General features: G+C 43.0%; 1 protein-coding gene across 4 annotated transcripts; it reads right to left on the bottom strand.

The window, feature by feature from the left end:
* Nucleotides 1-54,422: 54,422 nt before the first annotated feature.
* LOC147895444 (uncharacterized) lies at nt 54,423-131,172 on the bottom strand. 4 transcript variants are annotated; one of them, XM_087383891.1, is made up of 18 exons: nt 130,896-131,172; nt 130,715-130,813; nt 130,521-130,623; nt 127,222-127,276; nt 127,087-127,129; nt 126,817-126,939; nt 117,694-117,765; nt 117,027-117,082; nt 105,896-106,003; nt 105,645-105,716; nt 91,134-91,276; nt 83,608-83,701; nt 83,322-83,386; nt 83,118-83,222; nt 82,947-83,022; nt 55,025-55,154; nt 54,874-54,933; nt 54,423-54,739 (listed from the first exon to the last, which is right to left on the bottom strand). In XM_087383891.1, the coding sequence occupies exons 1-18, from the start codon at nt 130,981-130,983 to the stop codon at nt 54,729-54,731; spliced, it is 1,503 nt and encodes a 500-aa protein (XP_087240017.1). In that variant the 5' UTR covers nt 130,984-131,172; the 3' UTR covers nt 54,423-54,728. The 4 variants fall into 4 exon arrangements, with proteins under 4 accessions (XP_087240017.1, XP_087240014.1, XP_087240016.1 ...); XM_087383888.1 differs by having other exon boundaries at nt 55,042-55,154; XM_087383890.1 differs by lacking the exon at nt 117,694-117,765 and having other exon boundaries at nt 55,042-55,154.
* Nucleotides 131,173-144,179: the final 13,007 nt, after the last annotated feature.

The following is a 144,179-nucleotide window of genomic DNA, read 5'->3' as shown; positions in this document are numbered from 1 at the left end:
TGATTATCACAGTATATTGTTGTTGGCTTTGACTCATCAAAGTAATCTGTTTTTGACAATAGTCTTCTGAGCCATATAGCCTCACATGCACCTATAGTGAGTGCCCTATATTCTGCTTCAGTCAAAGACAAAGAAACACTTGGCTGTTTGTTTGACAACCATGATATAGTACCTTGACCAAGGAAAAATGCATACCCCTGTGTCGATCTCCTGGTCTCATGATCTCCGGCATAGTCACTGTCATAGTATCCATGTAACCGTGGATGACTTCCTCTGTATTCTATCCCAAACTGTCTTGTACCTCTTATGTATCTCAAGACTCTTTTGGCTGCATTCCAGTGAGATTGTTTTGGATTTGCCATAAACTGTGCTAGTGAGCTTATTGCATAACAAATATCTAGCCGTGTGATTGTCAGATATATAAGAGATCCAATGAGCTGCCTGTAGTATCTGTCATTGACTGTAGGCTTTTTTGAATCTTTAGTAAGTTTCAAACTCTGTTCCATGGGAGTGGCTGCAATCTTGCAATCTGCCATATGAAACTTCTTCAGGAGACTGTCAACATACTTGAGCTGACTCATGAATGTGCTATCTGAATCTCTCCAGAACTCAATTCCAAGACAATAGTGCATAAGTCCAAGATATTTCATGTCAAACTCTGCACATAAGTCTTGTTTCAATTTTCTAATGAAGCTATCCTTGCTTCTTGTCACAATCATATCATCTACATACAAAAGTGCAATAGTAATGTCTTCCCCTTGAACTTTGTAGTAGAGACTGTTGGATGGCAATACTCTGGACTAGATTCTTGTATCCCTCTCCTAGTCCATTCAGAATGACTTGAACCATTTCTGCGGGGTTCATAGTCTCTCCTACTGCTGCAAGTTGATTGTTGTAGTCTTTTATGCAGAGTACATAAGCATGACCAGTTTCACTGCTGTTGCGAAAACTTTGGTTGATTTGGTTTCTCAAGGTGAGAATCCTGGATGTGTTCTTGGACTCGTAGAGAGCTGTGAACATATCCCATGCTTCTTTTGATGTCTTGACTGTGTTGAGTTGTCCTAGCATGACATATTGCACATTCTGCTTGATCAGATGATAGGCATACTTGTATTTCTTATCCCATTTTGCTTGAGCTTGGGCAATGGCAGGATCTGCTACTGGTGCGAAAACTGTTTGTGTAGATGTAGATCCCGTTGCTGGTGCTGTGACAACAGATGGAGTAGAGCTACTTGTGGCTAGATCGGCCAATGGTCTAGGTGTAGTAGACTCATCGACATACTCCCATTTGTCTTGAAGCACAAGAATGGTCTCCATTTGGTATTTCCATGTACCGTAATTAGAGTTGTCTAACTTAGCAGATGCCTCCAGATTGAGGTTGCTAGTCGACATGGTGCAAGAAATGTACTCAAAAGTGTCATGAAAATCTCTGTATGAATCAACTACAAATACACTGTCTATCTATACTGCCGGTGAAGATAGAACTACAGTATATAAAATCTGATCTATATTACAAGGTTTGTGGCAATGATGCCGGGAATAGCCAAGAGGCTTTACAAGGCTGAAATGATGTGCACGATGCCGTGAGATAGCCGAATAGGCTTTATAATGGTGGCATGTGTGTGTGAAATCAAATGCTATCTGCCCACTCAAACAATCTGCAATGCCTCTGAACTCTGAAGTCTGCTCACTGAACTGATGAACGTAAGGTTTCAGGTAATGTAATGATGTGAAACCATATGTGAGCGTATGGACTGACTCCGAGTAGGTACTAGTCGAGAATTTCGGGCATGGCTTAGATTGGCAACTTGGGAAAATTCAAAGCATCAGGGAAAATGGCACTAGTGCCATTCTCCCAATGCAATGTCTTGATTCAAAATTTTGGCTTCACAAAGGGAGAGTGGCACCGGTGCCATTCTCCCATTGCAATGTCCTGATATAAAATTTTGGCTTTGCAAAGGGAGCATGGCACCCGTGGCATTCTCCCAAGGCAAAGTCCCCAGTCAAAATTTTTTCTTCACAAAGGAATAATGGCACTAGTCTGTTCTCCCCTTATGAAGCCAAATTTTTTTCTCAAGTCAATGCATGGGGAGAATGTCACTGGTTCCATTCCCCTTCGCAAAGATGTTTTTTTGAATCAGGACATTGCAATGCTAGAATGGCATTGGTGCGATTCTCCCATCTCAAAGGCAAAATTTTGAATCATGACATTGCAGTGGGAGAATGGCACTAGTGCCATTCTCTGATTGCAAAGCAAAAATTTAGGACATTGTAATGGGACAATGGCACTAGTGCCACTCTCCCTTTGCAAATTTTTGAAATTTGAGAGCTTTGCAATGGGAGAATGTCATCTACGTCCATTCTCCCATTGCATTATTGTAATTCAAAAGATTGGCTCTCTCATTTTATGAGACTAGAATTTGCACACTTGAACATCATTAGACTAGGCTCGTGAATCCCTTTGGCTGTAATCTGCTCGCTTTCTTATTTTCCATAATTGAAATGATAGGGAATGGCTACTAGAAGTGGGGATAAGGTTAAGATGTTGGTGGGAAATGAAGTGGTTGCAACAACTTTAGTTTGTGTAATCGATGCAAATGGGTGATGTGGTGATGTGAAGATTGGGGTAGGTAATGTATTAGTGATAGTGGAGATGGGATATGCCATTCTCCATAGGAAAGCTGGATTCACATGTAGAATGGCATTGGTGCCATTCTGCCCCACTACAAGGATAACTTTGTTGGTCTTATGAAATTATTTGGTTGTAGTTTGTTCATAATTAATTTCCTATAATCATAATGAGAGGGGATGGCTATCAGATGCGGGAACAAGGTCATGATGATGGTGAAAATAATTCATGCTTTAGAAAAAGTTTTATCAAATTACTAAAATTTTTAGGGAAATAATTCATGCTTTCATGAAAATTTTGTATAGACTCATTCATGGATTCTGGAGATTGGTACCAGTGCCATTCTTCCCTACTACAAGGACATCTTTGTTGGTCTTATGAAATTCTTTGGTTGTAGTTTGTTCATAATTAATTCTTTGTAATCACAATGATAGGGGATGGCTATCAGAAGCGAGGACAAGATCATGATGATGGTGGGGAATGAAGTGGTTGGAATTGGTCCAGTGTGTGCAATAGATCCAGAGGCCTACTATAGTGGTGTGAAGATTGGGGCAAAAAATGTATTGGCGATAGTGGAGAAGTCTATCAATAGTGACATGCTCTTGCCATCTCCCACTATGGATGCAATACTTATTGGGAGGCACTTTGGAGCATTGTCAAGTGGCCTAAGGGCTGTCTAAAACATGTTGGTGATTCTTTAGATGATCCGGTAACTAAGGAAGCCACACCAAATGAGCCTGAGCAACCTTATGTTGAGGCAATGCTAGTTTCTTCATTGGAAACTGACAATTTCATTCGTGAATCTTGGAAAGAGAAAAAGGTTGAAGGTGTTCCCAGGTGACTCTATAAACTTTGACCTATTGGGTAACGATTGCATTGGTGTGGGTATTGAAAATAAAGAACAAATTATAGGAAGTGACGAAGGGTCTTCTATGCAAGATGTCGGCCCTCTCAGCCTAGTTAAGTGGCCCATCAAGCAAATTACCCTACTTGAAGGAAGCCCATTGCAACAATATGTGCCCATGGACCATGTTGTCGCCATAGATTAGTTGGTTAATGATCAAATGTTAAAAAGGGATGATCCAATGTCAAAGAAAAGAAGGTACACTTTCAATAACAGGGTGCCTAAACAAAAAGAGCCTCTAACACCAATGTACAAAATGTCACTAGATTCAATGCAGCAGGTTTCTTCCATCGATGGTTGTGGGAGTAGGTGTTGCCAATGTGCTAGGCGAGATCTCTTAATGAATCTAAGGAAGAACTTTTGGGGGCAACTCCTTCGAGTCTCATACAAACTCTATATATGATGTGTTGTCACAATGGCTTGGCATCATGACTACACTAGGAGGATACACTACAACTTCAGGGTAAACAGTCGGGATGTGTGTTGCAGAGCATGGTATGAGATGCATGGAATTCCAAGGACATCATTTTATCGATACATGGAGCAATTTGAGAGTGGTATGCAATGATATGTGCATGGGAATTCAAGGATTGTGAGGAGGAGCAGGGAGCACACAGGTATGGGAAGGGCTCTGATTCTCAACCTCTTCTCAACACTTTGTTGGATAATAGCATAGAGCATATGCCTCACAAGAGTAAAACTACATGCAGGACGGTTCTAGAGAGACACAGCAAGTGATACCTGAAATGTATAAGAAGATATACGTCCTACGTAAGGTCAACACTTCACTTAATCAACATGGTTATCAGAGCCAATCCACATCCACATTTGGCAGGATTTGGAAATCAGACTTAAAAAATGTAGCCCTTGCTAAGACGAGTGAATTCTCTAAATGTAGCTTGTGCAGTCATATCAAAGCTCAATTGGCAGCCACAAAAAGTCAAGATGAGCACAATTCGCTGATGGAGGAGAGAAAGATGCATATGATACATCAATCAAGTTCTAGGAACTTATACTATGCATGGCGTAGGTTCTTCAAGATGGATCCAAAAAAGTATGTATGCATAATCCATGATAATATGGACCAAAAAAAGACGGCAATTCCAAGACTTTGAGTGATGTCCAAGGACACCAATTCTGCATGGAAATTATAGGTTTCACTCATTGGAATGATTACCCATGGGCATGGACATGATCATTATGGACACTTCACCCCCCTCGATGGTTTGTGGCCATCTTATCCCAACTTGATGATTGGTCGCTCTCAATTTGTTTGTGCAACCTCAAGAGGATGGATATGCATGACCTTCGAGACCTTGCTACCAATGGGATTCCAAGAAGCAGTGCTTGCCTTCTGAATGTTGTATGCTCAAGAAACGCTTTGGACTCCCATTACAGTTTTGAAGGTGCACATCTTTCCACAAGTGGAGCTAGCTTGTTTAAAAATGTAGATGTCATGATCACAAATGCAAATCTAGAAATTATATCGGAGAGTGACTTGAAGTCTATCATGGTTGCCTTGACAACTTCCATTGCAAGGGCTGCAGACACATGTATGAATTTGTTGCCATCAAATACAAGAGAAAACCCACTCTCTTCAGAGGGAAGTGTTGCTGTTGAGCCACCATACCAAAGTTGCCAGAGAACTTGCTACTCCAACTAGATAATTGTGGGTCTAAGAACAAAAATAGATACTTGTTTACATACCTTTCTCTTCTTGTAGCAAGGGGAATTTTCAAGACAATTCAATTGGGCTTTTTGATGGTAGGGCACACACATGAGGACATTGATGCAATGTTCGGCAAGTTCTCTGAGAGCTTGCGAGTGTGACAAACATTCACTTTCCCACATCTGATGGATAATTCAAAAATGTACATCATCTTCACCAACACCATTTCTTTTTACAAGGGTTCCTAACTTGAAGGATTATGTGGATGGCTACCTATGTGATGGGCAAGAAATTCTAGTTGGACACACAAAGCCATAACAATTTTGATTTTACATGCAAGGTGACAGACCTATGATGTAGTACAAGGTGCATTCAAAATCACTGAATTGGATGCCCATAGAAGGGGGAATTGAGCTAGGGAATAAAGATAGTGAGGGTTGACCATTATTGCCAACAGGTTGTAAGGATATACTGCCAATGGCTGCATTTGTCAGAGATCACTTGCAAGTAATATCAGGGATAAAGGATTGCATTAAGTTTTGGGAGATATGTGCAAGTGGAAAGAATGCATTGCCTGAGTCCTACATTAGGCCAGTAATAGACTATTGGAAAACCATGATCGGTGAGCTCGAATAGGAAAACATCTTAGAGATAGCAGTGTATAGAGAGTTTTGGCCAAGAACACAATCACCTGATGAGGAGCATGATATGGATGATTGCATTAATGAGTTCCAAGGCTATGAGGAATGGAATGATCACTATTGCGGGCCTCTAAAATGTAAGCCAAGAGAAGAGTTTAGACCAATGGTGGATGTTAAGCAAGGTGACTTCGTCTTGGTGAGGCCATCAGACCCTATATACCCCATATGGTTTGGGGTTGCCATATCAAGTGCCAAGATGGATGTTGCATCTCCTAACTTCAAGAAATTATTAATTTAGTATTGGGCATCATCAATTAAGAGAAAGGGGCTCAGTGATGCAGATGCCTATGTTGATTGTTGGAACAAGTATAAGGTAGAGAATAGGTTGGATCCATAGGTATGGGAGTGTATTGATAACGTTGTCTGGTCATGGATATCAAAAGCCATAAATAGACCCAAGAAGATTAAGATTTCACAGAGTGTATGTACCAAAGCACCGGAGAGCTTGCTTGGTATCGAAGCATAGAAAATGGTGTTGATTTTCTCCCTCTTAATCTCTCAAACTTCCATTGTAATGTGTGTTCTCATGTGATGATTCTCAATTGTTTTTATCTTGTTAATGGATATTTGCATATCATTAATATGACAATTTTAGAAGCTGTCCTTCACCAACAACTACTTTGTTTCTAGTGGTTCACTATGCATGGTGTTTGTTAACACCACCAACTGGTGTTTATTAACACCTCAAGTAAAATATGCATATTGTCCTCAAACGGTGTTTATTATTAACACCATATGAGGTTGGTGACATATTGTTGTGTAGATATGGGTTCCTCTAGCAATGGCTACCCTAGCAAGGGCATCCATGGTGATGGCGGCCCTAGCTATGGTGGCACAGATAAGGGTTCTCTAGTTTCTTCTCCTATAACTCTCATGTTTTGTCCCCCCAGTCCCTGTCTCATCAGTCTTGTTCCCATCAATCTGGAGTCTAATCAGATAGATATCAGTAGTTCATCGGATTTTGTCATGTAAGATCTAGACCATGATAAATGCGAGACCCCTCTCCCCCCCTTCACCCTTCACTTGGAGGAAAGCGACATTCTTCAACTCAAACAAGGTGGCAAAGAAGTGGAAACTTTTCGTAAGTTTATCTTTGAGTTCAAAACTGTTCCGTCTAGTAATCTTCCCACTAACAGCTAGAGCAACAACCCAATGGAGCCCTCAAGTCCGCAATCCACCAGGTCTCGAAGGGGAACCCTGTGCAGGAGCTACAAAAGAGCACATATGCTAGTGCTATTAGTGGAGGAGGCAGAAGCCTTTTCAAGGCTCTGTTGATGCCGAGACAGTCAGCCTAGGAGCAAGCCTAGGAGCAACTCTCACTATGAGCTAGGAGAATCTTTAGTGGCATCGCCCTCATCCTTCTCAAAACTAGCAAAGCTCCCTGCTGCTGTTGATCCAAATGCTCCAAAGGCTGCAAACCTCTCAAAGGTAAGATTCCAACAGTCAAAGTACACAACGGACTTCTTAACGAAACAGTGAAATGGCTCTATTCTTGCAGTATCGTAGGATATATTTACGGCCCAATGCCACCTGCTCTTTTCCTAGAAGGTTGGGTCCGAAACTTCTGGTCGTGTAAAGGCTTGGTCACCACAACCATTCGATTCCTTAGGAACGGGTACATCGTATTCATCTTTGAAAAATTAGAGACGGTGACAGTAGTGCAAAAGGGACATGGACTATTAGAAATCAGCCTCTGTTAGTCGAGCTCTGGGAGCCCTCCTTTAGTCTTGATTCCCTGCCTACATCTAAGGCCCCCATTTGGGTGGAATTCCTTGATTTACCACTATCTTTGTTTCCTCAAATAGAGACTCTCTATGGGCCACTTGGCCAGTTCCTCGGTGTGGGAAAAAAAAAAAAAATAAGCCCTTGAGGTAACCCTCAAGCCTGTGTCCTGATGGACCTTGCTTCTGACCCTCCTAGTGCCATCTGTATCCTTGACAGGGATAGAGCTGAGTTGATCCAAAAAGTATTCTTTAAGAACATTACTAACTCCCACTTCTTTTGTGGTATGGGGGGGCACTTTATCAAGGACTGCCCATCCAAAAACAACCAGAAAAAAGAAAAACCTGACACGGGCAAACAGGACCCTTAGGAAACCAAGGATACTCAGGATCCTACTAAGCTCCAGGTCCCTCCTCTTGCCATGGAACAAAATGAGACTCAGAGGAAGCCGATTTTTGAGAGCCCAAGGGGTGAGACAAAAGGGAAAGGCAAAGAGGTGATAGTAATGAAGAGGAAGAATAGATGGAAGATAGTTCAGGTGAGGAAGAATTTGTGGTTGCCACCCAAGACTTCGAGGCACAATTGGAGTAGACATAGCACGAGTCAGCAGACAAAGAGGGTCCTTCATTCACAATTGTCAAAGGTAGAAAAGCAACAAGGTTAGGGAAGGCTAAGGCTCAAGTGGCTGAGTTAAACGATAGGGGAAAGGAAATCAACTCAATTGAAAGGGAAAAAAGGAGAATGTTGAGAGGCTTCGCTCTTTCTTCTCAGAACAGCCCAGTAAGCTTTAAGAAGAAGAGAAACAAAAACACTCCGCAATGAAGCAAGTGACAAAATATGAAGAGGGGAGAGGAGAAGAGTGGAGATGAGGAGAGAGGGCACAGCTAGAGAGCACACCACAAATGACTAACTGTACACTAGAATTAGTTGAAAAAATAGAATATATACAAACCCTTTTAGGGTTAGGGTTAGGGGATCTAACCCTTTCCTTTATAGCACTCTATAAGGTTAGTGCTATGCACATATGATCACGTGATGGTGCTATGCACACATGATCACATGATGTTGAGCGTGAACTCTCAACACCTTCCCTCAAGATCAACATCATGAAGTAGGCCTTCCCTCAAGATGATGATTCTGGGGAATAGAAGAAGGACTGAGCATTACATTCCATCACACCCCTGTAATGGGAATGTCCTTCCTCTGCATCAAACCAAGAGCTAGTCGGTGTTTCTTGAATAGCTCTTTACCGAGTGGTTTGGTAAAGATGTCTGCAACATTTTCTTTGCTATCACAATGCTGCAGTGTGATGTCACCAAGTAACACTCTTTCTCTGATGAAGTGCTCTCTGACATCAATGTGCTTTGTCCTGGAGTGATATACTGGATTTTTGGCCAATGCTTGAGCCGATTGATTATCACAGTATATTGTTGTTGGCTTTGACTCATCAAAGTAATCTGTTTCTGACAATAGTCTTCTGAGCCATATAGCCTCACATGCACCTGTAGTGAGTGCTCTATATTCTGCTTCAGTCGAAGACAAAGAAACAGTTGGCTGTTTGTTTGACAACCATGATATAGCACCTTGACCAAGGAAAAATGCATATCCCTGTGTCGATCTCCTGGTCTCATGATCTCCAGCATAGTCACTATCACAGTATCCATGCAACCGTGGATGACTTCCTCTGTATTCTATCCCAAATTGTCTTGTACCTCTGATGTATCTCAAGACTCTTTTGGCTGCATTCCAGTGAGACTGTTTTGGATTTGCCATAAACTGTGCGAGTGAGCTTACTGCATAACAAATATCTGGCCGTGTGATTGTCAGATATATAAGAGATCCAATGAGTTGCCTGTAGTATCTGTCATTGACTGTAGGCTTTTCTGAATCTTTAGTAAGTTTCAAACTCTATTCCATGGGAGTGGCTGCAATCTTGCAATCTGCCATATGAAACTTCTTCAGGAGACTGTCAACATACTTGAGCTGACTCATGAATGTGCTATCTGAATCTCTCCAGAACTCAATTCCAAGACAATAGTGCATAAGTCCAAGATCTTTCATGTCGAACTCTGCAGATAAGTCTTGTTTTAGCTTTCTGATGAAGCTATCCTTGCTTCCTGTCACAATCAGATCATCTACGTACAAAAGTGCAATAGTAATATCATCCCCTTGAACTTTGTAGTAGAGAGTATGATCTGCATTGGACTTCATGTATCCCAGATCAGCAAAATACTTGTCAATTCTGCTGTACCAACTTCTGGGTGCTTGCTTTAAGCCATAGAGACTTTTCTTGAGATGGCAAACCTTGTTCTCTTTGCCTGGTTCAACATAACCGGCTGGTTGTTGCATGTAGACTTCCTCGTCTAGATAACCATTGAGAAATGCATTCTTGACATCGAGCTGATACACATTCCATTTGCTGAGTGTCGCTAGTGATATCAAGAACCGTATAGAATCCATCTTTGCTACTGGAGCATAAGTCTCATCATAATCTTGGCCATATTGTTGTGCAAATCCTTTTGCAACTAATCTGGCTTTGTATCTCTGAATACTGCCATCTGGATTGTACTTCACTTTGTATACCCATTTGTTGGCTATGGCCTTCTTTCCTGGTGGAAGGTCGCATAATTCCCAAGTGTTATTTTTATACAAAGCATCCATTTCTTCATTCATTGCAGTTCGCCATTCTGGCTTGTCTACTGCGTCTTCGAAGTGCGTCTTCGAAGTACACTGGCTCTTCTGTAGCCATGATGGTAGTCATAAGAGCATAGTTGGTGGTTTCCACCTGAATTGCTTTGCCTTTCTGAGCATATGTCAATCTGGCTAGTGGTCTGCTTTCCCTAGTAGACCGTCTGAGCTGCTGTGGCACTGCTTGGGGTGTTGCTGGCAATTCTTGCTCTTCTTCATCAACCTGTTCTGTAGATGACTGTGAAGTCGATGCTTCTATCTCCTGTGTAGGTGAGGTTTTCCATTCTGATTCCTCATCAAAGATTACATCTCTGGAGATAATGACTTTGCGGTTGATGGGATCATACAATTTGTATGCTTTGCTTTCTTCACTGTAGCCAACCATGATGCATTTGCGTGACTTCGCATCCAATTTCCTGCGATGATCATCATGTATGTGGGCATATGCTATGCAACCAAATATGCGGAGATGCCCAATGCGTGGCTTGTGTCCAGTGAATGCTTCATAAGGAGTCATACCTTGTATCGGTTCGGTAGGAAGTCGATTAAGCAAGTAGTTAGCTGTAGCTATTGCTTCTGCCCAATACTGATTCGGAAGATGCTTTTCACTAAGCATTGCTCTAGCACTGTCTGCTAAAGTCCCATTCTTCCTTTCAGCTATTGCATTTTGTTGAGGAGTATCTGCACATGTGAATTGTCTTCGAATACCGTGAGTTTTGCAAAAGTTAATGAATGCTGAAGACATGTATTCACCTCCTTTGTCTGATCTCATGACTTTGATCTTTCTGCCTGTCTGGTTTTCTACCATGGCTTTGAATTCTTGAAATCTGGTAAACACTTCAGATTTCTCTTTCAGAAAGTAGACCCAACAATATCTACTGTAGTCGTCGATGAAGGTCAAGTAATAAAGTGAACCATTGATGCTGCGGGTCTGGGCATAACCCCATACATCTGTATGAATCAAATCAAGAATACCTCGTGCATGAGAGGTACTTCTAACAAAGTTGGTTCGCTTTTGTTTGCCGAAGCAGCATGCTTCACAAACCTTTCCAAGAAACTGTAGCTTCGGAATCCCAATTGCCATATTTTGATTCCGGAGATCTAACAAGTACTTGAAGTTGACATGACCATATCTCTTGTGCCATTTTGCGGATAGTGGCATCTGTTGCATTTGAGCTGACATGGCATGCTTATCTGGTACTGTAGCTAGCATCCTGTATAAGCGTCCTTCCTTGACACCTTTTGCTACTAGCTGACCTCTTTTGGATTTGTCTCTGATAGTGCATTCATCACCGTGTCGAAGATGACTTTGTAGTTGTGTTCCGTCATTTGACCTACTGACAAAAGGTTCTTGCTGAGCTTCGGAACATAGAGCACATCTTTGACTAATCCTTTTGTACCAGTGAAATTGTTCATAGGGATAACCCCTGTCCCTTGAACTGGATTCGGTGTATTGTCTGCTGTGTAGATGACATTCTTTTGACCTTCTAATGGCTTCATTTCTGTGAACCATTCCTGATGATTTGTCATATGAGATGATGCACCGCTGTCGATGTACCAAGGATCCTGTTCCACTTGGTCGACTTGATAACTGAAATCCTCTTTGGGATTGAAATCAGTGTCTAGGTGCATTATTGTATCAGTCTGATGCAATTCCTCACTTGCAAGAAACATATTGCCATGTTCATTTGCAAAATGACTATGACTAGAATGTCCACCACGATGATTTCCTCTTCCTCGGGAATTCCCTCGATTACTGCTGGATTGACCACCTTGGTCATACTGCTTCTTGCGGCAATCTCTTTCATAGTGTCCAAACTTGCGACAATAGTTGCATTGAATGTTTGACACATTGGTGGATGCATTCCCTCGTCCTTGGAATCTTCCTCGGTTGGAATGATTTCCTCTTTGCTGATTTTGATGTTGCTGAGGATGCTGCTGATGCTGATGATGATTCTGACTTTGATTTTGTTGATGATGACCACTTTTCTGATATGATCTACCTCTGTTTCTACCTTTGCCTCTGCTTCTGTCTGAAGCTGTGAATGCCTGATCATTAGAATGACCTTTACGTGCTTGAATGGCCTGAGTCCTGAGTTCTTCACCAAGTAGAACTGACTGAAGTTCTTCCAGTGTTGGAATTTACCGTTGGATGGCAATACTCTGGACTAGATTCTCATATCCTTCTCCTAGTCCATTCAGGATTACTTGAACCATTTCTGCAGGATTCATAGTCTCTCCTGTTGCTGCAAGTTGATTGTTGTAGTCTTTGATGCGGAGTACATAAGCATGACCGGTTTCACTGCTGTTGCGGAAACTCTGGTTGATCTGGTTTCTCAGGGTGAGAATCCTGGATGTATTCTTGGACTCGTAGAGAGCTGCGAACATATCCCATGCTTCTTTTGATGTCTTGACTGTGTTGAGCTGTCCTAGCATGACATCTTGCACATTCTGCTTGATCAGGTGATAGGCATACTTGTCTTTCTTATCCCATTCTGCTTGAGCTCGGGCAATGGCAGGATCTGCTACTGGTGCGGAAACTGTTTGTGTAGATGTAGATCCCGTTGCTGGTGCTGTGACAACAGATGGAGTAGAGCTACTGGTGGCTGGATCGGCCAATGGTCTAGGTATAGATCCATCGACATACTCCCATTTGTCCTGAAGCACAAGAATGGTCTCCATTCGGTATTTCCATGTACCATAATTGGAGTTGTCTAACTTAGCAGATGCCTCCAGATTGAGGTTGCTAGTCGACATGGTGCAAACAATGTACTCAAAAGTGTCCTGAAAAACTCTGTATGAATCAACTGCAAATACACTGAAGATGCCAAGTGAAATCTCTGTACCGTCGTCGGTGAAGATAGAACTGCAGTAAATAAGATCTGACCTGTGTTACAAGGCTTGTGGCAATGATGCCGAGAATAGCCAAGAGGCTTTACAAGGCTGAAAAATGATGTGCACGATGCCGTGAGATAGCCAAATAGGCTTTACAATGGTGGCATGTGTGTGTGAAATCAAGTGCTATCTACCCACTGAACCAAGCTGCAATGCCTCTGAACTCTGAAGTCTGCTCACTGAACTGATGAACGTAAGGTTTCAGGTAATGTAATGATGTGAAATCGGATGTGAGCGTATGGACTGACTCCGAGTAGGTACTAGTCGGGAATTTCGGGCATGGCTTAGATTGGCAACTTGGGGAATTCAAAGCGTCCCCTCTATGGTGATCTAGTCTACTCTGATCTAGATCTAAACCAACCGTCGATCGATGAAAGAGCAGCAAATAATTCCTTTTCCTTTGTTCTTTTTAAGTGCTGGGTCAGATGCGTCGATGTAGAGGCAAATGTGCGTGAAGGAAGTGGTTTTGTCGGCGAAGCTCAAATGTGAGTGTAACTTGCGCCAAAATGTGCGTGTGATGTAACGAGCGCGTAGAGCACGAAAAATCGAGCGACTTTCCTTTTTGGAGCACCCTCAAATTCTTCCTGGATCAAGAGATATGACTTGATCTAGGTGGAGGGGCAAAAGGAGTGCAAATGGTGCTCAATGATGATGTGTCACTGTGAGTCACATGCAGTGATGATGTGGCACTGTGCTTAGCAAGAGGTGTGCCAGTGAAGCTCTGTGCTGAGGTGGCAGGAGTGTGCACATGCAGTGTGTGCACAGTGTGCCTGGCAAGGGACTGTGCCAGTGCTGACTGGACTGCTGAAGTGGCAGTGCTGAGGTGGCACAGATGATGTCAGCAGGGTGATGTGGCACTGATGACATGGCCTGATGACGTGGTAGTGCTGACGTGGCAAAGCTGACGTGGCAGTGATGACATGGCAGTTGACGTGGCAGTGCTGATGTGGCAGTGATGATGTGGCAGTTGACGTGGCAATGCTGACATGGCAGTGATGATGTGGCAGCTGACGTGGCAGATAAGATGATGTTGCCACGTGGCACAAGGATAAGGTGATGATGTGGCAGATTGGATGCCACGTGGAGGATAGAGTTCCACGTGTCAACCTGCAGACCACTTCTGGGGTGAGTGATGACCCTGAGGATAAGGTTGGGTTGAGTGTGGGCTGCCATGTGTCGCAAGGAGAGAGACCGAAATCTTTGAAAGATTCTGACGGAATCTTGGAGATTCTGTCTCCCTACGGATTTTCGTCGATGGGCTGGAGGCGTTGAAGCAGTCGGTTGGCTTGTTGGAGGCGCGCTTGGATCGCAACAAGACTTTGCAGAAGAGAGCTGCTGGAGGCGGGGACGTTGCTTGGGGGCTGGCTTGTCCGTGGAGCAGTTGTCGATAGGAAGCTTGCTTGTCGCTTTGTCGAGATAGTCGGCAATGGAGATGGCCACTGTGAGCTTTGGAACTATTGTCTACAAAGGTTGTGTCGCAGGAGGCCGCCGCTGCTACTGAGTCGTTGGAGAAGCTGTAGTGAAGGAGCTGCTGCTAGCGACTGAAATGCAAAGTCAAGTGCGCTTGGAGATTTGGGAGGCCCGTAGATGAACCATGGTCGTTGCTTGCAGGCAGAGGTGCGTATGCGCTTACTGTTTGCTTTAAATGGTCGGCTGGTTGCCCGTGTGCTCTTGCAAAGAGCTTGAAGGAGGCAGAGCCAAGGAGCCAGTCGTTGAAGGAGCTGGCTATACACCGAAAACTAAGAGCTGCTGTAGGTCGCGAAGGCTTTGAGGCCTTAGTGAGAGTTGCAATGAAGGCGGCATGCGACCGTTGAAGGAGCCTTGCAAGACGTTACTGTTGCGCCATTGTCGAGTGTTGGAAGCCGTAGGCTTAGAGCCTTAGAAGTACTAGTTGGAGTAGTCGATCGAAAGCAAGAGCTAGGCTGTTGATGGCGAGCAAGGCTTCGAAAGCTTGTATGCGTTGGAGAGGAAGTTGCAGTCGTTTGCTGCTGTCTCTCCTAGAAGCCGCTCTCTTAGTTGATGCTTGTAGGAACTTGCAGTCTTTCTTAGTCGTCGTTGAAGTAGAAAAGGCTTTCTTTGTCTAGAGTAGCCCGTATTGTAGGGAAGCAAAGCTCTCGTTCACAAAGTGAAGAACAATGAAACCTTTGGAATGCTTCAAAAAACTCAGTGTTCACTAAGCTCTCACTTTCATTCTCAACGGAAATCTCTCAAGGAATTCAAGAATCTCTCTCTCCATAGACGGAAATTCTTCTCAATGAGAAGGAAATTTCTCTCTTTCAATGAACGGAAATCCTTCACTCAACGGAAGTGAACGGAATGAAAGACTACCTCTCAATCTCTCAATCTCTCTCAACTCTCAAGAATCACAATGTCTCAATGGAAGACAAGGGAGCTCTGATACCATGACAAAATATGAAGAGGGGAGAGGAGAAGAGTGGAGATGAGGAGAGAGGGCACAGCTAGAGAGCACACCACAAATGACTAACTGTACACTAGAATTAGTTGAAAAGATAGAATATATACAAACCCTTTTAGGATTCGGGTTAGGGGATCTAACCCTTTCCTTTATAGCACTCTATAAGGTTAGTGCTATGCACATATGATCACGTGATGGTGCTATGCACGCATGATCACATGATGTTGAGCGTGAACTCTCAACAGCAAGAAAGTTTTTCCTTTCTTAGCATCAATGTGCAGGGCTTAACAAACGACCTCAAGCCCGCCATACTTAAAAGATGGTTAAAAACAACTTGCCTAAAACTAGGCTTTATAGCACTTCAAGAGGTCAAAGTTTCTGGGGATAAGCTACAGTGGCAGCTTAGCCAAATTGATAACAAGAGGCAGTGGTTCTGCACCACCCCCACAAAGAAGGAAGAGGTGGAGTTGTCTTAGGTGTAGCTGGCCACCTTGTCGAGTTAGTCACGTGCCCTTTAACCCTTTTTGGAGCTGTCAGGATTGGAGTTGAGTTTTCCTACCCTCAACTTCAGTGCCATATTTTCTCCATTTATGCCCCTAATGCCACGAGAGATCGAGCTCTCCTTTGGGATGGGAAGATACTACAAAACAATGCTATCCTTCTAGGGGACTTCAATATGGTAGAATCCCATAGGGATAGATGGAACGGCTTAGGTAACACTCTAAGAGGTAGGGAGTTCTCCTCCTGGACTGTACTCAAAGATTTTGCAGTGCTCATTGACATCTCTGAAGACACTTCTTTCACATGGACCAACAATCAAATAGGTTCTCTCCACAGGAAAGCAAGGATAGATAGGATGTACTACTCAAGAGACATCGCTAATGCAACCTTGTGGACCAAGAGCTTAGCTCTTGCCTCTCTCCCCTTTTTGGACCACAAGCCAATCCTAATCACTCTAGACCAAAGTCAGGGAAAGAGAAGTAAATCTTGGTTTAAAGCAAACTCCTCCTTCTTTTGTCTTCCCTACGTCCAATAGAAGGTAGTAAGAATATGGGAAAAGCCTTTCGATGGAACAGCTACTATATCTAAAAAATGGGTTAGGGCCTCAGAAAGAACAAGTACTTTCCTAAAGGCCATCAAGAAGCAAGCGAATATTTCTAGAGCCACCAGACGAGTGAAAATTGAAGACCAAATCAAGCTTCTAAAGGAGGACGCAACAACCCAGGGACATGAAAGACTTAATGCTTTCAGAGACAGAGCCAAGGTAGAAGCAAGAATTGAGGTAGTGCAATCCAAAATGTTCACAAGAGAATGGTGGGCAAGGAGAGGGGACAGACCAAATGATGACATATTAAGAAGCCTTAGGAAAAAACAAGCTCAAGAATCGATAGATACACTGGTACACGAAGGATGACTCATCGAGGATCTGAAAGAGATAGGCTAGATTGTGGTAGAGCACTTCCAGAGGATTCTTGGAAACTCGAAACCCTTTCCACGGATAAGCTTAGAGCAAGAGAAAAATGTTGACTGGTTAGAAAGAGTACTGTCCAAAGATTTGACTCCATCTTTCTAGTCAAGGAACTTTCCATAGAAGAATTAAAAGGTGCAGTTACTGCCATGGCAAGGGGAAAAACCCCAGGTGAAGATGGACTTCCAATAGAATTCTACTAAGAATTTTGGGACACAGTGGGCCCGCGCCTCCTACTCCTTTGGCAAGAATCCAAGTCAAAAGGTTTCCTTGACTCATGGATAAACATAGGGATGATTAAACTGATACCCAAAGGGGGACCCAAGGAAACACTCAAGAATTGGAGACCCCTCACCATGCTTAACACTAGCTACAAAATCTTCGCTAAAGCTTTAGCCACCATCAGACTCAAATTCAAAATGAAAGATTGGATAAGGGAAGAACAAAAAAGCTCAGGCATATCCTGGAGGCTATCTTAACTCTTTGGGAAGGGCTGGAACATGCAGAGGAGACAAACCAGGATATCTGTTTTCTTACAATAGACTTTGATAAAGCTTACGACAGAATGGAGTGGGGATCTGTTATGTCCTCCCTCCAATACATGGGGGTAGGTCCTAGGTTTAGGTCTTGGGTTTATTTCGGCTATTGACATTCTACTGAACCAAGCTAAAGGTGGAAGTTAACAGAGCCATATCCTCCTCTTTTTCTCTTAAAAGATCTATTAGAAAGGGCTGCCCCTTAGCACCTCTTTTCTTTGCCATTGCCAGCTGATGCTCTGGGCTGGCTCATCAAGGAGGAAGAAGACAATGGGAACATCAAAGGTACCTAGGTGGGAAATAGAGTACAAATAGTCTACCAGCAATTTGCAGACAACACGAGTCTCACACTGAGCAATGATGCTAAATCTATGGAGAGCGTCCTCAGATGCTTGGACACCTTCTGCATAGTGTCGGGGTCTAAGATTAATCATGAGAAAATAGGAGTCTTTGGAACTAGAGCGGCTCTGCCTCAAATTATCATAGATAAGAGATGCAAGATCCTAAAGGAGGGTGAGATCTTTCATCTCCTCGGGATCCCAATGGGCTTTAGATGTACAAACAAAGACAGATGGGATTGGGTAATCAACAAGATCAGGTGTAAAATCAGTAGGTGGCAAGGGCTACAACCTTCACTCACTAGGAGAAAATTCATGTTGAATCACTACATCTAGCCATCCATTTTGTATTTTATAGCCTATTAGTTCCCTACTACAAAAAAATAATTTGACCAACTAAATAGATTGTTTCGAACCTATTTATGGGGAGGCTCCTTAGAGCACAATAGAAGTGCCAAGGTCAAATGGAACTTCTGTACTCTATCGAAAGCGGAAGGGGGCTAGGAGTGATGGATGTCAAAAAGTCATCGGCAAGGTTCATGGCTCAGTGGATCCTAAAAGCCTACCAAAACCTGGAGTTAGTGTGGGCCTCTCTACTTTTAAAGAATGTGAGGAAAGTCAAACCTGACTGGTGCAGACCCTGAAGCGCATACTTTCCTGACCGGTGCAGACCAACTTTGGGGCACAGGAGGTTCTCCATATTATTTAGCGCCCACCTACTATGAGATGACCAACTTAAAGTAGCTCTTTGGCTAAGCAAGAAAGGGATAAATGTCTGGAGAGATCTATGGGATCGTGCTCAAGCTAAGTGGCACAACGATAACTTCCTATTGGAATCACACATATTAAACAGATTCAACCTCCTCCTAAGAAAGGAACAGCAGGCTCTGTGGTCTAGAGAAAACCTCCCCTAGACAGGTGGGCATCTACCTCTCATGATGAGAGAATTCAGATGGGCGGGCCAATAGAATCTTTCTCTAGTTTCTATCATCAATGATGGAAATGAGGAGCTGATAATCAGACTAAACAAAAAGTGTTATCGAAGAGATGACAACAACATTTGGTCTCACGGATTCTATAAAGTTTGGGATCGAGAGATCTGTGAAAAGCAATCGTGCCTTCTCTGGCTCATCCTACACTGAGGTATATGGACCGCAATTCGAGCCTGAAAGATTGGGCACGAGAATGGTTGGTGCAGAAGATGCAAGACAGTGAGAGAGGATATCCCACACTTGTTCCTCAACTATCCCTATTCCAGGGAATTTTTGGATTTGACACACCGATATACAGCCCTTCCCTTTTAGCTATCGATCATTCTACTTGGAGACTCTCTTAATAGAGCTTCGCAAAATTGGAACCTCATCAGAACCTCAGCGCTTTGGTCAATTTGGCTTCAACGATGCAATAAATTGTTTAATAATGTCTTAATGGACACTAAAATTGTATTAGCTCCGCAAAATTGGAACCTCATCAGAACCTTAGCGCTCTGGTCAATTTGGCTTTAACGATGCAATAAATTGTTTAATAATGTCTTAATGGACACTAAAATTGTATTTTAATCATTATGGGTCCTCACAGGAACGAGGAGATAATGTCAAGAAGCTTGGCCTTCTACACACTCAAGCCCAAGAATGCTTCAAGATTGAAGAAAAGCTTGCAAATGAGGAATTCACGCTGCTGGACCAAGCCAAGGCACTAGTTGAGTTGGTGGAAGATGAAAAAGAAGAGTTCCTATGAAACAGTGGCACCTTAGCCCCAGCTCTAGCCCTGCCCCCCCAGCCCTGCCCCCTACTGTGCCGACTCCTCCTCCTCCCATCTCAGCTCCCCCTGTGTCACCTCTCCTCACTGCTGTAGGAATAAACGTCGCAACTACATCAGTGGATTGAATCTTGCCTCCTCCTGTGCGTCCCTTCAAGCGACCAACCTTGCACGTAGATCCTTCGAGCGTCTCATACAAGGTTCATTGAGAAGCACTTGCTGGCTCAAGAGTTCAGGGAAAGAATGTGCAATTCTTCTCCTCCTCCACCAGCTCCCATGGCTACTAATCCCTCTCTATTAGCTCCTGCCGAAGTCAAAGAAGAATTGGAATAGATGTTTAACTTACAAGGATGCCATCTTCATGGACTGGCGGATCATGCTCTGGGGTATCTCTAAGGACTACATGCTTGAACTCACACCTCTATGTTTTGATAGTTTGCTTGTTGCCTATCACAGAATGTTTTTCTATCGATAACGCACAATTGTATATAAGCTTTTTGATAATTTAATATAACCCCCATTTTTGGGGAAAAAATTTTATTAACACCAACAAATACATGATTTTCAAACTCTGCCACAAATGCTTTGTTCCGGTTGTTATATGCAATGAAATGTTTCACAACCAATGAAGTTTTTCATAATCATTGGAATTTCCAAATATTAGCATATTCAATATTGGCAAAATTCCCACAATCAATGAAAAATTTCCCAATTTTAATGAAACCTTTCCCAATTTTAATGAAATCCACCCAATTTCAAAATTCCCAAAATGCAACTTTTGTCCCACTAACGGTGCCCCAACAAGTAGTGGTGGAATTTCTTCACAGAGTAAACCATCTCCAGGCCTTTTCGTTTTGTCACTGAGTAATTTTGCTCTGTCGGTAATAGTCTACAACTTGCATAATAGACTAGTCAAAACCAACCCGCCTCATTTTGTTGCATTAAAACACTTCTAATCATTCGATCCGAGGCATCCCTTTTTTTCGGTGGCTGACACTACAAAAGGATGCCTATCGGTTCACGCTGCGGTGTGATCTATGTCAACGGCTGGGACAATCTTTGGACTAGGACCATATGCTGATGCAACGAGTGCTTCCTTTGGGCCCTTTTTAGAAGTGGGGATTGGACTTCATGGGTCCCTTAATGCTTTTGGTGCTTGCATGAACTAGGAATTGCTATGTGCTGGTAGCCATAGATTATTGCACTAAGTGAGTGGAAGCCTGGACGTTGCGGGACAACAGCGCATGCTCCACAACCAAGTATTATATACAAGGACATGTTTTGTCGGTTTGGTTTGTCTGATTGAGCTAATGAGCGATAGAGGGAAGCATTTTATGGTGCAAGTGGTGAAGGAAATGTCGAATTTCTACATGGTCATTCACAAAAAATCATCGTCTTATTATCTGCAAGCGAACAGCTAGGCGGAGTCTTCTAATTAGCAGTTCAAGTAGTTTACCAAATTATTGGTGAATAGTCATCGCACAGCTTAAGATAAGAAGTTTATTTCCACAATCTAGGCATACTGCATATCATTCTAAGTTGCTATCGGCATGACACCATTCAAGTTGGCATTCGGGGTGGAGGCCATTACACCGATGGAACATGTTGTGCCAAGCCTCCGCATCGCAGTTGTGGATAGGTTGCTTCCGCAAGAGTCCATGGAATTCCTAGTCAATGTTCTAGAGTAGTTGGAGAGCTATTACTTGACCTAGATAGTTCAAGATCAAAGGAAGAGATGAGTAGACCTGGTGTCGAAGAAGAAATTATTTTACGAAGGGGCAACTGGTCTTGCTCTTTAATAGTCGCATGGGTCACATGTCGAGGAAGCTCAAGATGTGGTGGTCGGGTCCCTTTTGGATCTTTGAGTATTGTAGATTGACGTCTTTCTATGTGGTAGATCTGCAAGGGTGGGTGTTATTGTTGTTGGTGAATGGATTCTAGTTGCAGAGGTATCATCATGAAGGCTGTATTAAATCCCCATTCCCAATCACATGCAAAGTACTCATTCCATGGATCGGGGTAGGTGCAAAGTATCCAATGGTGAGATCGTGCACTCCTTGTGGTGATGATGAGCACGCACTTACTATTGATGGGATCTTGAGTTCAACAATAGCCGCCATGCATTGACCCACCACTACGCCCCATCATCAGCTCAATTCAACTATACTCGTTCATGACCAACTTCTCACATTTTTTCTTTCCTACTATTTTCTCCCTCACACTCTCAGTTTCTTGTTCTTACCTTTCACACCTTAACATCCCTAGCTTCTCCCTCACCTCTAACACCTCCTTCTTACCTCTCTTTCTGCTCCCAGACTTATGGGCATGGAACTGGTATAGACCAACATTGTGACACCTCTTTGAGGTCACAATGAAGAGACAATCAATCTTGTTAGCTATGCTTGTTGAGGCTGAGAGCTTTCAAGCACTGATTGGGCTTGAATTGTTGTGTGTACCTTGAGACAGTGCAACTATGCAGGTAGGTGGAGCAAGGTGATCGCATTGACATGCTAGATGGGCCACGAACTTTAACAATGGAGTTGATTTATGTGCAACTCTACTTGCCTATGGACGGAGAAACATAAGACTTCCCAATGCCTGATGCAACAACTTTGGAGGTAGAGAAAGTGCAAGCAGTGTGAGTAGAGTATCGCCTAAGCAACCATGCAAACATGCATCTCAGGGAAGGCTATCGATGGGTATTGGAGTCTATCTTCCTACAGGATAAGGCATATACTATTTTGATTTGTACTCGTGGCATATTGCTACTGCTAGCAGAGACACAGCCAGTGGCATGGGCAGTGGTGTTCAAGGAGTGGCTCTGAGCAAAGGCAGCAAGGGTGGCAAGAGCAGTAGCAACAAGGGGCAAAGCCATTATGACAAAGTTGGGCCCAAGTGCTCAATCTTCTCTTCCTGATCATCATTGGAGACACCAAATTGCCCTTGTACCTTGGCACTGTCATTAGGTCGCTAGTGCTGGATGGCCCAAGAATCTCCCGCACTATGAAACAAAGGAAGAGGAAGCACAATCACAAGGGTAGCAGTTCATTGCAAGCTCACACACAGGTTATGCCGACCTCATTAGCACCAGTGTCCCCCTTTCCCCCACTGGCCTCCTCCTAGTTGCTGTTTGAAGCAGTGTCAATGACACCTTTGCTACCACCAATCTCTTCTTAGCCAACTTCCGAAGGAGTCACTACATAGCAGCAGTGATGGCACCAAAAAAGTGATGCAGATACCCAGCCCAGTTTGGCAGTGGGGACAACTAGCATGGTAGGGAAAATAGTGTTGAATCAGGTGACCAATCCCCTTTCAGTGGACAAGCCTAGTGAGCACGCTAGCAGGGATTTCTAGCATTAGTTTAGTGATAGGTAGCACAACCAAGTTTGGCTCATCCCTCCATCACAGTGGTGAGAGTGGGGATCCTGAAAATTTCAATGCTGTAGACTAGTGTGGTCCCTATGCTAGTAGAAGGGACAACCATAGTATCGATGTAGTGGTGTGCTCTCTTCCATTACAACAGTGAGACTATTGTTTGTTAGTTTGGGTGGCTAGCCATGGATGAGCCCTACATGGACCTCACAACTAGCGTCATCGCCTGTAGAGGCATGTGCATGCTATATGGTTCAATTGTCACGGCAATGGATAGCTCAACAGGCCAAAGGAGCACAACTAGAGGAGTTGCAGAGAGAAAATGAGGACTTGCGAACATAGAACACAACCCTTTAGCAACAACTAGCCCAGGCCCAGTAGAACAAAGCCTGACTCCTTACACTTGAAGAGCAGGTTTGGACTACGGAGGAGTCTGTGGACCAGGTTTGCACGCTACATGAAGAGAGCCTCTGCAACACCTTTGCGAAGTTGCATAGCAGAAAGACGTTGGGTGCACTAGCACACTTTCTAACCATAGTTCCCAGGATAGTGTCCATCAACATGGAGCAGCTGTACGTCTTATTGGTCACACTCCAAGATGAGATCCAATGAGAGTGGGATGTCCAAATCACACGGTGGCAACGTGCGGTGGTTCCGACAAAGCATCATTTCGACACCCCCTCCTCTAGACATAGCTAGCAATGCGAGCGGGCTCTTTGGCATGGGTGCGGGTGTAGATAATTTTGTGGAGACAATCGGAATGGGTCCAACTCCTACCATCACCGGGTCATAGCAGGGCACCACCACGAGCGGCGGCCTCACTGTAGACAAATGCAAGGTAGTAGCGGATGTCTCAGCCAAGTGGCCAAAATATCTTCCCTATTGGGGTCAGTGAGACCACATATGTTCAGGGACAGGAAAGAAACGGGTTTACTTACCATGCTTTTTCTGCCCTTTTTTAGCCCTGGGGTTTGGGCTACTTGGATGAGCAAAAAGACCTTTGGTTGTCGACAGCCTCCTCTTACTGTGTGCCATGATAGTTGGTTTACCTTTGACCACTATATCTTTATCTACTCGAGGAGGAAGAGGAAGATCTTCCTCAGAGTCATCAAAATCCTTAGTCAACATATCATCACTCTTGTTGACTTCATCTTTGAAATCCTTGGCCCATTACTCTCCCAATTCATGCTTGGGAATGAGCTGGAGGTTCCTTTTTTTCATTATAACATCTTCCACTATTATGCATTGGTCATTGTTAAGATTTTAGAAAAGGTTGCGATATTCCTTGTTTTGCATTAGTGTTTTCCATTGATGACTGATTTCATTGTTTCTCTTTTTGTTGGGACATTGCATGCCAATACCAATGTCATATTGCTCTTGTTCATTGTTTTGGAAACTATTGTCACTAGAGTTTGATGTTGTGTCAGTATCAGATGGGAAGTGAATGGGTGGGAGTAATACCTCCTTGAATGTTAGTCTATTGAGTTCGATGGTTTCCTTGTTTTGATTGAACATGTCATGCCATGTCTTAGTGTCTTATGTTAATGAGTGCTCATTTTGCATGAAAGGCAACTATAGTAGACATTATTCTCTGTAGTGGTTCTCAGGGTCCTTGTTTTTGTTGTAGTTATCAAATCTTATAATCTTTGGTTTCTTTCTCCTTTTTGATGACTTGCTATTGTGTGTGTATTCAATTTGAATTGAGCGAGGCAAATGTCTTGCAATTCTAGTGCTCTCTTTTGATATTTAGTGATGATGTCATCAAAGAATATGTCAGTGCTATTTGGGTCCATCTGTTCTAGATCCCACTCTTTTTAGTAGAAGTGTTCATTCTTCTTGTGGATTGGTGTTTATGTAAGCATGTCTTCTAGTACTACTAGTCAGAGGAAGTGATAGTGAAAGGTACAGTTTGTTGAGCAATTATGTGTTGAGTTTAAGGACCGCATTGTCTATCTTACATACACTTTCATTAGCTAGGTCCTTTGAGGCTAAGCTTTCATTTAATGCATTCTTTACGACTTCTTTCATAGCGTTGTCCTCTTTTGCTATGTATGAGGTGCAATACGTGGCAGTGCCATGTAGATTGAGTATGAATTGTATGTTAGTGTTTGATCCCCAAAGTGTGGTTATAGTAGGATTGAAGTTGTTTGTATATATGCATTTTGGGATTCTTCTTAAGAGAATAGTTGGTTCATGTAATTTTTATCTTAGAGCTATAATGTATTCTTGCTCAGGAAAGTGCAAGCAATGTAGGAACATGTCAAAGTCTAGTGATAATGTCTAGATCTTGTAGTGCCAAGTCAATTTCTTTTAAGACTTTTTTGTGTTTCAAGCTACTGTGGTTTTGCTGAGGTGGTAGTAGAAGTTGTGTTATTCACATCGGTGGGCATGGAAATCAGGTCCTTCTTCTTTTCTTACATGTTTTCCTATGCCTATGTGTTTGAATGTCCTTATCCATTTGGTCTAGTAATGAAGAATCTGTTGTGATATAATGGTCTACAAAGGCCACTATTTCCTCAAGACTTGATTATATCGATGGAACATCTTGAATCCACAAAATGCCATGGTCATGTTTACTTCCTCTGTTTTGAAATTCTATCACAAAGTAGTCCAACACCTTTCCATTGTTGGTCCTTCTGCAAGAGATGCTTCATTGCATTGAATCTGTGCACATAATATTGGGTTGTAGTCACAGGGTCGGAATGTACTAGGGTCCGTATTTGGAATAGGGTTCTCATTTTTGAAGTTTGTATTTCCATTTTCCTCACTTCCTCTAAGCAACTAACCAGTGGTTCTATTAAGCATGAATCCAAGAAGCAAGCTTAGAATTTCAATATCAATATTGTCTGTAACTTTTCACTATCCAATTTCTTCCCTATGTCGGCTTTTGCTACTCTACAAGAAGGTATAGTGGGAGTTTTTCCCCCCATAAAATAGACTTCTGTTAAGAATGAAAGACCTCCTAGACCAAAGCTCAATAGAGAAATACGTCATTTAAATCATGAGAAAATCAATCCAAATACAATCAATCTGAGAAAATAACTAAGGTTGAGGTTGATAGTGTCATCTCAGGTCCATGAAGATAAGAGTGAATTTTATTTTTCTGAGGGATTTCGTCTCTTCCAAAAGGATTTCTACATGAGCATAAATTTGAACATAATTTCTATGGTGCTGTAGAGAACGTAATTGAAAAATTGGGTGCCCCTAGTTGATGCACCATTGCGACTATGTTCTTCTTTAGTTTGTGCTTGTAGTCAAGGGAAGTTCGAAGGAAGGCTAAGTCCCTATACCCGATGATTGAATTAAATAGTATCTCGATGTTTGTATTGGATGTTGCTCCTCTTGTACAAAGTTATTCATCCATTATTATTATTTTTGGGAAAAAAAAAGTAGTTTTATATTATGTCTCAAGAGATTGATAATCACATAAAGTTCCAATTACAACTAGTTCCACCAGTACATTTGAGAAACCAAAATAAAAAAGGGAGAGCAAATGAAGATCATATATCAGTTAATAGACTAAGGGTCTATTGGTTTTGCTTTGAAGTCTTTGATCAATGCCTTGCCATCTCGGTAGATAGCCCATTTGCCTTCCTTTCTAGCTACCTTCATCTTTGCAAGCTCTCAAGCTTTACTCTTTAGCTGAGTTTTTGTAAGTTCTTATGCAATCCACACTAGAAGTCCTTTCAACTTGTTAGATTGTCTAAGGATCTGTATTCTTTCCTCTCTTGTTCCAAAAGTGAGAATTGCGTGAGCTCCTTCCTATCCAATGTCAAATTCTACATCTCCCCAATCAATTCCTGGTAGAGATTTGCTGAGTTTTTTGAAGGTCTCACTCCCACTCTCTCTGCTACATTCTAGTTGTTTGGTAATCCTCCAATCCTTAGTTTCTTTGAGTTGAGTTGCCTTTCAGCTTGCTCCTTTACTTTCTTTTGGACTTGTGTACCTAAAGAGCCCTTTATCTCTCCTTTGAAATTCTCTTGAATCTCTCCCATAAGCCTTTTGTGCAACTCTTCCATCTGAGTAGAGAATAGCTACTCATCTAAAACTATAGTAGGGATAGGATTGTTGAGTTTGAGCTCAACAGTTTTCACTCTATCTTCTAGCTTCTGGAACTTCTCTTTTAACTCACTATTCTCCTTCTTGAGAAGGAGAACCTATTGTTGAAGAAGTAGGATGACTTCATTTTGCCTATATTGGGCAAAGATGGTGCTGCTATTGTAGCATAGGAAGGCTACTTTTCTGCTTTTCCGTTACTCATTGAAAAAATGATAGACTGCCAGGACCCCCTATTTGCGATGCTGATATCACACAAACGAGACAAAATTTGACTTTGATCCAGAAGAAAAAAATGTAGCTTAGTTCTAAGGAACAAAATTTCTTTTTACTTCAAAATAATCTGAGCAAACCTCAAAAAGTTATGCTTGATTCTTTGTCTGTGAAAAAACCAGTTTGGAGCAGTCGCCTGGTAGAGCTTCGCCTAAAGGTGAGAAACGGCTAGGGGGGAGCTCCTAAAGTTCCTCCTAAGTAAGATCAACTTGATGGTAACTTCAAGCTAGAATCTAACCCCCTAATCTGGGCCATGGAGTTCAGCCCAGCTAGGAGTGGGAGCACGAAGGAAGAAGAGCAGAGAGAAGAGAAGCTGAACTTCGTGAGAGAAGCTGACTGAATCCTAAACTACAACATCCATTAATTTTGCCTTTTCACATGCATACCCACGTTGAGGATATAACCTAACAAATCAATATCTTCATTGTTTTGAATAATAAGTTCTCAATGCTAAATGCAACTCTTCTATCCTTATTTCATGATTCCCATTGTGCTATGCTTTGAAAAGATGTGGAAGATGGAATTTTGTATGCCCTTGCTTGCCCATAAAAGATAGTTGGGAATGCTAGTTCCTCATAATGTGTGTCTTTGAACACATTGAGAAGACTAAAGCGTTCTAATGGTGCAACAACAATGGTCTTATCCTCAAAATCAACAACTTGATGGCTACTATAGAGTCCATGAACCAAGGTATTAGTTGCAATGTCTTTGTCTCCTCCCCTTTCTTCCATTCCTTTGAGCCCATTGTATGTATCCGATTCTATTTGCATGGTTTGTATGTGTGCATCCCAACATGGGTCAATCTTTACGTTATGCATTTGATATAGATGATACTTCATTAACTCTTGTAGGGCGCGTAATGTCAAAGTTGGTCAGACAAGACCACTCATGTAGCTCTCCGCATATTCTACTTTTCTTTTGATGGCAATTGTTATAGTTGCACTTTCACTGATGAATCATGGGAGAACACATTGTGCTCTCTCAACATCTACCAGCACATTTACCACGCTCCCGTGTATTCCATATTGTCCATCATATGTTAACTCCCTTACTTGGCAGAATGGTATCCTAATGGAAATCAATCTAGCTTCTATGTTGTTCATTGGTGCATGTCATTTCTGTTGCCATAATCATGTCTTTGGCATTGAATGTAGGCATCTTTTTCTTGTGTGCTTGTTTTGTGCAACACATGCAAAGGATTCCTTCCATTGACTTATAGAGTGTTGGCAGCAATCCATGCTCTTGTAGAAATGGCTTTGTGGTTGCGTTTAAGTTCTTTAAGCATGCATAAAAGGTTAATGTGCCACAACAGATGCATGGGAATTTTTGGGAGTCCCTTATTTTGTTATTGTAAATGCCACACTCATTGATGTCATTCCTCTTCCTTTTTGTGCAAATTGGACGCGTAGATTTGGTTGGTTGATTTATCATTTTTTCATGCAAGGGTTCTTTCAATGCTTGTTTTGTAGCCATCTTCGTTTGTACTTTGTATGTCTTATTCATGACAACTACGAGAGAGTGAGGTGTGTTGTTGATTTTTCTTTTGAAAGCGATTGCAATATCCCTAACTGCTGGATGAGGAGATGTTGTAATGAGCTTTTCCAATTCTAGCTCATGTTTTGCACTCCAAATATTGTAATGTCTTCTCTTTGCCTTGTCCAAAATTGGGGAGAGAGTGGGTGGTTGCTTTGTGTCATCTAAAAGTATAGTACATATTTTGTTTGTTACGATTGTCACAATGTGGTTCATGGTTGACAACTACATTGTGTCAAATTTAAGGATGTGGTAATTTTCTCCCAACATGGGTAAGAATCTTGTCAGGCAATCAAAAAGTATTGCTATGGATGTTGAAGCTGTAGCAACATTTGCAACATGGTCTCTTGTAATTTGTTGCACATTATGCAAGTGAAGCACTCTTAGAAACAACAACCATGGGTTGGTGGATGTACTTGTGCATGACACTATGGAGTTGTAGAGCATGTTTAACAATGATGCATACGATTTGCTTGGATTGAACTCTACTAAGCATGTAATGATACCATTGTTATGGTTATTTGTTTTGTTAAATATATTTTGTCTTTTAGTGTCGCAACACTCTAAGCTACCTATATAGATATTATCATTCAATATGCTGATGTTCATGGCCTCTTCTTCTTGCCTTTGCTTGTGTTTTGAAACAATGGAGATTATGTTGTAGGATTGGTACATTCATCTATAAGAATCATGTGCAAATGTGTTCCTATGTATCAATTGATGCTTTCCATCTTCCACAGCTTGGTTTCATCCTTTTTCAAAACTACAAAATGTAGACACAAGCCATTCAAAAACCTTGGCAAGAAGTCATAAACTATGTGCCTAATGAGGAAGCTTTACTCACATATTCTCTCACTTGGCTATACATGATCTTTTACTCTATTCTTTTATCAACAAGTACTCTTGCAATCGAGGACCAGTGTGGTGTGTACAATTAACATGTTATGTATTGAGTTGAAATGTACATCAATTGATTGCTTGTACGTTTTGGAAGGAATAAATTCTATGATGCACTTCACTATGTCTGTATTATGTCGATTCTTGTTAGTGAATTTGATTAATTTGGCCAAGACATAATTACCCCGATTCTCAATGACCTCCATTTGTGCCTTTATTCTATGGAGTAATACACACGTACAATGGAAGCCAAAATTTTTTAAATATTGGACCCACAATAACTACAACCATGAAGATAATGTTGTTGAAACTTTTATTACAATTCAAAAATAAGTTCATAAGGTGTGAAGCAATCATCACCACAAGCATGAGTAGTCTCCAAAAAATTCCAATCAAAAAACAAGTTCATGAGGCACGCAACCTTCATCACAAGAAACATCTCTACTGTCCAAAATCTACTAAGGCAGTTTATGTTGAAGGCATGAAGCCCTCATCATTCCTCATCAACACAAAAGGTAATTGTCTCAAAACCTACAAAAACAAAAGGCTTGAAGATTAGAGAGCTCTGCAACATGTAGAATGCATTGAACATTGAAAAAGATCAGATGATGGAGGAACTGAAAAGGGAGAATGCAAAAAATAGAAAGGTGATGCAGGAACTGTGAGAGAGCTTCAAGGCCAGGAAGGATGGGGCAGAGAGCAACCGGGGTGGAGAAGACAATGAGATAGCTCTCTAGGGCCAAGAAGGATGTAGAGAGTAGCCACCACGGTGGAGCAAGTTACAGCAGCCACCATGGTGAGGATTGTTTTTTTGGAACACTGTTGGAAGTTCAAAGAGTAAGCTACAAGACCCTGCAACAAAAAGATTATGATAGGGTTGTGCATGAGCTTGCCATGGCTTTTAATAATTTTGAAAAGTAGTCCGTCGTCCTGAGAGATTTCCAAACTAGAGTGAAAGTCTTGGAAATGGCCCATGTTGATGTTTTTGAGCAATTTGAAGCTATTGCATAGAGAGTGAGCAAAGGAGAACATTTGCAACCTTAGGATGAGGGAGGAGGGAATTAAGAAGCAACTTCATCATGTACAAAGAAAGACTATGGTATCAATGGCTGCAAAAGTTAAATCAGATGCCTACCTTGCTATGCAGCAGGGTCCAAAATGCATGGTCTACCATGTACCCCCATCATAGATGATTGCATGCTCTGATGGTCTGTGTGCTACCACCCTATGTACGAAAAGGCGACCTACTCAAAGCAATGTGGAACCAGCCCCTTGAAAGAAAGGATTCCTTGAGATATAATCTGAAGGAAAGGAGTATTTGAGATGTAATCTATGTAATCTGTGTGTAATCTATTGAATTGTTAATCTTCTCTAGAGTTTACTTGGGTGATGTTTTCTTAGCTATGTGACTAGATAGTGTCCTTTGACATGCCAAGGACATAATGTGAGACAAAAGATTTTGATTAGACAGCTAATGTGAGATGAAATATTTCGATTAGACAACTAATGTGAGACTAAAAGATTTTGATTAGTCAACTAATGTGAGACGAAAGATTTCGATTAGACAACTAATGTGAGATGAAAGATTTCGATTAGACAACTAATGTGAGACTAAAGAATGAGAAGGTTGGGCTCAATGAACTCTTTCCCTATTTAAGTGCAATGCACACATGAAATCTAGCCCCAAAACTCTCTACCTATTTAAGACTTTGGAATGCTTTTGCTCTATCTGAAAATGATGTTAAATGACCTCCTCATAGAAATAGACCTGGATAAGAAAAAGTAAAATAGCGACAAGGAGAACATGCTTCGGTGATGGGTGTATTACTTGGAGTCGATAAAGACGGTGAATATTAATTTTTGTTTTTCTTGCTCCTTTAAGGTACTTGTCAAGCTCATGATGTAGGTTTCTTTGGTAGGACATGATGGAGGCACAAAGTTTTACCAGGATGAAGAGGACCCCAATTGAAAGGAGGAGCTACTATGGGCATACAAGTCGACAGAGATAAGCAAGCAGTGTGTGATTTAAGTGTGTGAAGAGGTCTATGATAGTCCATTAGACTGGCCTAAAGAGCTAGGAGATGCTTGCTATAGAGAGGTTGATAAGATAGTTGGGAGTTTGGAATTTCCTTGAGCCGCAAAATGTCATCGTATTTCAAAAAAGTAAAAATCTTGCATACGTTTCTTGGACTTGTGGATTTTCTCGGCCTGCCATCATCCATGATCTATGGTGCTTGTAATACTTGATTTTGTGTCGACCTGCTTCCATGTTAGTACTTAAATGTTTTAAGTAGCCCGGTGGTTGAAATCTGATGGTTAAAGATAACTAGTCTAAAGGGGAATGTTTTAGTATAGCACTGTGCAACAAATTTTAGGATAGCACAGCTATAGTGCAGGATAGCACGGTAGTAGTGGAGGATAAGTGATCACTAGTGTCACGGTGGTTGGTTGTGCTAGGACATTAACAGCCACCAGTACGGTGGTTTGCTTCTATTATTACAAGATGAATGGTTTTGAGGATGTGTGGATTTGTTATGGGATTTGATAAAACTAGCATGGTGGTTGTCAAGATATACTAAAAACAAGCATGGGATTTACCATTGGGGATTTACAAAAATAATTTAATAAAACCAACATGGTGGTTATTTGGGATATACTAAAAAGCATGGGATTTATCGTTTGGGATTTACAAAAACAAGTGTGGTGGTTAGTTTGGGATTTACTAAAAGAAGCATAGTTTCATATACATTTTCCATTTTCTAGGATAAGTGGAATATTGTTTCCTTGCAATGAGGCTACATTTTCTTAGTACTATCTTAGTCATCCTCGTCCACCACTCCAAGACATCCCACGATGTGCTCATGCGTGTCTAAATCCAATTTGAAGACACTCTTGCCCTTATTTTGTTGTGGCACGAGTTGCATCTAGAAATTAATAGCTCTTACTAAATGAGAGTGCACAAATGTTTGTAGACTCTTATGTAGCAATTCATAAATTACAGCCTCTCTTGGATGTTTTTTTAAACCAAAGCTCTGACTACTACATCCCACTTCTCATAGATTGCTCCCTAATTATCCTTAAATGCTTCCTCAACCTTGTGCTTAGGTTTTGTGCACTCCAACAGAAAGTATGGGTCATCTTCCTCATTCTCCCCAGAGGCAGCGATGACAACTGCAAAGTTATCCCCCTCTTCCAGACAGTCAGTGAGGTCATCAAAACTCTCCCCAAACTGTGGCGATTCATTTGCCTCTCCATTGTTTATCACTCCATTTGAATGTAGAGGAAAACTTGAACTTGCTCCCATGTCTTCATAGAAAAGCAAGGTAATATGGAATGCTTTTCCCACTATATAGCATGAAAATATAGCAAAATACATAGTACTTAGATGAAGAAAAAACGAAAGTCATTGTTATATTTTTCAATAAAATATAGAGGGTTTGTTGCATAATTATGTGTACCACTACCAAGAAAATGAAAGACTGACGAGACGTTTCGGGTAGGTCTTAGATTCCAACAACAAATTTTGTTTCCTCCTAATCATGTTGTCAAGCATTCTTGCAAGTTGAAGAGCTTTATATTCACTATTTGTGCTATTGCACTATCATCCAGCTCCTGACTTCAGTTTCCCCACAGTGAGGACTCAAACACGCCTGAACTAGAGGGTAAAGTCTTGATGGAAGCAGTTTTTGCTTATCACTTTCTACTGTTTATGAAGTTTACTTGCAGATGTTGGCATAGACTAAATGAGGCCCGATTTCATTCAAGTTTAACACATTGTTTCTTGAATTGATAACATTGATATAGCAGTTCATTATGCTTGGAAGGAGGAGGAAGTATGCCATTCGAGACCTTTCAGTAGATGGAGTGCTTGTATTGAAATGGTTACTAAGATTGCTAAAGATTTTGGGAGAGAGAGAGCAGGAAGAATGAGGAGACAGGGGAAGGTGACGTTTTGCATGAGTTTGTAATTGTTGTTGACTATTGCTAAGAATCCATTGGATCCTATTTTTCCTTCGTTGCTTTCCTCGGTTGAGCTTTTCTTGAGAGCTATAGAGCATGCTAGGCTGGGTGCAGCTAAGGTTCAAAGTGGCTTCAAGTAGGTGACATGCCATTGGCATTCTTCTTTAGATAGGTTAGAGAGAAAAGTATGCTGAGGGCAATCTAGTGTATGAGGAGTCAAAAATAGCTGAGATTTTCGTGTAGCATTTATCTAGCATTGTGGTTACTAGGCCACGGTTACTAGGCCAATTGAAAGCACAAATTACAAGGTAAAGCTAGATCCATTCCCAAGCAATTTGCACAATAGGTTGGTGATGCCTTATGAGGCTCTGTTGCTATTGCAAAGGCCCTTCTTCAACATAGACCAAATATGTTCTTTGGCTGAGATCAATGGCTAAGATCAAATATGTTGTTTATCTATGGCTAGAGGTAAGTCACTTGGGCCTGGCTGTACGCCTATTTAGTTCTATCAACATCACTTGCGGAGGATATGATGGAAGTAATTAACTGGTGCTTTCAAAGAGGTGTGATGCCTTAGAGTCTTAATATGGGTATGATAAAGCTCATTCCTAAGGAGCAGAATATATGGTTACCATGTCGTTGGAGACCTTTATCAATGCACAATTATGTGTGCAAAGTTATGGTCAAGGATTTGGCCGATAGAATCAAGCATATTATGAGTCGGGTGGTCCATGCCAGACAAAATGGTTTTGTATATGGAAGGAACATAGAAGATGTCGTTCTAAATATATTGTTGGCTATTGATCATGTAGTGAATCATATTGACTTTTTCTATCTTTGCAAAGATCATGGCAGCTATTGTAGCTAGCAAGGCATCTAAGAAGATATCACAAGTGCAGGTCCCAATACAAAAGAAAATTTACCAGTACACATGGGAGTTTAATGAGGAGTATGGGCTTAGTATGGTTGGAATATATCCAAGGGAGATACAAACAGGCTCAAAAGACATCAGCGTTGCAGACTGGAAGTTTGTATTTGCATGTTCCACACTGGTTTTTGGCCAGAAGAAAATAAAGTCATATCATGTATGTGATGAGTTTGCTGAGAAGCTTGTGCGGAGTCACTATGAAGTCTATCAAAAGGCCGCCCACTTATGAAATCGTGCTATTTTTTGCAAAGTCTTTTGCCTTGGGGAACTCCAAGTCAACGCAAAGAGCTGAGGACATGTAGCCTTTCACCATTGCATGGGCTCCATTTGCGGAGAGTGCAATGGAACATGCTGGGGTTAGAGGGAATCTAGGTGCAAAGCACAAGAGGTGGGAAGAGAATATGAGATATTTACATGGTGTGTTCCCTTCACCCAATGTAAAACCTATCATTTCCACAACACTAGTGAAAAACATGTTTTATATGAGCTCATAATTCCCAAAAAAAAATGAAGATGGCATTACTGGAATGACAAGTGCAAATGAGATTAGGTTGGTACATCTGAAGTCGGCGAAGTCGGCGCTTGATGAGGAACTCCATGTTCTTGAGGTCGTGAGCTAAGACTTGTATAGAGCAGAAGGCAAGCACACAAAGATATAGTTGTGCCACACATACATTCATGCAGGACAGCCAAGGATGCATGGGATGTTTTAACAACAATATATCAACTTGTTAAAAATGTTGCCAAAGTGCTTGCTTTCAAAAATCAATTGGATAATTTGCATATGTAGAAAGATGATTCAATGACTAAGCACTTGACCAAGATCAAGTATATTTGAGATTAGTTATCAAATATAAATGAGCACTTGTTTAGTGTCATATTGAATTCATTATCTCCTTCATATTAGCTCATTGAGTATCACCCTCACGGGGGGTAATCAAATGTCTTGGCCCATTATTACACGAAGAATAGATTAGAATAAGTTTTAGAATACAATTTCTTCAAAAAATGCATTCCTTGGTAAATACAAAGGTAAAGATAAAGGCACCACTTCCATAGGTGTGTATGGTAACAAAAATGCAATGGCTATTATAATAAGAAGATTTTCTCTTCATTCTTATGAAAAGGAAGGGAAAATGTGATTATTGCCACAAACCTGGCCACTATGTTATCAAGGAAAAGCAAGGAGTTGGTAATGCCACTACAAATGTAGACACAAGTCTCGACACAAAAGATTAGCCTTAGCAAATCTTGTTTTAATGCATGAGAATCAATATTGGGCTCTGAGTGTGACATGCTCATGATGCACATGCATATGCATCCCAAAATGCTTCATCAAGTGGATCTAACATCAAATGGTTTATTGATAGTGGTGCCTCAAGGCACATGACATCAAGAAAAAATTCCTTTTAACGTTTAAAGGAATTGGACAACAAGCGTGAATGTTTCTATGCAGATAACTCTTCCTACCACATTAAAGAAGCTAGCAGTGTGGCTTAAATTTTACCCAATGATCAAGAAAGGAGTATGAAAGATATCTTGTATGTTCCAAGTTTGCAAAAAGAATTTGCTTTTGGTTCCAACTATAGCAAAACTTGGTCTTATAGTGGAGTTCCATGAACATAAATGTTTGATAAAGGACCCCACTCAAATGCATAAGATTATAGCATCAAGGACTTTACAAGCTAGACACTTATGCTAAACTATATGATCCTACATTTGTGACACAAACTTTGACACCATCCATGAAACAAAAGGAGTTATGGCATGCATGCATTGGCCACATAGATTCTGATAGCTTAATGCTCCAATAACATCAAATGGTTGAAACTTTTCCACACCTAAACAACCAATTGGGCATGTATGTGAAGGATATATACTTGGGAAACTTCACAAGAAGTCCTTCCCTAAAGATGGATTAGTTAGAGCTATTTAGAAATTGCACATGCTCAATTGGAAAGGACAAATATTTTGTGACTTTCATTGATGATTATTTTAGGTTTTTATGGTGAACCCCATGAAAGAAAAAATTGAGGCGTTTCAATATTTTTAGAATTTTATTGCATTGGTTGAGAATCAATCATTGTATAAATTCTAGATTCTCCATAGTGATAGAGGGGGAGAAAATACATCAAATACTTTTAACAATTTCTTGCAAGAAAAAGGTATAGCAGATCAATGCACTTTGCCATATACACCTCAACAAAATGGTATAGCTTAGTGCAAAATAGGAGCCTCATGGAAATGGTCAGATGTATATTGAAGATTCAAAATATGAAAAGTTTTGAACTAAAGTTATAATAGCTACAAGCATCTTGAATAGATGTTCCATTCAAGTAATGAAGTGTAAAACTCCTTTTGAAGTTTGGTCTAGCAAACCGAAGTAGATTACGTTACAGTATTTGGATGCACTACTTATGCACATATTTCTTTACAAGAAAGGACAAATCTTGGTGTGATAAAGGGACCAAACACATATTCATGGGTTACAATACTAAGAGAAAATGGTATAGATCATACAATCACTCAAAAAGTAATCACAAGTGGGGATGAGTAGTTGTTGAACATGGGACATTCATTTCCATTGAACTTGAGAACTCGGAAGATGCTTTGGATCAAGATGGGCCCTCACATGCACATACGCTGCTATCATTTCCAGATATGATGTCAATGCAGATGCTCCTTCTTCTCCTTGAGTTTTGAGTCCATTGCTTCTCTATAAGTTTTTCTCCTCCTACTTCTTGCTTCTATCTTCTCGCCTATGTACATAATTGCTCCATTACACAAGACCACTCTTTGTTAGTGCCAAAAGTTAATGCCCCTTATCAACCACACATTATCTAGCCTGCATCGAACTCTCCTATGTGTATTTGGTTAGTGGGCAACATCCTTATCAAGAACATTATGGTCCATGATTTATCCCAAGCTTTTTTGATGATATTTTTCCTCCTTCTGTAATGTGAAATTACTAGGGTAGTAAAGGGGCTAACTGCATAGGATTCCTTCTCACTAGTCTCCAAGACTTGTGTCTTCATATGTGCCATATTTCATGGGGGCTCTACCTTACCTTCCATCTAAAGAGTATCCAAGGGACCTAATGGAAAGTTTTTTTATCTATGCCACAATAGACTAAGTCCATAGTATTCATGATAGACTAAGCCCATAGCATTTGTACTGTATGTGATGCTCCTTTAAACATACATACATACCTACCTACCTACCTACCTACCTACACACACATACACACACACACACACACATGTATACTTCCCTAACTATGAATTATTCTTTTAAGTAACCCCCCATGAAATCTCTCCTTTACACTATCTTTTTAATCAACCCAGGTACCAAGCACACTAATCCTCCCATACCTTCACTAATCCCTTCTCAACCCATGAACTCATTCGATCCTTAGTCCACTTGTGCCTTAAACTTTATATATATATATATATATATATAATCTAAGAATCCATATGGTTGTCTATATTCCTAGGTAAAGCGATAACAAGTCGGGTAAAACAAGCATTACCTGTCTACCCAATCGCAACTATGACGTTCTAACATCTAGTTTGTTTGGATAGTGGCAGGTAAGTGGACCCTGACCTTGGAATATGGACTGCTTGAGGATTCGACATCTTTTTTCAATATCATGTTTGTCAAACCCAACATTATTGAAAATTCTAATTTTGGTGAATTTTTTTGCAAACTTTGGTTATTGCATTTTTCAACTTAGATGTCTTAAACATTTTTTTCTTATATGTTTTCCTTTTTAAAAAACTTTTTATCCAATTGATGGAATTAATTGTATGGCTCAATTATTGATGGGACTTTTTAATCTAAACACACACTTTGATTTTCCAGCTAGCCTTTGGTCGGGCTAGTGCCATACAATTAATTCACATCCATTGGATAATTCTTTAGCATGGAAAATCCCTCATCATTTTTTAATTTACCTTAGTTTTTACTAACCTTTATATCTATTTTGTAGAAGTGGTTTATGCAGTTACTATTGGAATCATGTTTTTATTTTGAAACTTATCATATAGATCCACTTTTACACACACACGTTTTGGCACAAAAATACGAGAGTAGAAAGGACATCTGTAAAAAGCGGATGAGATGCAAGGTGTTTGAGAAGCACACCATACAGATGCTAGATACAATGCAGGTCAATGGTGCCTAAACCAGCACGGTGGTTGTTTATGATCAATATTTGGGATACTTTACTTGTTTTATTTCTTAAACCAGGCTTGGACTCAATGTGAACCCGGTGGTTGGAACATCATGCAATCGTAGGTTGGTTCAGCTCAATCACTAGTTATGTGACTAAAACACTGTGGTTGAACAGACATTAGTTATTGTCCAGCCTGGTGGCATGGTTGAGTAGAAATTAACAACAATATATTTTGCAATAGAATAGAGATATATTTTTATTTTACTAAACTAGGCCGGTGTTTGGAACATCATGCAACCATGGCTGGTTCAACTCAATCACCAGCTATGTGATTATCCTAAACCAATGTGGTTGAACAGGGGTTGAACAGACATTAGTTATGGACAAGCTCGGTGGCTAAAATTATTGTGTTTCTTAGTACTTAAATTTGTTAAATTTAATTTCCTGTGCTATTTGGGTCATATACCACTATTTCTAGACCGGGATTGCTTGGACTTAATGTGATTGTCCTAAACCAACTCGGTGCTGGTTCAACCCAAACGGTTTAAAACAAACAGCAAGTAGTTATTACTGACATAAATTGTAATTGACATTGTGAAATTCAAAAATGAAAAGAAATATATTGTTATTTTCTAATTGTGAAACTCAGAAATGAAAAGCAATGTGCTTATTATTGTCTAATATGTGAAGTTAAGACCGTCAAGCTAAACCAAGCCGGTGGTTGAAATTGTGATAGTGTCCTAAACCATCCCGGTGTTTGAAATTATGATTTTTCTAAATGTGTCCTAAACCAACCTGGTGGTTGACTTTCGTAAACATGTCCTAAACTAGCCCAGTGATTGAAATTGTGACTATCCTAAACCAACTCGATAGTTGAAACTAGACTAGTAGTTGAAACTAGACCAGTAGTTGAAACGTGTCCTAAACCAGCCCAATAGTTGAAACCATGCCAGTAGTTAAAATTGTGACTATCCTAAACTAGCGCAGTGGTCGAAAATTATTTTGCTTCAATATATACTTTAATTAGACTGTGTTTTATCTTGTTTTAGTAGTGCAAAAAGGGGTCTCACTATTCTGTTGTTCCTACAGTTGGATCAGCACGTTGGATCAGCACAGACGGAGTTGTATCTCAAGTTTATGAATCAAAATCTGGACATTTCAATTGGACAGAGGAGCTTTGAGAATTGTAAGCCTTGGTACATCAGAAAACTCAAAGATAAGAATGTTGTTGCAAAACACACATAGACTTTGACCTGGCATGACAAGCTATGAATAACTTGAGATATGGTCATGTTAGAACATTGCTTCATGGGGATCAATGCCCATGCCTCCCCGATGAATGCATAGTCTTCTGTAGGCCACCTGGATCCTCATCATGCGTTGCAAGGGAGAGTAGGTTTTGTAGCCTAAGGTCTCTATGGGAGCCAGTGGTTTGTTCAAAGGGAGACCGTGAGTGGTACCACATTGAATTCATTCATGGCAGATGAAAGCATTATAGTTTGAAGCTGAAGAAGAAGACATTTCATGTCTGTGCAAATGAAATGAGGGAAGACAACCATGTTGCTTTAAAATGGAGGAGATTTGAAAATGTCAATGTTGAAGGATCCAATAAAAAGAGATGGCTACTGTCATATAAGAGCACTCAGCCAAGGGAGCTTATAGGTCACGTGGTTCAACCCATCCCAAAATATGTGCTTCACAATTTCACGGCCAGCTAGGGCAAGATAAGCAGATCAGGACGTGCCTTGCCAAATTTTCCCATGAGACTATTGTCTCTGTCATAGATTTTGCTGAAAATTATTCATTTCAAGAACAAGATGAGATACAAAGTGCCCACTGGTACAACAAGCAGATAACAATTCTTGTGCATATCACGTACAATCATTTGCTTGATTCTTCCATTGCCTGATGTCAATCTTCTCGTTGAGTCACAGGAGTCCAGGTCAGTGCAATGCACATACCATTTCTACATTTTAGATGATAGGGAACATGATACCGTATTTGTGTAGCATGCTTTTCTACTGCATTGGGAATGGCTGAAAAAGTAAAATCCCCATGCAAAAAATATAAAACAACATTGGGTGTGGTCAGATGGTGCTACCTCTTGATTTAAATTAGCCCATGAATTCTACTTTGTCTCAAGGTTCAAATCCCTAACCGGTCTAGACATGATGTGGAATTTCTTTGGGTCTAGCCATGGCAAGGGTGAACATGATGGATTCGGTGCTGTTATTAAGCAAGCTCTTTTTAAACACCAATTAACATGCCCTCAAGAGAAACTCAATGATGCCCATGATGCTATAACATGGCTTACAACCAACCTCTCCACAGGCACGCATTCAACATACAGTAAACAAAGACTTAAGAATAGTATAGTACATAGAGTGTTCCATGAAGTGAAAAGGAGAATTCGGCATGATTGCATGAAAATTAAAGGAGTTCATGGTCGGCACAACATATGGGGCTTTTGAAACAACCAACTGATTAAAACAAGAAAACTTTCTTTTTTTGGTAGTGTGTGCATCATAGGAGATCATGATCATTGTGAGAACATTGCAATTGGGTTGGAGCAAGGTAAGGTGTCCAAAATAGTTGTGTCCTAGGACATGAGTTCTGAAAGCACAAAAAGCACAAAAGAAAATGATATTTTTTTAAAGAATTTATGTCATGTGCAACTAGACAAAAAGAGCGTCTTGATTCGTGAGTCTGAATTCCCTTCTAATTTCGAGCATACTTTTCCATATGAAGTTACTGCTCCACAGCTGTCTCCAAGATTGTAGGCCCTTGTTAGATAGAAAGCAAGCTTTGAGGAATTCTTCATTGCTAAGTAAAGCATTTCTGTGTATTGAGGAGGTCCAGATGGAATCAAGGCGCATAAAAGAACCTTTACCAAAAAACTGGAGCTGGGCTTTGATTGACTCGAGAGTTGCCCAAAGAGATTTTCAAAAGGCACTTCCCTTTGTGGAGTAGGGTTTCAAGCAAAAAACAACAAATAGAATTAAGTATCTCTTCCACCCCTTGGCTCTGACGTGTTTGAAATTTCTTGCTAGTAGCATCACCCAGTCAAGATCAGGGTTTAGGAGTACTTTGATAATCCATGTTGCAACCAGTTTCACCGATGCCTGTTTGATGTTGCAGCTAATCACTTGTTTAATGTCCACTACTTCCAATCCTTCTTCACTCTTAGGTCTGAAAAAGAAGCTCCATCTGACTTTAACAATCATGTTTGTTCCACCCCAAAGAAATAATTTGCACTTGGAGATCAGTTTATCCAAACCTGCTTGACTTGGGTGCCAACAAGATAAGTAAAAAATAGTAAAAGGGTACAAGCAATGATTAAGAACCATTTGCCTTCTCACCAAATTGGCCTGAAATCCTCTCCACTTTTTGAGCTTGGCGCTGAATCTGTTTAACACCACCCAACCCCACCTTTCCTTCATGGATACTTCAAAACCCAGGGGTATGCCTAACAATATGAAAATTGTGCCTTTAGGGATCACCTGATAGCCCAAGCACTCTAGGTCATCTTGTGCCCTTCCACTAAGTGTGCAGTATCCCGTTTTGTTGTGGTTGATGAGAGAACCTAAAGCTATATAATAAGTTTCAAGACACTCCATTACCTCTCGCATGTCTCGAGTGGTGTTCCTAGGCATGAGGTTAGTATCATCTGTACATTGTTGCATGCCCAACTGCTTTATAGAAGGTAGTTTAATTCCCTTGACCATGCCATCTAAAGTTTTATCGATGAGCAGCCAACCCAAAGCATCAGTAGCAATGGCATAGAGGAGAGGGGCAATGGGTAGCCTTATCTAATGGATCTTTTCAACAAGAAAGGTGAAGACATCTCACCATTTATGCACACCTTGGCTGAGGCATTTGAAAGCAAAAGTTTGACCGAAGAGATGAAATTTTGACAAAGTCCCATATCTCTTATGGATTGAGTTAGGAATTCCCAATCAAGCCAGCAGTCCTAGGCTTTATCAAAATCTACTTTGATAAAGCAGATATCTTCACCCGACTCCCTAGCATGTTCACAACCCTCCTAGATGTTGATTATAGCCTCCAGGAGGTGCCTCCCTTTTATAGAACCCTTCTGTTCCTGCAAGTTCCATCTATCCATCTTGTGCTAAATCCTTAGGTCCAAAGATTTTGTAGCTGCAGTTAAGCATGGTTAGAGGTCTCCAATTTTAATCACATCCTTCCTAGCTTGTTTGGGAATCAACTTGATTATGCCACTGTTCATATGCTCAAAAAGAGACGAGGTAGAAACACTTTCTTGCCACACCTCCACGAGTCAGGGGCCTGCCTACACAATCCCAAAAACATTGTAAAACTCAATAGGAAGACTATCCTCTCCTAGGGTTTCTCTGTCCTCATAATCGGCATCGCTTCCTTGAGTTCTTTCAGAGAAAGAGTCATGGGAAGCCCGCTACAATGCCCTTGCAGAGTCAAAAGCCCATGCACTCACAACGCAAACAGTCCAAGTCTTATGCCTCAAGGAGAAAATGTGCCAACTGTGTTTCCGGCTAGAGTGCACCGCACACTCCTTCTCAACACTAACCCTTCCACCTTGACCTCCATGGTGGAAGGTTGTTGATCGTTTTCTAAACGTGCAATATGTGGAGCAACACACGCCTTTTCTCGCACTTCCAGATGCACCCTCTCTTTGGCCATAGGAGTTCGAGTGCCCAACATTGATCTAGGAAAGACATGATCTCAATCTTCCACCCAGAGGAGTGGTCATTCGAGAGCAGCTTCCACGTGAGCAATGGACAATCCCAGCGCAAGTGGACCTAATGCAGAGGAACCAGATGCAGTGGTTGGTGGACATGGAAGAGATGCGCCGCCTTAGGGAGCGATGCCAGTGACAATGCGCTCGACAAGTAGGTGTATGGGTTTCTGATGGTGCAGAACCGAGTGATACTGGTGATGTTTCTTTCAGTCAACCGACAAATGCATCACTGACAGAAGAAGAAGAAGAAGCCCGAATGTTGGACCTATAGGTCGGGACTACATGCGAAGACAATACAATCGCCGTTTTGTTGGGTGTAGTGGGGGGATCGAGACTAGATAGTGCCAAACTTGATGCAATCATCAAATAAACGTACTTTCTTATTTGTCTCTAGATAAAATGAACATACTTTTTTATTCGGGGATGGATCAAGCTGTGGTCTGTGGATTAAGTGGATGTCTACTTGCACAAGTTCTTTGCCTTGACATAGACCGAAATAATTGTTATGCACTTTGCACCATACTAATCTGACTTCTATTAGGATCAGTAGTAGCTAGAGTGGATTTGAATAGTCCACCGTGAGTGCCATGTGTTAAGCATTAACAGTACGTGGAGTCAATGCAGATCCCAAGGGGCGCAAGTGCCCACAACCTTTCAGTCTCATCAGCGGTTGCAACCGCATACATTGTATATCCATGGGACCAAGTATCTCTTGATCATTACCTGATCATTATGCATATTCACAGACTCAAACACACACTGTCTTCATTATTTTCCACATACTTTGTGTCGCATGTGTGTGAGTATGCATGTTATCTACTTTTCGTAGTGCCTTCAGCTTAGGGCATTACATATCTCTCCTTCTTTTATCATCTTACACCCCTTTTCAGCTAATGCTTGGGGAGGAAGGCTCCTAATACCATATATGCCCATCTTTTCATGTTTGATCTTGGATCCAGAGGCAAGGCAAAAGACCTCTAAACATCTCACACGTTTTCTATTGATTGGGCATCATTATATTATGTTAGTTTTGTGTCGTCTGTAAACTTTTGAGAAATGATTTGGACTTCACCATCAACTTGAATGCCATTGATGACACCTCTATTTATCCCATCCTAGATTAGACACCCTAGAGCATTAGCCACAATAGCAAATAGCAAAGGTGCAAGTAGGTAGCCCTACCTAATAGACCTCTTTAAGGCAAAAGGGGAAGACACCCTGCCATTTATCTCAACCTTGCCTCTGGCCTGCTGAAGCAAAATATCCACAAAAGATATACCACTTTTTCCTACCCCCATGTCCATAGCAAAGATGAAAGGATGAAGCCCCATTCCATCCTACCATAAGCCTTGTCAAAGTCAACTTTTAAAAAGTAGATGTCCTACTGGGTTTCCTTTGCATATTCTAGACCCTCCCATAGGGTCAAGATCGCCTTCAAGAAGTGTCTTCCACTAATCAAGCCCTTTTTTTCTTCTCGAATCCAAACTTGCATCTTATTCTTGAGTCTCATGACCAAAGCCTTAGAAAAAGATCTTATAGCCGATATTTAGTATTGTTAGGGGTCTCCAATTCTTGAGCTCATCTTTTGGCCCTCCTTTCGGGGATTAGCTTTACCATGCCAGTGTTTATCCTTGGGTCCATAAAGCCCTTTTCTTATTATTCATTCCATAGCATCAACAAGTAAGCCCCCACCATCTCTGAGAACACTTGATAGAATTCCACTGGTAAGCCATCTTCTCCTAGGATTTTGCATTTTGCCATGTGGTCTATAGCTCCCTTTAGTTCCTCTAATAATAGGTCCCTATCCGAAAATTGTCCATCAAAGTTGGCCCTAGACTTTTCTATACTAATTACTTTCACTTTTCCTAATTACTAATTACTTTCCATCCTCCTAATTACTTTTCTATACTAATTACTTTCAGTTCTCCTAATTACTAATTGCTTTTGTTTTCTGGTCTATAGCTCCCTTTAGTTCCTCTAATGATAGGTCCCTATCCAAAAACTACGCATCAAAGCTGGCCACTGCTTTCTTTCTAATCTTCGAAACTTGTCTCACGCCCTAGAAATTTTTGTAGTAATTACTTTTGGTTCTCTTAATAAAATCTAAAAGTGAGTAGTTACTTATTTTAGAATCTCCTCCGGTTCAAAAATGATTTGATTATCTTTTTTAATGCTCTCTAGAGTCTCCTGTGCATGTTTCTTTTTTAGAATTCTAAACATATCTTCATTCACATGATCTCCTTTCCCTGCCCACCATTCCCTTGTATATATCTTCACTTGAGATGTTTCTATTAGTGCTTCAACTTTGAGCGTTTCCTTGCATACCTTTAAATGTGTTTGACAATGCTCAAATAGATCTTCCTCAAGTGTTTAGATGTGATCTTCTAGGTCTTGTCTTCTCTTAAGTCTTGTTTTGTCTGCACTTTTCTTGGTAGGTCTAAGAAAAATCATGGTTCTTTCTATGGCTCTAAACCATTTGTTTGAAATGCTAGCAGTTCCTCCAAAAGACTTATTCCAATTCTAACTACTTTGCTCTATACGTAAGGAAGCTAAAAATAAAATGTGTTTGCTCTGAACCACGACCTAGCTCTTCTTCCTTACCTTTTATCCAAAATCACCAGAATAGGCTTGCGGTTTGAAAAGGGAAGAGACACTAGAGCACTGCTTTTACTACATCTTATGCTCTATCAATTCTAGAATTTATATGATTTTGATTGATCTTATTATTGGTCTAGGTGAATGAGGTATCTTTCAAAGCATCCACTAACTCTACAGACTCTTTGAGTTTGTATCTGATGATGGTGACGGTTGTGGGATCCTTCTTTGGCAACGACCGACGGGATACTTGGTAATCCTCTATAAATTGTATGGACTACCAAATGGCATTGTTAGTGACCAGGATGACAAATTCAAAAGTCATTTTTGGAGGGTTGAGTTTATGAGGTTGGAAACTTCTTTGAATATGAGCACCGCGGATCATTCACAGAGTGATGATCAAACTGAAAGGGTCAATTAGGTCATTGAGAATATACTTCGAGCATATGTAAGTAAACGACAAACTAATTGGGAACAGTATTTGCCCATATTAGAATTTGCATATAATAGTGCCAAGCATTCAGCTACAGGTTTTAGTCCATTCGTGATGATGTATGGATTTCAACCTACAGTCCCGATAGCAGTGGAACTCGAAAAAGAGAAGGCTCAGGTGAAATACTTTCTTGAGGATATGAATCAAATGCTTAAATTAGCTAAAGATAGCATCAAAAAGGCTCAAGATAGAGAGCAAGAAGTTATGCAAAACCCCACCATAGAAGGTTGGAGTCTGAAGAAAATAAGAAAGTCTATCTTAGGGTACCTGAATCTTTAAAATCCCTAAAGATAGGTAAATATCCAAAGTTATCTCTTAGGTCTTGTGGACCATTCATAATACTTAAGAGAATTGGAGAACTTGCTTAAAAATTAGCCTTACCAAAGGGATGTAGAGTACATCCTATTTTTCATGTAAGCTAGTTGCTACTTTACCACATGAACCAAAAAGAATTTTAAAAGAACAAGACATACCGTATACCAAGGATGCCTCCTAAAGAGAGTTCAACATGGGAAAGCGTAAGCAATCTCCAAAAGAGGTTTCCCAATTTTATTTTCGAGGACGTAAACCACACTTAAGGAGAAGGGAATGTTATGTCAGCCACAATCGTGGGCCTTGCGGCTTGGTTATGGCAAGGTGGGAGGCTCGATAGTGCTTGGCATATTATGGGGCCTAAAGGGCTTGGGTGTAGGGTCACCCCTAGTCCTAGGCATTTATCAAGAGTTGCATAGGGTAGCCCAAGAGAGGGCTTAATGGAAGGGGTCCCCTATGGGACACGTGGCACCAAGAGATGAGGCCACTTGTCAAGCACTAGGCTAGGGGGAGAGTTCTAGGGAGAACTCCAAGGTGAAGAGAGAAGAGAAGTGAAAATGATGACTCTCTCTCAGGCAAGCAATTGGACTCTCTCAAGAGCTCGAGGCTAGGGGGTAGAAAACTTGAGAGCCCTCTTGCACTTGTCTTGAATGGTACTTGGAATCTAGTGACATTGCCAAAGGAAGAAACCCATTGGCTGTAACTGGGTGTATAAAGTAAAGCATCATGTTGATTGCCAAAGGATATGCACAGACATATGGCATTGATTATGAGAAAAATCCATCCCAGTTGTCAAGATGGCTACTGTGAGAGCTATGATAGCATTGGCTGCATCAAAATGATGGAAATTATAGCAAATGGATGTCAAGAATGCTTTCTTAAATGGAGACCTACACGAGGAAGTATATACAGAGCAGCTAGAAGGGTGTGTGCACCACACTATAAGTGTAAGTTGAAGAGAGCACTGTATGGGCTAAAACAAGCGCCAAGAGCTTAGACAAAGAGAATAAGCACATTCTTGAATTGATGCAAGATCTGTGATTAGTGAGGTCGATCATTCATTATATGTATGGAAGACGTGTGCAAAAATGGTGGTGATAGTCATCTTGTGGATGACTTGATAATCACACAAAGTGATTCGGCTGAGATAGCACATGCAAAAGACATGCATGAAGGGCCTTGGTGAGGTAGGTACTTTTGGGAATCGAAGTGATTCATACTGATGATACAGTATTGGATATACTTCAGAAGTTTGGGATGACCACATGTAAGCCAACTGCCACACCAATGGAAGTGAATTTGAAGTTACAACCTAATGTTGGAGAGGAATTGGAGAATCCAACCATGTATAAGAAGCTAGTTGGAAGTTTGTTGTATGCTATCTTGACCAGGCTAGATATGTGTTATGATATAGGAGTGCTGAGTCAGTTTATGTAGCATCTATGAAAGCCACATTTAAATGCAGCACAAAGGATGCTACGGTATGTAAAGGCTATGTTGAATTATGGGATTTTTTATGCATATTACGAAGGATGCTACGGTATGCAAAGGCTATGCTGGATTATGGGATTTCTTATGCATATGGTACAGCTAATGTTTGGATACATTGAAATTGGGCAGATAGCTGTTATGAAAATAGATCGACCAGTGATTACGCTTTCAATTTTGGTAGTGGTATAGTCACTTGGAGTAGTAAGAAGAAGCAACAGTTGCATTGTCTAGTATTGAGGCTGAGTACAAAGATACAACAATGGCAACATGTGAGATAGCTTGGTTGAGAAAGCTACACATGACTTGAGAGAAGGTGTGGCCAAAGCAGTCAATTGTATTGCGACAATATGAGTAGCATTCAGCTGGCTAACAACCCGGTGTATCATGCAAGGACAAAGCACATAGAAGTGCATTATCATTATGTGAGGGAGAAGGTCCTTGCCAAAGAGATTGACTTGACATATGTCAAGACAGATGATTAGTAACATAACAACAAAATCATTGGGTGTAGAAAAGCACCGGAAGTTTCAGAGCATGTTGGGTGTGATGGAGTTTGTGTAGAGCTCGAGGGGGGGTGCTGAAATAGTGAGCTCACCACATGATCGCCCACCTAGTAGTGGGCCCTACAACCATTGGCGTGATTAAAATTAGGTGGTTGCAGCATGATTGCTAGTAGCCCTAACAGCCAGCCGTATACTTAGTTGGTTCACCATTGTTTGGTGTGTGGGGAACTATTGTTTGTCGTGTAGAGGCGGCGTAGTGGAGTTGTTATTGTGTGTGGAGTTGTGTTTGTACAAGAGCCGTTGTTGAGTAGTTGTAGTGTGGCTGAAGACTTGTGTACGCCTCCACCTCTCTTGTGAATGAAGAAGTCCTCTCTTGTGTGTATACTTGTGCGATTGTAGAGCTCAAGCTCCCTCCTCTTCCGCTGTTTCATTGTTGTTGAATTGTTTTGTTTCATGGTATTAGAGCTCCATACCTTTTCACATGAAGAGCAAACTCGACCGTGACAAAGGCTTGCACTAAAGGGGAAGGCTAATCGAAAAGTAGTCCACGTTCTCCTCATCCAAGCTACAGCTACTTGCGAAGACTATACCATCTCATTTTAGTCTCTCCCTGTTAACCTCAAGTTAGCATATACCTAGATGAATCCAGGAACATTCCCAAGCTCATCCTCTAAAAACGCAGCATAGTGCAATTTCAATCTCATGATAGTCACTCATAAGGTTGAAAACCATAAACTCCATCACGCATAGTAGAGACTAGCTCCTATGACTTCCACACTGACGTCATGAGCGCCCAACAGTGGGTGTAGACCATAGTATAAAAATATGCACACACACATACAAATCCACACACCCACTTGAGCATCCATTTATACAAAGTCTTCGTACTGATGACTCGGGTCGCGCCAACTCAATCGAGGCCACGCAAGTGAGCAATAGTGGAATTTCGCCAACACCAACAGCCCGATAGTGCAACCACAAATTACCAAGAAGGGCAAAGGTCAAGAGCCTCAGCGAACCAATCTCAATTAGCGGTACTCTCCTCTCATGCTAGCTTTAGTCTTGTTTGATGATGCATAGGCTAGAAGGATTGAGTCAGATTGTCGTTTCTCATAGAGTCTCGTGCCTCAAGCTGAGGCGAGCGAGAGTGAGGAATATCAAAGTGCCGGTTCTACGACTATGCTCGTCGAGTAGATCTTATCGAGTAATACAAGTGTGTGTGCATTTTTAATCATTACTTCTTGCATTCTTTAATCAATACTTACATTTCTAATTTGAGTGGTTGACCACCCGTCTCCATACGGTTTCGACCCATGCAACACAAACCCCGTTGTTAGTGTTTCCGTTGACATCGGTTCTTGCATCCCAAGTGACATAGGAAAAGCCTGCCAAAGTAACCCCAAGATTGCAACTTTAGCCAAGCACTCACATCGAGTTGAGCACAGGGTTATTGGTCAACCGAGGGGTGAGAAAGAGACCGTCAACACTTCCAAACAAGCATCCAAGCAAAAATTAGACTATCTAGCTGATAGGGCAACACACCACTTAAGATGGATAGAATCTATCATACTATCAGCAAGCCACAACATGGACAAAAACTTCACAAGGTGAAATTTGTATGTCCGCAAATACGATAAAATATATCTAGATGAATCCAAGAACATGCCAAAACTCATCCTCTAAAAACACAACACATAGTGCAGTTTCAATCTCATAATAGTCAATAAGGTTGAAACCATAAACTCCATCACGCATGGCAGGGCCTAGCTACTATGACATCCCCACTGATGTCATTAGTGCCCAACAGTGGGTGTAGACCATAGTACAAACATATGCTCTCACACATAAATCCGCACACCCACACATACATGGGCATCCATTTATACAAAGGTCTTTGTATTGAGTTTATGTCGGCACTCAAAGGTCTTTGTATTGAGTTTATGTCGGCACTCCGGAGATGAAGGCCATGACAAAGGCTAGCACTAAAGGAGAAGGCTAATCAAAAAGTAGTCCACATTCCCTTCATTCAAGCTACAATTGCTTATGAAGTCTATATGATTTCATTTTAGTCTCTCCCAAATGAGCATCCAAGCAAAAAAAAATACTTAGACCATGTAGCTGATAGGGCAATGCGCCACTTAAGATACATAGAATTTATTGTAATATCAGCAGGCCACAACATGGATGAAAATTTCACAAGGTGAAATTTGCAGTCCATGTCTGTCCTCATGGCAACAGATGTCAAAGGATCATAGTTCAGAAAATCGAATGTGCCAACATGTTTGACATTCAAGTAATACATTGCTAGATCTGGAGAAACGGGGGAAGGGCCTGGAAATTTTAACAAGGATCTTGTATACAATCTTGTATACATAAAGAGCACAGGGAAGGATTGAGAAAATGACAAGAGATTCATACATCAATACGTCCAGGTTCTCTGCTTCAGACATTAATCTACGGGCACCTAGTGATTGTCTTCATCTAAATTGTGAACCCTGGTTCATGAAATAACTATTTGGAAATTCCTATCAAACGATGAATTCTGTGAGAGAAAACGTGTCACAGCTTTGTGGTGACTTGGTCTGTAGGGACAATAGTGTGCTAATTTCCATTGACAGAAAATTGCCCAAAGTGTCCCACCATAGCTATAGTAGAAGTCCTGATGATCAATCCTCAAATATGTTTTGACTTGCAATGATTGATATCATAAGCAACATGTTGCTCTATTTTTAGCTACAATATACAGCTCTGAGTGCAAGTAAAGCACAATTAAAACTGACAACATATAATACTCTACACATAAATGATCCTAATATTCAATGCAGAGCTTTTCTTTGCAAGCTTGTGGTCAGGGGACTTATGCGAGGTAATGAGCCTTGGAAAGATTTCTTTCTTAGATGCATTGGGTATTGCACTTCCTCTTAGGTGGTGATTGGATGGACAGCATTAGATGGATATTTACTTCTGCAAACATAAAGATGCCTTCCTCACCTCTTATGGTTGCTGCTGTCAGAGCTTGGTGGAGCTTCACGAACTCACTACAGAGAGTTCCCCTATTTTGTAGGATGAGATCAATAGGCAGCCATTATGTGGAATGATTTTATTTTGGATGAGCCTGGTAGACCTCTTGGTGCCTTGGGGCATATGCAGCGGTCCAGTGGGAGAGAGGACTGATTTAGAACACATAATTCAATCGACTATTCACCTCAAAGGGAGGATTGCTCAAACAGATGCAAGTATCCCTCTAGAGTGGGTTCTAGAGATGGAGGTGTCCCTCTTCAGGTCATAGTCTCTTGTGAGATACAGGTGAGGACACTTTGGTCTTCAATGTGCAGCTTGGAGGTTAATTGGTCAGACCTTTTGATTCCGATGTGGCTTTGATGCACACTAGGAGCCAGTTAAAGTAGTGGGCCTTGTGGAGCAGTGTTATTTTGCTTTTGACTGGTACCTAGATTCTTGTCTTGAGCATATTGCACTTCGAATTTGGAGGCTTTGGCTTTTTGGGGTTGTCCCAGTAAAGTTTCTTCAATGGGGTCCAAGTGACTTCATGATAAAGTAATGCTAGAAAATTTCATATTATTGCCGAAGGTTGGACACCTACCAAAGCTCACAATGAGAGCTTTTAGATCACCTTGGATATTTCGATATCATTTTGGAAGAGGCTCTAGAAATCCCTTAGGAATAGAAAAGTCGCTCTCTTCTTCTGGCCCGAGGGACTAGCGAATCAATTGATGAGTATGGAGCTGCTCCCTCTTATCCTCGGTGCTTATCAACTGACGAGTCTATTCAGCACTGCCTCTAGGAGTTCAGACACATCAAGAGCATTTGGACCGGGATAAGCTGGTTTTCCTCCTCCACTTTGTGCTTCAGTGGCCTGACTCTCACATACTGGCCTGAGGTATTTTATGAGGGTTAGGACTAGGACTCCTCTTGGGCTATCATGGTTCGGCACCCTTGTGTACAGTTCTGTCAACTTCATGCCGTCCCCAACCTGCACATGCACCAGAGGATACCTGCTGGGAGATTGTGGCGAGCATCAATGCCTAGCACATTTGGAGATCAAGGCATAGAACCTAACTCATACCTTGGCCAATATCTGGACAGATATTACACACACTATGATGGCTATTTGGTCGAGGATGCATGACTTCGGTCAGAAGAATGATTTGTCTCAGAGTGGAGAGGTGGTCCTTTCTTTTTGAGACCATTACAGGCATGAGGTTGCATTTCCCGTCACAATCCTAGTTCTTACCAGGGTGTTCCCTTGCTTAGACTTTTTGAGTGGTATATTACCATGGGTTTGTCATGCTACGCATGCTGTATCTATGCCTTGAGTTCCTCCTGTCAGTTGTTTCTTTATACTTAATTAATGCGGGAGGAAAAAAGCCCTGATCCATTTTATCCTCCTATCTTCTCGTGATGCATAGGTCTCCCCAGACACTCTAGCTCTCGCATCTATGAAAACATCAAGCCTGCGTTCTTGGTACAACTCTTCAGCTATGAAACGTAGTTCCTAGAGTGGCACTAACAAGAGCAAACAAACCAGACACTCTGGGGGGAAAAAAGAGCAAACAAACCAGACAGTGACCAGCAACATATAGTTGACAACTATCACTCTAGGGGTGTGATTCAGCCTAGCTGATCTCCCAAAAAGGAAAAAAATTCCTCTGATACTCTCCAACACAGGAGCAAGCTGTTGTAAAGAAGAAATGCCTATGCCAACCTAACAGCTTAAATTTCTATCTAAGAGACCTCTCTGGCTAATGGACCAGAGCTTTGAAACTGGGAGGGAAGATTCCTATATCGCTTAAACCGTCCCGCTTAAACCGTCCAGCCTCAAAGAAAATAAATTATCCTAGAAAATGGAAGCTTTGTGTACAAGATGGGAAAGTTGTTGTCCCACACACGGATTTTAGGCTGTGTAAGACCAGCTTGTTGTAGAGAATCGGGACAAGCATGGTTAGTATACATGAAAGGTTGAGGGCATAGCTACAAATCGTAATATGGAGGACCAGAAGAGTAAGGAATCTACTGACAAAACTTGGGGACAAAGAGGAAGCCTATCACTCTGTCCAGACAAGGACCAATATGAGTGGTATGGAAAGAGTAATCCAGTCACAGAGAAATATGGTAAGGGCACCCGTATCTCCACCAGAGCGTCTGTAATATTCACGAAGGGGTGCTTGCAAGAAATAGGAAGGTCAACTGCTGATATCTATGAGCTCAAGAAAGATTGTAATCTATAATCTAAGTAAGCATTTCAAACCTCTCCATTCATCTATTATAGACTCGTTTTGAGCATTCACATACTAAAGGTTCAAGTCCAAGAAAAACCTTTTTTTTTCAAAGAAATTTTTTTTGTATTAATGCTTGGACCCAGCTCACTGCCTAGGGAATCTTAGAAACAGGGGCCAACAACCAGGTTGGGGGACTATACAACCAGCGGATCCTCGCTCGGTGAATGGCCAAGCCTTGCAGAAACACACCTGCCTTTTGGCCGTTTTCCGAGAACCCATCGTCCCTCCCCACCCGTATGGCACACAAGGTATACATGAGATCCACAAGGAGTCCAAGAAAATCGATCACAGCATTTTCCTCAGAACAGGAACTCACTGAATTGACTCTTTTCAATGTTGTTTTTTTGAAAAAGATATGCACTTTCTCCTGTGTCTGCAGAAGGACAATTCATTTGATGCCTGCACACACAAAAAAAAAAGATGCTGACATACAAAGGGCTTTCAAATCAAATGAGCATTCTTATATATCCAACTCAAAAGTCAAGGTGATTGCTTCCAATCAGAATTCAACTTCACATTGGATGATCAAATACCAGGAGAAATGCTCATCACAACAGACTGAGTTTCGGATAATCCTAAGTCCCATTCCCTTCCTGCAAGCAGCATCAGTGTGCTACATAAGATGAGAAATGAAACAATATTTGAATCTTGACCTGAGATAATTTCTTCCGAAAGTTTTATCACCATGAGCAGGGTGGTACCATGTGGCTGTATACATGCTGTAATACTTGTCAAATGCCTTATTGAGGCAATAGTTACAACACAACAACTCTCTGGTATTTGTCACATTACAAGTTGGCTTGCAGCACTTCACCTGCCACATCAACAGAGATTCTAAGCAACAAAGACGCAGCGACCAATCCTGTAGCAGAAATTAAAACCCTCCATACAACAGGCAAAAAATGTTCTTCTTTTCAGTTACAATAAGGCAAGGGAAATTTGTAGCTTATATAACCTTAGACAGAATCAAACAAGTGTTCATATTGTTTATAAATGTTCAAGAAGCAAGCATAAAAGACACTTGCTTAACAGCTGGAATCCTTAGAGCTTGTTCTAGCAGGGTTTGCTATATGTCGCAGGTTGCTATCTTCCCACCATGAGGGTGCAAACTGTACACTCAACCAGATCAATCTAATCATAGGGCCATGTGATGCTACCTCAAAGGCTAAGGCATTAACCGCTAGATAGGGAGGGAGAGAGGAGAGAAGACAGCAGATTTGAGTTTGCGGGAGAAGGAGAGCTTTAAGTTCTTATCCCAATCCAGAGATCCCCTTGCCCTCAAAGTTACATATGGTGGCTGTATGGCACATAGACGGATCAGGGTGTTCAACCAGATTCCACCCAAAGTGTTTCCAAAGAGAGGTGCTAGTCAGCACCCTACTTAAAGATTAGGACATTCCAGCATCTCTGCTGCCAAGATTATACTTCGTCTTGCAGGCCAGGATTGGATCAAGGCACCTGGATCCTCGAACATGTTAGGTGCATTCAGGATTCTTTAAGGACCCTTACCTGATTGTCAAAGCACCTCCCACCACTGTTTTGTGCAGCCACTTGGAGCTCCTGCAGACAGCCCATTAGGCCAAACATTAATACTTCCCCCTTTGCACTCATTTCACCCCCCTTCGTCCTCTTTTTGCCTTTAACATTGCATTGTGCGGGCTGCTCTCTCTCTCTCTTACAGACCCGCAGGTTTGGCTTGCCTATACTTCCACTTTATATGATCAGATCGACTTATCCCATGTGCCTAGACCCACCTCCTCTGCCTTATTCTCATCCAATAGTGTCCGAGCAGCAGCTCATCGTTTGAAGACTGGGAGAGCTAAGGACCATGATGGATTGCAAGCGGAGTATGTAATCCATGGGATTGATGCCTTAGCTACAGTCCTCTCCCGTCTTTTTAACGAGTCCATTTGTACAGGTCTTCCACCTAGTTGGCTAGAAAATACTATAGTACCCATACACAAGTCGGGGGATCCTTTGGAGGCGTCGAACTACAGGACCATTATGATTGGCCATGTCATGGCCAAGATTTATGCGACCATTCTAGAAGGACATATAATAGACCACTTTGTCTCCGACACTCTTTGGTCTCTATATCGATGAGTTAGAGATGTACATACAGACGATGGGTGGTACAAGTTCCTTACTGGCAGGATCCACGATACCGATTCTCCTCTATGCAGATGACGTGGTTCTTATTTCTTCCTCCCAGCAGGGTTTACAGGCACATCTCCATGCACTCCACAGCTTTTGTCAGGACAGAGGGTTGTCTGTAAACCTTGGGAAGACCAAAGTCATGGTCTTCAACAAGTCATACCAGGTTTATAGGAGAGGCGAGTTCTCTTTCACATTTGATGGGCAGGAGGTGGAGCTAGTCAGGGAGTATACATATTTGGGGGCCACATTTAGAGGTCCAGTCTTCACCATGACGCATGCAGCACGAGATAGGATCAGTAGAGGGTATGCCGCCTTGGCTCTTCTCGAGAGGCAGTGTGCACAGTCACATTTTCAGCATCCCGACACGAAGTCCTTACTTTTCGATACGCTGGTGAGACCTGCAATCATGTATGCTAGCCCCTTTTGGGCAGGAGATCTCAGTGTTGCAGATTGGAGACGAGTAGAGAGGTTACAGATCATCATGTTCTCCAGATTGATCAGAGCGAAGCCCACGGTACCGCATCAGATTACGTTCGCAGAGTTCGGAGCTACACCCCTAGCGCTAGATGTAGCATTTCAGTCAGTTACATACTTGCATAGGATCAGGGCGCTCAGAGACTCAGCAGCAGGCAGAGCACGATTACCGTGGCTAGCACTGACATCCTCGCAGATGTTAGCGGAGAGAGGTCATACTTTTTGTTGGTACCACACACTCTCCACATGGCTCACCTCGCTGGGCTTGGATATGGATAGGCTGCCACCATTTCGATACAGCATAGATGCCCCTCGCCTCCCTCTCACTCGACATGAGCTCAGCCAGGTTATCAGGGCAGATTTGTTGCAGCTACACACGTTTCGCACTTGGGTTCATCCCACGGAGCTTCCTACGAAGATGGCCACATATCGTGACCATTTTCTCAGGATTTCAGAGGATGGCTTCATCATATCCCCAGGATATATCGGCGTTCATATGTCGCACTCACTCAGAATTGCCTTGGGCCAGCTCAGGGTATCTTCCCACAGATTAGACGTTGAGGCCGGCAGGATGCGTCGTACAGCTACCGGACATAGACCCAGGCGAGAGACTAGGATATGCCCTTATTGCACTATGGGGGAGGTGGAGACTGAGGAGCACTTTGTTTGCAGATGCCCTTTATATTATGAGATCCGTGGCAGATTTCACTGCTTATTTGGGCACGGATTTGGACCTCTCTCTCGGATTATGGAGTATGAGGATCAGTATTGCTTAGCGTTGTTCATCAGGGAGATCACCAGATACAGAGAGAGATTCCTCAGAGAGCACCGTCGCATCCCTGCCAGAGACCTGGTTATTCATGAGGAGCAGGACGAGGCGCAGGACCATGAGCACAGAGATAGCCCATCTTGCCAGAGAGCACCGATGGTTCCACCCCGAGGATGTACATATGACATGATCCGGCAGCACCGCAGGATGATCTTACACAGAGGCCGTACCCGTCGCTTTATTTCTAGACGACGGAGGATGATGGCAGATTTTCGGAGGAGATTGCTCCATGGAGACTTGGCACCGCCAGCAGCCCATTTGACACTTGCCCAAATCTTCACACTCATGGCAAAAGGCATGGTCGATGGCCATGACTTCCATCATTTCTTTGGATCACAGACCCCTTAGGGAAGACGATGTTCCTCATATTTCATATTTTACATTTTGAATCTAGGCATTTTTGGTACTCTATTTCATTTCATTTTGTATCTAGGATTTTTGTAGCCATTTTTGGCATCTTAGCGGTATTACGATGAGGCCACCTAGTTGGCGCATCGTTGATGATGTATTTTCCTTTCGGATGATTTTGTGTCCCATAGGCCATGTATGGCCTTCCGTGGACCTTTAATAAAATTTCTTTCTTTCTTTCTTTCTTTCTCTCTCTCTCGCCATCTCAAGATGCCCACACACAGCAGCTGAAAAATGCACTCAAGCATGGGTTAGCTAGGCCTATATCTAGGTGTGTCCAAGTTCACCAACTCCAAGCACTCCATACCTGCAAACACCGCAACGTTAGCAAGGACCACATAGGGGAAGCTGGCAAGATCACCTCCCTGCCATAGATCCAGTACATCGGATCTCCCACTGAGCCTGAGTCTAGGCCAGCACCAAGCCCACATCCTCTCCCAAGCATCTTCAGATACCCACCAGGTCCAGGTGCAGGGATTGAAATGCTTAAGCCTGCTCTAGGTCCTAGCGTCCTAGAGAGCCCATCCCCATGGGATCCTCAAATACGAGCCCATGGCTCCTATTTATAGACTCACCCAAGGGTTTAGGGTGCCCACACACCTTGTGTAGTATGAACTTAACGTTAGAGTTAACTAACTCTAAGGGACCCCTTTAAATGGGTCAGGTGCTCGGACCTAACCTCATTCTAACGCCAGTGTCCTAAAGTGAACATAACATACTCCCACCTCAAAACTACCTTACACTAAGAAGTCTTGAGTGAGAAACTCAGGAGATTGCCACTTGATGGATTCAACATTCCCCAAGTGTAATCATCATCCAATCGATTCCTTCCATTTAATAGAACTGAAAATACTCCTATTCCTAAGTGGTCGTTCCTTATCATCCGAAATTGCCTCTGGTTTCGTGAAGGATATAGGTCGAAAGATCCCCCAAATGAACAAGTTTCTCACATACAAGGCCTCCTTCAATCGACTGACATGAAAGATTGGATGCACCTGCACTCCAAGCGGTAACCCCATGTCATAGGCAACATCATTGATTAAGCGGATCACACGATAAGGCCCACAAAAACGAGCAAATAGTTTGTAGACCACTCCAATTCGTAATGTCTGAGAATCCTTGAGAATTCTTGAATAAATGAACTGGCCAATCACGAACACTTGAGGCGAATGCTTCTAATTAGCAGAAAATCTAGGTCTATCTTGAGCTGTGCATAAATTCTAGTTAGCAAATGACATCTCATGTTGTTCTTGCAAAAATTCTGAAGCAGCTCAAAACTTGATGTTTTAGAGTCCAATGGTCCATGGAGCCTTATGCTGAAAACCATACACCATCATGAATGGACTCAGCTTAGTGGTTGTATGCATTGCACTATTATATGAAATTTCAGCCATTGAAAGATACTCTTCCCAATCAAATTGCTTATGAGAAACATAAGCACAAAGCAAGACCATCTGGATCTGGATGGTTAGCTGAACTCAGCTTCGTGTCCAAATTCTTGAACACCTCACACCAGAAGTGACCTGTAAATATTGTGTTCCATCCCAGGATGTCCTACACGAGGGCTGTCATGAATTCATAAAGGACTTTCTTCCTCATGTCTTGAACACCTAGTACACAAACCTTGCCTTTTCGGAATAAAAGTCCACTCTGAATAGAGTGGACGTGTTGCCATATACGGCAGGAACTTGATCATGCTCATATGAGCCTAAAGAAAAGGAAGAGATCAACTTGGATTTCCATAAAAATCATCATGTTAATGTGTCCAATGAGATTCAAGGCATCTATTACAACATTAGTAGCCATCAACTCTAACCATCTTGCCTTCTGACCAGCGCAAGTCAGAAGCATTACAGAATTAGTTTAAGGGATGTATTATCTACACACCGCAAAATTGGTGGCCTATAGATAATGCTGCCACTCTTCAATGCATGGATTACAGCGTACAACTATTTCTCATGTGTGGGATATCTCACCTGTGCACAGTGCCACAATCAGCTTTTGTATAATAAAAGCTACACGGTACATATCCTGAAATAAGGCTACCCCAATAGCATAATCACTGGCATTAGGATCCACGATATGCAACATGGGTGTGCAGGTGACTGCATGCTTCAAATTATTGAAACAAGCACGAATTTCATTCGTCCATGTAATGGGTATTCATGTACAAGTCCCCTTCTTCTCCCCCCTTCAAAGGTTAGAGAAAGACAACATCAAACATGCATAGTCACGAATGAATGTATGGAAAAACTATGCGAAGCCTAAGAAAGACCTCACTTTTGTGATAGTATGTAGAGTCGGCCACACGTTGACAACCCATACCTTTTCAGCATCAATACGGATTATGTCACCGGTAATAATATGACCTAAACACAACAGTTCTTGACAAAAGAACTCACGCTTAGGAAGTTCATAGAGGGCTTAACTCTGAGAGTAGTCAAAACTGTTCTCAAGTTCTTCTCCTGCAACTCTAAACCTCCACTTTACACAAACTTTCCCAGGATGCACAAAAGATATCGCTCATCATCTGCTAGAAAGTGATTGGTGCATTTATGAGTCCAAATGTAGAACCAAGAACTCATAATGTCCATATCGTGTACCAAAACCCGTCTTAGGGATATCGTCCTCTCTAATACATAGCTAATAGTACCCCGTTCATAGATCAATCTTGTGAAATACTTTGCGCCATGCAGACGATCTATGAGGTCATACATCATTGGCAAAGGATCTTTATTCGTATAATAACTTTGTTAGTCCTTTATAGTTTACACATAAGCATATGGTCTTATCCTTTTTACAAACCAGTGGCATTGATGCTCTCCAAGGAGACTGACTGAGGAAAATATCAATGGAATATATTCCCATTTGCTCCTTGGACTCATCTGATAAGAACTCCCACCAATTAGCAATAACACTGGTGAAACCTTTGGTGGTTTCAACTGATACTATCCGATCAATCGTCACAAGGATGTTTCCCTGCTAGCTCGACATCATAGGGACGATTATTGATGGCAATAATCTTTGGCATTATAAAGTTTAGGATTAAAAAAGCTGTGACGGAGTGCTGCAAAGATAACTTGTGTAAAATAAACTATTGGCCAGCTACGGTAGCAGAACGATAGCTACGGTTACATGCACTGTGGATTACTCCCTTTCAGTCTCAAGACCGCCGCTCCTATAGAATTTCAGAAGTTTATGGATTCCATATTCAGTCAGCATCATTCTTTTTGTTTAGTTTATATTGATGACATACTTGTGTACATCAAGGATGTCCATTCATATCTCTGCCATCTCCAAATTGTGTATGATCTCATTAAATCCAAAGGGCTGGCCCTTTCCGCCAAGAAGATCACCCTCGGCCAGGAAACGATTTAGTTCTTAAGAGTCCACATCCAGAAGGGTAATATTCAAATGCAGCAACATGTCTTGAAGGCCCTTCTTACATTTCCACATGAAATCAGGGATCGAACTCAACTCCAAAGGTTCCTTGGATGTTTAAATTACATATCCCCTTTTTATAACCAGCTGCCCGAGATCGGCATCTTCTCCAACTCTATTGCAGAAAAGATGGACTGACATGGGGCCCACCCCAAACAGAAGCAGTGCAACACATCAAAGAAAATGTCCAACAACTACCATCTCTGACCATTCCATCAGCCACAGGTTAGCTGATAATTGAAACATATGCATCTGACCATTTTTGGGAAGCCAGTTTACTTTGAAAAGACACTCACTGAGAGCCAGGAAACTTCAACTTCCTCTTTCAAGCTCATCTGGTAAGGCTGTTGAAATACCATTTGAGCTCCAGGAATCAACTCAATTCTATGGTCTACCTCTTGCAAAGGAGGTAAACCATAAAGAAGCCAAATAGAAAACATCTGAAAATTCAGTCAAAAGACGTTGGAGAAGCTTGGTCTCTTTTTGATCCTCAGAAGGAAAAGCTTATTCAAGATTTGACCCCTTAGTCAACGCTTGCCTGAAATTCCAATAGTGTGGATGTGTGAAATCGGAGCCATAGCAACGAGCAATCCACCCTGCCTTATGAATCCACAACCTTACCAGCAGGTCCAAAGTCCACTGGACCGTATTCCAAATCGATGGAATGGTCTGATTTCGACACCATATACTGCTGTCCTAAAATTTCAGAAGTCTTTGTATCCTTGTATATTCAAAATAGCTCCTGGTATGCATCGATCCCAAACCTCTGAACCGACTTTGGTAAAGTTTACCACCTAAGTGGCTACTGTTGCCTATCGATAGGTTCAGCTTCTACACCAATGCCATATCAATGAAATTGTGAGTGCTTGCATTGCCAAGAAGAACATTCACTGGTCAACCCATAACAAATCTTCTCACGAGAATCAAATCATGAGGACCAAAAGACATACTAAACATGTCACATTTGTCACAGTAGGAATCAACAGCAAAAAATTTAATACTAGACATTGTTGTCAATATACCTGAAACCTTCACCTCCGCTACATGAATCGCAACCTTACCTCCCTTGTTTGGCATTGTGTCCATCAAGACAGGCAATTTCTTTGGCTATGTGCCCTGCTTGATCACATTTGAAACACAAAGCTTTTCCTTGGCCTTGTGAGGTCCACGAAATTCTTACACGGCTGCTTGCGCTTGAAAGCAGAGGCCCTTTTCTCCTCAATTTTCCTTCTCCCTTACCCAGTTCTTGAGATGATGATGGACCCGGTGCACCTTCATTTGCTCAAGAGGCATAGTATCGTCAAAAGTCTTGGAATAATGCATAAGTCTTCTAAGGTCTCAATCTTTTCATATCTCACTTCATCCTGGTAGCCTTCTGGAAGACCACTATCGAAGAATGTGCACCAAAGTTGATCAAAAGGTAGGACAAAACAGCAGAGAGCCTGCCTAGGAAGGCACGCTCTGCTGTAATTTAGCCATACTATAGAGTGCCTAGCTTCTGTGCACACCCATATTGATTTGATTTGCCCACATGCTGTCAGCAAATTGCAGCAGCAAACCTGCCCAAGAAAAGGATGGCCAGCCTCAAACCAGAAGCACAGCTACCATCTCTTGGACAGAAAATGAAAACAGCAAAGCAACCCTTGAGAAGAGCGACAGGTTCTCAATCCCCACGCTCTAACTTCCATGTAACACGAAATTGCTTGTGACATATCCTCCTCTACCGGACTTTTGGAAATCCCTTTCCCTCGTGAGGTAGAAGACAACCAGCAAACTTTTGCATCAAAACTCCACTCTTGGGACAATTTCTCATCAACCAACAAGGCACTGATTGCACAAAGGCAACCAGAATCATTTTCATGATTCAAAACAGAAATCAAAGCGCACATAACACAGTTTGCACAAAGAAAATGCAGGAAAGAACACCATCCAAGTAGAGAGTTGGAGTGGCTCTAATACCAACTGAAGCATGTGGTTAGCTAAGCCTATATCTGAGTGTACCCAAGATCGCATACTCCGAGCACTCCATACCTGCAATGCCACAATATTAGCAAGGACCACATAGGGGGAGCTCGCAAGCTCAATTCCCAACCATAGGTCTAGTACTTTGGATCTCCCATAGAGCATGAGGCTATGCCAATACCAACCCCACATTCTCTCCCAAGCATTTACGTCCCATACCACAGATACCCACTAGTCTAGGTGTAGGGATTGACTATGCATAGGCCTGCTCTAGGTCCTAGGAGTCCATCCCTGTGCGCACACCGGGTGTAGTATAAATTTAACCTTAGAATTAACTAACCTAAGGGACCCCTTTAAATGGATCATGTGCTAGGACCTAACCTCATTCTAGTGCCAATTCATACTATGTCTTGAAGAAGACATAACAACATTGGATCTCCGACATGCTTCAAAGGCACCAAGATTCCGAATGGGTCCCTAGCAAGGCCCACACACGACCAACCGGAGTGACTGTCGCCCTTGTCAGACGCAGGGTTAGGGCCCAAAGACAGCACAGAGCCACAGCCACAGCCACAAGGGGACAGCAGCATTCTATATCATATTTCGTGGCATCGCTCCCTCACCCTTGACGGGGGAGTTGAGAGACCACACTGATATTGAGGCTGTACATGATTGCTTTTCTTTGGATCTAGTCATGTAGTGATATGCATTTCTTGCTTTATATGGGAGTGGACGCTCGATTAGTAGCGCCACTCTACCAGTTGACTGTTGTATCAGGTTTTTCATAGCCTCATGGACCCATCGGTCTTCCGAAGACTTTAATAAACTTTATTTCTTTCTTTCTAGTCTTTTGTAGTCTATTGTATTCTCTTTCTAGTTGCAAAGTCGCATTTTTGTATCTCTCTTCCACACGCTATCTTTCGTTGCATACTCTAGCATGGTATCCGAGAGCCCAAGGTAGCCTAAAGCCTTGGGAACGGAGAGAGCTCTCAGGCCGAAGGTGCTCTGTGGTTGTTCGACGAAGGAGGGGATAAGTTTGGGACAAGGAGGAGAGGCCAGAAGAAGGCTTCGTTGAAAACAACCACCTTGCTAAATTCCTACAGCCCCTTCTCTCTTTTCTTTCCTAACCACCCTCCCTTCACAAGAGCAAGGTCACCATCTTGAGACGGCAAGTTTGCAAGGGATGGCTGAGAAGCCGATGAAGGTCCGCATTCTTCCTACATTCTCGGTGGACCATCAATTTGTTGAAACACCTACGATGTATGGAGGGTAATGATGGAATCAGTGTCGCAGTCATATGACTAGGCTGATTTCATTCTTGTTGGAGTTATTAGTACAAATCCGGATGAAGAGATTCTTGGCATCATGGAACGGAAGCAGCGGGAAACCTTGGCACAGTTGTGGGACTATGTCAATGCCCAAGTCTGTTCAATTGTACCCCTCAAGTGATCCGCCATGTGAAGCACATGACGCTAAAGGAATCTGGGAGCCTTCAGCATCTCTCTACAACAGGGTACCACCCATGAAGCGTGTCTCCTTACAAGTGCAGATACCAGTGCTAAACCCCGCGAACATGCACAAGCGCATCAACAATTTGCAACCTCTTCAACAGGAGGTCCTTCAAGCTAAGAAAGAGATATCATCGGAGGATATGCCATCACCTTCTTGTCCCATCCTTCCTTGCAATACTCGTCATTCTACTCCTGCCCGATTACAAGTGGGAGACTTATCACTTTCACATGGGAGGAGCTTGTGCCGACAGTGCTAGCCCAGGAGGAGCGGTTCAACAACCCTCCACATTGCGGAGGATCGAAAGCCTTCGCCACCCGGCAAGTGAAAGGACAGAGCAACAACAACAAGGGTAAAAAAAAAGTCTTCAAAAGTTCAGTACAGTTTGTGAGACCTTGAAGGCATCTCGGAGTTGTAACCACTATGGCGAGAAGGGTTACTATTGGAGGAAGTTCCCTTAGCGGAGTCGTGAGAAAAGTACTGGTTCCCCTACTACAACCATGACAACCCCAATGTTTGTACACATGGAGATCATGGACACCAGAGTTCCACCTTCTCCGAGTAGAGATGCTGCAAGTCATACCGTGGTCTGTAGGTGAGTCTCAAGAGTGGATTGTGGATAGTGGCATTTCCAAGAACATGACTCTTCCTAAGAGCGGTTCCAGGACTTTGGATGGCCGTTAGGTAATATCTACATTAGTAATTAATCCATTGTACCAATTCAAGGTGAGGGCAAGTTGAACATCATTTCTAATGGCAGAGAAGGGAGGCATAGCACCCAAGTACTTTATTGTTCCGACTCTTGGTTACAACCTATTGTCAATGATGAAGTTTGAAAGACTAGCAAGCATGTGGAGTTTGAAGAGGAGTCACTGGCTATCAGGTGACAAAGAAGCAAGCCAGGTGGTTCGGAAAGGAGCAGTTGACCATGAAATCTACAAACCCGATAAGTGCACGTGAAGAAATCCAAACTGTTGTATCATTGAGCTTCTCAGCTAAGACTAAGATGTAAGCGTTGTTCTCAAGAGCCGCTTCTTGAGGCTAAAAGTGATTGATAGGATGTCTCAGCCCAAACACGGCAAAATGAGCTTTGGCAGGTTCAAAGGCCATGGATCCAGTCTAGTGTCTTCTTCATCAACAGCCTCGTGCAAAATAGAAACCACCTCCCTTTCTCTTTCCTCTTTATCCTCTTCATCCCTAACACTCCCTTGGTTGATAAGATGGTGAGCTTAACATTTTCATTTCCACATTAACAGACAAGCAGCCCTAGCTCAGCTTAATTGATGTCAAAATCTAAACCGAAAACTCATTGGCCCAAAACACATCAAAAGCATTTAAACCAAGCATTAACTTCTAATTGTCCTCAATCTCAACATGTCTTCAAGTGCATATACCATTTAACTTCACCCTTGCGCTATGATGCATGTATTCTCAAGATTCTACAGGTTATACAACATCTTAAAGGTGTAGAAATCCTTCTCATTCAATGCCAATGCAAAAGGTTAACAAAAAACTACCACTATTCAATAGGCTGCTCCCTTCAGCTCAAATTTTCCAAGGTGGACATTTAAATTGCTAATTTGGCATGCACATGTTCTGCAAACCTGTAATTCGACTGGAATAGATGTTCTTGCTTCGAATTGCTGCTAGAAAATTAGTGATGGGACGTAAGACTATGCACAGCACACCACACAAGGGCCAAGAACAAAAACCAGGCTGGACCCCGCCCCCCCCCAAACCGCCGAAGTTATCTTTATTCTTGAAGAAAAATCAGAGTAGATAGCTTGCAGCCAGCTGCTTCCTTCAAAAAAATCCAGATACGCGAGAGAGAGAGAGAGAGAGAGAGAGAGAGAGAGAGAGAGAGAGAGAGAGAGAGAGTGAAGAAAGATATATCAACGTCCTCCGTAGGCCTAGCGGGCCTATGCGACAAAGTACACCAAGAAGAAACTCATACAAGACTCAATGGGCTGGAGCCAAGGGCATGCTAGGGCCCTTGCTGAGTACTAAGTGTTAGCCCTTGGACCAAGCTAACATGGGCAGGGTTCTAAGTACGATTACCGAGTGTGGACTTGCTTGGAAGCGGTGGAAGATCCTAAACTAAGTACTGCTTTATTTGAAGGAGCAGGAGATTGCGGTAGATCGACTAGTAGCAAGTCGCGGTGTGGCGCACCGAGTGCGAAGGCGGTTTTGGTGTAGTTAGTAAAAGAAAGTGGTTGTAACAAGGAGAGGCAGAGAACAAGAGAGTAGTGTGCCGAGTTCTCTCCCTCTCACTTGAGCTTGCTAGGTTAGGAAGCTTACTGAGTGTTCATTGCAAGCCGAGACGGCTTGGTTGTAAGTAAAAGATCAATATAAGTTGATTACCTCTATTTTTAGTCTTGTCCTTTATGATGTATTGCACTCAGGATTCTCCCGTCATCATACGGTTCTCCTACAATAAGAAACCCCGAACTTTGAGTGTTGACGTATGTTCTGTCGCCTGAGCATGCTGCCTGAGCATGCTATACTAAGACTACAAGAGCGAGCATCTTCACCGAGCATTGCACAAGGATGGGTTAGCACAGAGCACCTTAAGTTAGTCAGGTGAGTGAATTGAAGCGTCAACATTTTGGCGATCCTACCGAGGAGGGTCAATTGAAGAGCGAGATTGACGAGTTGTTAGTTCATGAGATCTAGAGAACCAAGGTAGTAAGCCTAGAAGTGAGGGGTTAGTGCGGTTCATGTTGACCACTAACGAAGTGAAACAATTGCTAGGAAGTGTGGGCTATTACAAGAAATTTCTCCAAGTAACTCCAAACAAGTGGCACAGTCTGGTTGTATGCTTGAAGACCGGCGTGTGGGATCCTTGCAAAGGTAACTTTGGGGTAGAATGCTTCGCTATTCCTCTTGCTCTAGAATTCCAAGGACAATTCACCGGTGTTCCTTCTCTACCTAAGCGCCCCCTTTTGTAGACGTTCAACCCATTTCCTCACAAGTAACCCGTCTTTCTTGAATCGTGCCCTCTTCAAAAAGAGGTCAAACCATGCTCTGATGTGAGCCTGTAATTCGACTGGAATAGACGTTCTTGCTTCGAATTGCTACTAGCAAATTAGTGATGGCACAAGATAATGCACAACACACCACACAAGGGCCCATAACAAAAACGGGGCTGGATCCCCCCCCCCGCTGAAGGTATCTTTAGTCCTGAAGAAAAATATGCCTACATAGCTTGCAGGCAGCTACTACGTTCAAAAACATTCCAGATACACAAGAGAGAGAGTCTATTTAACGTCCACTAGAGACCAAAAGGTCTATGGGACAGCAAGAAACCCTCTAATACATTTGCTTTAGGGAGGGCACATGGCACCTCCCAAGGAGTGCAAAAGCAACCCCCATTCATTTAAAGTACCTACATAATAATCTGAGAGAGTAAACAGCCATACATCAGTTTTAGACTGAGAGTCTTTTGGTTTTGATTTAAACTCTCTGATTAGCGCTACGCCTTCACGGTAAACTGCCCATTTTCCATCCTTTCTAGCACCCGTGACTTTAGCTAATTCAGTTGTCTTATTCTTGAACTGAGCTTGTGTAAGCTCCTTAGCTATCCATACTTTGGTACCCTTCAGCTTGTAAGATTGTCGCAGAAGCTTGATCCGCATATCTTTTGACTTCGGTGTAAGGATTTCATGACCTTTTTAGTGCATAATAGAAGCTGGCCTGGAGTCGTCATCATCCTACCACCATCCGTCCATTCAATGTTGGGCAAGCCTGCTTTGATCTTTGTCAATATTTCACTATATGTGTCCTCCTCTTTGTACCAATCTTCTGGGAGTCCCCCTATTCTAATCTTCAGCGCATTATCACATCTAGCTTCGTGTTATTTAATCTCTGGTTGAATATCAGACTAACTTGCTTTGGTGTCCACTTCCACAATCACTTCCTTCTTAGCAATTTGTCCTTCAATGTGAGGTAGGGGGGGAATCCTTACAAGATTTTACAGCCTCATAAATTATTGCCTGCTTACCAGGTCCTTCCAAAATGAGAAATCGAGCCTTTACTTCTGCCAGTTCCAATCGTGGCTCTCTCACTGACTGCTACAGATAAAAAATCTGATCATGTTGCCCAAGGATAGGTCGTTTTGAGCCTTCTTGTTGGTAATTGCATGCATATGGAGAGGGTGTCATAGCTGCAACTGTAGACTACCGAGTCCTGATGGAGGTTGAAGGAATTGAGGGGGACTTGGAGGAGAGGGTAGGCCAGTCCATAATTGGCTGTTTGTTGAGCCCCCTAGCTTAACCTTACCCCCGGGTTGGGTTGGGAATTTAGCCCAACTCGAGGTTAGGGTTAGGGTTAGTTTTAGTTTGTTGTTTTGAAGAAAATAGGGGACTGGCAGCTGGCAGCTACTGGCTGTTGGCTGAGGCTACGGGGCTAACGGGCTAACGGGCGACGAGCTGCTGACGGACGGAAGGACGATCGATTGACGGGAGCTACGAACTAATAGGTTGTACGGTCGACGGAGGAGAGGTGCGACGGGAGGAGAGTTGTATGGGTGACGGGAGACCTATACGTGCGAGAGTTAAATGGCGGGCGAGCTGTACCACACACACACACACACAGTGGATAGAACCAGCTCTTCAAGCTTAGCATGTTATGCTCTAGCCGAGATAGCATGACCTCGGAAAGATCGGTGGGCATTTTCTCTTAGATGACCGACTTCTGTAACATTTTATGTGCGTAAATAAAATGGTCAAGGGAAGTAACTGCCAAGGTCCTAGGTGAGGGTGTATTGGCATCGACTACGTGGTTCTGAGTGCTCAGGCCTAGGTGCACCTTAATGTGTAAAAAAATGCCAAGGGGCAAATGTTTTAATTGTGCCCCAAGAGAGGAGGTCTAGAATGATGACATGTGGCAGAGGGAACCATCTAGGGAATTGTGGGCTTGTGGATAGGCATGAAGGAATGAATAACGTATCTTTGTGAGCATGCCATCCATGAGATAGGCTGGGAGGATATTCGGGATGCCAGCGCCTGTGATTTGTCTTACCCTCGATTGACGAAACGAAAGAGAGACATGTCATGTGCACGGATTGGTATCTGACGTGTACTAGGTACACAGAACTAGCTCAGGTTAGCCTGGGGAGGCTTAGAGCTAGGCAGGCTTGATTCTCGGGTTGAGTGGCAAGGGTACGAACTATTTATAGGTCTTCGCTATTTTTGGCGCCGGGGCCCGAGTCTATAAAAGAGGCCCAGGGGGTTCAGTTCTCAGTGTGCAGTTGGGAGCAAGACTCGTTCCCAGGTGCTAGGTCTGATCCTGGATTGAGTCACGGACGTGCGCCTGCATCTTAGCGTAGCCCAAGGCCCAGTGGCAGATCCAGGGCTTCACAGCGCCACCTGGTGGTATGGGACACCAGGCTGGTTTGGATCTGATTGGGAGTTCGTGCCAGTAGCTCAGCTCGTGGCTCGGAGGGGACATCTTCTGATTCGGGATCACATCCCGTAGATGTCACGGTTGGGTGGTGAGCAGCCTGCTCAGTTCTGATGTTGTGTGTGGTTGCTTTGCAGATCAGGGGTTTCAGGAGTGCTGGGACGTGTCAGTTGGTATCAGAGCCAACTCCTGAGGTAGGAACTTCTGATGCGAGAATTTTGACGGATTTCTCTTCCAGGTATGCCCTAAAATTCGAAATTTCCTGCTGCGTTTTTGCTGGCTACCTGGGGTAGAAGGGGTGAACAAATAACTGGAAAAGCAAGAAGAATAGGAGTGAGAGAGAATCGAAATTTCTGAAGGCCTCGGAGAGAAGTTTAGAGGGAGGAGAAATAGAGCAGAAAGGTAGGAGGGATGTGCAGGAAATAGACAGCAAGGGAGGAAGGGATGCAGAGCCTATGAAGGGGCGGAGTAGACGAGGCAGTAGAGGCTGGACAGCCTGTGTAATAGGCTGTCCACAGCCAGCGCAATAGGCTGTCCACAGCCTGCGCAACAGGCTGCGAACAGCCTGCGCCTAGGGCTGCGTGCAGCCTGCGCAGGAGGAAGGTGCTTTTTTCAAAAAAAGCACCCCTCCAAAGCTGGAGGGGCTCGGCCTTTTTTTGGAAGCCCAGCTTCCAAATAAGGCAGCCCTGCACCCTATATAGGTGGGGGCTGGGTGCTAGGCTACCCACAAGCAGCCTCGAGTTTCGAGCCCTTACCTCGATATCCGTGCCCAGCCAGCCTCGTCCGTACAGCCTGCGTCAGCATCGCCCTGTTTCCGATCAGCTTCTCGCATCTGCCTTTGCCTGCGTCAGCCCTGCACGGTTCTCGAAGCCTCTGCAACAGTCCGTACAGCTTCTGCAACAGCCGTACAGCCTGTACGGACTGTTTCGCCAGCCCCTGTACCTGCTGCTGCATCGAACAGTGACTGCGCCAGTACCTGCAGCCACCGTACGGCCTGCGTCAGCAGCCGTACAGGCCACGTCAGCAGCCGTACCAGCCACGCCCGCAACAGTACGGCCTGCGTCAGCAGACCGTACAACTTCTACTGCAGCCTGCGCATCCGGCTTGCGGGTTCGGGGAGGCTCCGTGACTCTGGGTCTTCTGTTTCACCAGATTTCAGCATCTCCTTCCGTCAGCTACATTCGGGACGGTTTTCTTCTGCTCCATCCTCCTCTGTGCTTCGTTTCAGTCAGTTATTTCTCTCCGTTTGTAATCAAATCAGATTTCAGCCATGTCTGATGCTCCAAATCCCGAGTTCACCATGGGAGAGCAGGACCTAGATTACACTCCAGTGGGAGAGGATGATCAGGGTCTCTATGACGACCTGATAACTAAGAAAGCCTTCAGTGAGTTTACGACTGCTCTTGATGGCAAATTTGAGCAGGTCAATGCTAATCAATCGGGGTTGACACAGCAACTCCAGGGGATACAAGCAACTCTGACTCTTCTGGCTAGCACGGTTCAGGCACTCACGCATGTGGATGCCATGGCTTCCGTGCTAGGCCCGAATATCACTCCGGATCCTTTTCCAGGTGACCAAAAATCAAGAACAAAGGAGGTAGTTGACACTTGGTTGCACAAGTGGCAAGTACACTTCCAATTTCACCCCTATCCAGATGAGAAAAAGATTCAGCTTGCAGCAAGGTTTATGTCAGGTAAAGCCTTGCTTTGGTGGAAAGAACTCTAGCCTGATACTTGGACAGATTTTGAGGGCATCTTCAGGAAGGAGTTCCTGAAGAAGGAAGATCACTACGATATCGTCGGCAAGCTCAAGGCCCTCGATATGTCAAAATTGAATTTGACCTTTGAAGTTTATCTTCAAAGATTTAGGGATCTGCAAACCAGGGCCACTAAAATGGATCCTGTAACCTTGTTAGGTTTTTTCGTGGATGGTTTGCCAGACTCCTATAAGTTACAGATTAAGAATAACAAGTGCACAACATTGCAGGAGGCCATGACATATGCGTGCATATATGATGATACCATGGCCGGTACCAAGGCAACCACAGTTATCGAAACGAGTGGAAAGAACAAACGCAAGTTCTTTCAGCATGCGACTGGTATTGGGGAGACGAAGTCTACGGACAACGCCTCCAGGAAAAGCTTAACTCCTGCGGAGAATGGTAAGGCCCGTTTCCTTCGCACTCTCAGGCTCAAGAAAGAAGGCCGCTGTTTTTATTGCGAGGAGCGGGGCCACACAAAGAATGAGTGTCCTAAGCGGAAGAACCAAAAATTGGTGCTAGGACCGAAGCTCCAGGCGGGTCCACGTACCGTAGCCAAGGGAGCCAACCAAGTTACGATGACAGGTATTTCAGTAAATGTCATTACCTGCCCCCTTTCTTGCAATTGTACCTTTAATACTTCGTTGTTTGGTTCCCATGATCTTTTCCGAGTTTATGGAGAAGTTAGGGACCAACAGGTTCACATTCTCTTTGATCCGGGCAGCTCTCACAATTTTGTTAATTACAAATTTGTGCAGAAGATGGGGCTGTCCACAGTACCTAGCGACCACACCTACGAGGTGCAGCTTCCAGCTGGGAAGCAGTTTTGGGATCGCAAGGTTGAAGCGCTTCCCATCCGGATTCAAGCCTACACGGGAGCTCTCACATGTTATGTTATGCATCTAGAGCATGTAGACTTGTTGATCGGGATAGAGTGGTTTAAAACCCACAATATTCAGATCGGATGGACGGAGCATACGCTTTCTTTTGTAGATAAGGACACCCAATTTTGTATTCAGTGTGATCAAATCCCCCCTTCTCAGGGGCCTATTGTATCTGCGATGCAGCTTCGGAATATATTAAATAATTCTCATTATGATGTCTATCAGTGTGTTTTGATTCCACTTTCTTCATTTGTTGTTTCGGTCATTAACAAAAATGAATTAAGTGTGTTTGAACACCGAGAATTGAGAATGTTGTTAGATAATTTTAAAGACGTATTCCCAGCTCAACTGCCGGAAGGTTTACCTCCAGAACGGGCAGTAGATCATCGCATAGACTTAGTCCCAGGGGCTCAACCTATCAGTGTACCACCTTATAGGATGAGCCAGGTAGAGGAGGATGAGTTAGCTATCCAGCTTCAGGATTACCTGAATATGGGCTATATCCGCCCAAGTAAATCACCTTGGGGTGCACCTGTCCTCTTAAGAAAGAAGAAAGATTCTTCCTGGAGAATGTGTATAGATTATAAACGATTAAATAAAGTTACAATTAAGAACCGCTATCCGTTACCTCGTTCTGATGATTTGATAGACCGTTTGGCCGGAGCGAAGTATTTCACTAAGATTGATTTGCGTACGGGTTATCATCAAATCCGTATCTATGCTAAACACATAGATAGGACCGCATTCCGGACTAGGTATGGTCATTACGAGTTCCTCGTATTACCTTTTGGTTTGACCAATGCTCTTGCTACTTTTCAGCAGATGATGAACGATTTGTTCAGGGATTTTCTGGGCAAATTTGTTGTAGTGTTCTTAGATGATATTTTGGTATATAGTAAAACGCTTGAGGATCATATAGGACACCTCCGGGTTGTCTTACTTGTTCTAAGACAACATAAGCTTTATGCCAAGATGAGTAAATGTGACTTCTTTATGAAGGAGATCATTTACTTAGGACACAAGATTTCTTCTGAAGGTATTAGCATTGATCTGGATCGTATCCAGAAGGTTTTAGAATGGCCTATCCCTCAGACTGTGAAACAACTTCGTTCTTTCCTAGGATTTACGGTATTTCTTCGGAAGTCAGTGCGTGATTATTCACATATCACGGCACCCTTGACCAACATATTGAAAGGTCGTGGACGCAAGTCTACTCAGCCGATCCCTTGGAATGATGCAATGAACAAGGCTTTTGAAACCTTGAAGTTATCTATCAAGGAAGCACCCGTTCTTGCATTACCCGATCCTACCCGGCCTTATGTTTTAGAGGCCGATGCGAGTGATTATGCGATTGGGGCAGCTCTATTCCAAGAGGGCAGACCTGTAGCTTTTGAGAGTAAGAAGCTAGACGACACCCAGTATCGTTGGCCCACACTTGAGAAGGAACTTTATGCAGTAGTGTATGCTCTTAAGGTTTGGAGACACTACTTGTATGGTTCAAAGTTCCTTGTATTGACTGATCACCAGTCAATTAAGTATGTGTGTGATGGATCAGAATTGAGAGGAAGGAAAGCTAGATGGGCAGAGCTAATGCAAGATTTTGATTTCGAAATACGTTATCGTAAGGGTTTGTTGAATAGTGTGGCGGATGCCTTAAGTCGAGTTAAGTTTGTAAATGCTTTGTCATTTACGGAAATATCCTTAGACCTATTTCAATCCTTGAGAGGGCTATACGCAACTGATAGTCATTTCAGTTCTTATTGGCAGTCCAGGATGGGAGCTCCATGGTTGACCAGGACTCAGGGATTGTGCCACCTAGGATACAGGCGGCGGGAGGTCAGTGGATGATTAGGAACAGCTTGCTGTTCCGAAATGAAAAGATTTGTGTGCCTGATGTTCTGGACCTTAAATCCAAGATTCTCTGGGAGTGTCATGATGCTCCTAGTGCGGGACATCCAGGTATACATAGGACTCTGTCTCTTGTGAAGCATACCTTTTATTGGCCTAAGATGCGTGCATTTATAGAGAACTATGTAGTAGGTTGCCGGGTTTGTCAGGTTACTAAGGCTGAACGCCTTAGAAGCGCGGGCTTATTACAGCCATTACAGATTCCAGGTAATAAATGGGAAAGTATTTCCATGGATTTTATTACTGGTTTACCTCGAACGCGCAAGGGTCATGACTCTATTTGGGTCATAGTCGACCGTTTGACAAAAATGGCTAGATTCTTACCTACAAGAACAACTATTTCAGCTGTTCAGTTGGCTCACGAGTTTGTGGACCACTTGTTCAAGCTGTATGGTTTGCCATCTGACATAGTCAGTGACAGGGACTCAAAGTTTACAAGTAACTTTTGGACACTTGTATTTGAGAAGTTAGAAACTACTCTAAGTATGAGTTCCTCGGATCATGCACAATCTGATGGCAGTACAGAAAAGGTCAACCAGTTGGTTGAAGACATGCTTCGGGCATATGTATCTAAGAGACAGTCTTCATGGGAAGATTATCTACCCATGATTGAATTTGCTTACAACAGTGCAAAGCATTCTAGTACAGATTATAGTCCTTTTATGCTTATGTACGGGTTTCAACCTAAGTCACCAGTTATGGTTGGATTAAAAGGGATTCAAAATGATGCTGCTAAGAACTTCTTGCAAGACATGCAGGAAATGTTGCAGTTTGCCAAGGAGTCTATTAGAAGTGCCCAAGATCGGGACAGATTTTATGCTAATAGACATCGTTCACCCAGAGAGTTCTCTGAAGGAACGATGGTATATTTGAGAATTCCTAAGGAATCCAAGAGCCTAAGTACTGGTTTGGTTCCGAAATTATCCCCCAGATACTGTGGCCCATTCAAGGTCATTAAAAGAATTGGACCAGTTGCATATCGACTAGAATTGCCTCCTGATGTTAAAGTCCATCCAGTCTTTCATGTCAGTAGACTGAAAGAAGTATTGGGTGCAGATGATCAACTTGTTTCTCCTCATGAGATTATAGAAGTTACAGATTTGACTTTTATTCCTCACGAACCTGAATCTATTCTTGAATTTCGTGAAAGACAGCTTCGAAATCGTACTATCACGGAATACAAGATTAAGTGGAAGGATCGTGTTGAGGAGGATGCAACATGGGAGACATTACAAAACCTCCAAAGAACATTTCCGGATTTCTTAGCGAACTCAGGAGTGAGTTCTTAGAGGAGGGGGAGTATGTCATGTGCACGGATTGGTATCTGACGTGTACTAGGTACACAGAACTAGCTCAGGTTAGCCTGGGGAGGCTTAGAGCTAGGCAGGCTTGATTCTCGGGTTGAGTGGCAAGGGTACGAACTATTTATAGGTCTTCGCTATTTTTGGCGCCGGGGCCCGAGTCTATAAAAGAGGCCCAGGGGGTTCAGTTCTCAGTGTGCAGTTGGGAGCAAGACTCGTTCCCAGGTGCTAGGTCTGATCCTGGATTGAGTCGCGGACGTGCGCCTGCATCTTAGCGTAGCCCAAGGCCCAGTGGCAGATCCAGGGCTTCACAGCGCCACCTGGTGGTATGGGACACCAGGCTGGTTTGGATCTGATTGGGAGTTCGTGCCAGTAGCTCAGCTCGTGGCTCGGAGGGGACATCTTCTGATTCGGGATCACATCCCGTAGATGTCACGGTTGGGTGGTGAGCAGCCTGCTCAGTTCTGATGTTGTGTGTGGTTGCTTTGCAGATCAGGGGTTTCAGGAGTGCTGGGACGTGTCAAGACATGTGACTTTGTATTGTCCGTAATTCGACGGAACAGTGAAAGTTAAAAAAAAGGAGTTTAACATTTGGTATTAGAGCTAAGTACGGCCAGCGGACGGCGGACGGCAGAATAGTGGGCAAACTGCGCTGGAAGACTTCGCACAAAACATTTTGCCGATTACATTCTGAATAGACGCGACATGTGGGGCTGGGTGAAAAATCTGCGAAACAGAGGCTATACGTGGCAATGGGCGACGCACGGGGTTGGGAGCCTGTGAAAATAGCGGGGTAGGCTGACGATGGACGGCTTTGTGGCCTTGCAGCTTGAGTTCCAAAGAGGCTGCGGTTAGCCTTGATGCGAGTTTGTGGAAAAGGCAATAGTCTACGAGCACCGGCTTATCAGTTCTGGCATGTGCGACAATTAGAAGCCACGCATTTTTTTGGTTCGGTCGATGAAAAAGCAAGAGAGAGAGAGATAAGGGAGCGTTTGTGGTCACAAAAAAGCCCGTGAGCATTGAGGCTGATTCCGAAACAGACAGCAGGCTGATTTTGAAAGAGAGAAGCGAATAGCTGGGTGAGTGCCTTGGTTGGTGGCGCAGATTTTCGAGGCTTGCAAAGGCTTGGCAGAAGAAATAAATCAAGACATCTTCGATTCGTGGAACTTCCAGGGAGCATCATTTTTCCTTCTGTATAAAATTTTATTTTCTAGTTTGCAGTCGATTTATTCCGGTACAGCAGAGGGAAATTAGAAGTGAAAAAAAAAAAACTATTTTCCCTTTTGAAAGAATGGAGGCATAGGGACAAGATTCCAGGGTAAATCCTGGTAAATCTAGAGCGCGGTCTACGCAAGAAATGTCCCATCACACGACACCTACTCTGGTGGGTAGAATTTCTGTATTAGAAGATGCTTTACAGCAAATCATGAACCAGCAGCTTCAAGTGAACGCTGGTCAAAATGAAATTAGAGAGATGGTACAAGCCTTGTCGGCTAGACCATCTAAGAATGAAAAGGGTAAAGCTCCAGCAGAGCCAGAGCCCAGTATACACTCATCAGAACGTGCAAAGGTCAAGGTACCTAATATTGCCAACTATAGACCAGAGAAGTACGCTGGTCGGATGACTGAGCGCAGTTCTGATGTGATCGAGGTTTGGTTACACAAGTGGGAAGAAGCCTTCGCCATTTGTGAAATCAGATCTGATCTAAAGAAAATCCGCGAGACCACTCACCTGTTTATTGAGGCAGCGGATAGATGGTGGATTAAGCAACAGAAAGATCGAGTTGCCCCTACCACCTGGGAAGGGTTTAAGGCTGAATTTAAGAAACACTTTCTTCCACCTGACGAAGAGTCCCGAGCTTGGGATGCTTATAGAAACCTTCGCCAGAGGAATTTGTCGGTGGCAGAGTACACTGACAAGTTTAGGGAATGTGTTATGAAGATAACAGACCCTCTCCCTATGTCGGTTCAGTTGAAAGACTATATCTATGGACTGAACAACAAGATTAAAATGGAAGTTCGGGCTAAATATGTGACTACATTAGATGAATCTATTGCAGTAGCCCTGAACTATGAGGATGCCAGAGGCAGGCCTAGTGGGTTTGTGCAGGCAGGGACTCAGCATGAGTACCCGAGAAAAGGGGGATTTCAGAGGAAATGGACTTCAAAGACAAGTGTCTCACAACCAAGTGGCCAAACCAAGCAGGTGAAGCCGGTTGAGGGACAAGCAAAGATAGGTACCACCGTTAGGGTGAAAAGAAAAGTAACTCCAATGGCAGCCCGGGCTTGGTCAAAGTCCTCGTTGACCCCTGAGCAAAAAGAGAAAGCTAGAAAAGAAGGATTGTGCTTCGGCTGCCTTCAGCGACATCAGTGGAAAGATTGTCCACTGAACAAAGACCGTCGCACGGCCAATATGATAATATCTAAATGCGACGCGGAAATGCAGGAGAGTCCCAATGTGGAACATAAGCAGATGCAATTGGCGGGACCTTCTCAGAGATTAGTACCTGTGTTGTTAAGTGTGTCTGTTACTAAGTTAGTAAGCGGTACACCTGATAACATCCTTTCAAAGCCCGCAGCAACGGGGTATACGGTTTTCGATGAGCCCGAGTTGATTAAAATGAAAGGGCAAGTAGCCAATCATGATGTGATTGTATCCCGAACCTGTAAACAGACCTCCCTATAGATTGAGTTTTACAGAAGAAGCTGAGGTGTGAAGACAACTAGAAGAATACCTCAAGCTGGGGCAGATTCAACCCAGTTTTTCACCTTTTGCTTCCCCAGTGATATTAAAGAGGAAGAAAGATTATACTTTTCACCTCTGTATAGATTACAAAGCATTAAATAATATCACTGTTAAGCACAGGTATCCGATGGCTCGGATCGATGATTTGCTAGATGCATTGCATGGGGCCGTAATTTTCAGTAAGATAGATCTGAAGTGTGGCTACCATCAGATCCGTATTAGAGCTGAGGATGTGCATAAAACCGCTTTTAGAAGCAGGTTTGGTCATTATGAGTTTTTGGTAATGCCCTTTGGACTTACCAATGCTCCAGCTCCATTCGTCATGCTTATGAACGATTTACTACGTCCGTATATCAAAAAGTTTGTAGTACATTTTATTGACGATATTCTGGTATTCAGTAAAAGTATTACTGAGCATCGCGAACACTTAAGAATAGTGTTCAGTACTTTGAGGAAAGCCAGTCTTAATGTAAATAAGAAGAAAACTATACTGTGTATGGTTAGACTTGAATATTTAGGATTCATAATTACTCCAGAGGGGGTAGAAATGGATCCAAAGAAAGTGGCTGCGATACTGACTTGGCCAATCCCTCAGAGTCTGACCGCTTTTTGCGATCATTCTTGGGATTTGTCCAATTTTATCGAAGGCATATCAAAGGATATTCCGAAATAGTATTGCCATTGACTGATCTGACCTCAGATAAAGTACCTTTTATATGGGGACAAAATCAACAAGAAAGTTTTAATACCATAAAACAAGCTGTGGTCACGGGACCGGTGTTAAAAATAGTTGATCCCAGATGCAAGTGGCATTGCGGTAGGAGCAGTTCTCCTCCAAGAGGGAAGGCCAGTAGCCTTTGAAAGCAAGAAGCTTTCTCCCTCTCAAAGAAATTGACCAACTCATGAATTAGAGTTGTATGCTGTTGTCCATGCTTTGAGACATGGCGACATTATTTGTATGGATCAGAGTTTTATGTGGATGTTGATCATGATACTCTGAAACATTTTTGTAAACAACCTAACTTGAGAGGCCGCCAAGCTAGGTGGGCAGAACTCATGCAGGAGTTTAATTTGACGATTCGGTACCGAAGAGGAAAAGATAATAAAGTTGCTGATGCGTTGTCACGCATTATGCATAACATGAGTTTCACGATGTTAGAGAGTGCTCTAATGGCCGAGATTAGAGAAACTCAAAAGGTGGACGAGTTTGTCCAGAGTCTGTGGCCTAAGGCTCATGTGTTAAAACCCGGAGAAAAGGATGACCTGGCATCCAGAAAAGGCCAAACTTATGCAAGATATACCATGAGGGATGGTATGCTGAAAAGAAATGGCAAGGTAGTACCTAATCAGAATGATCTCAGGCAGAGAGTCATTCGACAGTGCCATGATAGCCTATGTGCGGGACATCCACGAGTCAAGAAGACATATGATTTTCGTGAAGCGAGATTTCTTTTGGCCAAAGATGTAAAAGCATATTCATGAATATCTGACACGTTGTTTTTCGTGTCAGGTAAGTAAGGCAGAGCGGGTGAAGCCACCCGGCCTTTTACAGCCCTTGGGGATACCACTAAGTGAGTGGGAGAGCATTTCCATGGACTTTATTGTAGGGCTGCCTACGACACAAGGTGGATATGATTCTATCCTTGTGGTGGTTGATCGTCTCACCAAGATGGCTCACTTCATTCCAACTAGAGAATCTGTTAGTGCCCTGCAAGTGGCGGATTTGTTTATTAGACATATATTTCGTCTGCATGGATTACCCAAATCCATAGTGCCAGACAGAGATGTCAAATTTACAGGTCATTTTTGGACTGTGGTATTTGAGACACTAAGGACTGAGTTGGGAATGAGTAGTGGGGATCATCCAGAAACGGATGGTCAGACGGAAAGAATCAACCAAATTTTAGAGGATATGCTTAGAGCATATGTGTCATTGAGGCAACATACATGGGACAAGTGGTTGCCATTGTTGGAGTTTGCCTACAATGATAGAAAAAATTCCTCTACAGGGTTCAGTCCGTTTGAGCTGAACTATGGTTATAGACCAGCGAATCCAACTATAGTTGGAATACCTCAAAAAGTGCCTAGTGCCGCGAACTTTGTGGTTCAGATGCGGGAGATGCTAGCACTTGTGAGAGCTAACATCCACCAAGCTATTGATAGAGCTAAGGCGTATGCGGATGAAAACCGATCCGTTAGAGAATTTAAGGAAGGAGAAAAAGTTTTTCTCAGAGTTCCTTTGCACTCTAAGTCTTTGACTGCAGGAGAGTGTGCTAAGTTATCACCTCGATATTGTGGGCCATGGTTAATTCTAAAAAGAATAGGCAAGGTAGCCTATAAATTAGAATTACCACCGGGGTGTAAGGTGCACCCAGTGTTTCATGTTTCTCATTTAAAGAAATTTTTGCATACTGGTGACTCACTAATCGAAGGTGTTGTTTTGTTTCAGGAGATAGAGGATAATGCAAGACGCAAACCAACAAGAATCCTGGACCGAGGAACAATGCAAGTGCGCAATCGGAAGATACCCACGGTGTTGGTTGCATGGCATGGTCTACCTCTATCGGAAGCTACCTAGGAATCCGTATACCAATTATGGAGAGTGTTCCCAGATTTCATCATCGAGGACGTTGATGCTTGAAGAGGGAAGGAATGTTATGCTCTAGCCGAGATAGCATGACCTTGGAAAGATCGGTGGGCATTTTCTCTTAGATGACCGACTTCTGTAATATTTTATGTGCGTAAATAAAATGGTCAAGGGAAGTAACTGCCAAGGTCCTAGGTGAGGGTGTATTGGCATCGACTACGTGGTTCTGAGTGCTCAGGCCTAGGTGCACCTAAATGTGTAAAAAAATGCCAAGGGGCAAATGTTTTAATTGTGCCCCAAGAGAGGGGTAAATGGTGTACCAAGCTAAAGGTCTAGAATGATGACATGTGGCAAAGGGAACCATCTAGGGAATTGTGGGCTTGTGGATAGGCATGAAGGAATGAATTACGTATCTTTGTGAGCATGCCATCCATGAGATAAGCTGGGAGGATATTCGGGATGCCAGCGCCTGTGATTTGTCTTACCCTCGATTGACGAAACGAAAAGAGAGACATGTGACTTTGTATTGTCCGTAATTCGACGGAACAGTGAAAGTAAAAAAAAAAGGAGTTTAACATGGCAAGTGCCACTTTTAACTATTCTAACTACTTTCTAGTTTGCATGCCAATGACATGGCAATTCTAGAGTCTTCTAAGGCCACGGTTACATGGGACACCTCTTGGCTACTTGCTAAGCTCCATAAAACTGGACGAATAAACCACTTTTGAGAACCTGCAACAATAAATTAAATGACAGAGCACATAGCACCCATTAATCGTTAGCTCCTGCATACAAAATCAATACTTACACTAATCCTAGTCACTATGGGCATCCCAACCATGCAAAACGATGCACACACATTAGTTCTTTGGTTGACCGAGGTCAACCCTCTTTGACCATTGTTAAGAGCCTTGACCGAGGTCAAAATACTTAACGCTAGTCAAATCTCTCTTATCATAGTTAGCACAATGCTATGGTTGACCGAAGTCAACCCTCCTTGGCCGAAACCAAGGCTCCTTGACCAAAGTCAAGGCTCATTGATCGGAGTCAATGCTTTGATCCACTAGAAAAACTCTTTGACCATAGAAAAATAAATGAAAAAATCTTTAATTATGGTCAAATAAAAGGTCAACTTTGTATTTTACTCGAGTATTTACAACTTGGTGACATGTTCTACTAGTTTTGTTAGCCAGGACAAAAACTCATTGATCCACATACACACTAGAGAAGGGTTGTGTACCATGCAATGAAGCTTGTAGGAGTAAAGTTGGCCATGGGAAGGGTTTCTCAGAAGATGTCCAGTCAAATGAGCTGAACTGCACACCATCCAACAAAGATGCATCAAGCTTTTATCTTGATGTGTACATCAAATCCCAAGATAAACCATCATTTTATGCCTTTGAAGTATTACCTGTCACAAAAGATACAATTGCAATCTAGGCACATGCCAAGATTTGAGCGACTATTACAAATGCTACACTCTGCACTTGAAGAACCAGCATCGATCTTCTTGCACCTTTTATACATCATTAACAGATTTTATGAGCTCCAGCATGACAGTGTAAAACTTACATTCATTGATAACAAACAAGGATGTGAAAGGATGAATTTTAACTTTTTGTACAAAGAGCGTAGCTCTGGGCCTATGATATTCCCATTTGGGTCTTTGTCAATTGGGACCTGCAATAAGAGACAGAGGAATCAAACCAGCTCGCTGAATACACAGGCTAAAAGTAAGCCAAATGTTCATCCAATTCTAAAATGAAAGGAAACGTGCTTGCACAGTTGTTTACTTCCAATGTCGTAGATTACAAAGGATAGTGAATTAACTAGAAGGAGCTTCCTCGACGCTAATAAACTATCGCCCCTTTTACAAAATATACCATGGTTTGTTTTGCTACCTGGTACAGACATGGGTTGGCAGGAGTAGCAGCTGGCAATGATTTTGCTGCCAAGCAGTCCACTGAAAGGTGACCAGCTCTACCACATTTCCAACTGCAAAGAGTCCAAGTAGTTCTTGCATTACTGAATGTTTGAAATTACGCTTTTGTCATGTCTTGCAATGTACTAAAGAGAAAATCATTTTCCAAGTCTACGAGACAATGATCCTGTGCTTCTTAGCATCTCGCTTCTCTGGAAATCAATGCCACTGAACAGGAAAGAAGACTACAAATCTCCTTTCTGTAGAGCAATTGACAACCGTTGCTTTGCCATGACTAGTCAGATGCAAAACTACACATCAGTTTGTTGTTGTTTGGGGGAGGGGGGGGGGGATTTTTATTTCCATGAGATGAATACCCTGCTAAAATTGGGAAAGACCCAAAGTACCATTACTCCAACAACACAGAGTTGTGGACATACTACAGCCCAGCTATCAACAATAGCAATAATGCCTAAGAGGCATTATCTTAGGCATTATAAATCACAAACCGTGCTTAGAGAAATCCTGTTATGTATTTCAGTATTTCATATCCTCTCCCTATCCATATATTGATTCCCACTCAAATGAACGCAGTATAAGCCTCAAAAGGAAGTCAACCAGTGTCGTCTGAGAAGGTGGCTGTGATGGATCAAAGTAGAACACAGGAAGTCTAATACAGAGGAAAGCGAAAGCAAATTTCACACTGCATTTTATGTTCTTAGGACTGGTGAATCTCAAACTGCATTTTCTTAGCAACTAAATATGAGACTGTACTGACCAAAGAAAAGAACTGACAGCCATTCTCAAACTAGCTCAAATTGATATTGGTCAAGCAGTCCATGAGGAAATAGGCAGCATCTGCAGTGTTGGCAGCTCCCAAGGAGTGCAAAAAGCAACTCCAGGTTATTTAGAGCACCTACATTATAATCTGAAAATCAAAAACATAATCGGCCATACATCAGCTTAAGACTGAGAGTCTTTTGATTTGGATTTAAATTCCTTGACGAGTGCTACACCCTTACTGCCCATTTTCCATCCTTCCTAACAGCCTTGACCTTGGCTAATTCCATTGCCTTATTTTGACTTCCTCAGCTATCCATACCTTGGTGGTCCCTTTCAATTTGTAAGATTGTCGGAGAAGCTTGACCATAAATCTCGTGAGTTGTGTAATGGTCGCATGTCCTCTAGAATGCAGGATAGTAGTTGCTCTGGCATCTTCATCATTGTCAATGTCCATTCAATGTTAGGCAAGGCTGCTTTGACATGTGAAAGAGTCGCCTCTTTGTACCAGTCTTCAGGAAGCCCCCCTATTCTAATCATAAGTGCATTGTCACGTATGGCTTCATGCTCCTTAATATCTTCTTAATATCAGTTTTCCTTGCCTTTGTATCAACCTCTAAAATCACTTCTACTAGTTGAGGGTCTAGGGAAGAGAATGAAATACTCAAGCAAATATAGATGGAACAGGCTAATACCATGAAGAATAATTGCAAGAGGTCAAATAAGCACGTGTGAGGGATAGCACGTACCATGACTGAGATGCTTACAAGATCTTCAAAAGAAGAATGCCATCTTGAACAGAACATTGGCAAACTATCACACACCCAAAGGAATGCACACATGAAAAAAACATTCTCGTGAGTGAAAGTCATCCATAAACCCAGATCTGCCATAGTAATTGAAGAAACTTTCGGAAAAGTAGACACGGCAAAGATGACTAGCCCGAGCAGCCTGGCATCGAGGAGGCACACACCGAGAAGGCGATCAACAAGAATTGCATGACGAAGATAATGGCAGCACATGAAAATCAGAAATGTAACTGGAGGGGCTAGTAATTATTCAACTAGGAATATGGGACAATTAATGCCTTGCCCATGGCAAGCTGGAATTGTGATAGGACCATTTGGCATGACCAGGCAACTTTGTTTCAACCTTTTAAAGGGGACAATGTCATGAAAACATGGCAAAGCCGTGCAAGGACTTGGTGAGATGCATGCTTCGTTGGAACAGGTAGTATCTATCATGAACCAGGTTAGAGACGAGCAATACCAGCTTGCTAAGTTTCCCCTCCCTAATCTCCCCTCTACAGGATTAACAGGAATATCTTCAACAAACATCCATTTTGCATGGGAAGGCACCCAAGACCATGTCAAACAAGTCATAATTATTATTAGTATGCTAGAACAGGTCCATACAGGTCCCTATAACATTCTAAGGCAGAAAACCAATTTGGGTAAAGAAACTGCATGCAAATAATGAGAGTGCAAGAGTCTCCAAGGACAAAGATACATCACCTCCATATGTAGACAATTGCTCTCCCTTTGCAAATGTTTGAAAATACACTAACACATGCATGACCCAAAAGAACTCTCCTTAAGGCCCTCTCATAAGTTGGCACTTGCTCCCTCCAAATCTGCATGGCTTTCAAACTCTGTGAACCCCATTGATCCTGAAATTCTTCACCTTCTTCATTCTGTACCCTAACACTTACACATGCATGACCCAAAAGAACTCTCCTTAAAGCCCTCTCATAAGTTGGCACTTGCTCAAATCTGCATGGCTTTCAAACTCTAACACTAACACATGCATGACACAAAAGAACTCTCCTTAAGGCCTTCTCATAAGTTGGCACTTGATCCCTGCAAATCTGCATGGCTTTCAAACTCTGAGAACCCCATTGATCCTGAAAGTCTTTACCTTCTTCATCCTGTACCCTTGCTTGAACTTGTCTAATGTAATGACACTAACACGTGCATGACCCAAAAGAACTCTCCTAACACATGCATGACCCAAAAGAACTCTCCTTAAGGCCCTGTCACAAGTTGGCACTTGCTCCATCCAAATCTGCATGGCTTTCAAACTGTGAACCCCATTGATCCTCAAAGTCTTCACCTTCTTCATTCTGTACCCTTGCTTGAACTTGTCTAATGCCTCGAATTTCTTCTTCAAGAAGTAGACCCAGATCTTCCTAGTGGAATCATGAATAAAAGTAACGAAGTAAACTACACATCCGACTAATGAAATATTCATGTCACCACGAACATATAATAGGACTAACTGGAGTACACCATTTGCCTTGAATCTTCATAAACAGTTGCCATGCTTGCTTGCGCATTATGTAAGATTTACGCATATTCCCGACTACATCTTTGATTGGACAATCAAACGTTTCAAACATTTGATATCAATCGTGTTTGTCATGGGAGTTTCAAATGTGACCTGCGCCAAATAGTGTGTTTGTGTAAGATTTGCCATACAATTGTAAATTAGTATGCCTATTTTGTATGTCACGTCAGCCTTCAGTCACCCTTCAGATCAACGTTCTACCATACGATTGTATGGCCAATGTTTTATATTAAAAGCCGGCTTATATTAGAGGGGAGGTCACCCCCAAAACACAGCCACTCTGCCCATAGCCTATGCTTCAAAGCAGCCTGGTTACACCCTAAGGAGAGAGAGAGACTAGTCGGTAAACAAGTACTAATCAATGAATCTTTATAACTGATCTTTACTCCCAAATCCATCAACACCATCTTCCATAATGCCGAGACAGCAGCGTCTCTGTGACCAAGACCCCAGACCCTTGTCAAAAACTATTTGGTTATAGACACCCCACACTGCAAGCAAGTCTGCTGCACAGAGATAGGGCCAGCATGTCGCCAATGTCAACGTAAGCCCCACAAGGTTGCCTGTCAGAGCTACTCTCCAATTAGTGCCAAGTGAAAATCTAGCCATAATCCCCACTTTCCTCATCATACCTTCAAGTTGCTGCCAGATCCCCCAAGTGACCGGGCACGACCACATGAGATATCAGACCTCTTCCACAAAGATACCACACAGCAGGCACAACGGGTTAACCCCAACCATTACCCTGGCACTCCGAACTAGAAGCTAATAGTGAAGAGTTTTCCACACAACAAACAAGCTTTTTCTGCCTGGTACCCCTTCCAAATGTCCCTCAACCGGGGTTTCCAACACCCTGGATTCCGCATCAATTTCCACTTGGAGTTTAAGGACATGACCAAGGATTGCTTATCTACCAGCTGCCTGTATACCATCATCGTAGTGACCTTTCGCAAATTCGTTTTTCTCCCAAACACACCATTGATTTACCCACCAGCTGGGTGAAATGATACAATCTATAGGCCAAGCAGCCGGGACAAGACCCACCGTAGCTAAGAAGCACCATTTCAACTTCATTGAGCAAAAATTGAGCTCAAACCACTGCCACAGGTTTACAAAAGGCCAGACTCACATCCCACAGCTGCAACCAAGACACACCTTTTTTCTGCATAATCCGAGCATGCAGCAGATCCAGCAAAGCAAGAGGTTTTGCCTTCATGGTAACTGCCCAACTCCACCAAATGTTCTCACACAAACTAGCATCACCTCGAAGACTAGATCTCCTTTTCCACGTTATCAAGTACCTGCAAGATTTCCACAAGCCCCGTGATAAGACCCGGCAATCTTCAGCGGCGGCGGGAACCGCGTGCACCTTGTCATACCAAGAGAGATGTACCCACCCCTCTGCCTTTTCCATTTTCAACAAACCATTTAGTTATCCCCATGACATTCAAACATATACAAACCAATGAAACATTTCTAAACCCAACATCAAGAATCCCCAGTCTGCCTCTCATCTTTGGGCATTTTAAGAGCTTCCCACAAATATAATGCATATGACGTTTACCCCCATCTTCAGCCAGTAACCTCTCTATCTCCATCCAATGACTTTTCTTGAAGCTACACAAGTAGGGGCAGCAGCTATAGAGGGTGTTGACTGGTCACTGCTGGAGGTCCAGCCTGCTAGCCCTGCTTCCTCCCTCCTCACCATTGCCTAGCTTCTCCCCTTCTCCCTCCTTGCTCGTCCACCCCACACCCTTCTGCTGTAGGAAGCCCCCCCCCCCCCCCCGGTTTCTTTTTTCCGCCCCTCTGCGCAGCCTTTTGCACCTCTTTTCGCTCTCCGCTCCTGGTCGCCTTTGCCGCCCTCAGCCCCACCATTGCTACAAGTGGTTTCTTCTATCATGCATGTGACTAGCACGCGGTTGCAAGCTGCGAGTGCATCCCCTTGCACATTCGACTTTGCAGGGGTCTTTTGTCCCAGGTTCTTGGGGGCGCCTTTGACAAATAGAGCCCGGACCTGCAATTTGGCCTGGCTTTTCTAATTGCAGGGCTGGGTAGCCTTTTGGCCTTCCCACCTTGAGGTTTTTTGGGGTGCTGTGCGCCTTCCCTTTTTTTGCTTTTCGAGGCAGCACTTTCAGTTGCCTTTAGCCTTTTCCTTTTTGCTTTTTCCTTCCCTTCCATCCTCCCTCTCCTTGCCTAGCAGAAGCAGTTCTTTGGCTCGTCCGTGTGGGTGGGTGTGCTTTCTAGGTCGTGACCTCTCTTTGATCTAGCCAGAGGGCTATCATAGTAGCTCCCTCGACTCCCACTTCTGCTCGAATTGTCCTTTCCCAAGAAGACAAGCGACAGTTGGAGACAATAATTCAGTCCCTTCAGGATAGGGTCGTAGTGGGCACATTATTGGCCTTACGCCCAGGAGAGGTTTGGTTCATGATTGGATTCAAGCGAGCTTAGCCCTAGAGGGTGATCACATCCAGGAAGCCACAATCTATGGGAGAGGATTTTTTGTTCTTCATCTAATCTCCCCCAATACATCCCAGGCTTTGGTGGAGTAGAGTCCCATCTTCCTTGGCCCGCAGTTGGTCTTGTCATCCCTTGGTACCATGGATTTACAGTTGACGATATGGACTTCACACATCACATGCCTCAATTTTTGGTGACACTGGTCGATACTCCTACAGGAGTCCCGAGAAGTGCATCATCCCTTTCCATTGGGGAATGATTTGTCATGGTGCTCGAGTCCCCTCCGCCTTCCAGATAGCCACCAGGATACCAGGGTAAATGGAACCTCTACATGCACTTGGTGCACTAGCTCTGAGCACTTGATACTAGGACATTTTTCTACTTTGCTATTTTTTTGTACTAGATTAGTACTTTAGCACTCAGCAAGGGTCGTAGCGAGCCCTTTGCTTCAGCCCACTATGGTTTGTATGAATTACCTCTATTTTGCACTTTGTCTCATAGGCCTGCGAGGCCTCCTGAAGACATTAATAAATGTGTGTGTGTGTCCATCCAGACCGGAGTTTCATCGTTTCTTCGTTTGGGTTCGCTATTGGGCACTATGGACATTATGGACATATAGGAATTGTAAAGTCTTTGGTGATCCTACTTTCTCTCTGTTTGGCTTTTCCAGGCGTTCGCTGCCAGTAAGAAGTCAGACAGCTCCGGTTCTAGCTTGCAGTTCTTGCAAGAAAGATGAAGGACATGGAAAATAATGGTAAGGAAGAAATTATTGCAGAAGTAATACACTAGTGTAATACATCTCCACCAGCACCACCACTTGTTTCAACAGTCACATAGCTGATCTGCACCCAAGTTAGCTCAGCCAAGAAGGAGTTGGATATCATGGCCAACAACAAAGTCAATAAAGTCGACATGTATGCAAAAGTCAAGAGCCGCAAGCCAGAGTGTATAATAAAAAAATATTACACATTGGGAGGCTATCAGAAGATGCCTTGGCTGCTTTGAAGATGATGCAAAATACAATGAAGAGGAAAGAATCACATGCCTCAAGAAGGAGATAGCACAAGTTGAATGGGATGCAAATGACATTAGTTGTATCACTAAGAAAGAAAAACAGCTACAAGTTTATTTCAATGAGAGGGCAGGAAGAGTAAAGATTCATCGCCAGACAAACAAGCTGAAGGGTACACGGGTATGGATATCTGAGGAGCTTACTCCACCTCAGCCAGACATGGAGAATGGGCAATCTACCGAGATGGATTGGCATTGATTAGAGATTTCAATAACTGATGTAATGAAGACCATTTTATTTTATGATAGGACTAGAATTTAGATGTATGCTATAATAACCTCGAGCTGAGATGCCATGTGCATTCCTTGATTCTCTGGTTTACCCAGATGTTGTAAGTCGTTTTGACCGTTTGCACTTTGACCCATAGGCCTGTGAGGCCTCCCATGGACGTTAATCTCTCTCTCTCTCTCTCTCTCTCTCTCTATATATATATATATATATCTGTGTGTGTGTGTTGTGTGTACATATATCTTTAAGATGTGATTGTACACATGCACATGCATGAATTTTCATTTTGGCTTTTTTATTGTAGGACTTGGCTTTGTAGGGAAAGCATAGGTCGACTCATAGTCTAAGGAGCAACAACAACGAGCAGCCTAGCTGGAAACATCTAAGATTGGTATGAGGAGGAAGAAAAACTGAAGATACATTGGCAATTGTCAAAGAGCCACCCCAACTATCACATGCAATAAGCCAGTAATAAGTTTTATTAGAAAGAGAGATAACAAGTCCTTATGAACTTTTAAACATGGGAAGATAAGATTCAAATATTCTGCCCATCAAGAGAGTGAGATTTAAACCGAGAAATGTGGAACTGGAGAATGCAATGTGTAAGGAGGAAAGGTATTAACCATTTATAAGTTGAGAGACTACTACTACGAACTGTCCAACGATTCTTTTCAGAATCCCATTGATCAGGTTTTGCCTCCGGAAGTTGCAATGCTTCTCTTGGTGTTGTCAACGAAACAAATGAAATTGCAGATTGTTTCGCTTGCTGTCCAAACCAAACAAAAACCACAAAACCAAAGTGATCTTGCGTTAAATCCATGTATTCAATAGTCCCACATAATTAAGAGTATTTTACAAAAGGAACACTCTTATGGGAAAGGACGAACCCCCCCCCCACACACACACACGCACTTTTTTTTTGGGTGAAATCCAATTGATATTATATTACAAAGAGCAGTCCCCAAGAAGGGCACAGCCAGTTACATACATCAGACACTTTTTTGGGGGGGTACAAGGAAGTAAGTATTAAAGGAAAATGTACATTCAAAGCTCCTCCAAAGAGGAGCTTAAAGCTAAAAACAGTGAAAAAAAGCCTCGAACTGGGCCAGAGGAAGACCTTCCTGTGCGTACACATCCTGAGAGATTGATGCCAGTTACATACATCACACACACACATCTTTTTTTTTTAAGTTGAAATCTAGTTGTCATTATAGTACAAGAAACAGTCCCGAAGAAAGGGACTATCAGCTACAAGAAGGCAGTATAATCAAGATCCCGAGCATGTAAGCAATCATAAAATGATTGTTTCAGAGATGCTCGAAAGAATTGATATTTGGCAAGAGAAGGATCACCAAAGACTCCATGATTGCGGTCATTCCATAGAGTCCATAGTGCCCAATAACGAACCCAGTGAAACAGAAGATCAAATCCCTGCCGCATAGGATGAAAGCCAAACAACCAAAAAAGCCCGCCAAAAGAGGCACTGGGGAAACGAGCCCGTAGCCACTGCTGTAATAAAAGCAAGAAATCACGGGACTGTGGGCAGTGCCAAAACAGATGGGGCATGGACTCCTGTATAGACAGACAACGTCGACAAGAGGCAGGAGCACGTGCGCGTGCACACAGACGCACACATGCACATTTATCTATATATATGCGTGCACCTTCCACCGTTTCCCCGATGCCTCTTTCTGTCTGTCCATGCACCTTGCAAGGCATCCCTTTGCCTCCCTTCATTTTCATACTGAAGTCTTTGGCTGAAGTGTAGAATACGTCCAGTGTGGTAGTTTAGTGAAAGCCATATTCCATAGCCTTCATCACTCCACCTACTTGACACCTCTCATCTTCCTGAAAGTGTGTACTCCCAGCTATACTTGATAAAGTTTAAAATAACAATAAATAACCTTGCTGTTTTTTCCATGATGGAAAGATCAGTGCCAAAGTGGACGGAAATCCATAGTTTCTGTCCAAACCACGACAGAAACGTATGGATACATCCATGCCTGACTGTAAACTACAGTCCACTCTCTTTTATCACCTTTGTTTGCAAGATTCGAGTTATGTTCTACACCTCCTTTCAGATCACATTATCCCCTCTTCACTTGTGCCATTGTCAAAGTCCTCTGGGCTGTTTTTTAATTGTTGATGGAGGTTCTTGATTCGTTTTGGGTGAGTTCTTGATGCAACTCCAAGATTGGGAAGAGGCAAAGGGAAGGGGAGCAGGGGGGGTAAGGGTGGTGGCCTTGCTCCCTTATCCTCTAAAGGCACATAGAAGAGGCAGAGCATCAGTTTTCTGAACAGTCCTTGATCTCAGTTTTGTCCAGCCCATTGGCAGAAGACCACTACACAAAAAAAGTATCCTTTGATTCATTGATGAATAGGGTTGTCCTTTATCATGATTACCTCCATAGGTTTTATAAAAATCAGTTGAAAACTTTTGCATATGATCCCCATGTGCATGTGGGTGTCTGGACATGTGCACATGTGTGAGAGAAATATGTTCATATTATGATCTATGCCCATGATTTTGGCTCCTAAAGGGGCTATCTCAAAAAAACTGTGGAGGGTGATTTAATAGACTTGAAGATCTTCAGGAGTAAGGTCTCACAAACAAAAGGCCTTCGTGCCAAGATCCGTCTAATTTCCATGCTTTGGATTGATGATTCTCATTGATGCCTTCTATGTTGTGTCTTTGGCTTAGGTTATCCGAATACCATCAAGCTTGATCCATTAGTTGCTTCTCAAGCTAACTCATCAGTTGAGCTTCCCAGCCATGCCCTATTTCTTCTAGAGCCTTGCAATGTGCTTTTTTGTTTGAGCTTCTCGTTCCTTTAAGATGTAATGATGCAGTCTTAATATAGAATATGCTATATGCCTATAAATAATACTAAAGTGCTTCAGCCTTAAATGCTTACTTGCACCATGAATGTTTGAGGTTAGAAAAACAACATAGAGGTTAAGATCTTAGAACCCACTATATATCATCCATAAAGGGCCCCATTATGCGGCTACACCTCCCCCCGCCCCGCTCCAAACGTCATCAAGCAATCCCCCCTTTTTCCTCCTCAACCTTTCCAAATACCCACAACATCATGCCATAATGCCGCTATCTGTGCATAAGGGGGGCCCTCCCTTTAGAGCAGCCAACCTAGGCCATGGAAGGGCCGACATTGGAGCAAGGTGGCCTGGTTAAGGGTGCTGACATGGCTCTCTGCCAAGTGGCCAGCCTGGTCGGCCAGTTCTGAGCCTGAAACCACCCTACTACCAGGGCCCCTGTTTGAGCCTATTAAATACCAGGCAGCTAGTCCACTATAGCCTTCAATGTGCTCCAAAACAATCCACATGGACTAAAACATTTCAACACATGGGCAGAATTACCCAGCACCAAATAGTTCTCTCTTCCTAATGTAGCCTTGGTGTTCTCATATGGGGCCCACAAATAGGATTTAACATACCTATCGATTACCGCATTGTGGGCCCATGCCCATCCATCATATGAAGTGCTCCATCTATGCTCTTATTGGAGGCATTCTCTATAACCCCTGCTAATCTAGATCATCTCCCTAATGACATGGTATCGCACCTCGATGTGCTTCATCGGAGGGCATGAAAAACCAGCTTCTTGGTGATCGTAATTCTAGTTGCCACAAAAGGATTACTATTGTGTCCTCCAGTTAAAAAAGAGCGCTAGTGGGTTGCTTCTTGCAAAACCATGAGATGGCACCTGACCCCAACAAACAATATCCTGTAGTAGACCATCAAGAATTCCAATCTGCATCCTAAATTGAATGATAGTGCCCACCTAAGGTGGTATCCATCTTATAAGTGAGCCATAGATGGGCAATGGTTGATGTGCTACCAAAGTCCGAATCATAGCCATCCTGGCCATCGAGGTCACGGTAGTCAAGACAATATGTCTATGTATAACCTTTGGCAACCACTCCACAATGCCATCACATTTTTACGTAGCATTGACAATCTACTTGGTGCCAAAAACAAACTGTTCTGGCTGTTGTCAACCACATCCCAATGTGTTCTTGTCCATCTAGTAGATCTCCACTCTGGCTGACCTTCACTCCTTGATGTCTCAATCTGAGCCATAAAATTATAGTTCAAGGCGTCCTGCTTCTTATCCTGTCATCGGTAAAATCTCCATGCTCCTATGACACTGCTATCAGGAATGTTGATAGTTATTTATAAGGTCTATTCATGTGCAGTTCGTGGTGAAATGAGATGTTGTTTAAGAGATGAATCTTGAAGAAACAGTTGTTTGAGCTACAACCGTGAAGGCACTCATATTGGCGATTTGTGAGAAGGAGATGGTGGAGCCAATCGACGATATGAAGTCAAGGACTGAGTAGCCAAAGCCACCAAAGAAGAGTCCTATAAAATGGAAGGCCATTTCTAGATGGCAACTGATAAACTTTTGGCTCTGTGATGTACCTGATACAAATGCACTGTTTGTTCTAGGAAATTACCTTTGCTCTAACTTCTTGCTCGCATGCACAAAAGCATCAGAACCAAATGAGTAATGATAGATTTTCTCTTTCAATAGGGCTCGTAATAAGGAGTCTTACTTTGACTGCTTTCATCATAGTCCATTTCATGATGTGGACGATCATGCTGCCTGCCTACGACTAGAAAGAACGTTTGAAAGCTTTTCCACGCCAACGTACTCAAAACCCATTATCCCCCCTTGCTGCTGTAGGCATAGATATTAAAAGTGGCAGCGGAAGATGCAAACAAACTGAAGCTACAGAACCACACAGAGAACACTAGAGACAACAAGATGTGCCACAAACAGATCTGCTGTAACTCAGCCCATAAACCAGGGCAGCAACTGAAATACAAAGTGTCCTGAACAGGATGAGAAACAGGAGCTGCAGAAGGGGCTGAACTGAAGCAGAGGAAAGGGGCACAAGGAGGCTGCAGCCTGAGAGCACGGAAGCTGGAGGAGCCTGAAGCGAGGACGCAGGAGCCTGGGAGCGAGGAGGCTAGAGGAGCCTGAACCGAGGAGGCAGGAGCCTGGGAAAGAGGAGGGATCTGCAGAGGGAGCGTGGGCAGCCAACAGGGGAGCTGAGGGGCTCAGGTAGGGACGGCCAGGAGCAGGCAATGACTAGAGCCTTGAGGAGCTGCTGGAGTGAGTGAGTAAAATGAGGAAGGGGGAGGGCCCTTATATAGGGAAGGCCAGGAGGGTCGGTCTAGTTGGCCTAGACCGACCAGCCTGGTCGGTCAGCCAACTGGGCCGACCAGCTAGTCGGCCAGGGGCTGGTCGGCCAGGACCTGGTCGGCCAGAGGCTGGTCGGCCAGTCTACCCCCCTCTGGTCCCATGCTGCGTGGGAGCTGGTCGGCCAGTCTACCCCCTTTGGCCCTGCTGCGTGGGGGTTGAGGTGCGCCCTGGAGATGTCAGTCTCAACACCCCCTCTCAGCTCCAGGGTGTGGCACAAGACCCAGAGAGCTGGCATGATGCTGGAGAAGGGGAGAGGAAACAGGTTTGGTAAAAATGTCTGCGACGTTGTCGGTAGTGGTGCTGAAGAGGAGCAAAATGGTACCGTCAAGAACCTTCTCTCGCGTGTAGTGGTACTGAATTTCGATGTGTTTTGTCCGAGCATGGAAAACCGGATTGCGAGCAAGGGCAATACAGCTTTGATTGTCACAAAAAAGTGTGGTAGGAGCGGGTTGCTGAAAACCACAATCGAGAAGAAGGCGCCAAAGCCACACAGCCTCACAGGTGGCACTACACATAGCACGATACTCAGCCTCGGTGGAGGATAGGGCGACCGTGGGTTGGCGTTTACTGTACCAGGAGATAGCCGCAGAGCCAAAGGAGAAAACATAGCCCGTGGTAGAGCGGCGAGAATCGGGGTCGCCAGCCCAATCAGAGTCACTCCAACCTCGGAGAGTGAGCGGGGAAGGAGAGGAACCACCGGCAGTATATAGGAGCCCGAAAGTAGAGGTCCCCTGAAGATAGCGGAGGAGACGTCGAGCAGCCTGCCAATGAGAAAGCGAAGGGGTTTGCATGAAGGTACTGAGGGTGCCGACAGAGAAGCCGAGATCCAGTCGAGTGTTAAGTAGCCAGATAAGAGAACCAACAAGCTAGCGGTAGAGGGAGGCATCAGGATAAGCAGTGGACCCAGAAGCAGAGAGTTTAGAGTTGGGATCCATGGGAGAAGTGATGGGCCGACAGTCAGCCATGTGGAAAGTTTCGAGGAGCTCATGAACATAGCGCTGCTGAGAGACAAAATACCCCCTCTTGGTCTGCCAAATCTCAAGACCCAAGAAAAAATGGAGGAGGCCCATATCCGTCATCTCAAATTCAGTTTGAAGAGCAACTTTAATGGCAAGGATATGATTGGTATGACTCCCAATAAGTATTAGATCATTCACATAAAGAATGATGAAGGTATGAAGCTGTCCTTCATGAAAGAGATATAGATTGGGATCAGCCAGAGAGCGATGAAGCCCTTTGCGGCAGAAGAAGGTATCAATACGCTGATTCCAGGCCCTAGGAGCTTGCTTGAGACCGTAGAGGGCCTTGCGAAGGCGACAGACCATGGAAGGAGAACAAGAATCAATGAAGCCGGGTGGCTGATCCACATATACCTCTTCTTGAAGATCACCATTCAAAAACGCAGATTTGACGTCCATTTGAAAAATGGGCCACTGATGGTGGGCCGCAAGAGCAAGGATCGTTCGGATGGTGCTCATCCGGGCGGTAGGTGCAAAGGTCTCCCCATAGTCGATGCCGGGTCGTTGGGCATAGCCTTTAGCCACCAGCCGAGCTTTATACTTGTCGACAGAACCATCAGAGGTGTACTTTGTTTTGAATATCCACCGGACACCGATTACGGAACGGTGTGAGGGACGAGGAACAAGGTCCCAGGTATGGTTCCAAAGAAGAGCATGAATTTCCGCTTCCATAGCCTGTTTCCAATGAGGCTGGGCCAGAGCCTGAGGAACGGTAGTGGGCTCGCGAGTGGCGAGGATGCGAGACATAAGGGCGTAATTGACATGGAGGGGATCAGAAGAGGACGGTGGGGGGTGGCGATGAGAGCGACGAGGCCCATCATCAGGGTGTGGTTCGGAGTAGGGATCCTCAAGACCGGAGGAGCGGAGAGTATCAATGAGCCATCGCGGAACACGTACCGAGCGGGGTTCCAAGGGAGGAGCAGACGAGGGTGGAGCCGGAGAAGGAGGCGGAGGAGAGAGAATAGGAGGTGATGTAACGGGGGACGAGGCAGGTGGAGGGATAGAGGGCTCCGGGGCATCGGACGGATCTCCAAGAACAGGAGGAGAGTCGGAGGATGGCGGAAGGACCTGCTCGTCGAAAAGGACAACCCTGCTCACGGAGATAATGCGGCGGTGAGGATCATATAGGCGATATCCAGTGGAGACGGAGTTGTAGCCTACAAACAAGAGCTTGTGGGACTTAGGATCAAGCTTTCCACGATCAGATTTAGGAATATGAACATAAGCATCACAGCCGAATACCCGAAAATGGGAAACATCGGGCTTAGATCCATAGTAAGCCTGATAAGGGGTCATGCCTGGAACCGCTGATGTCGAAGAGCGGTTAAGAGTATGGATCGCTGTCATCATGGCCTCGGCCCAGAGGGACTGAGGGAGTTGACTGTGAGTCAGCATTGTCCGAGCCATTTCAACGCCGGTACGATGTTTACGTTCAACCACGCCATTATCAGAAGGGGTACCTGTGTTGGCAAATTCCCGTTTGACACCATGACTACTCAAGAACCGATCAAACTCGAGAGAGGTGAACTCACCACCCTTATCAGCACGAAGAATTTTGAGCGAGTGGTTGGATTCTTTTTCGACCAGGGCCAGCCAGGTCTGGAAACGACTGAAAGCCAGATCCTTGTGGGAAAGAAAATAGATCCAAGAATAGCGACTGAAGTAATCAACAAGGAGCATGTAGTACGAGGCACCCCCCAGTGACATAACCTGCATAGGGCCACAAAGGTCGAGGTGAACAAGACCAAGCGGAACGGTGGCACGGCGAGAGGCATGATGGGCGAACGGCTCGCGATGTTGTTTGCCCAATATACAAGAGGGACAGAGACCTTGGCGAGTGCCGACGTTAGGGAGGCCGAGGACAAGCTCACGGAAAGCACGATGGAGAGCATCAATGTGTAGATGACCAAACCGATAGTGCCAAAGGTCGCCAAGAGAGGTGCCTGTAAGGGAGGGAAGGGCGACAAGCTTGTAGATACCATTGGTAGAATGGCCGGTCCAAACCGGCTGTCCGGTAGCACGATCGCGGATGGTAACAGAGGCCGCTTCAAACTCAACCTTCATATTGTTTTGACAAATCTGATGAACCGAAAGGAGATGAAAGCAGAGAGACGGAACATAAAGAACACGAGAGGAGTGTTTACCCCCTTTGCCATCAGGAATAATATCAAGAGAGCCCTCTGAATGAACAGGAATAGAGTGCTTGTCGCCGATGCAAACACGACCAGAATGAGGGGTGAGATCCTGGAGCAGCGAGGAGGGGGTCATATGCCGAGAGGCCCCACTATCAACGATCCATTCACGAGCATCGGAACTATGGAGAGCCAATGACTCTACTGCAGGAAGGGGTACCGAATTCAAGAGCTCAAGGTGAACAAATGCAGGGGTGGGGGTAAGGGAAGCATCAGCCGCAGCGGCCATGGGTGCGTCAGCTCGTTTGTGTTTGCGGTAGGGACAATTGCGCCAATAATGGCCAGGAGTGCCACAGTGATTGCAATTACCTTTGGGAGCAAGACGGTCACTGGAGGGATCTGAAGAAGATGAGTTAGTGGCAGAGGACGGAGCATTCTTGGATCGAGGTTTGGGACGGTGGGCCACAAGAGCCTCAGAAGAACCATCAGAGGTTTGATGAACTGTTCCTCCTGATCCATCATCATGGGGACAAGTTCCTCCCAAGTGATGGTGCTGAGGCGGCCAGAGGTAATAAGAGAAGAATAGAATGCTGCGTATCGACTGTCAGTAATAACATGAGATAAGAGAGTAATAGCCATATCTTCGGAGGAGATAGCCTTGCCTGCATGGAGGATGTCCTGATGCATGCTCTGCATTTTATTGATGTGGTCCCGTATGGAAGGGGAAGTAGCCGGATCGAGGCGACGAAGCTAAACTTCCAAGGAGATACGTTTCATGGGAGTGACGCAAAGGTACATGCCATCAAGGAATTCCCAAATAGCACGTGCAGAAGTAAGGTGCTTGATATGATTGAGAACCCCTGGTTGACAATTGAGAAAGATGAACGAGCGTACACGAGCATTCAATTTGTCCTAGATAAGAGAAGCATGTGGATCCTCCTCAGGAGACGGACGAGGGATCCCGGGATCAACAAACTCGGCAAGATCATAAGATTCCAATACAGACGCCATCTGAATTTTCCAAAGGGAATAGTTGGTCCCATCTAACTGCCGAGCATCTGGAAATGTAGGAAGAGTGGGGATGCGTACAGGCTTGTCAGACTCTTGAAAGAAGCTAGACATAGGGGGAACGCGAAGATCCGGAGCAGAATCCTTTGTTTCATCAGCCATGACTGAAACCAGGGAGTGGACAGCAACCAAGGGCTGAAGAGAACGGGGCTGGTGAGTAGATCGAAATCTAGAACGGGGCTGCCGACAGGCAGCAAAAAAAAGATATAGGGGAAGATGAGAGCTCTGTAGTCAGCGGGAAAGAGAGTTGCCGACGAGGACAAGCTTCTTCAACTTCATCAATACAGGAGCTCCAAGATCAGAGAGTATTCTGGTGCTCTGATACCATATTAAAAGTGGCAGCGGAAGATGCAAACAAACTGAAGCTACAGAACCACACAGAGAACACTAGAGACAACAAGATGTGCCACAAACAGATCTGCTGTAACTCAGCCCATAAACCAGGGCAGCAACTGAAATACAAAATGTTCTGAACAGGATGAGAAACAGGAGCTGCAGAAGGGGCTGAACTGAAGCAGAGGAAAGGGGCACAAGGAGGCTGCAGCCTGAGAGCACGGAGGCTGGAGGAGCCTGAAGCGAGGAGGCAGGAGCCTGGGAGCGAGGAGGCTAGAGGAGCCTGAACCGAGGAGGCAGGAGCCTGGGAAAGAGGAGGGATCTGCAGAGGGAGCGTGGGCAGCCAACAGGGGAGCTGAGGGGCTCAAGTAGGGACGGCCAAGAGCAGGCAATGACTGGAGCCTTGAGGAGCTGCTGGAGTGAGTGAGTAAAATGAGGAAGGGGGAGGGCCCTTATATAGGGAAGGCCAGGAGGGTCGGTCTAGTTGGCCTAGACCGACCAGCCTGGTCGGTCAGCCAACTAGGCCGACCAGCTGGTCGGCCAGGGGCTGGTCGGCCAGGGGCTGGTCAGCCAGGACCTGGTCGGCCAGAGGCTGGTCGGCCAGTCTACCCCCTCTGGCCCCCTGCTGCGTGGGAGCTGGTCGGCCAGTCCACCCCCTTTGGCCCTGCTGCGTGGGGGTTGAGGTGCGCCCTGGAGATGTCAGTCTCAACAATAGAAAGCCTCTAAAATAAATGTTCCCCCTTCATCTCTCTTTCATCGCATTCTGGTCCTAGGCCTTTCACCCTTTAAATTTCTCAAAGATATGAGACTCCTTTGCTAGAAAGCAAACCCAAATCATGATTGATTCAGATTAAAAAGTACATTGACCCTTAAATTAAGTTGGTGGTCATCTCCTATAGACATTGGAGTCAACCAACTCTAGCAAGGCCTTGCCCAGAACAGGCCTGCTTCACGAATGCATTTCAATGTCGCTTGCCGTCCATACGAGCATGGCACATGGTTCCTAACATCAGTGGACATCCATCCACCAAACTTGTCTTCTGCATCTAATGAGAATTGTAGTTGATGTGACCAAACCTTTCATGCCACAATCTGAAGGTACCTGACTGATCCTGGGATAGCAATGCTATGAAGAAATCTATTCCTCATGCAACAACCTTTATTGATCTGTTTATAGCTCCTGCCAGACCTATAAATAGGCCTTGTCCCTGCCATCAGAATGGTGTTGCAATCCTACAGCCCTGTCTCAAATCTGTTGATGCATGCAGCTCCTCCCCAGCTTGGCACGACACCTAATCATGGGCCTACACATTTTCTACTACCCAATCCTACACAGGTCAACTGAATCCTAAGTCTTCTTCATATGCTGGCTCACAGGGGATCAGTGACCTTCTCTAACACCCAGTCTCAATGACTCAACCATGGGCAAATGCCCATGCATCAAATGAGTGTTGGGATATCTCAAGGTGTATGCCTCAGGCACACCTTATGTTTCTATGTGTGAGTGCTAGAGGCACAGTTAGGTGCCCACAAGCACAGTTAGGTGGTGGAAAAGCCACATAGGATGATTGAGTGAATCTAGGAGCAGATTGAGGAGATGATTGTGGAGCTTTGAGGTCATCAGTGATGTCAGTGACCTTGTATGAGGTGCCTACTTAAGGACCTCTTTCTTCTTCATTCTATATGCAAGTATTCTGATTTTGTGTCAACTCTACTCTCTCCTTTCAGTGTTCCAACATGTTGTGTGTTTTGTAAACACCTCTGGTCACCTTATGATGTAGGCCATGTGTATGTTTGTTCCATGGTACCTCCTACAGACATTGTGTGCATGTACATGTAGGGGAGATAACCATTGGAAGGTCTGTTTGTATCCCTTTCTGTTTACCTTACACCCAAGGGAACCCTTGCTAGCATGAGAACCTAGCCATAGATTTATCCTTGACCACCATGAGATGGCATGAGAAACTATGAGACTAGATGTATCCTTGACATAGCCTGAGGCATTTCCTTGAGGGGGGGTTTTGTTGGGATATCTCAAGGTGTATGCCTCAGGCACACCTTATGTTTCTATGTGTGAGTGCTAGAGGCACAGTTAGGTGCCCACAAGCACAGTTAGGTGGTGGAAAAGCCACATAGGATGATTGAGTGAATCTAGGAGCAGATTGAGGAGATGATTGTGGAGCTTTGAGGTCATCAGTGATGTCAGTGACCTTGTATGAGGTGCCTACTTAAGGACCTCTTTCTTCTTCATTCTATGTGTCAACTCTACTCTCTCCTTTCAGTGTTCCAACAATGAGATGCTCCAACTGCTCTCTGAAAAGAACCTTGTGAAGATGTCAAAAGATGTTACCCTATGTTGGGTAAAGCAGCTCCACAATCGAAACCAAAATCAACTCTCGAATAAAATGGTACTGAGCCTCAAGCGCTTCGTCCGAGCATGAAATATTGGGTTCTTTGCAATCGCTATGCAGCTCTTGCTGTCGCACATGATCATTATCACCTTCTCATGATATGGCACCTAACGCAAGCATGAAGCAATATCCTAACATCGAAAGCCATGTATCCCAATCTTAGCCCAATCTGAATCACAGAACCCACCACAGTGCAGTAAGTGATCCCATAACTGCGTATACCCTTCAGATACCTCAAAACCATGAATCCCGCCTTCATCGGCTTCAATGAGAATCGACGAAGTAATACCACACTGCAAAAGCTATATCTAGTCAAGTATACAAGCTTCAAATCAACCTGCCATACAACGCTACATCAATCAACAATTGAGACGGATCCTCGTTGTCCCAGCTTCCATTGGGGTTGGTGCGACATTGCATTCCTCCATCAGAACCTTCTCACAGAAACTCTTGACAGTACGTCTCTTGATAGATGAAGATACTATCGCTTGCCAGACTTCTATTTTGAGAAAGTAATTGAGATCCTAAATCTGTCACCTCCAACTCCTTCATCAAGGGTCCCTTGACTTCCTAGAATCTTCCTCCTGTGATCTACTATGATAATTAAGTCATCTACGTTCAGGATTATTATCATGCCCTTTGTAAAGAGAGAGAGATTTGCATCAGGTGGACTTCAAGATAAGCCTATCACATAGAAGTAGTCATCTATCCTTTAGTACCATACTCTTGGGGTCTGTTTTAGCCCGTAAAGTGCCCTGCATACCCTCTTTCCTTTGCTCATATGCCGAAATCCCTATGGCTGTTCGACTTAGAGCTCTCCATTTATAAAGGTAGACTTCACATCCATCTGATAAATTGACCAATGATGGTGGGCAACCAGAGCTTGACCATGCATATGGTAGTCATCCTGTCTGTAGGAGCAAATGTCTCCGAGTGCCTTCGCATTTCTCTATATCCAATCTCACACTCGTACCAGATATGCTAGTGTCACAACTCTCGTTGTTGGATCCGTAACATCCTTGGGCTTTACATTGATTCCTTCAATGATCTCCCTTATAAGCCTTGCAACCAAACGACTACATAGCTTCACCTTCTAGATAGGATAGTTAGTCCCATCCAATTACCCACTTCTCCAAAGTTAGAAATAGGCATGCGAGAAGCCATTGCAGGAACTTCAGAATGACATGACAAACTTTGAACTGAGTACAACACACAAACAGTCACTGGAATTACACCACCTTGCTGAATTGGGGGTATATGCCTTCCTTCAAGACTGCCACCTTCGGCTCTAATACCACGTTATAGTTGAGAGCCTACTGAAGAAGTAACCCTACAGCGGAATAAATTTAATCCCTCACTGACCTCTCTCACACTGATAGTGCACACACGCACTGAATCCACACAGGGAATTGAAGCAGAAGAACTCAGACTTTATTCATCCACGGGCACGGGGACAACCGCTCAAAAACGAGCTGGAAACATCCAGCAAACTGCTGGGTAAAACCACAGTCAGATGTGACTGTTGAGCTGAGATCTGTACGGAGCCTAGATGCTCTATCACTCCTTCTGTGTTGCCTGGAAATAGGTTTCAGTGGGATAGATTGGAACGTGCCCAAAGCCCCTTATTTATCAGGGTGGAGGGGCTGGGAAAAACCCCCCAAACAGGGCCAACTCAAACAGGAGTCAACCATGCCTCAGTTGAACCAGTAACTGGCTGACCAGACCTGTAACAGAGTCGCCTGGCCATGCCATCAGAACTGCACAATCTTGCAGCCCTGCCTCAAATCAGCTGTTGTCTGCAGCTCCTCCCCAGCGTGGCACCACCCTAATCGTGGGCCTACACCAGCTTCTACTGCCCAATCCTACACAGCTCAACTGAACCCTAAGTCCTCATATGGGACCTCACAGGTTGATCAATGACCTTTTCTAACACTGACAAAGTACAGAAGAAAGTAGAACAAATACACCTCCGTATGAAAGCCACCAAAACGTGGACTTAAAGTGCAACTGATGGCTCCAATATTCAGCCAACGAGTGGACAAAACTGAGCAAAGACTGCTCAGAAAGCTGATGCTCTTTCTCTTCTACACGCTTTGTGCTGACGCTTGAGTGAAAGAGGGAGTGAGCCTCTCCAAAAAAAATCCACATGGACCACAACAGGCTAACACATGTAAAGATCTATGCAGCTAGGAGCACTTGCCACAGGTAATTGTAATCTTTTTAGGCAAAATTGTAGTCTGCCCATCTCTAACTTCAGAAAGGCTATGACCTGAAATATTAATGTTAACATACACTAAAATTTCAGCAATGTTATCACAATATGCTTAGAATAAATGTTATAATCTTGATCATAAAGCAACCCTTCTTATAATAATCATTCTTTGCAGTACTTTCGACGACTAGGCACTGTGTAGTTTATCTACCAAATTGATATGGCTAGATTGGTTCAACAGATAAATGCATACATACATAAAAACACAAATACATATTTCTATCATGAGCATGTCTATGCTGTTTCAGAAGTGAACTGAAAAGACTGAGAAGTGCTGATGTGGACACCTCTCCGTCATTCACAGGATCTTTGAACTATTTTTAAAACGTATTCTAAGAACTCCATCAATCTAGTCAGTAAAGACCTATTTTGTAGTCGAGTGAGCATCAACGTTGTTTCTGTGGGGCTTTGAAGAGTGCAAAAAACCTTTAGAGTTCCATGACAGGGTCTCAGCCCTTCTCCTCATGCATAGAACCCGGCCGCTAACCCAACGAATTGACTGACATTAGTGAAAGACAATTTGAATGTGCAAATAACAATATATTAGAAGCTATCCACCACAAGCCAAGCATGGCTGTAAATCTAACACATTAAACAAAAAATAAGTGTGAAGAGTATTAAAGCCCTGTCTGAAAAACTGAACAGGGAATACAGTTTTGTTGAACTAACTTCTGCATGCTCAAGGGCATGTATTTGTAACAGATCCTCCTTGCACTCCATGCTGCAAACATCATCCTCTGTCTGCCAAGGCCATGAAATATCAGTTACAACTATCTGCTATCTTCACTGAGCAACTGCTTCTTTCATGAGGTTCAGAGCTGGCCATCCCCAAACCACAGGGTGGACAGGGCTAAAACCTTCTTCAGCTTTCTTTTTAAACATCAAATCAAAACAATTTTCATCACTGGAAAACGTTTAACCTCATCACAGATATATGCACCATATCGGCCACACACTACACAGGAAGGTTCTCCAGGAGCTGCAAAGCGCTGGTCAGATCTTTGCATGATTATTCCTTCATCTGAAGCCTGTACAAATGAGCCAAAAGCTTCAATGAACTCTCTCTCTCTCTCTCTCTCTCTCTCTCTCTGTTACCATAAATCTCTATCCTAACCACTACTGCAGATCACGGGAGTAGCACCTCTCTTGTCCACCCAGCCAAACTGCCAAACTTCAAGCATGAGAGAGAGAGAGAACTATTACGAAATCACGTAAATCACAATTCTTCATTCTCTCACAAGCCTTGACAGACCCCAATTCCCTAGATAGATCTAGATGCCACATGTCATCCATATAGGGCCTTTCTAATGCAACATTTCACCCCTCTCTTGGGATGCATTTAAGTCCTTGCCCCTAGGCACATTCTTTGCACTAGGCCCCTGGTCTCAGATCTATCTAGTCCGGTGCTATCAGCCCTCACCTAGGACCTTGACATTAATCCCTCCCGATCATTTACATAAAGCGCAAACACATATATTACAAAGATAGATCCTATAAGGGAAATGTCGACTGATTCTTCCGAGGTCATGCTACCTCGGCTAGAGCGTAACATTCCTTCCCTCTTCAGACATCAGCGTCCTCGATGATAAAGTCTGGGAACACTCTCCGCAACTGATATACGGACTCCCAGGTAGCTTCGGATAGAGGCTGACCATGCCATGCAACCAACACCGTGGGTATCTTCCGATTTCGTATTTGCATTGTTCCTCGGTCCAAGATTCTTGTTGGTTTGCGCCTTGCAATATCCTCTATCTCCTGAAACAAAACCACACCTTCGATTAGTGAGTCACCAGTATGTAAAAATTTCTTTAAACGTGAAACATGAAAAACCGGGTGCACCTTACACCCCTGTGGCAATTCTAATTTATAGGCTACACTGCCTATTCTCTTTAGAATTAACCACGGCCCACAGTATCGAGGTGATAACTTAGCACACTCTCCTGAAGTCAACGACTTCGAGTGCGAAGGAATTCTGAGAAAAACTTTTTCTCCTTCTTCAAATACTCTTATAGACCGATTTTCATCCGCATACACCTTGGCTCTATCCATAGCCTGGCGGATATTAGCTCTCGCAAGTGCTAGCATCTCCCGCATCTGAACTACAAAGTTCGCGGCACTAGGCACTTTCTGAGGTACTCCAACTATAGTTGGATTGGCTGGCCTATAACCATAGTTCAGCTCAAACGGACTGAACCCAGTAGATGAATGTTTCCTGTCATTGTAGGCAAACTCCAACAATGGCAACCACTTGTCCCATGTATGTTGCCTCAATGACACATATGCCCTCAGCATATCCTCTAAAGTCTGGTTGACTCTCTCCGTCTGACCATCCGTCTCAGGATGATCCCCACTACTCATTCCCAACTCAGTCCTTAGTGTCTCAAATACCGCTGTCCAAAAATGACCGGTAAACCTGACATCTCTGTCTGACACTATGGATCTAGGCAATCCATGCAGACGAAATATATGTCTAATAAACAACTCCGCTACTTGCGGGGCACTAATAGACTCTCTAGTCGGAATGAAGTGAGCCATCTTGGTTAGACGATCAACCACCACAAGGATAGAATTATACCCTCCTTGTGTTGCAGGTAGTCCTACAATAAAATCCATGGAAATGCTCTCCCACTTACTTAGTGGTATTTCCAAGGGCTGTAAAAGTCCGGGTGGCTTCACCCGCTCGGCCTTACTTACCTGACACGAGAAACACCGTGTCACATATTCATGAATATGCTTTTTCATCTTTGGCCAAAAGAAGTCTCGCTTCACGAGATCATATGTCTTCTCGACACCTGGATGTCCCGCACACGGGCTATCATGGCATTGTCGAATGACTCTCTGCCTGAGATCATTCTGACCAGGTACTACAACCTTGCCATTTCTAACTAGCATACCATCCCTTATGGTATATCTTGCATAAGTTTGGCCTTTTCTGGATGCCAGGTCATCCTTTTCATTTTCCCCGGGTTTTAACACATGAGCCTTAGGCCATAAGCTCTGGACAAACTCGTCCACCTTCTGAGTTTCTCTGATCTCGGTCATTAGAGCACTCTCTAATACCGTGAAACTCAGGTTGTGCATAATGCGAGACAACGCATCAGCTACCTTGTTGTCTTTTCCTCTTCGGTACCGAATCGTTAGATTAAACTCCTGCATGAGCTCTGCCCACCTAGCTTGGCGGCCCCTCAAGTCAGGCTGTTTACAGAAATGTTTCAGAGTATCATGATCCACATCCACATAAAACTCTGAACCATACAGATAATGCCTCCATGTTTTCAAAGCATGGATAACTGCATACAACTCCAATTCATGAGTTGGCCAATTCCTTTGAGAGGGAGAAAGCTTCTTGCTTTCAAAGGCTACTGGCCTTCCCTCTTGAAGGAGGACTGCTCCTACCGCAATGCCACTTGCATCGGTTTCTAGGAACAACGGTTTCTGGGGATCAACTATCTTTAACACCGGTCCTAAGACCACAGCTTGTTTTATGGTGTTAAAACTTTCTTGTTGATTCTGTCCCCAAATAAAAGGTACTTTATCTGAGGTCAGATCAGTCAATGGCGATACTATTCCGGAATATCCTTTGATATGCCTTCTATAAAACTGGACAAATCCCAAGAATGATCGCAACGCGGTCAGACTCTGAGGGATTGGCCAAGTTAGTATCGCAGCCACTTTCTTCGGATCCATTTCTAACCCCTGTGGAGTAATTATGAACCCTAGATACTCAAGCCTAACCATACACAGTATAGTTTTCTTTTTATTCACATAAAGACTGGCTTTCCTCAAAGTACTGAACACTATCCTTAAGTGTTCACGATGTTCAGTAAGACTTTTACTGAATATCAAAATGTCGTCAATAAAATGTACTACGAACTTTCCGATATACGGTCGTAGTAAGTCGTTCATAAGCATGACGAAGGTCGCTGGAGCATTGGTAAGTCCGAAGGGCATTACCAAAAACTCATAATGACCAAACCTGCTTCTAAAAGCGGTTTTATGCACATCCTCGGCTCTAATCCGGATCTGATGATAGCCGCACTTAAGATCTATCTTGCTGAAAATCACGGCTCCATGTAATGCATCTAGCAAATCATCAATCCGAGCCATCGGATACCTGTGCTTAACAGTGATATTATTCAATGCTCTGTAATCTATACAGAGGCGAAACGTATCATCCTTTTTCCTCTTTAATATCACTGGTGAAGCAAAAGGTGAGAAACTTGGTTGAATCTGCCCCAACTTGAGGTATTCTTCCAGTTGCCTACGCACCTCCGCTTCTTCAGTAAAGCTCATTCTATAGGGAGGTCTATTTACAGGTTCTGCCCCCGGGATCAGTTCAATCTTATGCTGAACTTTCCGTTCTGGAGGTAACCCATAAGGTAGTTCATCCCTAAAACATTCAGAGAACTCCTCTGTTATAAGATTAGCCAGCTTGGCCATCTCATCACTTTGCATAACATCAGTGCTAGCCGAAGACTCATCCACCGACTCTACCGATGCTGTGCAAAGGTATAAAGACTCTACTTGAGCCTTTCTGATTTCCATCACGGAAACCAACGGTCCCTGAGGTATATCTCTTTCACCTCGCAAGACATAAAGCACATCATTCATCTTGAATTGATATACGTGCTTTTTCCAATCAATGGCTGGATTCTTCCTAGAATGCCACGCCATTCCCAGGGCTATATCCGCATGAGCAAGCTTGGTTATTTCAAAATCAAGCTTCTCAGCATAGTCCTGAATCCGAAGCTCCAACTGGGTAACCCTTTGGTCCCATACTTCAGTTGAACTTCCATCAGCCATCCTGACTGTATACGCGTAGTCAGATGGACTTGTCTTTAATTTCAGCCTCTTCACGAGCTTGGAGTTAATCACATTGTGAGTTGACGCTGAGTCAAACAACACAATGACATCATGATTGGCCACTTGCCCTTTCATTTTGATTAACTCCGTATTATTGAAGGCTGTATACCCCGTTGCTGCGAGCTTAGATAGGATGTTATCAGGTGCACTCGTCACTAACTTAGTAACAGACACACAGAACAAACAAGGTACTAATCTCTGAGAAGATCCCGCTAGCTGAATCTGCATCTCTTCTGCTCTGGGACTTCCCTGCATCTCCACGTCGCACTCTGAGATCACCATCTCAGCCATCCGACGATCTTTATTACGTGGACAATCTCTCCACTGATGAGGTTGAAGGCAACCAAAGCATAAGCCTTCTCTCCTCGCTTTTTCCCTTTGTTCCGGGTTCAAGGGAGACTTAGACCAAGCCCGGGCTGCCATTGGAGTTACTTTTCTCTTCACTCCAATGGTGGTACTTGGTTTAGGAGTTTCAGCCGGTCTCGCCTGCTTGGCTTGACCACTCGGCTGCGAACCACTCCCTTTACTAGTCCACTTCTTCTTAAACCCAGATTTCTTTGGATACCCATACTGGGTTCCAACCTGTGCAAACCCACTTGGCTTGCTGCCCTTGGCATCCTCGTAGTTTAAGGCTATAGCTATTGCATCATCTAGCGTGTTCGCGTACTTAGCCCGAACTTCCATTTTTATTCGGTCATTCAATCCAAATATGAAATCTTTCACTTGGATTGATTGAGGCAGGGGTTCGTCAACCTTCATTACACTCTCTCGAAACTTATCAGTGTATTCTGCCACTGATAAATTTCTCTGACGCAGGTTCCTATATTGATCCCAAGCTCGGGATGCCTCGTCAGGAGGTAAGAAGTGTTTCCTGAACTCTCTTTTAAACCCCTCCCAGGTAGTGGATGCTATCCCGTCTTTTTGTTGTTTAATCCACCACCGATCCGCTGCCTCACTAAACATATGGGTGGCCTCGCGGATCTTTTTGATGTCATTTCTGATCTCACAAATGGCGAACGCCTCGTCCCATTTGTGTAACCATGTCTCAATGACATCGGAGCTACGGTCGTTCATCCGACCAGAATACTTTTCCGGTCTGTAATTTGCAATATTTGGCACTTTAGCCTTCCTAGGCTCGACCGTATGGACACTAGACTCCGGTTCCATTGGAGCCTTTCCCTTCTCCTCTCGAGAAGGTCTGGCAGACATACTCTGTAGTACTCTCCTAAGTTCGGACTGCCCTGCATTGGCTTGTAATTGCTGCGCTAACAACTGTTGCAAGGCATCCTCCAACAATGCAATCCTGCCAGATAAAGTGTGAGCTACTGGGCGCGATCCCTGCTGGGTCGGCCGGACTCCTGATTCACCAGGGTCCCTCCTGGAAGCTCCTTCTTCTGCTTCCATTTAGTTCAGCAAGTGTTTTGGTTTGGGGCTTTTTTTTTTTTTTTTTTTTTTTTTTTTTTTTTAAACACCCCTAGAACACCGTAATCACAAGCTGACACAATTCAGGGTACTGACACTCCGAACACAATTCCCTATACTAGGGAACTCCTGCAATCTGACATGCACACTAATTACGTATTTGACACAGGCATATATATTCAATCCCGCCTTTCCCTATACTAGGGAAACTACTGCATTTTACTCTGACTGAAGCCCACAGGCATATCCTCAAGCATAATCTGATCTTACTACAGCATTAAAGCCTCATACAGGCTGATTACTCACGAGGTCCTATCTACAAAAACAATGTAGCCTCACCAGACTAAATCAAGGAGGGGAAAAAAACATGAAACTAAGGGGGTTGAAGAGAGCTTCCTGGTCATCCACGAACAGCCACACCCTTTTCTTCCAAGCAGTTCGAGTCTTCAATTCCTGCAACCTCCACGCTCTGTCTGCCTGTGAATAAAAGCCTTATTTGGTGTCGCGCATCCTCCAGATTGCGCTGCCCACGCCAACCTACGGACTGTCTGCGTCGATTCACCGCAGCACGTCACAACCTTCCACGTGAGCGCCGTTCCTCACGGATCTCGTCGGCAGTCTTCTCGTCATCACCCTCTTGTGATTCGCCACCAGCGCTCCCAAACCACCAATCCCTGCATCGACAGCTCCGACCACTCCCCCGGACTACGTGCACACAGGTCGTTCACGAGCTCACGCAACCCTTCAGGTGAATCCCATTACTGCACGTCGACCAGCCCACACCTCCATGCGTCGCCGAATCACCACCTACGGAACATCCAGGCTAAGACTACTTGCTGGCAGGCGATTGACGACAGGCCTTCCCACGGCCCCTGCTCCGTCACCACGCTTCAGCCCGTTAATTTGCGCTGCTCCCAGGTCTTACCCCTACACAACCCGTCGCTCTGATACCAAATGTTACCATAAATCTCTATCCTAACCACTACTGCAGATCACGGGAGTAGCACCTCTCTTGTCCACCCAGCCAAACTGCCAAACTTCAAGCATGAGAGAGAGAGAGAACTATTACGAAATCACGTAAATCACAATTCTTCATTCTCTCACAAGCCTTGACAGACCCCAATTCCCTAGATAGATCTAGATGCCACATGTCATCCATATAGGGCCTTTCTAATGCAACATTTCACCCCTCTCTTGGGATGCATTTAAGTCCTTGCCCCTAGGCACATTCTTTGCACTAGGCCCCTGGTCTCAGATCTATCTAGTCCGGTGCTATCAGCCCTCACCTAGGACCTTGACATTAATCCCTCCCGATCATTTACATAAAGCGCAAACACATATATTACAAAGATAGATCCTATAAGGGAAATGTCGACTGATTCTTCCGAGGTCATGCTACCTCGGCTAGAGCGTAACACTCTCTCTCTCTCTCTCTTGCACACACACGCACACATATCCATATATACAATCAATGCCACTCAACAAAGATATACAACCAATATGGCATGAGGTTCATCAGTTTTACAACTTTTTCCAATTGTAATAAAAATTCTATGAGCATGGCGACATATCAATGGATATCATAAAGGCAGGGCCCCTCTGATTGTGCTAATAAAGGGGGTTTTCTCTGATGTTCTGGTTTCCTGTCTCTGACTTAGTAAGTTCAGAGTGCACAACCGTCATGGTATAGTATAAATTTTAGGGCATAGGAACATATTGATTTCTAATTCCTTGATATCTGGTCTTTTGGCTTTGCTTCTTTACAATGGATTCAGATAAATGCATTCAAAGGGGGGATGCGTACAGCACAAGATACTAACTGTAAGGGTGATGTACCTTAGCAGAGAGAGATTGATAGTACATACCTAGGAATGATACAGGACCTCACTCTTTGGTGTAACAAGCCTGATATTTAGGAGGGGAAGAGGAGACTACAGGCAAGGGCAGGAGCAGAGAGGGCTAGATCACTTTCAAGCAGATGTAGGATGAGGAGAAGCAAGGGACATACAGGCATGACTGAGGGAGTGACGATCATAATTTTAAAAGCTGCAGTTTATGTTTGTGTTCGTGTTTTGAAACTGTACCTGCTCCCAAATTTGTACAGGTATATAATGATTGATAGGATTGTCTGGGAGTGTAGCACCTGAAGAAGGGGGTGCCTTTTATGCAAAAGATTTGAGGTTACCCATAGGAACCTTGAGACAGCTTTACAGAAGCACCGTAAGAGTCCCATAATCTAACATGAGCTAAGGAGCAAAAAGGAGACTGTAACGATAACAGAGAACATGAAACCTTTATCACATGTAATCATCTGAGTTGTGTTATCCAATGTCCATACAATGAGGCCCTTCTTATATAGAAAGTGAAATATGAAAGGTGTGTGTGCCCCAAAGGGTGTGTGCATGAAGAAGTATGTCCTCTTGTGAAGAGTCCCTGGGTACATTAAAATGCTATAAATAGAAGTATCCTCTTCACAAAAGGTGTGGCTCTTGGTTGTCACTCTTGTGAGGGGTTGTGCCTCATAGGAAGTGTCCCCAAAAGCGATACCCTTTCAAAAGAGTCCATCCATCCAACCATCCATAAGTTTTAAGGTTTAGGAAAGGAATATGTCATGCATCGTAAGATCCGCTCCCAAACCCTGGTCAAAAAGATGAATCACCGCAACTGAATCACATATGATGCTCAAAACACCGCTGCAAGACGTCAGCGTGCTACTGCATGTCCTCAGCAAACCAACCAGTGATGATCCATTTTCATCACTGATGTTTCCATGTGGGATAAGCATAAACAATAGCAAGAAACTCTCTGTTGCAGACCAGGTATCCGGACCGGTTATCAGAATTTTATGGCACTCAAAAGCAACAACTCTATCTTCTTGCATCAAGAACATGGCTTCCAAGAGGCGGTATCCCAATTTGCAGATCAGTTGGAGAACTACAACAGCAGGAGGATGATAATTGAGGGACTCAAGCTGCATGTCAGTTCGGCAAATGGGCTCAAAATTGCACAAACATCCCAAGTCAAATCATAATTAAGGATGGGGGCTTCTGGCACACCAAAGGTCTTTTCCCCACAAGCATGGTTTGCTCTAGGACCTCTTCTTGTTGCCCTCCATTTCCATCTTGCACCTATGAGAGAACTGATTAATGTGAAGCAAGTAAAAGGCTACAAAGGATAATGCATTTAATAAATCAAATAGCCGAATAACTAATTAAACATTGATTATTCTAGCAAGAACTTGCTAAAACTAGCCCCATGACCCCTCTACCCATCCATACCTTAATTAAAAGAGGCCTAAGAATATTCATTAACCTAGGCTTTCTAATTGCTCATAACTAAGGTAAAAACTCAGAATAACTCCACACTCCCACCATTAATATATCCTAGTGATCGGGGTTTTATCCAAATAGCTAGGGTAAATACTCAAAATTTTAAGTTACTGGTTAACCTTTGTCATCTCATCGTACCTCATTATATACCATTGTAATACTAGAATATATCCAATTGTACAAATTCATTGTTCTAAAGTCCAAAATTCTACAAACAATTGAGAATTTTTAGCTGTTGGGGCTTTTGCACCTGCGTCAGATATTTCGACAAAGCTAAACAGCTAATATTTCATCATACCTCATTAAGCCAAGTATCACTGCCCAACAACAAGGCTCACCACCAATGCCTGACTGAAGGTGTTACAACTATGGATATCCTGCGGATGTACGAAGCATCTCAGTCTTGTACAGCAAGTGGATCTATGATCTAGTGGAGGGTGATCGAGTAATACTAATGTTCTTTTGGTCTCATGACCCTCTAGTGATCTAGGAAATCCTGTCACAAAAGTCTATAGCAACATGCTCAGATGGTGCGTTTGAAACTGGAAAGGGCTGCAACAAATCTTGTAAGTCTGAACAGCCGCTCTATAACAGGCACATGAGTTAAACTACTTGCTTCCTAGCCTGTAGGACTCTCTCTCTAAGTGGAAGCATGAATTGATCTGTACCGAACTCAATCACATGTGTAGCATGCATGTGACTAATGATGGTGCAAAGACCCTCCCCCCCGCCATAGCGTATTTGTTCTATTAATATGTAGAGAGTGTTGCAAATGTTGGTGGTAAAGGCCGGAAGCCTTCCTATATGGTAGAAGTGGAGAGAGGCAAACACCTTCTCCTTATTCCTTTACAACTGAGAAATATGGGGGCGCACTTGCTGTAATCCTCACTGAAAGTGAAGACTTGAGGCTCTGCTGAAGGACTGAGCTATAGGCTGAAGTGCTGCTGACTGATGTGCCAAAATGACCAGAAATGGCCACCTTTTTATGGCCTGGAAGGACTGATCTGTAACTCCCATTTTATAGACTGATCTGTAACGGCTAAGATCCTGGCTCGTGTAACGACTTTAGGTACCACCATTGGGACAACCAATTTACTATGCACAACCAGATGATTGGTTATACTGTCCAATCTTGGCAGGTAAACCAGAGTTGCATAGCCCATTGAGCTGACCTTGTTCATTGTGGTATCCTCCTGTAGGATTGACAAAGAAATCGGTATCTGACTCCTCACCATAAATACAGATCCTCATCAACCTCTCACCTCACACAAAAGTCAACCACGAAAGAAAGTTTAGTCTTAATCATTGTCATATACAAACGATACAGTCCCTCATCACACCTTTAAACAGGGCACAAAATCACAACATGCAGGAATCTGCAAAGTTAACTAATGCAACCGATGAAAGGCTGAGCAGAGGTACAATTTACTTCCACTTGTCTGGTCCATAAAGAGATTAGGAGTGACTTTTGCCTATGTATATTTTGAGATGCCATCTCAAAAACACCAAAAACATGCCATGCTTGGAAACCTTACTGCCCACACTGAAAGTAACTCCAGAGTGGTTTTCACATAGTTGCATTGGTAGTGAAACCATTGTGTTATGCTCAAGTCGAGATAATATGACCTCGGAAGGGTCGGTGGACATTTTCCTTTAGAGGACCAATTTTTGTATTATATTCTATTGTGCTTTAAATATACGGTTAAAGGAATCAATGTCAAGGTCTTCGGTGTGGGTGATATGGCATAGACTAGACGAATCTAAGGTCGAGGAACTAGGTGGACCTTAATGTGTGAATTGCCAAGGGGCAAATTAAATTAATGTTTATCCTCCCAAGAGAGGGGTAAAGGGTGCATGCTAGGGGATTCCAGATGATTACACATGGCATTCAGATCGTCTAGGGAGATGAGGGCTCTGCAAAGGCTTGCTGGAAAAATCACGTCAAATTCTATCGTGCTTGCTTTTGATAGAGGTTGGCTGGGTGGATATTCTTGATGCCATCACCTGTCATTTGATTGAGTTTTAGTTGTGGAATGTTTCACATTGTCTTCCAGCACGACTGCGAAATCTAGAGATCCTAACAGGAAACACAGACAAAAGACCCAGTTGTCACAGACCAGACCTTCGAGTGACATGACACCATGGGCTTAAATGTGACAGACTTTGACAAAGGTTTCACGCTTGATGAGTTTCTCTTTTAAGAAGCAGCAGAATTGTAGCATATACTTTTGCATTGTACAAAAACTTTTTCTTAAACCGTCTATGGATACAGCCTAGCACTGATTTTCATTCGATGCATTTTTTTGTATTCAAATCCTTTTCGCCTTTCAATCAGTCAGCTAAATTTGAGTCTCCCTGAAATTCAGATCTAACAAGACCCATGAAAAGCAGTAGCTTGTTTTTCCTACAGAAAAAGATGTGTAGGGAGAAGATGTACCTTACAGGAAGTGTGATCCTTGCCAGCTTCTTCCATATGCAAAAGTCCTCTGCAGGCTGAAAACATCTAAAAGATACTTAGATTTTGTGATGAGGATCTCCATCCTCCAATACATGCAACCAGGTAACAAAAAAGCAGCAACGACTCAACACACAGAAAATTGACAAGCAACTTAGTCCATGCCTTTGTTTCTCCATAAGCCTGTATGTATCCATTACCCACCTCTTCCAAATCTAAAATTTTTTCATAACGTTTAGGTTTTTGCATATTTGGTTAATCTATTTTTAAAATTCTGCAAATGAGGAAGGAAATTTAAACTCATCTCCAATTGTAGAGGCTTGAGCATGCAGGCACCAATTTATAGCCATCAAAACCTGGTCCAGCACTAAAATTGGGCAAAAGACTCACTCCCTTTGCCATGGATAAGAGACCATATTTCAATTGGCCTTTTGCAATGAAAGACAGGAACTTAATTGCTGCATACATACGTTTCAATTGGCCTTTTGCAATGGAAGATAGGACCTTCAGTGCTACATACCTACGTTTCAACAGACATGATATGTGGCTGTGTTGGTGAGCAGACGAGGTTGAATAACACAGACAAGTCTCTCTCAGGCAGCTTCGAATTTCAAAACTTGAAGTATCTTAAATCATCTCTCAATATCACCTGAAGTAGACATCTTTGCAGCTACTCTCTTCTGGTTCAAGCAAACAGAATTTTTCTTTTTTGCAACGTGTCCTATTGATTCAAAATGAAAAGACTCCCTGGTTACTCGTTCTTCTATGAAAATTGAATGAGTTGAAAGATATTAGCGAGGACAAGAGCAGAGATATAAGAAGTTTTCACTGCATATTTCAACATACTGACCAAAATGCACAGAACGTTTCAGATCTTATATGGCCTTTCAAATATTATTAAGGAAAGCCTAGAATTGTGAGACTGAGAGTTTTCAGGGCCTCATTTTGTATATTATAGACTTTGGACTATTTAAGATAGTAGCTTGTGCATTCTAATATAAACCAAGCCATCCTCATTTTACTCTGTTACAACACTCATCCTCTCACATATTGCACGTACATTCTCATTCATTGGCTCTCTCTCAGGAGATGAGACCGCACTCAGTGGCCACCATCGAGCACCAGACCCTCCCGACCACGCCGGATGAGGACAGCCACCAAGGGCACAGTGAGCAGACGCCCCCATCCAGGCCACCCTCATGGCAGAATCACAAGGACATGCCATATCAGGCCTCCAGCTGGGATCCCAGCCAGGCTCCCAGTATGCTAAATAAAAGAGATGAGCGCCTGATCGGGTGCAAATGAGGTCCGTCCCTTGATTATATTCTTTATTTTCAATGATGCTTAGCACAGACAACTATGTGATAAAGATTTCTCAATGGAATCAAAATAACCCTCATATACCTTACCGGTTTAACAAAGTTAACTTCTAGCTTACAAATTCCAGATCCAGATACAGTAGCAAAACTCTCAGCAAAATAACCAGACTGAGATAGAATTTCTCAATAGCAATCACTGATACCCAGATCAGGCTTTCTATCATACCAAGCCTAGTATGGTGTCACTATCTTAAGTGCTTTAGTGGGACACCTATTCAAAATGTGATTTGAGCACATGATTGCTTCCATCCAGAACTTTTGTGGCAGCCCTTTATGTTGGAAAGGTCACCTCCCCATCTGTAAGCCCCCATATGAGGAGAGCATGGGGGGGGTGGACCTGGGTCTTGAGAGACTGACATGGGCGGAGTTATGTCTGCCATGTGGGTAGGAATGGAAGAGAGAAGAAAAGAGAGATACTTGGCGCTCCAGACGCTGCCTCAGATGGTGATCATGTGCAAGAAGGGTGGCGAGGGCGAAGGCCTTTGGATCTGGCCTGGCGGGAGGTGCAGCAGGGCGGGGAGTCTCTGGGCAGCAGGTGCCTATGTGGCGAGGCAAATGGCACAGGCTGTGGGCAGGATCAGGACCTGCAGCAGGCCTGGAAAGTGGCGCAGCAAGGAGGGGGAGTCAGAAAGTTTGATCGGCCAGATATAGGGCTGGTTCCAGCCAGCCTGCCATGCCTAGAAGATGGCAGGGCAAAGGGGGGCTGGACTCCACATGATTTGAAGGGTATATCCCCTGGTTTTATAGCCCACAGGTTGGTGGGGAGGCAGGGCACAAGTTGGCCTACATAGGGGCTGTGCCCCCTGCATGGAAATGAGGGTTCAAGCCCTAGTTATAAAGACCCCAAGGGGGTCGGTTATAGGGGCAGACTGAGTCGGCCAGAAGGCCTATTCCAGTCGGTTATAGGGGCAGACTGAGTCGGCCAGAAGCCCTGTTCCAGTCGGGCACTTCAAGGGGACCTTTGGGCCTATAAAAGGAGGCATCCAGCCTCATTCTTCACATCCAGCAGCCAGCACACTTGGGAGCAGCAGGAGCAGCAGCACACACTCCCTCACACCTACATCTAGGTGGCAGAGGAGATCAAGAAGAGCTGCATATTCTTGGGATTTCATTTCTCGAGATTGTTCGTTTGTTGCAAACCTTTCCAAAGGAAGGACAGGTTGAAACATACCCTCAGAGCATGGTGCCTGGAAGACTCCATGTTGTTCACTCATTATGAGGGGGACAAGTGGAAGATCGTGGTGTTTGGATTGCTGGAGTTCGAAGGCGGGAACGTGGCTGAAGGTGGTGGTGCTAGGAGGTGCTACCAGAGATGGACCTGTGTACCAGGATGGCGTGTGGAAGCGGAAGCAGACCTGGTGGAGCAGGAGCCACTAGATGAAAAGCCACGAAATGATTTTGACATCTAAATGTTCTAGAGGACTACAACCAGGGAGTTACTGGAGCATCATCATCGACATGTTAACATTGAGACTAGATGTGTCGGTGAGAGGGGGTGTTGGAAAGGTCACCTCCCCATCTGTAAGCCCCCATATGAGGAGAGCATGGGGGGGTGGACTTGGGTCTGGAGAGACTGACACATGGGTAGGGTTATGTTTGCCATGAGGGCAGGAATCGAAGAGAGAAGAAAAGAGAGATACATGGAGCTCCAAAAGCTGCCTCAGATGGCGATCATGTGTAGGAAGGGTGGCAAGGGCAAAGGCCCTTGGATATGGCCTGGCAAGAGGTGCAGCAGGGCGGGGAGTCTCTCGGCAGTAGGCACCTATGTGGCAAGACACATGGCACAGGCTGTGGACAGGATCAGGACCTGCGTGCACTCCTTTCTCAGCCAGATAATTGTTACCTTGACAAAGTGTGCCTATCAACACCAATGCATAATCTCCATCTCTGTCATGTACCATACATTTGTCATCCTCAAAGATGACTTGAAAAGCCTCTTCTAGTGAAAGAGGACACAAAAAGCAAATTTTTCTTAATCCCAGGAACAAACAAAGCATCATGGATGTGGAGATCTGAGCCAATCACGGCTGTGAGCAAATCTCTCCAATCCCTTTAACTGGATAGGAGAATTGTTGGCACATGAGACTTTCCTGCCAACAAGTGCACACGACAACATGCCAAACAATTCTTCTTGGGATGTGATATGGTGAGATGCACCACTATCAAATTACCATGTTTCTACCATTTCATTCACGTTAAAAGTGTGTGACTCCCAAGAGACATCATAGCTGCAATAAAAAATGCCTAACCATGCTCAACAAAATCAATTACGGGCTGAACCTAAAACAGCCATACCAAATTCTTTCTTCTTTCCTTTGCAAGCCTCTTCCGGCGCATACTAATATGACCTAGCTTCTTATAGTAATGGCATTTACCTTTCTTGAAAGGCTTCCTGGCATCCTTTTTATCCTTAGCACTAGCATGTCCAGAAATATTCCCAAAACAATGACCAGCATCGTATTTGGGCTGATATTTCTTCTTGCCTTTTCCTTTGCTGAAAATGTCTGCTCCACACTATGAGTATGTGATGACATATTCTGAAATCGTCTCCAAGGACTCCCAAAACCTCCCTGCCAATCAATTCCAATATAGACACTAGTGGGAAAATCGAGCTCTTGACAACCTGGATCAATTTGCAGCAATCTAGACTCCCTGGAACAACTCGCAACAAGGTCCTAGCTCCCTAGATCAAATCGCAGCAGACCTAGAGCACCTAGGAAGACTGGAAAACCCGAATCGCAGCAGTTGGGCAGCTTCTTGATGGCTGGACAGAATTCGCAACAAGATCTCTCCCTCTAGCAACTCACCACATTTGAAAGGATGGAAGTTACAAGGCAGGAATCATCCGTAGTTATTTCTTATTTAACCAAAGTCAACATTCTTAATATCTCGTCCTTTGTTCTGAGGATAGGTGGCAAAATCACCTTTTCATAAATGACTTCAAATGGGGCTTTTCATGTGGAGCTGTAAATAGTATCATTGTATGCAAATTCCACAAGAGGAAGATACTTTTCCCGTTCAGTCTTCTATTTGGACACATAACACTTGAGAAGATCCAATACGGTAGAATTGGCATTCTCGCTTTGTCCGTCCGCTTGAGGATGAAATGAAGATTACTAAACGTGGATCCGATCCGATCCCATCATTGTTTGTGTAGATTTGAAACAACGTGGATCGGATCGGTTGTTAACTTTTCTTTGAGAGTATTGAAAGCAGTCCTTTGTCGTTCTCCCCATCGGAAGACTACAGATTTCTTGGTCAAATCATGTGTAGATTTGAAATGAGGTTGAAATGAAGACCATTGTTTGTGTAGATTTGAAACAACGTGGATCGGATCGGTTGTTAACTTTTCTTTGAGAGTATTGAAAGCAGTCCTTTGTCGTTCTCCCCATCGGAAGACTACAGATTTCTTGGTCAAATCATGTGATGGGACTAGAAAAGTGTCTGATGAGGTGTCTGTAATACGGAGCGTACTTCGTGTCGAAGTTCTTGAAACACGCTGGTTAAGTGCTCCTTATGTTCTTCTATCTTTGAAAAGACCAAAATGCCATCAAAGAAGGTACCTATAAAGTGCCTGTAAGGTCTCAAAATCATGTCCATCATGCAGTTGAAATTGATTGGTACATTGGTTAACCCAAAAGCATCACCAAAAACTCATACAATCCGAAAGTGGTCGAAAAGATGTCTTATGAATATCCTGAGGATGGATCCTTAATTGATTGTACCCATTTTTCATACCAATGCGACTAAAGATCGTGGCCCCTTTTAGTTTGTCCAATATATCATCTATGTGAGGGATTGGAAACCTATTCTTGAACATCATTTTGTTGAGGGCTCTATAATCCACACACATACGATAGGAGCCATATCTCTTTTGAGCTAAGAGCACGAGTGAATAGAAGGGTAAGGAACTAGGTCTGATGAGTCCTTTAGAAATTAGATCATGTCCCTAAGCCATAAATTCTGGGCTGCGCACACAGGATAAGGTGACCGATTCGGGGGCTCACTTCCTAGAAGGAGCTCTATGGCATGATCTTCTGCCGCTCAAGAGGAAGCTCTCATCTAAGAAACAATCTTTGAAAGATTCTAGAAACTGACATTTTTCTTTTCCTTGAGGACTCACTTCCTTTTGAGGTTCACCCTCTCTCTCTCTAATGAAAACCATGTACGCAGAAATAGCCAATTATATTGATTTAGCAATAGGTATATTAGATACAATTGGGATTCTCTCACCTCTTCCTTTGGCCAAAATCTTGCTTTCATTGTTGCTGTGCATGAAACTGAGACTTCTTGCCTTTATGTCAATATGTACCTCCTTTCTGTGGAGCCACAGTATACCCAAAATTGCATCATAATGTTTAAGGGATGAAACATAAAACTCTTCGTGATCCACATCCACTTGTACATGAATTCTAGGTTTTCCAATCAAAGGAGCGACTTTAACTGGAACCCTTCGAAAACATGCTACGCATCTAGGGATCGTCCCAATTCTTCAATCTTAATTCCTAGCCTCAAAGCTAGCTCTTCTGAAATAAAGTTGTTGATACCTCCTAGATCAAAAAGAATCAAAGCAATCTGATCTCTCACTTTACCCCATGAGAGGCAAAGTTCTCGATCTTCTAGCTTAGTTGTTCTTCCCAACATATCTGGGACTCCTCCCGCCAAGGGCTTTGGCGATTCTTTTGGTGTTTTCTGCTCCCACAAACCCGAAGGCTTTCAAGACGCTAGGTAGCCATATGCCTTCTTTTCCACAGTGAAACACTAACCTTCCTTTCAGAAGGCCTCGATCTCTTCTAGTGTAACTTTGGCTTCCTTTATAGGGCTTCAATGGACCCCTCGCTTCTGAAATTGGAGCTGCTTTTGTCCTTGCGCTATTGGGGCCGCATTTCTTTTGATGGTGTCTCCATCCTTGCCTTTTGAGGCAGCCATCATCCGTCCTTAGTTGCTTCGAAGACTGAGGCTGAATGCATCAAATCTCACAGCTTTGTCTTGCGCTCAATGCTTACTTGGGTCCGAATACTTGGATGCAGACTAGCCCTATACTTCCAAAGCTTGGACTTTTCTGAATTTCCTTGAATCATCATAAAAGTTCTTTGGCAAGAATTGCTCGAAGAACTGCTTCTTTAAACTTTTCCACTTCTTGGGTGCTTCATCTGCCACTAGAAGAGCTCCCTACCATGCACTAGCACTGTTTCTATTGCTCTTCCACCCCTTCCAGAGGATTGTACAGATGATTCCAGCCTCATAACTTTCATCCTTTCAAACATGCGAGTTGCCAGAGGGAGAGAGCTTGCTGCGAATTCTGTCCAGCCATCAAGAAGCTGCCCAACTGCTGCAATTAGGGTTTTCCAGCCTTCCTAGGTGCTCTAGGTCTGCTGCAATTTGATCCAGGGAGCCAAGACCTTGTCGCGAGTTGTTCCAAGAGGCCCAGATTCTGCTGCGAATTGATCCAAGTGGTCAAGAGCTTGCTGCAATTTGCCCAACAGCCTCTGTATTGGCTGCGAATTGGCAAGGAGGTTTTGGGAGTCCTTGGAGCCGATTTCAGTGGTGTCAAAGCGCGGTCTGGCCACTTTCCTTGGTGGCAACGATCCAAAGAATCCTCCGTTTGAGCCAGGCCAGCAGTGATTCCGAAGGATCCGTGAATTTCAGTCCACAGAAGAGTTTGCCGACATCAAGATCTGGAGCAAGAGAACCCAAGCCGATCGCAATTCAGTTCGGGCTCCCATATACTATAGTTTTCTATTGTATCTAACCGAAACCCCGCATTAGTGGTTGAATCATACAACCAAAAGCCACTCCCACCCTTACTTCATCGCACATCGAGCCGGCTCCCGTCTTCACCCGTAAGCATTTACCTCATTGAAAGGAGTTGGGTTTTGCAATTGGTTGTTTTAGGCTCAGCCAAGCTTGATTCAGTTTGGGTCGGATTTTTCATCTCCCACATCATGGTTTCAGAATGAGGCAGTTCAGCCACAAGACGATCTAGTATGAGACGTCCTATTGGACCTAATGAAGATCTCAATGAAGAGTTTGTGAAGGAAAGAATCAAGGAGTATCAGTCCCTGAAGCAGATTCCTTGTTTTCAGCACCTGTTTCAGGAGATGATGACCAAGCAAGTTCATTCTCCTCACAGAGAAGAAATTGTGCATAAGTCTCCTCATGTTTCTAAAGAATCTCCTAGGCAACGCCATGCTTCAGCACAGCGTTCTCGAACTTCCCCTTCAGTTCAAAGATATTCGGATTCGAAGAAAAGAGGAAGGAGTCCAAAGTCCCATAACAAACGCAGCAGAAAGCACCGACGGAGATCCCCCAATTCTAGCCCCTCCTCTTCCAATACTTCTTCGTTTTCGTCGTCTTCTTCTTCGTCTTTGTCTTAACATCCAAAGAGCATTCTACTCATGGACGCAAAAGCAGGAGATCCATATCGAGAAGAAGGGACTTTAAAGGAAGCAAGTCCGTCAAATTTACTACTTTTGATGGATAGTATGGGGCACATGAGAAAGCTATGAGCTTCATCCAATAGTTTGATATAGCTTACCTGACAGGCCACTATCATGAAAATCAAAATTAAAGATTGTGAGTCTACACCTCACAAGGAATTCGCTGCAAAAGGAGAGGGTTGGGAGAGAGAGTACACCACACTAGGGCCAGAAATAAGGTCTGGCCCCCCAAGGGTCTTTATTGCAATAGAAAATAACTTTGTATGATTGGCTCTGAGAAGAGCATAAAGCTGGATACAACTCTTGAATGAATCTGGGAGCTCTGAGGCCCCTTCTTTTATAGACTTGGCCTGGCAAAAAACTAGACTTGCTTTCTAAAAGCTACTTTTTACAAAAGCTGAGCTTTCCTGCTTTTGCACAACTTGGGGCAACGTTTAAGCCTTTCTAGAACCCCATGGAGCCCTCATTAATTGCGCCATTCTTCCTGGTGCTTTTTGCCTTGTGGGACCTGGTTTTTGGCACTTGCTCCATCACTCGTGAGCCTTTTTGCACTCTTCCAAGTCCTACACAAACATCAACACCTTAACCCATTAAAGGTTAGCGAAATGCATGCATTCCTAGTTCTTGGACTAATCCTAGTCCCCTTGTGGGCGTCCCCACAATTCTCTTTTACCAATGCAAAGCAAAGGTAAAACAATAAAACTTATTCTTAGTTAACCAAAGTCAACATTCTTTGACCGAAGTCAATTCTAATAAAGATTATTCTTTATTTCTTGAGAGGAGCACCAAATGGTTGTATGGAAAGAAAGAGAGGATTCCGGTAAGATATTCAAAGTAGTGGATACAAGGTGCGCATCTGGAATAACTTCGGCTATGTTCAAGAGTTCTCACGTGAATCCTTAATTTAGTGAAAGGTCCTACATAGAATCCCCTTCGTCCATATGCACCGAATCAAGTTCCCTGTGCAAGAATGAGACTCAAGCCTCATTACAAGCTTGATACATGGCTTCCAAAATATCCCAACTAGCTTTCGAAGCCCGATAGGACCGAATATAAGGAATGATAAACCTCTTCACTGAAAGTGAGATCAAGGATAAGGCTTGTGCATCTCAAGTATCCCACTTCCTTTGCTTAGAAGTAACACCTGCAGATGCTTGCGCTTGTACTTGCTCTGTTGCCCCACCCCATTCCGCCACACTGTGACCCCCTTTGCTGTGGAGGAGTGTCTAGCACAATTTGACAAGGACGGGCTTCATTGCCTCTAACATAGTCCCATAGGCCCTTGGCAACCAAAAGATTATGAAACATAGAGCTCCAAAGAGAATAGTTGGTATCCTCTTGGGCAAGCATACCAAGAAGATCATTTGGATTATTACGTGCCATCTTAAGCAAAAGAAAAGGAGGTGAAAATTTCAAACAAGTTTGCATGCTGTGAACACCTTGCACAACCAAAAAATTTCCACTTTCAAAGCCAATACTTGGCTTGAGGATGCGCCTTAGAGAAGAACTACCACAAGACTCCATTGCTGGAATGTGTAATGCAATCTCAAATATCTCTTCCCAAAACTCAGCCATTGCAAGGCTCAACAAGGCATATATCCACCGAATTCTGAATGTAGCACGGATACCCTGGTAAATCCATGAGATTGAGCAGCAAAATGCCTTCAAAATCATATGTCACCTTCAATAGTCACCATGCAGCCCGAGCAAAATTCAGAGGCTAAATACCTCAAATAGGGATGTAACAGCAAACTACAAAAATGATTCTATTACTACAAAGATGGGATGTATGCAAGCCTGCAGTCCCATAAAGCATTCTTCCAGTGAATGTGTACAGAAGAGAGATTGAATTTTATGATTTACCATATTCCTTTTGAAGTTTCATATCCTTCCTATCCATTTCTCCGACTTAGAGAGAAGAAAGTCTCTAGTGATAAGAGACAGTAAACTCACGAGTTTCAATTCCGTCTACTTGATTTTCTTCATCATCCGCGTATGAGAAGGTTCTCAAAACACTACCTGCCAGAGTGTCACAGAGAACCTCCACTTTTCCTTGCTTCTCAGTTCTGCAAGGATCTGTGATGAACACATTTGTAAGAACAAGCCAGCTTTGTTTATCAGACAAACCTCAAGTTACAGAAATCTAACCTGAAATAAGCCAGCCTTGTTTATCATACAAACTCTCAAGTTCATCAATATGCAGGGAAAAAAATTTTAACTAACCTGGAGATATCTGATAAGGTTCAAAACCAATCGCCGACCTCAGCTGCATCCGCAGTTCAAATAAGAAGTATACTAAGTAGAGAACTAGAACACACCCATCAGTCATAAAAGCAAATATAGCGTGGGGAAAAATACCTTAGGTATGGACACAATTGAAGCAGGTTCTTGTTCATGAGGCAATAACTCCTTTCTGAAACACGTCGACTTAATTTTAGCTAATTTTGACCTTATGTCCAAAACAACATAGAAGATTATTTGCATTTAAGATAAGGTGGGCACTCCTAAAAATGCACTCCCTTTGTTTCATTGCGACCTCCACAAAGAGAACGCTTTCATAGCTTGAAAAAGAGAGAGCTTCTGCATAACCTCTTTAATAACTTTATGTTCTACTTGTCTCCCACATGAAGTGTAAACATTAATTTGTCAAGTGCAATTACCTAGATGGGTGCCATTTTCTTCTATGACGGATGAAGAGAAAAAGAAATTGATTAAGGAAGGAAAATGTTTCGGGTGTAAGAAACATTAGCCGGGGCACGTATGGCATAGTGTCTTGTTCTCTTGGCTAAATTGCCCAGACGAATTCGGTAAAAGGGAAAGCCAAGGCATCCAAGCAGGAGGGTGAGGCTTCTACACCGTCATCCTCAAAATCTACCGTGACTATTGAGCCAATATTGAATGTTGTCCATTCAGCCAATACCTTTGGGCCTCATGATCTTTTTAAGGTGTATGGATTCGTAAATGGACAGAGAATAGTGGTTCTTCTGATGATGGATAGATTGGTAAAATAACTCCATCTTAAACCAGAACCTATAAAAAACATGTCACTCTCAAGAGCTTTTAGGGGACATAATGAATAAGATACATCTATAGTATAGAATATCCCTTTTCGTATACAAAAAAATAGAGATCGAAGGGATTTTCTAGTAGCTCCTTTACAAGACATTGACATGATTCTAGGTAAACCATGGCGGTATGATTTTAAACCCTGCTTATCATCCTCATACTCATCATTGTTGCTTTGTACATAAGGATCATAGGGGATCGAGACGTGTATACGATTCCATTGATAATTCTTACCCAAGCAAAAAGATTGGTAAAAAGAGGGGTAGCTTTTAATCTTGTGTATATACGGGATTCACGAGATCTTCATATCTCAAAAGAAGATCAGGAGAGAAATGAGTTCCTTAGAGCTTATGAGGATTGATTTTCAAGAGATGACTCATTCGAATTGCCTATGGAGAGAGAAGATGATCATGCCATAGACTTAGAGCTATCCATGTAGAGCCCCATACACGATGAACAGGATAGAAATAGAGGAGGTAGAAAAACGAATTGAAGATCTATTGCAAAAAGGCCTGATTCGACCAAGCAGTTATCCATTTGAAGCACCTGTATTATTGGTCAAGAAGAAGGATGGATCATTTTGTATGTGTATAGATTAGCGTGCTTTGAATAAACTTACGATTAAGAACCGGTATCCTATCCCAAGAGTGGATGATTTATTGGATTTTCTTAAAGGTGCTAAAGTTTCTTGCAAATTGGATTTGAAATCCAGTTATCATCAACTTCGAATGAAAGCTGGAGGTGAACATAAGACTGCTTTTCATACTCTCACTGGACATTATGAGTTTCTGGTCATGCCTTTCGACCTAACTAATGCTCCAACCACTTTTAGTAGGCTGATGAGAAGGGTTTTGCGACCCTACTTGGGAAAATTTGTCATGGTTCTTTGACGACATTTTAGATTTCAGCCAGCAGACTGAGGAAGAGCATAAGGATAACCTTGCTAAGGTGATGGATGGAACAAAAGTTCTTTACATATTTTCCACAGATACTTGCAGATTATAAAGAGGCGATACAAATGCAGAAGTAATAAGAGAAAGTACACGTAAGAGGAAGAGACAAGCAATAATCCAGAAAATGACTTCTGCTCATTGAAGCAGGATGGAGTGTCATGATAAGAGAAATGATTATTTAGTTAATTAATAGTCATTAGAACCTTATTATTGTTAGGTGCCAATTTGATGGTGCGATTATATGTTTGTTTTTATGATCGATCAAGCAGTGTAAATAGTACTGCTAAACTATGTAACATTGGCCAATGATCGGTAAAAAAGATGTGTACACACTTGTCTAGGTCCTAGGGGCAATAGGAAAGGGAAGGGTGCATTAGAGTGCATTAAATGGTAGGTGCAAGAGTCATAGGCTAAGGGTAGGTCTAAATGGGAAGATGGAACTTCAGTGATCTCAAGGGACATTAATGAAAGGGAACTTCCCTTTCATTGTGATCATTCGTAGCATTTGTCTCTACCACATTGCATTCATCCGCATTCTCTCTACCACCTTGCATGTAGGTCGAAAGAGAAACAAGTACTCTCACGAGGGCGCTCTTCCCAATTGGAGGGCCAATCGGCATTCAAATTATGCATGCATTGCACACATTTGCATACTTGAAAAGCTTAGAACTTCACATACTACACCATGCCAGATAGCAAGATGAGACTAGGACACAAGAGACAACCATACTTTGCGACACATCATAGATTTCTTCATTTTTGAGTCTGCCATGGGACATAGAGACGTAGAGGAGGAGGAGACAGATGATTTGCGGGCCACATGGATCAGCAAGAGGAGACAACAAGGCAAGGCACAACTAGACCACTTGTCACGCAGAGGCCAAGGCACGCACGATGGAGGTCCAACCCATTCTTGGATTGTTTGGACGAGACCGCCAGGGCAGAGGTGTCACTCTAAATATGGCCCGCCGCATACAAAGATCCCGAAAACCACGCCCACTTCCACGGCAATAGACGACTCCCACTACCATGACAGGAAACGACCCAACGATATAGATACGAGATATCCTCGTGGCCCATAGGACAGCAACCAAGGCACCCAGCTATGTATTCTGAGCGCGAGTCTGAGTGTTTAATATTGAGTACTAGTTTAGTTTTTGCTTTTTGATTTTAGCATAGTACTCCACAAATTTGATATTGAGTACTGGTTTAGTTTTTGCTTTTTGATTGTAGCATAGTGCTCCACAGTGGCTTGTATGGGTCATCTTTTGTTTGTACTTTGTCTCATAGGCCCGCGAGAAAAAGTTAACACATCTTCTTTCTTTGAAGTTCTTTTAATTTGAAGTTATCTTTTTTTTTCCCCAAAAAAAAAAGTGTACGTCAAGAGAAAGGGAGAGACACACACAAGCTTAGACTAGACACGTCTCTCTCTCTCTCTCTCTCTCTCTCTCTCCTCGACATCCGAGGAGATCTTTGTAGTGATGATTAGGTCCCATGGGTCATTTTTGGCCCCCCCAGGACAATAATAAATTCTACTTCTACTTCTACTTCTCTCTCTCTCCACATACACACGAAGACGTGCAATCTTAAAATTTAAGAATTGCTGTAAAACGGTAACTTAGGTTTTGTACATCTTGCCTAGATTTTGTGGAATGTATTGAAGAAGGTACAGCTTTTTCATCGTTAACATCCTGTAGCTTTGAATGTTTGGCCCAAACATGTGCGCCCTTCCGCTTGCCCGCTGAAACAATACGTAATATGGACGCATAAAGCAGACATTGAAGCATAGAGGCATAATTAGCTACGCCAATAATTACCGACTGTCACCATACACTGCGATCGAGCAGATTCTGATTTTTTTAGCACTTGTGGTTGATCGGAAACCGCAGAAGGAACTGCGAGGGGCGCTTCTCCAACTGCAATTTGATAAGCTGCAAAGGAGCAGAGGGAATTTTGAGTATCCTCAGTCAATAAACAACCCGAGCCCATTAACCGACTGGACCGCAGACTCACACTGGAGGTTCTGGAGGGTTGAGGAAAGCCCAAATTCTTTAGCGTAGTCGTAAGCCGTGTTCTTGTAGAAATTGGTGCGAGATCCCATGTTTGGGCTCCCAAAGATCAACCGAAAGATGAAGAATCGATCACAATTTATTGATGAGGAGGAGAGTCTCTGTCATCTCAAAATTTGTGACCAATTGTAACGTAACGTTCTTTTTTTCTCCCACTACATTCAGAGTATTGGGTACATCAGGGGTCTTCTTTCTGCGCACAGTTTTTTGCAGATGATAACACAAGCTAGCACAAAAGAGAATTTTAGAAGGTTTTTTCGGATTAACCAAGATAAGACCAGCCAATTTTTGGCCTACCATTTACACACGTCCAAGCTACGCCCTGTTTGAGGGCACACGGTTGGCGTGTGTCCGTCCTCCACCCCTTACACTTTTTGTCAGAGGGGTCCATCTGTTGTTCGTCCACGGATGCTTACACACTGCCCGACAGACATGAATTAAAAATAAGAATTAATTTGACTAATTATAAAAGTCAACACTCAAACTTACCAAAACCCTCTCGCCAAGCAAGACTTAAGATATGTGTCAAGTAGAGACAGTTGATTTATGACAAAATGATTACAATTAGAGAGAGTAGGGGAGCTAACCCCTTCACCACATTCATATGGCTCTCTCGAGCTCTCTTCGCGACGAGGGGAGAAGGGATAAAAAGAGAGGTGCACCATCCCTCCTCCCCCCTTCCCATTTGCAAGCATAACGATGAAGGAAGTGTGCATATGCAAAAAAAAAAAAGAAATAAGTTACAATAAGAAACGAATTATGCACCATTGTCCCTGCTATCAGCTTCTTCGGCTGAATCATCTCTCCAAAAACCCTTCTCACATTTGCATTCTCTCGATTGCATAACATGCTTCGAGCAATATTGTCACTTCGTGCGGCTCTTATGCAATCTCCTCTTATGCTCTTATGCTCTTCTGCAATCGCCTCTTATGCTCTTATGCACTTATCCAGTCGCCACTTTCATGTAGAGGTAAAAATCCCACAATATAACGATGGATGCTCTTATGCAATCGCCACTTACATAGAGGCAAAGATCCCACAATACAACGATGGAAGCAAAGGGATGGAAGCAAAAACACAACGATGGAAGCAGTACAGGCATGGAAGCAACAGAGGGATGGAAGGAAGAAGATATGGAAGCAGAGACATATACTTGTTGGGACGTATCCAGTAACGGTTTTCTTCAAATGGCTTGGAGGAATGTCTCTCTGCGCTGGCAAAAACGTCTCTCAACTCTCACTGGTGGAGAAGGTGAGGACGAGGAGCTGGGTAGCCAAGCTCCCCCGCCTAGATTTCAGCTCAACAGGGCGGGGAGAGCATAATATGAAATGTCCAGGGCTTTGTGTGTAAGGTAGTTGCGCCTGCCAAGCTTTGTTTTTTCTTCTCATTGGTTCATTTTTTATGAAGAGAGCGTCTGCCTCTAGATGTGTAACCAGCCTTAGTGAAGGTTCTCCTTCCACAGTCAAAGATACTTTTGCATATTTTTTGAGACGCCTCTTTTACGTGTGGTTTGGTCGTTGGTGGGCTTCTTCCATGCACACTTAAGTGTACCTACCAGCACTTATGGGATTCCTTTCCTAGGTGCCTTGGTTCCTTCAATGTGATTGAATGACCTTGTGCTTGGAAGGATCTTGTTTGGATCTTTCGACGGAGAGAATTGTGCAGCAGTCAATCCAAGGAGCATGAACCGACTTGCACGACGTTATTTTGGGAAATTCGGTTTCAATGAAGCAAACTTTGTGCTGGACCATCGTGATGCATGCAAGGATCTAGTGACGGAATTGCTACAGGGGCTTCGTGCCTATAAGAGAAAAGTTTGGGCAACAAGGTTTGGTAGAGTGTTTAAGCAATTTGTATTGTTTCTTTCAAGTGGTATAAGGCTGGAGAAATTATTAGATATACGAGATGCCCAGTTGGCTTCATAGTGTCAATGACAGAAACAAGAGAGTACAAGTATTGCCTTAGAAACCAACTTTAAAAGCTTTACAAATAGGATCAATGACCAATCATGAATGATGTGTTATTATCATCACACTCGTAGGTTAATTAGTGTACTCTAGTGGCTGAAAACAATGCAAGAAGACTTATATTTTCATGCATGGATGTGTGTATGTCTATGTCTATGTATGGATTGTGCCTGCATCTCCCCTCCTTTAAGTCCTCACTAATCTTGGGCAAAGCCTGTGCATTGATTTTTACAAGGGAATTCAATACGAGGATGCCTTACAAGCATAGTGACCCATGGATGAGCATGGGCACATGAGACATGGCGAAATGTGGCCTAAAATAACTGGAGGGACACTATTGGAAAAAAGTGTAAGGAGAGCATTGCCCGCAGTGCAGTGCTAAAAATTGATTGGGCTGTCAATAGAATCCATGAGAAATTTAGCAAATGGGAGACTGCCAAACTCTCCTTTGCAGGTAGGATCATTGTAGCTAAGCATGTTTTGTCGTCTCTATTTTTTCCTTTTCTGCTAATGTACTTGAGCGAATAGACAAGATGAATAAATTTTCTATGGAGAAGTCAATGGCATGCTTTTAACTAGAGCTTGGTTGCTACGCATAAGAAAGATGAAGGACTTGGTTTAGAGGGAATGAGCCTCAAATATAAGAGGCTTTGCACTAAGTGGTTGCTAAGATTGGGCTGTGATCAACCATGGACAATGTTGGCAAGATATTGGATTAGTGTTATTGGCCTTCAGGGTATAGTTGGCCCTTGGCAAGACATTGTGTTGTGTGATCTTCTTGTTAAGGTCCCACAGTGCGATTTGCTTACTTAGTTGATTAGATGCTGGAAAGAATTTGCTCTTGGAGTTTCTTGGGTTGGAAATGCCTCTTTTTAAAAAGATGCTTCACTTTCAAGGTCTTTATGGCTGGCTATGTTTCTTTTTGTAAAAAAGTGTCCAACCTTTCTAATTGAAGCTGCTGAGATAGTCTTTGTCATGTTGCCGAAGCTTTGCTTTTCCTACACCACTATACAAGGCTGTGCTCACGAGAGTTGTAATTTGTTGTTTACCCACACATACCCATGGTTTACATCCACAAGGGACGTATGCTATCAAGCGGCAGGATTTTGAATGCGGCCACCTTAAGTGGGAAAACGCCTACTGCTTGAGTTGACACTACTTCTCTTAATTTATGATTTTGAGAAATAGCTCTCTTTTTTTTTTGTGAAGATAGTAATTAAATTAAGAGGAAAAATAGGAAATACGGGTGGCATGACTTAGTCAAAGGCCAGCCTCTAAAGTAAGAAAGGCAACCCAAAGCTCTACCATTTAATTGTTGTATATCTTAATAATCTTGATCCTCGACAATTGATCTTCTTAAACGAACTGAGATGATAGTTTTATGTCACGAACATAATAGCATTCCTGTGGAACCAAATTTGTTGAATGATGTCCATCCGAATGAGATTCCACAAGCACACTGGTGCTTCATTCAACACTCCCTGGTCACCAAAGAGTGCTCTCATTGCAATGGAATTGCTAGCTGTGCTTTAAGCATCCATTGATGAACATGTTTCCACAATGAGCGAAGGACGTTGCAGGACCAAAGGAGATGATGATGATTTTCAAGACACAACTTATAGAATGGACTACTAGCAGAACATCTTTCTACTTAGCAATGCAATCTGTAGTGCGTAGTTTGTGTGTAAGGACTTGCCACAAAAGAAAGTTCAACAAATTGGAAGGAGTGGCAAACCACACTCTTCTAAGTCAAAGTAGCCAGACAATAGGTGAGTCGTATGGTGCAACATTTTTGCAAGATAATTGAGCCACTCATGATATTTTTATGGATGGACTAAAAGTGATGTCCTTAAGCATTAGGCATGGTGACGCCTTTCCACTTAAAGTGCACCATCCACTCATATTGTTAGGAGTGGATAAGGATTTGGATAGTAGGCCATGATGGCTACAACCTAGAAATGTTGCAAGCAAAATTTGTTGTTCCCTGCTAGGGAGATAAAACCGAAGTGATATCTCCTGCATACTAGGTGGATCTATTTGATTAGATGTGGACTAATTTGAACACGGGCGACAACATTTCAATAAGGCCAAGGACTTATCCATACATTAAGCCCCAAAGAAGCGCCACTGCCAATTCGCTTAGAACCATACCACTAGTGTGGGCCCATTCACTTTTGATAAATGACAATCAACTTAGTGTCTGACTGTCATATCTTAGTTAGAAACTATGATAACAAGAGTTCTTGCCAATGGATATGTCCTTGAGAAAATTCAAACAAAGCTTGTTGCTCAATCCAATATCAAGCAATTATTGCCACGTTGAGAGGAGTGTAATTTAACAATCTATTTATAACAAAGCTTTTTGTGCATCTACTTAAATGATTCAAGACCCAAACTACTTGGCTTCCTAGGTGTAGTAACAAAATGCCATAGGAAGGCATGTCATTGTTCGTGCTAGAGGAAGTCCTAATATATTTTGGCAAGAGCCGCACAACCATTCTAGGTGAAGGGTAGCACTGTTGAGACATAAACCATTCTGGGTGAAGGGTAGCACTATTGAAACATAAACCATTGTCGAAGCTAAAATCTGCTTGAGAACAATCAATGCGCCCAACTGTGGGGGTTAAAGGTCATTGTGCCTTTACCCCGGTTATGTACAATACTCAAACACATATATAAATGAATGAAAAAGAAGACTAAGGTGTTTTGCACCCACCAAAAACTTGTGTGGCTCTCTATTTCTCTCTCTCCCTCTTCCATTCTACTTCCGTTGAGAGCACTCTCAACTAGTATCAGAGCCCATGTGATCTAGCTGAGCGTGCGTGAATGCCTAGAGGCTCAGCAGCTCTGTGGGAGGAAGGAGAAGCTCTGTGGGAAGCTTTGTGGGCGATTTTACTTGCATCTGAGTGCGCAGAGTCCTTGAAGGAACCTTTGGAAAAGTCACTTTGGTTTTGCGAAGTGGTTTTGAGAGCCTATTAAGTGTTTTCAAAGAAAAAGTCATTTTTTAAGCTTTTCCCTGTTTCGTTCGACGACATAGACTCTGTATTGACTTGTAGAGGCAACCATTGCCTGCTTTTGGTGCCCATTTCACTTCAAGAGCTTGGAAACACCTTCATTCTTAAATTTGGAATCATTTCATTGGATTTCTGACTCATTGTGTCAGTTTCAACGTTTTTTTGCTCAGGTGTTGGAACTCAAGTTTGGAGCAACCATTTCCAGATCTATCAGTTTTGGTGGATTCGGGAGGTCCTAAAACTTCTATGTTGCTCATCATTCGCACTCCGGTGGAGTTTACAAACAGTTCAATTTCCAAAAACTTTTTTCAGTCTGTGTGTTAGACCCAATGATTGGGACCACGGTTTCCAAAATTGTCTATCCCATTGTGTTCCAAACACCTAAAAACCCCTACCTGTTAGTTCTTGTGCGATTCGGTGGACTATTTTCAGAGTTATAGATCTATGTGTATTTGTTTTCGTCTCTCTGTTATGCATTTTTCATTCTAAGGTTTTGAAACCTTAGATTTATGCCACATGGCAGTGGATAAGTATTGATTCCCATTTCTCACTCATCGATTGGGATTTTGGAGTTCTAGCAGAAGAGAGAGATTTGCAGATTGTCTTGCTGGGTCCGATTATGCAATGGCGCCCATGGTTTGAGGCATCTCAGGTTCTATTTTCAGTAGCGGTCAATACCGTGGGACCATGATTTCTTGAGCATACCTTATTTATAGGCCATTTGGATGCATTGTGATCCTTATTGGATGCTCTAATAGGCCTGGATTGCCTTGTGAGATGCTATTTTTTATGGACACTTTGCACATGGATGCTATTTTATGCTGAGGGACAGCCATTTGACACATTGCAAGTGATGCATTGATAGTGTTATGCTCTCTTGGATGAGATATTGTTGATGCATATGCCCATGGATGGTGTTTATGCTTGAGCCATTTCGCACTTATTGGCATTTTGGATTGCCATTGCAGTTGGCATTTTCTTTTAGGCCAGATTTGCTCATATGGATGCATAGTACATGCACATGAGTTAGCTGTATCTTTTGATGCTTTGAGCTTTGAGTCTTGGTGATATTTCACTCTATTGTGGTATACACATTTAGGTGCACCTGGTATTTGGTGTGATTCTCTCTTGCAGGCACTAGCATTTGGGATTTTGCTTTATTTGCATCACGGCATCCTCTTCCATGTATGAAAAGGAGTTTTTCAGCATTAAAAAGTTTGATGAGACAAACTTTTCTTTGTGGAAAGAATAGATAACGGATGTGCTTATTCAAAAGAAGTAAAAAACCCTTGCAAGGGATTGCAGCTAAGCCTGTAGCTATGCCCACAAATGAATGGAATGAGTTGGATGCATTGGCAAAGTCTGCCATTAGACCATCTTGGGGAGACAGTTTATTTCACAAGTAAGTGAAAAGACTATGGAAGCTTTATGGAAAAAGCTATGTGCTACATATGAGAAAGAGACAGCCTCAAACAAAGTCTATCTCATGAAGAGATTGTTTGAGGTGCACATGGAGGGAGTATCCATAGCTTTGCACTTGAATGAATTTAATATCATTTTCAGTCAGCTTCAAGCTCAAAAGTTGAATTTCGATGCGGAAATGAGGGCAATATTTCTCTTATGCTCATTACCATCCTCATGGGATACTTTTCGTATTGCTATTAGTAACTCTGCACCTGGTGGAGTATTGAACTTTGATGATGTGGTTGCTAGCTTGTTGGAAGTCAATGGAAGGCAATAAGCAGGATGCATCCTTAAATGTGCAAAGGGGCAAATCACAGTCCAGGGGGAAGTTTCAAGAAAGAGGAAAGTCCCATACCAAGTCTAGGGCACGGAACATTGAGTGTCACTATTGTGGTAAGAAGGGCCACATGAAAAAGTATTGCCACAAGCTTAAAAGAAAGCAAAAGGATAAGAAAAAGAATGCAAATTGGGGTGCAAATCAAAAGGAAGAGAGTCCAAGGGAGGACAAAGGAAAAGTGAAGATCGAGGAGATCAATGCAGTCACACATGATAGTGACAATGACATTCTCTTCATGTCTAGTTTATCTGCAGAGTTGCTTACCACTTCAGATGATGCATATTCCCAGGATTGGATTTTGGACTGGTGCTTCATTCCATGTTACTCCCCATACGGAATGGTTCTCCACTTATGACAGTGGAAAGACAAGTTGTGTGCATCTTGGAAATGACTATGCATGTGACATAGTGGGAGTAGATGACATAAAGTTTTCTTTTGCAAATGGGTCTGCATTTATTTTGAAAAATGTGAGACGTGCCTAAGCTGACCAAGAGTCTCATTTCAACGGGTCAGCTAGATGATGCTGGTTTTCAAACCATCTTTGGTTCTGGGAGTTGGAAAATTCAGAAGGGCTGTATGCTTTTGGCCAGGGGTGCCAAGTGTGGGACTTTGTATCGCTTGCATGTATCAGGGGTGTTTGATCATGTTGTTGCAATAACCGAGCAGCCAAGCACTTCTTTATGGCATTGCCGGTTGGGCCATATGAGCCAAAATGGGATGAAACTCTTATGCCGTTTGGGTTATGTACCGCATTTAAGTTTCTCTGATTTTGAATTTTGTTAGCACTGTCTCTATGGGAAGAAGACTAAATCAGCCCATAAAAGAAGGGGAAAGAAAGAGTTTGAAAAGCTTGATTTGGTGCATTCAGACATATGTGGTCCCATGCCTACACGATCATTAGGCGAGGCTGAATACTATGTGACATTCATTGTTGATGTAACTAGGAACGTGTGGGCTTATGCTATAGCTCAGAAGAGTGATGTGTTCCAGGTATTTCAAAAATGGCTAGCCTTGGTTGAGAATCAGTCAGGTAGAACGCTTAAATGCCTATGGTTTCACTATGGTGGAGAGTATCTCTCTCATGACTTTTAGCATTTCTGTGATACATGTGGGATTAAGAGGGAGCTCACATCCCCTCGTCCTCTAGAGCAAAATCCAGTTGCAGAACAGATGAACCATACCATTCAAGAAAGTTTGCAATGCATGCTTTCCAATGCAAGTCTTTTTGGTGGTTTTTGGGCTGAGGCAATGAAGACTGTAGTGCATGTGATCAATAGATCACCTAGTAAGAGTTTGGATGGTGGTATTTTTGAAGAGGCATGGAGTGGCAAGAAGCCCTCTTACTCTCATTTGCGTATATTTGGGTGTGAGGCATATACACATGTGCCAAAAGAGCTTCGAAAGAAGCTAGATCCTAAGTCTAGGAAACGCATCTTTTTAGGTTATGGTGAAAGTGGAGAGATGGTCTATCGTCTCTAGGATCTAGAAGCAAAGAAGATCATATGCAGCCATGGTGTAGCATTCAATGAGAAGAACATGCATAAGGCACCCGGGAGGGATGTAGAAATGAGGAGAATCACTTTCCAGGACGTGAATCCACCTGCATACGTTGATAGATAGCAAGCTGTCCATGCACCAAATGTGCAAGAAATGGTACCACCAAGTACTTCCATAGGTATACAATCAAGGGTAGATGATGGATCATCTACTGGTGGAAATGATGAGCCAAATGTGGCTGATATGCAGGTGGGACAGCAAGCTGAAATGCCCTTGAGAAGATTATCTAGAGTGTCTAGACCGCATGATAGGTTTGTTCCAGGGGTAGACTATGTCATGCTTACTGATTGTGGGGAGCCTTCTTGCTACAGAGAGGCTATGATGCGCGAGAATCAACGCAAGTGGAAGTATGCTATGCAACCAGAGATGAGTTCACTTATGAAGAATAAGACTTGGAACTTGGTTTCTTTGCCACATTGAAAGAAAGCATTGCCATTTAAATGGGTCTACAAGATGAAGGTCATAGGTGATGATGTGCCTAGGTACAAGGCCCGTTTGGTCGTTCAAGCAAGAGAAGGGTGTGGACTTTGATGAGATATCCTCTCCGGTTGTGAAGATGACCACACTTAGATGCATGCTTGGCCTAGTGGCAGCAGGGATATGGAGCTTATGCAGATGGATGTCAAGATAGCTTTCTTGCATGGGGATCTGCATGAGTTGTGTCATCTAAAGAAGCTTTTATTTAATTTGAAAGGCAGTGGTTCCTTAGTGAACCACAATGAAATGTCATCAAGATTGGAAAATGATCAAAAGATATTCAAGTATCCATGATCACACCATGCAACTTGGAATCAATCCATTTACCCGAAAAGTAAAAACGATCAAGATGCAAAGGCCACGTGTTGTTTTCATGGTGGTTAGCCATGTGAAGAATTAGAGATGCCAGAGTCTACGAAAGGTAACCCAGTCAACTAGATCCATTGAGGATCCATTGCTTTGGCAAAACTATTCAGTTTTTGTTAAAGTAGATGCTTCATGAGACCTATCTAGTGTACTCAATAACATAATCTTGTCACCAACATAACAAAATATGATGCCACTCATCCTAAATACATGCATGATTCAAAGGTGATTTGGGTGCATAAATTGAAACAATAATTGTTTAAAGGTCATCAAAAACTATTTCAATTGCTAAAGAACAACCATGCTCTTCCGCCATCATGAATTGTGGGTTATAATGCTTTCAAACAAGAAGATTCATGCCACTTTTCCCTTTGAAGGGGAAAATAGAAAAAATCATATAATCACTACTCTACAAACCATCCATATTGTTTTGTCCACTCTTTATTTCTTACAAGGCAAGTTTGTGCCTAAAGATGTTACCACTGCAAGCATTCTAGGCATCTATTATAATTGGACTTTCCTTGAGGTTCCTCCACCTATGCCAAAGTATATACGGTTTAGGAATTGCATGCTTTGTCTATGCAGGTGGCACATAACGTACCCAATCTCGACATAGATGCAATGTGGTCCACATCCTTTGAAATAGTTCATTAACATTCAAAAAATGAACCCACATTGGACAATCATTTTGAAGGATCTCCTCAGGAGACAATGTTGCACTCCATGAGATGGAGTATACAAGATCTCCACGGTAAGACATTGACCAGGATAGGAGCCAATTGCACTCAGCCATAGTGGCGGCGGTGGGTTGATGGTTGGAAGAACCTTGGAGAAGCTCTATCATAGCCACTTGGAACAATCACTAAGATACTTTCATGACTCTCAAAGATGTAACATCTTTAATCAAATGGTTTGGAGTCTAGAGAAGGTTGTTTTATAGTCTATCGCATGCAAGTATTTGCATGTTGTATGAAGACAATTGCTTTTGGGCTTAAGAATTTTGAGAATATACAGTCAAAAAGACTATGATAATTATTATGAAATCGAAAACTTAGTTCTTGTGAGGAAAAGATCAAACAAGGGACTTCCTTTTTATGTTTAGAAATAAAGGAAATATGTAAAATTAATAGAGGTTGTATTTTTTATACATAGGAAATAGTTACACCATCTCAAAGTTTTGTGCAAATTTCAATTGTTAATGTGAAATTTATGGAGGTAACACTTGTTGAAATCTGTGACTATTTAGAAGACAATTACATCATCTTAAAGTCTTATGCCACTTTCACTTGTTGATAAGAATATACTAGACTAGGATTGATTGTTCAACTTTAGGATTAATAGCTAGTTCATATGATGTTAACACTTTAACTATGGGCATCCTCTCTACATTATAATTTTTTGTGATGATGGAATGAATCAATATACATGCCCTTGTGTGTTGAACTCTTCTAAGTTGATTTGTTGATGCTCATTTTTCATGAAAGCCTTTGTTCTATAGTGCATCTCCTTTACTAAAGATTTTGAGTAAGGAGCAGAAGCACCAATATCGGTCATTCTAGTACAAATTGACTAGTAAATGCATTGTAGCTTGGTAGATTCTTTTGCACTATAGATGGACTAGCAAGAGGCATTCAAAGTGATATCACTACCTTGTGGGATTCAAAGCGATCTCACTCCTAGTATAAAGATTGGTCTCATAGGGTGATTGTTTATTAACAATGATTTATAGTTCATTCAGGTGAACAGATAGTCGTTTGCTAGAGCAACTTGATTCGTAAGCTGCCACAATATTAGCAACATTCCTTTTGGTCCAATTGATAGTTACTTGTTGGTATGAATTCATTGAAATTATTGGGCTAATATGGTTCATATGCACTTGATAGGGTATTCAAGAGAGGGTTGTCAATATTTAAGCTCATTGTGATTGTAATGCATTGTGGAGTGATGGAATCTTACCTACATGTTGTGGTTAGCATTAATGAATATTATTTTGTGTGTTTGTGTGTTCTATTAAGATGTCTACATTGAAAGATCCTAGTATAAATATTGGTCCCTTAGGGTGATCATTTATGTAACAATGATTTGTAGCTCATTCAAGTGAACAAATAGTGGTTTGCTAGCAACTGGATTCGTAAGTTGCCACAATATTAGCAACATTTCTTTTGGTTCAATGACGGTTACTTAGTATGAATTCATTAAAATTGTTGACGTATTAATTTGTTTGTGGTTATTGTACAATAAAGATCTTCATATGTGTACAAGTTTGGTTGGTTTGTTCTTAATTCATTCAAGTATAGTATTTCTCAAGTTTTAACATTAAGGGGTGCTAAAATAGCCTTTGTGATATGTGAAGAATAGTATTATCAGGTGTATTAATTAGTGTGGTTCTAATTTGTTGTAAATATATGCTCTTTATAGCAATTTCATGGAATTTGTTGTAGTTGCGCAACCATATCACTTTGATTTTTTGTTGTTTCTTGTAAATTTTTTAAAAATTGTATTTTGCTACAAATTATGCTAATGGACAGTGTGCCATGTCCTTTTTGTGCCTTTCAAAATGGTACATTTAACAAAGCTTTATAGCAATTTCATGGAATTTGTTGTAGTTGCTCAGCCATATCACTTTGATTTTTGTCGTTTCTTGTAATTTTTTTGTAGATTGTATTTTGTTTCTCAAGGGACACTATTCATTATATGTATAAGTTAGTACATTTGTTGATTTATTTGGTAGGTTTTGCAAATCTCTTGGTCATTTGAGGATTATACATCATTTTTGTGATGGCCGTGTAGTGCTTATGAATCTGCATGTCCTTGTTGCATGATGGAAATATAAGGAAGGTATTGTGCATACTACTTCCCATGCATTTCCTTATTGCATCTGTAAAGGTAAGGAAAATATTAAGTATACTATTGATTGTGTAGGCATTTGAATGCATGCTTAAGAAATTATGACCTGGTTTACAACTTCTCATAATTACATTGGTTTGTTCTTCCTAACAATTATTTGATTTGATGATTCGACACAACTTTAGTCGAATATGAATTGCAATAGTGTGTAGTTGCATATGGATCTAATATGGATTGAGCATCTATGTCTGCTTACATTGTAGAGCAATATTTTTGTTGAATGCATTCATCCAAATACTATGAATTGGCCTTTGTAAAAGTAATGTTGGTCATTTCAAGCTTGATCTCGGTCTTAAAAATGTGCAACTCTATCAAAAATTTGTTCAATGTTTGTTTATTTTCTATTGTTGATCTATTTAATGTTAAGAAAATTTTGTTCATGTGATTGTTTTCTAATTTTTCCTTTTATTTGACAATGTTAGAATCATTGTCTTTTTTTCATGTGAAAATGGAAAATGTCTTCTTTTTTTTGGAATGAGTTATTATGACAATGTATTTAAACATCACATATTGACTCATCAAGTAATACTTCATTGCATGCGATGTACTTGTCAAACAAATATAATGATTACAAAATTTCAAATAATGAGTTGCATTTGCAATTCAAAGTACTATCTGTAAGTGAGGATTTCCTTGGTTCTATAATTCTACAATGAAGTAACAATCAAGCACTCTCTCAAACAATTTCAAGAATTCCCTTTGAGCATTGGATCCATGGTAAAATAGCATGTGCATGTGAATAGATCCTCTTGAGTCAATTGTTTAAGAGTGGTCTAGTCATCATACTCTCAACAGCTAGCTATTTTGAGTACTTTAGGAGTTCAAGCCTTAGTCTATGCATTCTTGGTGATGTTAGAATTTATGCTAACATCATATATAGGGTTTGATTCTGTGGTCTGGGTTAGGTTTACTCCAAGTATCTTTATTAGTTCATGAAGTTCCAAGTTTCCTTAGTGATTTGAACCCATGCTAAGCTTGTGACAACATCAAATAATACTTTGGTAGCTTTGAAAATTGAGCCCACAACATGTAAAGCATGTCATCTATCCTTATGGAGTATCTTTTATTTTACAATTTGATGGTAGCTTGTATCTTCAATACGTTTTATTTTAGTTTTGACTCTCACTATTTTTCGAGTA

The sequence above is a fragment of the Dipteris shenzhenensis genome, chromosome 13 (assembly GCF_047967505.1).
Source record: "Dipteris shenzhenensis isolate YYH24624 ecotype China chromosome 13, Dip_SZ_1.0, whole genome shotgun sequence".
Taxonomy (NCBI): domain Eukaryota; kingdom Viridiplantae; phylum Streptophyta; class Polypodiopsida; order Gleicheniales; family Dipteridaceae; genus Dipteris; species Dipteris shenzhenensis.
The sequence above is the reverse complement of the archived record's forward strand: the minus strand, read 5'-3'. Positions and strand labels throughout refer to the sequence as shown.

Coding starts and splice junctions, on each gene's coding strand:
- LOC147895444 (XM_087383888.1), bottom strand. CDS start 130,983: ATGGGATCTCGCACCAATTTCTACAAGAACACGGCTTACGACTACGCT. Junction 130,624..130,714: donor AGAATCTGCTCGATCGCAGT/GTATGGTGACAG, acceptor GTATTGTTTCAG/CGGGCAAGCGGAAGGGCGCA. Junction 126,940..127,086: donor ACCTTATCAGATATCTCCAG/GTTAGTTAAAAT, acceptor TGTTCATCACAG/ATCCTTGCAGAACTGAGAAG.